This window comes from Colossoma macropomum, unplaced genomic scaffold, assembly GCF_904425465.1.
Source record: "Colossoma macropomum unplaced genomic scaffold, Colossoma_macropomum, whole genome shotgun sequence".
NCBI lineage: Eukaryota > Metazoa > Chordata > Actinopteri > Characiformes > Serrasalmidae > Colossoma > Colossoma macropomum.
This window is the reverse complement of record NW_023494786.1, coordinates 27,531,166-27,634,082: the sequence shown is the minus strand read 5'-3', so window position 1 is coordinate 27,634,082 and position 102,917 is coordinate 27,531,166. Positions and strand designations below refer to the sequence as shown.

At 38.8% G+C, this 102,917-nt stretch overlaps 5 protein-coding genes across 5 annotated transcripts in view; 3 read left to right on the top strand and 2 right to left on the bottom strand.

The window, feature by feature from the left end:
• Positions 1 to 4,918: 4,918 nt before the first annotated feature.
• hmgb1b (high mobility group box 1b) lies at positions 4,919 to 6,293 on the bottom strand. The gene is given in 5 exon segments (XM_036565256.1): positions 4,919 to 5,482; positions 5,612 to 5,786; positions 5,875 to 6,020; positions 6,146 to 6,274; positions 6,276 to 6,293. Coding segments are annotated over 5 exon segments (597 nt in total). The 3' UTR covers positions 4,919 to 5,353.
• A 5,340-nt stretch (positions 6,294 to 11,633) lies between these two features.
• LOC118804674 (testis-expressed protein 26-like) lies at positions 11,634 to 19,995 on the top strand. The gene is made up of 7 exons (XM_036565259.1): positions 11,634 to 11,864; positions 14,783 to 14,861; positions 15,050 to 15,212; positions 17,077 to 17,209; positions 17,430 to 17,597; positions 19,422 to 19,583; positions 19,850 to 19,995. Exons 1-7 carry the CDS (start codon positions 11,852 to 11,854, stop codon positions 19,984 to 19,986), a joined length of 855 nt encoding a protein of 284 aa, XP_036421152.1. The 5' UTR covers positions 11,634 to 11,851; the 3' UTR covers positions 19,987 to 19,995.
• A 1,985-nt stretch (positions 19,996 to 21,980) lies between these two features.
• wdr95 (WD40 repeat domain 95) lies at positions 21,981 to 71,788 on the top strand. Its single transcript, XM_036597344.1, has 31 exons — positions 21,981 to 22,011; positions 22,135 to 22,234; positions 24,843 to 25,113; positions 33,593 to 33,646; positions 33,732 to 33,815; positions 34,038 to 34,103; positions 37,097 to 37,327; positions 39,877 to 39,962; positions 42,078 to 42,170; positions 42,384 to 42,429; positions 42,523 to 42,569; positions 43,011 to 43,128; positions 44,773 to 44,842; positions 45,728 to 45,971; positions 51,095 to 51,200; positions 54,129 to 54,280; positions 55,893 to 55,995; positions 58,176 to 58,282; positions 58,408 to 58,487; positions 61,879 to 61,933; positions 62,049 to 62,094; positions 62,815 to 62,874; positions 64,913 to 65,072; positions 65,395 to 65,493; positions 66,238 to 66,296; positions 66,385 to 66,523; positions 66,631 to 66,670; positions 66,974 to 67,062; positions 68,860 to 69,038; positions 71,387 to 71,487; positions 71,602 to 71,788. The coding sequence occupies exons 1-31, from the start codon at positions 21,981 to 21,983 to the stop codon at positions 71,786 to 71,788; spliced, it is 3,303 nt and encodes a 1,100-aa protein (XP_036453237.1).
• A 367-nt stretch (positions 71,789 to 72,155) lies between these two features.
• Positions 72,156 to 94,708, bottom strand: hsph1 (heat shock 105/110 protein 1). Its single transcript, XM_036565258.1, has 18 exons — positions 94,249 to 94,708; positions 92,419 to 92,476; positions 92,123 to 92,263; positions 89,405 to 89,527; positions 88,058 to 88,157; positions 87,808 to 87,941; positions 84,746 to 84,990; positions 82,034 to 82,262; positions 81,482 to 81,588; positions 81,174 to 81,307; positions 79,944 to 80,161; positions 78,081 to 78,182; positions 77,734 to 77,868; positions 76,849 to 76,974; positions 76,371 to 76,478; positions 75,851 to 75,970; positions 73,828 to 73,989; positions 72,156 to 73,576 (listed from the first exon to the last, which is right to left on the bottom strand). The coding sequence occupies exons 1-18, from the start codon at positions 94,353 to 94,355 to the stop codon at positions 73,403 to 73,405; spliced, it is 2,523 nt and encodes an 840-aa protein (XP_036421151.1). The 5' UTR covers positions 94,356 to 94,708; the 3' UTR covers positions 72,156 to 73,402.
• A 4,937-nt stretch (positions 94,709 to 99,645) lies between these two features.
• Positions 99,646 to 102,917, top strand: part of b3glcta (beta 3-glucosyltransferase a) — a 212,894-nt gene continuing 209,622 nt past the window's right edge. The window contains exon 1 of the mRNA XM_036565255.1: positions 99,646 to 99,840. Coding sequence (XP_036421148.1) covers positions 99,783 to 99,840 — 58 coding nt within the window. The 5' untranslated portion in view covers positions 99,646 to 99,782. The remainder of the gene's footprint in view (positions 99,841 to 102,917) is intronic.

The window sequence follows — 102,917 nt, the reverse complement described above, 5'->3', positions numbered from 1 at the left end:
TGTTTAAACAAGGCCATACGGTATGTTATAATAATGAGTTTCTCATAATTATGACTTACTTTGTCATAAGTATGTGGTACAATCTCATAATTATGACTCAGTATCTCATAACAATGACTTAGTGTCTCATAATAGTGAGAGTGTTTCTCATAATTATGAGATGCTGCATTTTTATGATGAGATACTGAGTCATTATTTTGGGAAACTTTCTCATTCTTATGACTTATGAAATGGCTTTATCTTTCTTTATAGTGGCAGAAACCAGAGTCAGAATTTATGACACACTGTCCATATGATACCCATAATATCCCAAAAATAGCCCACTGTAAGATCTGTGTGTTTGTGGGCGAAGAAAGAAATCTGCAATCAATCAATCAATCAATCAATCAATCAATCAATCAATCCATTTGAACTTTTAATGTTACAGTGCAAAAGTTTGAACACCCCTGGACAAATTCCATTTTGTTGAAATTTTTTCTGCATATTTTAGTTTACAATTTCTACACATCTGTATATTAACATATAATATTTTTAGATATAAAATATAAAATGTGCCATAACATTTTGTTTTATTTTTCCCCAATATGTTCATTTCAGCAAATAAACAGTAATTCTGCATTAACGTATGCAGAAGTGTGTTCTCTGTCGAGAACGTGTAACTTTTTCACTTAGAAAGTCAACAAAACATGTCATTTGACTGGGGCTCCCAAACTCTTACGCATAAACATAATGTAAGAAGATTTTTTACAAGTACGTTTTGCAGCACTTCCATTGCTCTATCAACTGTGAAACTGTACATGTTTGCATGAGTTTGCATGTTCTCCCTCTGTCTGCATGGGTTTCCTCAGGGTACTATGTATATACAGGGAGATTCACTCGAAAGAGGCCCCGAATATTCTGTTGTAACTCCCGTTAGGATGAAGTAATCTGAACCAGAAACATACGCTACATACCTTGACGTATGTGTAATTGATTGCATTACATGCGATGCTGGAAGTGATCTCTGTTTTCTGCCAGACACATGCGGTGCTCCACGTTCTTGAACGTATCGTCAAGCATTAGAGAGGTTAAACGTCGCAACGGCTGTCCGGCGCCTACCTCATCGCTCTGACGCAGGGGCATCCCGGCTTGTTCAAAGCTCCATATACTGAAGAGCTCATTGCACACTGTTTCGTTCAGATTGCTTCATCCTAGTGAGAGTTATTACAGAATATTCAGGGCCTCTTTTGAGTGAATCTCCCTGCATATATATACACAATATACTAAATATATATATAAACATACATGCTTTTGTCCTGACAGAGATGACAGGTGTCATTTTCAAGGATATGTTATGCTGTTGAATGGTAGTCATTTTTTCACATCAGTTACACATTATTCTATGAAATAGCTGACATGTGCACATTTGTACTTTAAGGCCTACCCCCAAACTTTCCAGTCTCTGTTTTTTAAAGCCCAGACTCCAGCACTTTGTCGTTTCTTTTGCAGATTTGGTGCTTCATCCACTAACGGTCTCCTGTGTCTGTCCACAAGTAATGTGAAGTGACAAAGTGACAAAGATCTATTCAAACATTTTCTCTTTCTCACATGGCAGTCTTTTACCTCGTTTCAATTCACCGGACGCCAGCATGGCACTCACCCAGAAGGTGAATGGAGAGGCCTGGTGTGAAAAGGGACTCAGCAGATGGGCTTTGGACACTTCTCCGAAGGACACGCACAATGGTGGAGAATATTAATTTGCCTTATATCAGCATTAGGAGGTTTTCATAGAGATGCTTCCATAGTCTTTGAATATGTAGTTCATTTCCCAGTATTTGACAGGCAACATGTGAAAAGGGTTATTTTTTTTTTTGCTTTTTGTTGCAACAGCAGGCACCAGATACATGAACAAAAAGGAGGTTTGAATTTGACATCTCCATAGAAATCAGCCTGTGTGAGAAGACAAATTGAGCGAGGCTCCACTGAACCTGCCACAGAGCAGTAATGAAACTTCACAAGGCCTCCATTATCATGAGAGGCAAACTGTCTTAAAACATGAATGCTAAAGACAGAACACAGCAAAAATAACTGTGACAGTGACTGAATATGTCCCTTGCGTTCAAATGTTAATATGTTAATGTTTGCATTATGCGCACAGCACAAATTATTCTACAGGGCTGTTCATGTCTATTATGAACTACACAGTCTGGTTTTGCTCACATAAACAGAACGTTTTCAATACCAACCATGCCACCCATTATTTACAACTGACATATAAAAAGCCCAGTCATTCAAGCCCCTCCCCCCTTCCCACCCACTTTAATCTGGTAGGATGCACAGTGACGGCTAGTTTTGATAACTGATAAATGAACAATCCTCAGAAAAGACCTGAGAGATGCAGTTTCACATTTGATACACTGTTTGAAATTTGATTTTTCGCTACATTGTAAAATCGTTACACCATTAACGTATATATACTTTATCATATGTGTAACACTGGCACAATATCTTTAAAAAGTGCCTGACTGTATAACAGAAAGACTCATTACATCAGCTTTTTCACTAGCCTAAGCTGACTGTCTAACTTCCCATATCTGGGGTGGCCAGAAGCTTGGCTTCACTCCAAGGTGCCATTGGCCACCCCTCTGCCAATAATGATAAACATGATGTTAAGAAGAAAAATGAAGTATTATTAATAACTGTTTTGCCAGTTGTTCCAGGTCAAGTTAGTGCTTCTTTGCTTTGCTGTTACTACAACTAAACAAAACATTAATCTATTCTGGCTTTAATTAGTTTCAGTTGACAGCTGTACATTTATTCATATCCGACAGCTTTTGTAACTCAGCTATGTACTTTTTTTTCAACAACCATCCCACCACCCCTGAAAATTATTGTGTATAATTTCAAAAAGTGGAGGGCACATGTCCCCTTGGTCATCAAACCCCCCACCCCAACACATGGGATAAAGATTCACAAATCCTCACAGTTATCCTTTATATGGGATGAGTTATATGCATTTTGGGGCGTTTGTTTTCACTGACCTGGAGACACCACAGTGGGCCATAATTTGAAACTGGTCCACTAAAACATGCTTAAATCAGAATGTTTTTTGTACAGAAGGATGTCTAAAAAAGAAACAGAGAAACCAGTTCTGTATTTTAAAAGGGGAACGGTTGGCCAACGTAAAACATATATTGCTACAAAATTCTATTTAATTATTTTTGAAGCAGGTTTTAAGTTCTGTCCCACTTTTATTGATCATGCTAGGTAAAGTAGGACAACATTTAACCCCTTCAAATCCCAGGCTTATTACATTCTATGGCTGATTATCCAGTGACTACAGCTATTTTAATGCAAACTGGTTGAACCATACTTAGGTTATACAAGTGCGTAATAACACAGGCAGACCCTGGCCATTTAAGGGGTTAAAGCTATTGTGATTTATTGTAACTTATTATCTCATGTTTAATAGCCGACCACATCAAAGATCTATGTATTTGAGCCAGGATATTTCATAACTGGCTTAATTACATATGTAAGCGGGTACCAACATTAGTGGTAGATGATGTATCGTATGGTGTGGTACAGAAACCTACAGGCACTGAAAGCAAACAAAATCGCTGTTGTTGGAACAAAACCTTGTATCTCCAAAAAGATAACTTTACAGGATGTAAATGTAAGTTAAAGGAACCAGAATATTTTTCAAGTCTTTTGGCCGTTTCTTTTGGTCCATTCATCATGAAATTTATGAACAATGTAAAAGACAACAGGTATTTTCAAATTATGTCAAAATCTGAAACAGCAGCGATATTCTTCTTTTTAGGCCTACAGGCTTTGTGTGGAATCAAGTGGATTCATAGACCTAATTAAAGAAAAATCTATTGTTTTATCACTTTTAGCTAATGGCACCAGGAACAAGACAGAATAAAGGAATGGGAAAAAAGTATTGACTGTAGTAATTGCCCAGTGAATGACAGGCTTGTTTAGCCAAATGTGATTGAATGTTTTTCGCTCTACATAGGAACTTACTGGACTGCTAGTAGTCTATAGTATGTAAGAATGAAAAAAAACAAAAAACAAAAAAAGAACTGTCCCACTGTGATAAGGGGATCAACTCTGAGGTAAGGGAGCAATTCAGCCACTTCTACAACAGGTGAAAACATCCACACACACACACACACACACACACACCACACATATATTATATATATATATATATATATATATATATATATATATATATATATATATATTGTGTGAAGAGAATGATTAAAACCAAAAAGTATACAAGATAGGGCATAAATCAGTAATACAGTAGGATACACATCATTCCTCTCCACTGGAAATACTGAACTTGTTTTAGTTATTATGTAAATATCCTTCATCATGGCATTGTAAAAATACATAAGTAAAAGGAGTGAATTAATGAATGAATGAATAATACATCAGTCAAAATATGATGACATCATTGCTGCAAGAAGCTGTCATGTTATTATGGATTACTTCCACTAGATGTCGCTGTACATGACATCTCAACCACTGGGCCTTATATTTCTGGCTCTTTGAAAAGAATGAAGTTTGGCTTTCCTCAATAACTCAGTCAATACAAAACCCCACCATACTGTATGGACATATAAATCATATTTACATAATCCACGTTTGTAATCTGGATAAAAATCATCTGAACGAAATTAGGCTGTGCCAGATTACGGTACCTGTTTCAGCTGAACCTTATTTATTATCCCATTATATCTTTCAAAACCAGGCAACATCGGTTTTACTGCTTTACTAACACTAATCACTAAAAGTCTAACTGTCACATATAATATCAAAACTTCAATTATGGCTTGTTACGTCAGAAAAGCCTCTAGGCCAAAAGCTCAGGATCTTTCTCCTCTACTTCATGCAGTCAATAAATCAAAGACAAGGCATTTTTCTAAAAAAAGAAAAATGTTTATTTCAGACACATTCTTGAATGTCAAACAAAGCTGCATTCTTGTAATTAGAGTGGTATTCAAAGTACAGTTAAAGGACCTTATGACAGCAAATACGAAAAATATTTTTAAAAACTAATATAACGCACTACAGATCTACATAAACCAGATAATTGTGCTATGCACCTTCAGAGAAACAGTCGTTCTCCTCCACCTTGAACTGTTCCAGGCAAAGAACTACCACTAACAAAAAAAGGAAAGACAAACTGAAGACACATAGTGTTAACTTTACAAAAGGAGAATAACACTGTACATCTTAAAAACGTCTCCTATACACAGCCTAACAATCCTTGTTTCTGCTGTATTACGTTTGAAGATGTGTATCGTGTACACTTGGGCTTATGGCATGAACAAGAATCTAGGCTCCATCAGTAGCTAATCTACTCATCCTCCTCCTCGTCGTCGTCCTCATCCTCCTCATCGTCGTCTTCCTCCTCGTCGTCATCGTCCTCGCCTGCGGCCTTTTTGGACAATCCTGCAACTCCCTTGGTGCGGTATACAGCAATGTCCTACACAGGGATTCAAATCAAAGCAGGCTTTGCTTAAATAGGCAGGTTATACTTAATGTACAATACAAAGGCTTATAAACACTTCATGCTCTCATTGTGAACCTTTGGGGAGGGGTGGGGGGGACTCACCTTGTCATACTTCTCCTTCAACTTGGCCGCCTTTCTCTCATAAGGCTGCTTCACTTCTGCTGATGAGCTGTTCCACATCTCTCCAAGCTTCTTCGCTATGTCTCCAATGGACAGGCCCGGGTTCTCGCCCTTAATCTTAGGGCGGTAGTCACCGCAGAATATGAAGAACGCTGACCTGGACAATAAGACGACATGAGTTTCTACAACGCTCATTAGTTCTAAAGAGAGGAACGCTAGGCATCTGTATGAATAGGGACACTTACGGAGGTCTCTTGGGAGCATTAGGGTCCCTAAACCGCTTCTTCTTTTCACCTTTAGGAGGAATGTAGTTCTTCATTTCTCTCTCATAGCGGACCTTATCCTGCTTCGCCATGTCCTCAAACTTGGCCTTCTCCTTGGGTGACATTGTCTGGTGGAGAAAACAGGCAGGTGTGGAAAGAAGGTGACTTAAGATATGCTTGAGGTTTGAAAAGAGGAGGACAATCTATAAAAGACATATTAAATTCAGAGTATGAAAAACAGCAAACAGCCTACCTTCCATCGCTCTGAGCACTTCTTGGAGAACTCAGAGAAGTTAACGGTAGCTTCCGGGTGCTTCTTCTTGTGCTCCTCACGACAGGTTTGCACGAAATATGCATACGAGGACATTTTTCCTCGCGGCTTTCCTTGGATCTTTCACCATTTTGCCGAGTCTTGGAAAAAAAAAGTCATGATATGATTGACATTTCAATAATATAAATATGTAAATGTTCAAAGGACAGCAAGTCATTGTTTTAGAGCTAAAAGATGTAATGAATTCAGGTGGGACAAGTGTTCATTTTCTAATATTCAGTCACAGCAACCCATTTCAAGCTGACAATACTTACGAGGTGGGCAACACCGGCCTTAACTACCCCTTGAGGACATAGAGAAGCCAAGGACGACCTCCAAACTCACCAAAACAAACCCTTTTATTACGACTAGATATTCATGTAGAGTATTTTTTGACTTCACCCATATAACACAGTTACACATTAGAGGACGGGCTGGGGATCAGCTAACAGAGGCAGACCACACAGACTTACCAAACGCTAACAATAATTATTTCCTTCTTCCATTTTGGAGGACAAAAAGAACATCTTCATGAGAGAAAGTCCCCCTCTTTCCACCCCTCCCGCATTCCTAAGGCGTTTGGGGGAGCTAAAACAAACGGGCTTATGCGATTTTTTCCCCTACTCGGTCCGCTTTCCCTTCAGATTTTATCACGTCTTACTATGAACACGGTCCATATCGACAGTGTGAGAGGGAGTGTGTGTGCGCGCGCACGTATTCATCGCTTTGTGGGGACCAAACCTCCCTATGACGGCTTTAACATTGTAGTTATAATCCACGTTTTTTTTTTTACACAAAATGTCAGCTTTTCTTATAAAGGTTGTAAAATGTTTGCTTTCATTCCTGAGGTAAAGGTTAGGGTTTAGATACGGGGACACGGTTATCAAATAGCTACAGCACTGCAGAACGCAGTAGAAACGTCCCCACAAAGACAGGAATACGAACTGGTGTGTGAGTGAGAGAGGCGGTTAGCAGCAGCAGCCCTCCTCAGTCGCTGAATGGCCGCGTCGCAGTTCATTCCGGCCACAAAAACGCGTGTCCCAAACCTCATTACTCACATTTCACTGCATTCTGCGACTCGTGACACACCTGCGGCTACTTTATCAGCTCTTAAAAGGGGCTTCGTGGTCTGTCTGAGAGGCGAGACAGCGCTGAAAAGCAGCTAGCTAGCTAACAAACATGGCTCCCCCCCCCGCTGCTGCCTTTATGTCTCCACACAGAGAGACAGAGTGAGAGAGAGGCCACGGCGCCGGTTAGGACTGGTGAGCACTCAAACGGACATTTTTGCGCATTTTAACCTTTCAGAAAGCAGCTACAGAGCCGAAAAGGTACGATTTGGAGAGATTAAACGTAGCTCACGGTCAATACGAATAAAAATGACGGTTGACCGGCGCTCCCATCCCCCGCCACTCTCACTTAAAACACCCAAACATCAGCCATTTTACATTAACCGTTATTTTTTTCTGGCTAAGTGCTTTCACAGGGGTAAAGCCCTAGTCTGCGCCATGGCTTGTGAGCCGTTCTCCAACATCCACCTTCGTTTTAAACCGCTTCGCCAGCGTCTTGTTCGAATTTTTCCGTTCCACCTTAAATGGTGCAGCAGTTCCATTCAGAATGGAACTGCTGCACCATTTAAGGTGGAACGGAAAAATTCGAACAAGACGCTCGCGAATACGAGGTGACATTGGCTTCCACACAATAGCTTTAGCAGTAGCACCGTTAGCACGGCGAGGCTCAGCAGCAGCATCACTATCAGCTTGCTTTGTTGGATGTGATTAAGTAAATACCCCCCCCAGACGTTATTTCGCAGTCAGTCCCAGAAAAGAAAAGAGGGGAAATTCTGACTTTTAACAGAAACGGACAGAGGCTTACTGAGACGGGCCGGCTGTATGTGTGGAAAATCAAATATGCGGCTAACAAAGAAAGAAAATCTCCTCCGAACTGCAGCGTTTCCGTGTTTTACGGTGACTGACGGATGAAATGGATGTATTTTCTGACAGACTCACCAAGGAAAAAAGCCCCTGATCCGGTCCGCAGCTCCCGTGTGGAGATCAATTGATGGATAAACACGGATTGGAAGCACAATAAACACAGTGGCGCGCACGTCCTTCTGCCCCGACAGAGAAACGGCAGCGCAGCCGCGGATCCTATTGGCTGCCGCCAAGTCTGCCGCGCTTCTGATTGGCTCCGGCCGCGTCTATAGCACACAGCGGAGGCGAGACGGGATTGGTCGGTTCGGGAAGAAACGTCATATTTTCCGAATGGCGCGTTAATATGAAATGAGAGAAGAGGAAAACAGTGAGTGCTGTTGGCGAGTTTGCTGACAGACTGAGACACTGGCTGGTGATAGAGGGGGGTCTAAAAAGGACGAGTGAACCGCCAGCAACAAAGGAGATGTGTGAAATGTGTGATCATAGTAAATATGTAATTATATACTGAAAACATGAATGAAACAGCTCTCAGAACTGGTTCTGGGCTCCGGAGCCCCTGAGGTGACATGGTGATTTTCAATAAGGCCTGACCACAAATTAATATACTGAGGCCACAAATTAACATATTGAGGCCACAATTTACCATAGTGAGGCAACAAATTAATATATCGAGGCCGCAGTTTACTGTACTGAGGCCACAAATTTCTATATTGAGGCAACATATTACTATATTGAGTCCACAAATAGTTATATTGAGGCCACAATTTATTATATTGAGGCCACAAATTAATATACAGAAGCCACAAATTACTCTAATAAGACAGCAATTTTCTATACTGGGGCCTCAAATTACTATATTGAGGCCATGAATTATGAGAAACTTGACTAATTATTTAAAAAAATAATCACCATGTCATCTCAGGGGCTCCGTACTTGGCTGCTGCTACCTATCACTGAGAGAAAACACTCAGCTGGCTCGGAGACCCTCACTCCGGAATGCGTCGTAGTACAGAAGGAAAAAACGTTCTGCTTTCCGATTCACGTAGACTTTGACTTCATGTGTTACCTGATGCCAGTTTGTTTATATGTGCTATTTCAGCAAAGAAGTTTGAAGCGATACAACTACTTTTATTTTCGATCCTGTACAAAGATAAGCTGTGATACAAAATTGCAATGGATGTATCAACCTCTCATTTTTTAAAACCCTTATATTAAAAATGGACCGTTTACTGGTGTGAAATACATTCTGACTGTGTGTGTGTGTGTGTGTGCTTGAGGAGTGGAAGGAGATGATCATTAATCATGCAAAGAGTTTTTGAGTGTTCATGGTTCTGTATAGAACCGTTTTCTTTACTAAAGAAAGAATTTTTAAGAGTGTATAAATACATTTGTGTTTAATAAAATTCAATTTCCTTTAGTATTTTCACAATTCAGTAATGCTAAATATTGATATTTTACTGATTCTGAGTCCAAAGGACAGAGGAGAAATGTTTCTAATTTGGCCTCCCAGGTTTATTATTCTGCAATATGTTCTGTGAGGAATGAATAATCCATCACTGCCATCATTAAGGTGCTGTAAACTGCTCAGTGACCTGTTTTTTTTTCCTGCTGGAAGGACACAGAAATCAAACTTATGGTAAAACGACCCTAAGCGGCTGTCTCTGGTGGGACAATGGCTGTTTAATAGGATTCAATTATAAAAAATATTTTATTCCTTAAAACAATGACGAGTGTAAAATTTAAGATTAAGCTCAGTGTAGTGGTATCAACACAACCACAGCTAGGTTCTCTTACTGTTCAGCCTCTTACTGGAGATTTTGGTTAAGAATCTTGATAGTAAGTGCCATACCTAGCAGCAAGGCTTTAAACTAGAACTCTTTGTTAGTGAACCTGAATAAGTGATGGGCATTGGTGAAGTTGAATGGCTGTAGATGGATAATGGAAGCATCCATTAAAGTGCCGACATAAATCATCAAACTGTACTAGACTTGGCCTTCAAGAACCATTTTAGTGGTCGTGTCTGAGAGCCATTTGAATTTGCCCTAACAAAATAGACACATCCAGAGCTGCATTCATAATACTGGGAAGAAAAGCAAAATTATTTGTTGACAAATGCTTGTTAGTAACAACAGAGGTGGCTAGTAAGTTATACATTTACTCACTTACACATACTTTGTTAAAAAGGATTTTCAAGTGGTGCTACTTTTTGGACTGCTTTCACTTCAATTATATTTGAAATACTAATTCCTGTATTTATGTTTAATTGAACTATGTTGGTGAAATCATCTCTACTGCTTTTCAATTGCTCACACCTCTGATTTTTGAGGTTTATTATGTGTAATAATGCTATAATAATAACGTTCCATATTCTAGAGCAGTTGGTAAAGTGATTACCAAAGAAACACAAGCACATAATATTTGTATCACACACTGCTATAACCTAAGAATAGTTCAACCAGTTTGCATTGAAGTCCCTGTAGTTACTGAATAATAAGCCTTAGTGTGTAATAAGCCTGGGATTTAAGGGGTTAAATGAAAAGCCAACTACAGCCGCATGAGAAAAAATAAATAGAAAAAAAAGTTAAAACCACAAACATAAAAAGAGCATAATGTAAGAAGACAAGTCTAATATATCAGTATAATATTTATTCATTTTAGACCAAGGCTGCACCAGAAAGAGAAGAATAGAGTCTAATAAACTTCTGTTTATGCTGATAGATGCTGGACGTTTCAGTGCAGTTCTATGAGTCACTCTGTAATTTTTGGCCTACTTTTCTGCTTCTACTCAAGTTGTTTAATAGAAAGCTACTTTTATTTAAGAGTCACTGTATTACAGTAGTAATAATACCATTTCTTGACTATGCTTTTAGGCCCCTGCTGAAAAAATAATCATAGAAACCATAAAGCGCTGGTTTCTGGTGGAGTCCAGTAGTCACTGTGTTTTCCTGATGGTCTGATATCACAGTTTAAAGGACTCTAATGGGTTAACAGGTGCTCTGGGACTGATTCCAGATGCAGTTGATAGTTTCCAAATGGGATCTAAAGGTGTCCTACAGGAAACTAATGGTCTCTGACGGTAACCCTTAAGCCAATTCCCATTAGAAAGCAAAAGCATCAGGCTTAATCCTAATTGTTCTAATTATCCTTTCATTCCTGCAGGGGCTTCTCTACGCACTTGAAGTAAATAGAGTGTAATTTTCAGTGTTTACCACCGAGCGGCGCTGCACTCACACAGTCGGGCCTGAATCGCATCGCTGCCTTGACACTGTCATGAAGGAAGAATGACAAGTTGATTTGATGGTGTTGGTTTCACGCTTCAGTTTAACGTTTAAACCATGTTACATGCTGTAAGTCGTGTTTGGTCACTTTAATGAGGCCGACACGCTATTAGACACACACACTGACAGACGTCCACTCTTTGCTGACCTCAGTGTTGTTGTGTGTCTCCTATAACAACGCCGTCCTTCTCTCTCTCTCTCTGCGCTCTGGCTGCGCCGCGGACACCAAGCCACCAATAAAGAGAAGGAATTTTAACGATTAAAATGTAACCATATAAACTGCGTCACAATTAAGAATCAGAACGTTCACTTTTCAACTCGTTTATCGGGTTTTTGAAGAAACAAATCCTCAAACTCGTCATCCATCGTTGGTTTCCTCGCAGAGGCGCCTTTAGGTCTGTGCTGTTAGAGGACCAGACGCTTCACCCAGGGACCTGGACATGGCCAGCTGTGGTTAGTAGCTCTCAGCTATTTTACCCGTCTTTACAGGTTTGAGCCACTTTTATTGCTACTTAAAGGGGAATTCGAAATTTTTAGGATGTTTCAAAATTTGTACACAAGACATTCAGAGTGGTTCACTGTAGATAAACATACTGACAAAGTTATCTACAGTGGTGGTGATGGGAACCAGGGGTCACCATGTCTACAACACAAATATAAGTCATTCTACGGAAACGTCCATTTTTGTGTCCCTAGCGTTTACAGATATATTACGCTTGAAAAACATGTCAGGGTTACAATTTATTTACATTTTAAAATAAAACATGTTATTTTAACAATTACACCTTCTTGAGCCGTCAGTCCAGCAATATTGGTTTTAAAATCAATCATATAGAATTCAAAGCACCACAGAAGAGCTCGTCCTCACAGTCATGTGTAAAGAGTGAGGCCATATTTTGAGGATTGATTTTTTCTGCAATTTTAACTGCAATAATCTCTACATGACTGTGAAATATGATTTAAATAAGTTAAAGAAAACAAATGATAAATAAATATTATAAAATATATAATGAAAGTTGTCCCCAGGAGTGTCACTGGTGTTACTGTTTTCTGTTACATTACAGAAATCTCTTATTTTGAAATAAAAATCACACTGATGACATTATTTAACTTCCTTTTACCTATTTTCTGAGGATCTATGAAGAAAAGCACATGGTGAGTCCGCTGAGTCTTTTCACTTATCAGAGATTTTCTCATTCAGTTCATGATTTCATATGAAGCTTTTAGCTGAAGTCACTGGTGTGACCCACTTTATTCTTAGGTAATTGTGGGAAAAAAAAAGAATACAAATGGATTAATTTACATATTTTAGTGGATATTCCATGACTGACATCATGTGGTTTGATGCTGTGTAGCAGCCATTTTGTAAAATGCATTTTTCATTAAAAATGTCTCTGGTGTCACCTTTTCTATGTGTAACACCAGTGACTTCTATGGACAGATAAAAAAGTGGACGTTTCTGTAGACTGACCCAAAACCATTGGTGACACATGTCAAAAACATATGAGGGTTAGGATTAGAGCCAGGGTTAGAGTTAGGATTTGGGTAAAGTTAGGTTTTGCGTAATGGAAGTAACATATTAACAACACATCTACTTAATGTAAGTAATGTATCAACAGAACATCTACAAGATATTTACTTCAGTGTATTCAGATGCTTCACTACTGCTACTTTGCTGATATGCTGTTGATGTGTTACTTAAAGTTTGTTAAGGGTTTATTAAGCATCTACAAAAGACCAGTGTTACCTAACCATTTAATGTACTAGCCCAAACCACCAGTGAATCTATATGTGCCTTCAGAGGTTTTATATGTAATGGTGATGATGGCAAAATAGTGGTAAATTTGAAAAAAAATAAAACGCACTACTGCATGTACCCCTCCACCATGAATACCTTTTAAAATAAAAGCCAAAGCTTTGTTGTAAAATAAATGTTAAATGCATAAATGTTTCAGCCATTAGGCAGCATATTCATAACCATTTTGTACAATATGTTTGAGGTAGCTTTAAGAGGCATTATACTGTTTAGATGTCTGGTTCCTATCACCACCACTGTGAACAATTCTGTTTCTTGGAAACGAAGCATTTCACACCAAATTATTCTGAATGACTTTACATCTTATCTATTTAATTATGCAGGCTTTTTGGAAAATTGGTTAAATTCCACTTTAACCCTTATATACTATTCAGTCTAAGCCTTTACAGCATTGGATCCCAGCAGTGCTGCTGTGTAAATAATACCTGCTCAGTGTTGGTTCTATAGTGGTCCTTTTCTATAAGTTGTGCAGCAGCAGATGGACTACAATTAGTAATGTTAAACCTACAAAGTGTGTGTGTGCACATACACACATTTATTCATACACACACACACACCAACGAGCCACTTCATTGAAACCACCTCCTTGTTTCTACGCTCATTGTCCATTTTATCAGCTCCACTTACTATATAGGTGCACTTTGTAGTTCTACAATTACAGACTGTAGTCCATCTGTTTCTCTGCATACTTTGTTAGCCCCCTTTTACCCTGTTCTTCATTGGTCAGAATCCCCATGGACCACCACAGAGCAGGTATTATTTCCGTGGTGGATCATTCTCAGCACCGCAGTGACACTGACATGGTGGTTGTGTATTAGTGTGTGTTGTGCCGATATGAGTGGATCAGACACATCACTGCTGCTGTGTCTGAACAAGTCTGTAAGTGTTTGTGTGTGTGTGAGAGAACTTTAGCTACGCTCATCAACTTTTTGGGCTTAAAAATGTATATTTTGCAGTGGTTTCACTGTTGTTAAATCTCAGAACAGAATGTTGGTGGTAAAGTGTTTAATATCTAGGGTTGCCTCCTCAGTATTGTAAGGTTCCTGACACCCACTTGATGATTTGGGGATTGGAGTAAGTACCCATTTTGATGCTCAGTTGCCCATTTCATATTTTGAAGTTATTATGAGGACCCACCCCCTAGTTTGGTGGCAATTTTGGCTACATTTATTGGATGGATAGCTATGCTTATGACACACTTTGATGTGGACAGGTGTGGGTTTAGCTACAGAACCTAATCCTCTCAGTTCTGTCAATTCTGGTTATCCCCAAAAACATACCTTTCTGGGGTGATTTAAACCCATTTTCTGTATGGAAACAGTTTGATTGGATAAAAAGAACCAAAAGCAGTTTAAACTCCATTAGAAACGATAACATATGAATATACCTAGATTTCAGAAGGTTTTTGTTTTCAGTAATGCATTTCCCTTTTTCCGGGACCAAAATCAAGGACGTTCCAGGATAACCTTGAACAGGCGGCAACCCTATCAATAACACGCTATGACTTTTTGAAGTGTCTCAGTTAACATGTGGTGTATTAATTTTCATTTTTAAGACAAAAACTGGGACCCATATGAGACCTCACAGAGAAGGGAGTTTGTTTATAGACCCAACTCATCGCCTCCAGTTTTACGGTAGGCCTTTCTGTCTAGAAGTGTTTATGCACAAATGATTCATTTGGCCTCTCCTCTCAGTATTAGGAACATGACTGTAGATGTTATCTGTTTTGTAAAGGGAAATTCACATCACAGTAGTTGTGACTGTTAAAATGGAAAGTGTTGTGGTAAATATTTAAAGTGTTACCCTCTCCTCATGACTCAAGACCCCTGACATCAAAGGCCTATAGAAATTCATATGACCTGGCTGATCCTGTGGGTCGAACTGCATATAGTGACGACTTCTGTTGGAAGCCTCAATCTAAGCCTGCCTGCATTCGGACTGGATCTGCTTCTGGCAACAGGAAGAACAACCCACACCCAAGCCAGGTGAAAAGAATACATTTAGATATTTAATTGAAGTTGCCAGTTTATTAGGTATGTCTTTTAACTACATTTATTGACCAATTAATGTAGCACAACTGAAGTACACCTACCATATAGGTGCACCTTATAGGTTTACAGTCACTGACTGTAGCCTCTGTTGCTGCACAATTTATCAGCCTCCTCCTACTCTGTCCATCAGTAGAAAGGGTCCACCATAGCGCCACCACTGACTCATTATCTGGGTGGTGGACCATTCTCACAGGGCCAGCTGTAGCCTTTTGTGGGGCCTAAACCGAGGCTAACTAATGACCATGATGACCACCAGCTGCCTCATTTATATACATGTATAACTGGCTAATTTCTTGCTTATTCAGCTAACTTTAAGCTTAGCTGGATCTAATCCTGGTGGTCATGATGACAGTGTTGTTTTTTTTTATTATTATTATTTTGTTTTTTTTTTGTATTTAAGTAGTGCGACCCCTCCTCATGGTTCACACCATTGGCAGTTCACCAAACATCACTCTTTTATGTGCATGTGAACGAGGATTAATGACAGTCTGAGTATCTAAGCCTGGATTTAAAGATAAAGTTGTTAACTGCTGTTGTAAAACTAATTAACTGCATCTGTGTTTGTTAGATTTTGTAAAGCTGAAAGTCAGAAAGCCTCTCTACACTGAACCTGCTTTGTTAGACAGAACCTAAATTGACTGCTTTTTATTGTCCAACTACAAGCAAAAACAAATGGCGTAAAGTTAACACCACAAAAAGTACTTTTATCTTTACAGTTCGTCTCCTAATCTTCTATTTTTCTTCTCAGTTTTTCAGCTCCAGATACGTATGTTCTTTTTTGAGACATGATTAATCAGTTGCTTTTTTTCTCCTCACTCAAGCATCTTAGACAATGTAGTGGTACAGAAATAACCCAGAAGTCATTAGGGGGCCCACTGGTGGCCGAGGGGCCCAGGGTTTCTGCTTATGTCACTTATTAGGTGGCGCTGGTGCTGCACTCCCAGTAAACGATAGTCCTTTTCCATTGATGGATAGGGTTAGAGAGTGGCTGACAATTGCAGCGACAGGAGGAATACAGTCAGTAATTGTAAATCTACAATAACCTGTAAAAAAGGGTGCAATGTTTATGGTGGGCTGAGGACCAAAGAAACAAAAATGTACAAATAAGGAAGATAGGTAGGTTTTAAATCATACTACCAAAATAAAAAAATACAAAATTGAAAGCAAAATAAGAATTTAATAAGATCAAACATTATCATTAAAATATGTTTATGTTCTCTCAGTGGTTGAGGAGGTCTCGTTAGGGTAGCTTTCTGGTGGGCCAAATCAGTGATATAATAGGGCTGAATGATTTGGGGGAAAATGTTTTAAAAATCTTGCAATTTTCCTCACCAGTATTCTGACTGTGATTTATTTAAATTGCCATTATTTTCTATATATTAAGCTCCAGGCCTTTTTTGTCCTCAAGAAGACTAGCACATCCACAGGCTTGAGACTTAAACACTGAATGCAGTCTGCCACACTGCCAGTACATGAGCTGTGTGTTGTTAGAATAAACTGTTTCATTTAAACTTAAGACAACATTGAATAATGCAAGATATAATAAAAACACAGTGTTCTCAATTTGAAAATCACTCTTTCAAACTGCAGCTTTGATATAGAAACGTTCAAGAAAACATTCATGTGGTATAGTCTCTTCTGAATGCGTGTGCTTATAATATTGTCTAATTCTCAGATACATATTAGGCATAACCTGCACTTACAGTAGGAGGTTTTATGGTTTGTGAGCAGACTGGCTGTTTGCGTTTGTGTTTGTAAAATCATCAGTGTCTTATTGTTTCCTGTTTCTCCCCTGTAGGCATTTTTGGTGTGGAGGCTCCCTCCTGGACTGAAGCTGTGTAAAAACCCCCCTTCTGAGGAAGAAGTCAGAAAGGTGCTGTCTGCCCAGTACAAGTCCACCTACAGTACTGACTTTCTGGGTATGCCTAAAGGTGGGTCTACATGGACTAAAAAAGCTTTATGCTGTATTTTTATGACAAGGCTGTTTGCATGCAAAGGGATTTATGAATGCAAAACACTGACCTTTTTCAAATCCTGTAACATGACCGGTTGTTTGACAATGCACCTGTGTTCTGTACTACAACTGCTGTATTATTTTTAGCTCAGTCAGAAACCCTGCTGTCTAGCCTGCTGTTTCTGGTTAAACTGCAGGGATGGTTATGAACCGGACAGTCCTTGCTCCTGTTAAGCACAGTGCCGATGCTCTTCAGACCGAGATGAGGTATAACTACCGCAAGCCTGTTCTGAAAGCTGAACTTCAGGGAAATATATCCCGCTATGGGTGCAATGGCTTGCATAGTGTGGCACCAAAGGGCATAGGTAAGCTTTAGTGCACTTCGTTTTAAATCTAAAGGGATTATGTGGAGAACAGCCAGATAATCATGTGAAAGTGGAAAGTTCAGCTTTCATATTCGGACAAATGAACAATAAATAAAGAGCCACTCAGGTGGGATTAGTTTTATAGTGGGAGGTGTAGTTATTGATCACTGGACGTCTGTAATGTCTGTGACTGATTTGCATGGGATCTTGGTACAAATGACAGAAATGGGAGTGGCTAGTCCATTTACACACTGCCTTTACTCAAAAAAAGTTAAAATATTTAACCTTTATTTCATTTACCCTCCCCCTCTACCTAGCTGTTGTAGCTCGGAAATCTAAAGACCACAGGCAACATTGCCAAATAAAATCAAACCTTTTCCTGTTATTTTACATGTTATAATGTTTGGAGTTTTACACTTGAGGACCAAAACACATCAGCTTGATTTGAGCCAAAACGAATAAGAGTAAATGCTTCTGTGAGTGCCTCCATACTAAACACACAATGGAAGGTTTTTCCCCCAATTGAAAGAAATAGCATTACTGAGTCAGAAAAATAAATACATTCTAAAATATGTTATGACTCACACTAGTGCATGCATCCTATAAAATCTCAAATAATAATAAAATCTGAGACATCAGGTTAGATTTCAGGGAATTTTTCAGACTTTGCATATGTCTTTATGTATTAATGTCATGCACGCAGCCTCAAAAAGAAGGTCCGGCTCAACGTTTAGGTCTCAACTGCAAAATCACTATTATACTAATGAAGATGTGATGACAATAGTAGATAATTCACATCCTCAGAGGACGCGTCCTTCACCAAGTTTGGAGTTCTCTTTGAATTCTCTTCCAACACGCTTGCAATCTTCAGATTCATCCGCTCAAGGAAGGGGTCCTAAACACAACCCACGTAACAAAATGTTCTTCCACATGTTGCACGTGATTACACATTTCCACTAGAGAGGATCCAAATCTCACTTGGTGTAGCTGTAAGATAAAAAATTATAAAACTTTATAACAGAATATTATTGTAATTTCTACCAACATTGCAAGGTGCACAGGATTAATATAACCTGGGGTTACTTCTACAGTTTGCTTTATAGTAGATAAAAGTCTCCGGAAACTTTGCTGATGTGAGACGTGACTTATTCAGGCAGAAATGAAGTCACTGAGAAACTCCAGTAATATTTATATATCTCCATGTCAATCTAATTCCATTCAAATAGTACTTGAGATGTGAATATTTTACCTCGCATTTAGTTTTTTAATTGTAGTACATTTAGGAAAAGTTGGTAATTTTACTACTTGACTAGCTAGGATGTAAATCTTTGACCTAATGATTCTTTAGGAAACAATCCAGTATATAAAAAAAAAAACTCAACTTGATTTGTTTTGATTATTTTTGTATGATTCAGAAAAATTCAACAAATGTACTGAATACACAAGTGACGGGAGGAACTATTTACCCTGTAATGTAATATAGACAATAAAACAGAAATTTTTGTGGATTTTTATGTTTGAAAATAGCCCAAAAATTTTCACCAAAGATATTTCATTGAATATCCTTATCCTTGAATGAGTTATATTGATTATAACATTCCAGAATCTATGTAATTACCACCTTCAGATGAATGTATCACAGTGAATCAGTGCAGTTTTACATGTTTTTACAACCCAGAATCCAAAAAAAGTTACCAATATCAAATTCAAAGTGGGCATATATTTTAAAAAAAAAACTGAAATTTCTCAGTTTCAGCATTTGATGTGCTGTGATTCAGTTGTTTCACTTTGTATGAAGTTCACAACTATGTTCCATATTTTTAGTCCCCTCAGTAGTTCACAAACACGTCACTAACCAGGAGAGCAGGAAGCAGCTGACCACATATGACAGGCATTTTGGAGGTAAATCCACGGACCTGTCATCGACACTCAAGTCCCTCCAGCCAGAGGAACTCCAGCACTTCTACAAGCATTTACCTGAAAAAGGTAAATAACACATTAGTCAATGATTACATCACTGTTTCTTAAGTAAAAGCTGTGGTGAAAAGCCATCGCGAGTGGCCTCCCAGGCACCTACATGTGGTTAATTCCCGGTCATATTCGTAGTTCATGATACAAATCATGTATAAATGTTTAATGTACACTGTGTGTGGTATGCAGTAAGCCATTTACATTGGTTGTAAGGGAGAATAACATACATAAAACCACAAAGCAACAGTGCTTGACTTTTTTTTTATTTTGTTGATGTGCAGAGAAGGTGGAGGTGCAGGCGTTTTTGCAGAGAGCCCCCAGTCCCCCTGGTCAAATGAAGAAAACGAAGCACTCAGTGGGGGTGTCGCATTGTCTTCCAGTGCTAGACAGGGTGTCAGTCTGGCCTGGGCCTCTGTGAATGTGATACTCATTGTTGTGATACATTTATGGCTGTATGTGTGCATATAATAAAAGCAATACACTGCACCAGTGTGATGAACCTTGTTGTTCACATAGCTGTGAAGAAGATAATTGTTATTCTTACGTAAGTCACATCATAGTTAACATCAACGTTTAGTGCATTTTAATAAAGTCTACAGTACTGTGCAAAAGTCAGGGTCCGCCCATTTTTTTCTCCATTTTGAGTCAAAGTTATTCATTTTTATAGAAGATATTTCTGAAGAGATAAGATATAAGATAATCCACTTGCATAAGGAAGGATAAATAGAGATACAGAAAAAATGGACTCCTCGCAAACTGGTAGACCACCAAAACTATCTTCATCTGTTAAACAGTCTTTAAAGCTTTCATCTTTGAGAGAGAGGAGAAAATCAAGCTCCAACTTGCTTGAGATCTGAAAAATCCACAGGAATTTCTGTCCATCTTTCCGCTGTGAGAAGACAACTCAGCACTATGAGTCTGAAAGGATGTGTAGCTGTTAAAGAAGCCCTCAGTGAGAAAAGGAAACACAAAAAAAAAGAAAAATAGACATCAAACAAAGAAGCAGCTGATGTTCTCAGAACAATGGACTGACCACTCCAGAGTCCAGACTTCAAAATCATGAAAAGTTTTTGGGATTACATGGATTAATAGAAAGTACAACCAACTTCTAAGACTGAACTTTGGAGGTGTGGGAAAATATTCCTGCAGATTTCTTTGAAAAACTGAAATTAAGTCTCCTGAAAAGAGTGGAAGCTGTAACATAGGCAAAGAGTGGGAACACTAAATATTGAAAAATATTGATTTTCTATTTATTTGTTGAGGCATATGTGTAATTGTCAAATAAATGTTTCTGCATGAAACTTAATGGCTGTTTTGACATTTTGCACAGTACTGTATATATGAAGAAAGTGTTTTTTGTTTTGTGAGAGATTAGAAAACAGTCCTTTCAGCTTCAGTGCTGCTTAAGCTCAGCTCACAAAACAGCAGATAACATTGTGGCTTGCTTTTATAAGCCATTTTTGTCTGTAAAGACGTATGCCAACTCAAAAAAGCAACCTTGAACACTTTGAATACATACAATCAGCCCTCTCTTTTCTGTAGTGACCCTAAGTACATCTAAAATTTTGTCTTAGTCTGATGGATTGCCAAAAAAATAAATAATAATAAAAAAAATAAATAAAAGAAAGCATCTTAAATGTAAACATATCAGGTCTCATTATGGGTTTTAGGAATGTTGTAAAATTTCAGAGTGGTTTGATGTGAAATGGTTCATTGTATTGAAAAAAACGTCTCACTCTATTTGATAATCCACTATAGTCCCTTATAAATTACAGATGCTCAAATTGTCCACAAACTGTTGAAACTCAGTCAATTCTGAACAGTGGTGGGGTTAGGATTAGGATTTGGACCAGGATTAGGGCTAGGACGAGGGTGAGGGTTGGGTTTAGGTTTTGGGTTGAGGTTAAGGTTAGGGTTAGGATTAGAGCAGGTTTAGAGATAAAGAAAATGATGGTCAGTTTAGTAGAAATTTCGTTGAATGTAATTTGAAAGTAGATTAAGTATCTACAAAGCATCTGAAGTGGATTATCCAAATAAAGTGTTACCAAAAAAAACTCTTACCGTCTCGGATTTCTTTACAGTGGTGTTGATAGAAATCGGGTTGCCATGACTACAATAAAATAATAAATAATAAAATATTGGCATTTTCTTTACTATACAAAACCACCTGTGAACCTCGTCTTGCAATGTTGATAATGGCAAAACGGATAAACTTAAAAAATTAAGGTTGGGCACATGCAGGTCATTGTTGGAGACCTTACAACACCCTTCATGTACCTCTCTGCCATGAATGTGTTTAATTTTTTTTTTACCTATTTAATTATGCAGACATGTTGAAATTCCCCTGCTTTCTTTTGCTAAGATATTTTTTGCAGTGTAGGACAAGGCAGCCTCCCCACTGAGTGGTTTCAAATGCACACAGCGGGGCACATTATTGAGGCAGGTGAGTAGCTTGAATATCAAGTAATATGAGACTCAGGTGAGCTGTGGGTTGGACTGCGTGCAACCATAGCTGCTGCTTACCAACAACATGAGCACGGAAGCTGTGCCAGCTGAGAGGACACAGGCGAGAAACACCTCATCCTAAGTGCTTCAAGGATGCCACTGGGAAAGAAAAACCGTCCCACCTCTGCTCAAGGCAAAATCGAGACCCAGAATGTACCCAGGTACCCTGTTTTCGCTGGCTACCTTTGTAGAATTCATCCAGACAAGGATTCCTGCTCTCATCCTCAGGCAGGTCAGGTCCTTGGCATTGTTTCCCAGCTCCTGCTGCACAGCCTAATTTGCGCTGCTGTGTAGCCCCACTTTGCTTTCATCTCAAGGTGAGGGCCAGAGCTGGTAACACATTTGTATTCAGGCATTAGGAGCCACTGCTTGTCGTGCTCTCTTGTGTTTGGAGACTGTTTACTGTTGCCAGGAGAACGCAGTCGTATCTCACTGCGGCGCCTTGCAGGAAGATGCCCACCGACTGCATCAGCGTGTATCCTTGAGGACTAATTAATTTGTGCTTTGACAAAAGAGTATGATGAGCTCTGTTGACTTATTTGGTTAGCCTTGACCCCCCCTGGATATCATTGGGCTGAATAAATGTAATTTGTGCTGTGTGAAGTTTCCTCTGGTGTTCTGGCACAATTAAATGGAGTTTACTTACAGTGTTAGAGCTCCAGTGTTCCCACTATTGATTCGATTGCTTTCTTCAGTTGTAAATATCACTGTAATTAATCTCAGAAACGTGGTATATACCACTTCTATATGGGTTTGTTATGTTTTCAGGGTAAATAGTACTACAATAAAGAAAGGTTCCCAAAGAGGTTCTTTGGAGCGATACTGTATTCACTGTTTTTTGACCGAGCCATCATTTAACCCCATACAATCTGAGGCTTATTATATCCTAATGCTTTATTTTCAATGAGAACACTCTTAAAAACTACCAAAAATGGTTCTGTGACTTGGAGCAATGGTGATATGTAGAACCATTTTTTAAAAAGTTCTTTAAAAAACGTATAACCCAAGTTTTCCATCCTAGAGAAGAGCCATGTATGCATTCAGTGTTCGTGGTTGTATATATATCCATTGTTTTTTCTAAAGATCCCTTGAAGAACCATTGTTAATGGTGTTTAAAAGAACCACATTTATTCCCTAAAGAACCTCTCCAAACTACCATTTTTGTAAGTGAGATGTGCATGTGAGGAACCTTTTAAAATTTAGAGAACCTCCAGATCATGTAAATTCAATTCAATTCAACTCAATTCAATTCAATTCAATTCAACATTATTGTCATTATACTGAAACAGGGTTGTACAGTACAACGAAACACTTTTAGGCTAGATCTCCAGTGCAATTACAGACAACATAGTGCAAGACAGGACATAGTGCAGGGACATAGAACAATAAATACAGAAAATAAATACAAGTATATACACTGCAGTAGGTGTGCTGGTACTTTAAAGGTTACTGGTAAAGGTTCTATACTAAGCAAAGGTTTTCCTTAAGCATTACATCCAAGCTAAGAACCATTTAGAACCTTTATTTTTTAAGAGTGTAACTCAGTAACCTTAGTTTTCCTACCTGCCTACCTACCTTTTTTCCTTATTTGTATATTGTTTTGTGTTTTTGGCTCTCGGTCCATCACAAACACTGCATGCTCTAAGGCATTGTGCAAAGAACCCTTTATGGTACTTTTTAAGAGTGATGGATAGCATCAACAGAGCTCTGCAAATCAGGAAAAAGGGTTCTATGGTACCAAAAATAGTTCTGTGACTTGAAACAATGGTGATATGTAGAACCATTTTTTAAAAATGGTTCTTTAAAAAACATATAACCCAAGTTTTCCATCATAGAGAAGAACCATGTATGCATTCAGAGTTCACGGTTGTATATAGAACCATTTCTAAAGATCCCTTGAAGAACCATTGTTCCTAAAACATTCCTAAAACATTACATCCAGGCTAAGAGCCATTTAGAAGCTTTGTTCTCAAGAGGAACTCAGTACCCTAGGATCTGTTTTGACTTATTAGTGTTTGTTCCTGTTAATTCTCAGAAAAATAGTCGGAAAGTAATTCTTCACTTTTGTCACCACTATATCAAGTAATCAAAGGCCTAATCTAATCTCTACTGAACTGCTAAAGAAAATGAATAAACACCGTTTACGTTCTTTTTGCTATGAGTATATTCCATGTAGTTTTAAAGATCTGTCACATAATGTAAGGGCTTTATACCAGTTTATGGGTTGTTCATATAAACGATACATTATGATAAGATTCTGGAAATTTCAAATAGGTTCTTCAGACTCACATCTTTATCAGGGAGAACCAAAAGTGGTTTATCTGTGGCAGGGGTGCCCACTAGAAAGTCAGTGAAACCCCAACCCCTAACCAATGAGAGAATAAACAGATTTTTATGCTAAATCTAACTTATTAAATTCTTATTTTCTTTTTAAAATTGTGTTTAAGTATTCTGGTAACAAAATACAGTGTTATATTTCCAAAAAATGCTTTGAGAAAATGTTATCTTTATAAAACTTTGTGCTTTTGGCTCTCAGTCCACCACAAACACTGCATTTTGGTGTCCCTGTTCTAAGGCACTGTGTAAAGAACCCTTTAGGGCACATTTTATCTTTAAGAGTGATAAATTCTCAAATAATGCAGAGTCATAGCATCAACAGAACTCTGCAAATCATGCATATATTAGGAGCTATAAAATATACAGAATTTGAAAGACTTTAGCTAGAATCTACACAAAGCTGCTGTAGTAACACCGCTTCCTCCTTTGCAGTATTCTGACTGAGACTGAGCCGGTGCGTGGAGCCACTGGACACAGCCTGCTGAGGCAGACTGGACAGAGGCGTCTGAGTTGTGAGGTCCCCTATACTGGAGGATCTGAGCTGGGCGATGATCATACAGAGAAAAGCCCAAACCCGGACTGGCTGGAGACAGAACTCCTGAGGCAAAAGTACAGACGACACTCTTTTGCTCTCGGAGACACAAAACTGACCACCCAACAGTACAACATCAGATACCCCACCTCCTCACTGTCTAAGCTGAAGGTAAAGTTGGTTTTATAGCACCTTCTGTTTTTCAGCCAAGCAGAGCTATCTTCATCATGCTTGTGTTCGTCAGCATCTGTTAAGTGTTGATTGAAAAATACCTCAGGTTGTGTAGAAACAGTTGTGAATAGAGTGAAGCAGATTTGCCTGTTCCACATGTCCTTGGTGTTTTTGAGCTATCTGTGTACGCAGTGAAGCATGTTAGAATTTTTGGGTGAAGTTAGTTGTATATATTTAACTATCTATCTATCAATCTATATATATATATATATATATATATATATATATATATATATATATATATATATATATATATATATAGATAGATAGATAGAAAGATAGATATCTATATATAGTGAAAACCTTAATTCCTCAGAAGTTGACGCAGTATGTGAAATGCTAATAAAATCAGAAAGCAGTAATTTGTGGATTCTGTTTGACCCGTATTAAAGTAAAAACTACAAAAACATGGTACTTGATATTTTAGCTTATGAACCTTTTTTCCCCATTTCAAATTTGATACCGGTAACACATTAAAAATTAGGACGGGAGCACGTTTACCACTGTGTTACATCACCTTTTCTTTTAACAGCACTTCATAATCTTTGGGGACTGAAGACACAAATTCATCCAGTTTTGAAAGCAGAATTGTTCAGCATTCGTCTGTTATACAAGTCTTCAGCTGTGCAACCATACGGGGCCTTCGTTGTTGTGCTTTGCGCTTTATAATGATTTTCAATGGAGGACAGTTCTGGACTGCAGACAGGCCAGTCTAGCACCTGGACCTTCTGATTGTGCAACCATGCTGTTACAAAACAGGCAGAATGTGACTTGGCACTGCCATGTTGAAATAGGCATGGACAACCCTGAAAAAGTCATCATCTACAGGGGATAGTTGCCTTAAAGTTTTTATATCTTTGAGCGTTAATGGTGCTTCACAGATGTGCAAGTTACCCATGCCATGAGTTACATATACCCATATACTATGACAGACTCTGGCGTTTGAACTTTACATTGGTAACAAGCCAGTTATTTTTCTTCTTTGGGATGGAGAACACAATGTCTGTTATTTCCATCTGACCCACACACATTTTTCAATCAGTTTCAGAAGAGCGTGAGCCCAGAGAAGACGACAGCGTTTCTGAACATGGTTAAGATGTGGCTTCCACTGTACACAGAAGAGTCGTAACTTACATTTGTGGGTGCAATAATAAACAGTGTTTATTCTCAAGCCCATGAGGTGACATTCGTCACAGAATTGTGCTGGTTTTTAATATACTGCCATCTGAGCGGTCAAAGGTCACGAGCCTTCAGTTGTTGTTTTTGGCGTTAACCTTTACGCACAGAGGTTTCTTCAGATTTTCTGAATCATTTGATGATATTATGCACTGTATAGAGTGAAATACCTAAAATCCTTGCAATCACTTGTCGAGGGATGTTGATCTTGAACTGTTGGATTTTTGCTGATGCATGTTTGGCAACATGGCGAGCCTCGACTCATCCTTGCTTATTAAGGATGAGGCCTTTCATGGATGCTCCTTCTATACCTGAGCATGATGCCATCACATTTTTAAGCATTTTATAATGTTTCTAGTCTTAAATTACCCCAACATATACATGTATATATGTATGTGTAAAAATATGGATGTGTAAAAAAATAATGGTGATAAGGTCAACAGTAAATATCTTGTCCTTGTATTGTTTTCATTTAAATACAGGTTATAATGGATTTACAAATGACTGCTATCTGTTTTTATTTGCATTTTACACACTGTTCAAACCTTTTTGGAACAAAGGTTTGTATGTTATTGGCACCAACAGCTCCATAGCTGATGTTGTTCCATGAGACAAACTCTTTTACTAACACTTTTTCTAACTTACACATATTTCTAGTGAACACATTGCAGTCATTGTGTAGACCTGTTCAATTTTTTGGAGTGATTTTTCATAAAAGAAATGAATGGATAATAGAAATGAACAGAAAAATGAGTAATTAATAGTTAAAAAAAGTTAATAAAAAAAGTATTGCTCTTTCACTATACAAACAATGAACTTTATTGTAAGTATTTAAATAATAAAGAGACAAATCATGTCTTCAAAGACCTCTGCCGATCTCCAAATCCTGGTCTGAGGACAATGTATCTTAGCATGCCTTTGAATGGTTCTAACCTCAAGGTGTCACTGGAGCGCTAGGTATATTCTCCCTGGGTCAAAAGAGCACTCATACAGCCATTCTTGAAAAACTGCCTTTATTAAAGCTCCAGTTCCACCCAGAAGCCTCTGGAGGACAAGCCGGGGGGGTTGCCAGAAATGACATTTTGAATCAAGTGTGGAATCCATTAATTCATTAGCCTGACGGGCCTCAGGACTGGCAGCCAAGGAGGAGTAATCTGTCATGACCACTGATTGGAACAATTGACACGATACATTTGCATTATTTATTTAGCAGAGTGCTTGAGCTTGTACCACATCAGGTACAGTGGCCCTTCTTTGATTAAAGCAATTCTGTTTATACTAGAGGCAATTTGCCACCTGACTGCGCACTGAAATGGGTTTGAAAGTTTTGCCGTGCGTCTGCCGCGGACATTCAAATTCGTCTCCTTATCTGGAATCTTTTAAGTGCGTAATCAACAACGCTTCCCAGAACCTATTCCCCCGTAATGTGTTGCGGCACACGGTCTGAGAGTAGGTCGGTGTTGCAATATTCTTTAAGAAATTCATTTAAAATTAATTTGTTTTTATTTATTCATTTTTATGCATGTGTAATGCTTGTGCATGCATTTTGTAGCAGGTCAGTGCAGCAGACAAGGCACTGGTTCCAGCTGGTTTCCCTGCATGTTTTATGTAACTTGGATTTGTAATTAGCTGACAAATGGGACGCATTATGGTATTATAGTATTATGGTATTACATAGCGTCTGAGGAGCGCACATTTGCCAGGGTAATGAAGAATTAATGAATGATCTTACCCTGCTCTTTTCATCATTTTTCATTCTAATATTATGACAGGGTCATTAATTGGCATTGATTTCATTTAGAGCTTTATATGTTCCTGGATTTCCTGAATTACAGGAACATTGTGACCTTGTGTTAAATATTTACACTCTTAAATGTGTAAAAAAAGGATTCTTTGCAGTGGTGCCTTAGAAGAACCTCTTTTGGTTCTCTAAAGAACCTTTCAATGGATGGTGATTGAAAATCACATAAGATAAAAGTGTAAATTGTCATAGGGGAATGTTTTGTTTACAATCCATATGTGAAAATGTACAAAGTGGGGGGCTGTAGAGGTAGGAAATGAACGCTTGTCAAATAAATAAGTAAATAAAACATAGTAATTATAAGTACATCAAACATATTTTTGCAAACATATATTATTCTCCCATGTTCTATTGCTTAATTATTTCCCAGTGACACCCAATCTTAAGTATTTTTGAATAAATTAGTTTGGTGCTAACATGGCATAGGGAATCCCATCTGGGTGCTAACAGAAATTAGCGTAATGCCAGCAGTGATAAAGGCTACTTACAAAGTGTATTGTGAGGTGTCTGCATTAATTGTTGATGACATGTTCCGGCTATGACTGTCTGCTTCTCAGCGAATAAGACAAACCTGAAAAAGAAAGAAGAAAAACAAACAAACAAACAAAAAAGTCAAGCCATCTTGCCAATGGCAGGCAAGAAGACTTATCAGCATGTATGTTTAATGGCCTATCTTTTCTCAAGTAATTTACTTTACAAACCTCAAATCCAAGAAACTTGGGACAGTATGTGAAACACTGAATCCTGAGAAATCTGTGCATGTAAAGGTCAAGGCTAAAAACATCTGACCTTTGATCCCTAGGACAATAATATCTTAAAAACCGGCATGTCTCTGTGGTGGATATCCCAACATGGGTTCGAGAATACTTTGACAAACCGGTCAATAAACACCATTCCTCACTGCACCCACAAATTTAAGACTGTTCAAATCAAATCAAATCATGTTTATTGTCACATCACATTAATACAGGTGTGAAGGTGAGTGAAAATCTTAGGTGCATAGCCCCCTTGTAGTACTTAAATACAAAATATAAAAAATATTTTTTTAAATATATACACATTAGACTCTAAATACACATATACACCAGTATGTTCTTTGCACAGCAGAAGCTGTATGTCCACAATGTCCAGAAATGCCCCCGACTTCTTCTCGGCTCATCTGAAATGGACTGATGCTCAGTGAAAATATGCTGTGGTTTGAAAAGTCCAACATTGAGAATGTTTATAGAAATAATGGATATGATATTCTCTGGGCCAAAGAACAAAAGGACCATCCAGATTGTTACCAGTGTAAAGTTCAAAAGCCAGGATGTGTCATGGTTTGGGGGCATATTTTGGAGCCACATATACTGCCTTATAGACAACATTTTTTCAGGGATGTCTGTGTTTATTTCAACATGACCATGCCAAGCCACATTCTGCAAGTGCTACAACAGCATGGTTGCCTAATCAGAGTGCTAGACTGACCTCCCTGCAGTCCAGACCTGTCTCAGATTAGAAAAAAAAACTGCTTTCAAAACTCGATCAGTAGGTGTTTTCAGTTCCCAAACCATTGTTATTAAAAATAAATTTTATTAAAGAAAAAAGCATGTTTTTATACCATTTTCCAATTTGATACTTTAATACTTACTGCTTCCTATCTTTATTAGCATTTCACATACTGTAGCACTTGTCAACAGGCAGGTTTCGGGGGGCCCTTCAATACAGGTAAAAGCCAAATGATACCACTTACCTTTACCATTTACAGGTTTTACCTGACACTATATGCCAAAGCCAAGAACGCTTTAAAAACCTTTGTTTAAGAGTGTAGAAGTGAAGTGTGGCTCATGTCAGTGCAAAGCCTTTCATGTCAGCTTTCAACATTTATTTGGACAGTATAATTAAGGCCATTCAAAGTATATAAGTCGATATAAACCCACATGCTGTACATGAAGCTTTGAGTTATTTATAAGTCTCAGAGCAACTGAGCATTAATGTGAGAATTACAGTTTTCATCAGTCTCTAACTCTGTGTGCTAAACATGTTGCTCATTGTGAGATTTGACCTCAGTCTCATGCACTTCATTTCTTGCTTGTAATCTCTCAATTCCTGCCCGACACTGACTGATGAAGCTATTAGCCTCTTGATCCAGAGGATAAGGTTGGGGGCATTTATCATCCTCAAGGGCCGAGGCTGTATGCACCGTTTATTCATCAAAGCAGGATGGATGGATTAAGCATGATCATCTTCCTCCGAGTTGTAAAATTGTACGAATGCAAGCTGCAGTAACCAAAATACTACAAATTGTAGCTGTAAAGTCTTATAGAACGGTGACTGGCAGGATGATACGGAGTGCGTGCCAAGAAAGCAGCATGCTCTAATGTGATGAAAGTGTACTGCTGCCTGGATGAGTGCAAGGATCAAGAAGAATGACAGGCAAAAGACATGCATCCTACTAGTCATTTGACAGTGTGTCACTTGCACTGTCGTACTGTCACTTGGTTATAAATGACAGAAAGCTTACCGTAAATCTTTTTCTCGCTCCCTTCTTAATTGACAATTTGATGTAGAATGGCGCGGCTTGGTAAAGTAGGGCGTTCTGTGATTTTACCAACATGTCACTGAAGCAGTGGGCAGAAATCGAACCCCCAGCTCCAGAATACGCGTTCACCGATCTGCAGCTCAGAGCGCCGCAGTTCACTTCTAAAATGTATTGACAGACAAATCTAAAACCCCAGATCCACCACTGCAGTCCTTTCTTTGCTACCCGATTGCTTCTCGCAGGTAAAATTGAATGGCACGTTGCTAAGAAACCAAGTCAAATTGAAGAAGCCCCATTAACATAAGGAACTCGTCTCAGCAGCCTGCCTTGCTTCTTTTGTATCCGTGCTAGCAGGATGTTCCTACCTGGACCAGCTGCCTTCACATCACATCCAATTTACACGCACAGTGGTCTCCTTGATGTGCTCTCATTTAAACCAACTCAGCCTCTCTCATGCTTGTTCGTTTCCGCCCCCCCCCTCCTGTCTTGCTCGGTAGCGCTCAGAATTTATTAATTGGCTGGTAAGTGAAGATCTATGTTTGGCGTGCCAATTTGGAGTATGTTTTATTTCTTTTTGCAGTGCTCTACTCCCACTCACCTTTGGCTGGAAATAACCCGAAATAAATCTAAGCTCATTAAGTGTGAACAGAGGCAGGGAGAAGATAATTGGTGGAGATCAAAGATGTGACTTAGTGCATGTTGTGTGTGCTGCTGCATGAACTGCTGTCCTCTTAGAACTGGATCTGTCAGATCTGCATCTGTGAATAAACTCTTATGGTGTTTATTTTGAACTCATTATGTGATAGTTTATTTAGCTGGACACTGAAAAATGCGATGCACTGAATATACATCACTTCCACAAAAATAAAATATTATAGTCCTATGCAAAACTTTGAACAGCCCTGGTCAAATTGCATGTTTTGTTGTTTTTCAACAAGTAAAAATAAGTTAACTCATCATTTACATGGATCAGACCTATTTACTGAGTTTATATTGGATAAAAAGTAAAGGGAAAAATGTGCCATAGCTTTTGCTTAGGCCATATTATATGCCCCCATGTTGTTAAATTCAACAAATAAACAGTAATTGTGCATTAAAATGTGCAGAAATGTGTTCTATTCAGAGGATGCGTTCACTTATTTTTACCTAGAAAATCGACAAAACGTAATTTGACCAGGGCCACCCAAACATTTTCTCAAAGTGAATAAACAGAAAGACAACATAGTGTTGATGTAATACAGACGGGTAAAAAAAAATAGAGGAAAAACCTACATTGTGTCCTAGTAAGGTGTTGGCAGGGCCAACCATATTGGGGGCCCTAAGCAAGTTTTCTTAGGGGGTGAGCATGTGCATTACAAACTTAAAAGTAAACATTTTGGGAGAATTTTTTCAAATCAACTTAATGTCACAAACTTCAATAATAAGAATAACAAAACAAATTTCCAATATAAATTCCAAATTATTTATATATAAAATATATAACAAACCAAATAAACCAAAACAGGTAAATTAGACCAAGTAATACCATAATAATACAGAATGAGGAGTTTCATTCTGAAACACTGTATGTCCATTTATAACAATTCCAAATATAATGCGGTTTTGAAAACAGACGTATAATGGAAAACATTTATTTCTCTAATAAAGGTGTCATTAATCATAATATAGAGTTAATATTTCTTGTGTGTGTGTAAAGCCCACTCCTGATAGAGAATGCTGAGATAGTGGATCCTGAAACTGTTATACAGATGACTGTCCCCGCATTATCTGTCCAGATCAACTATTTGTTTAGGCTCCAAATGCACACACTGGGCCTCATTCACCAATATCTACCCAAGTTTTTTCTTAAATATGTTCTTGAGAAAGGTTCTAGGAAAAAGTCTACATCAGATTCATGACGTGTTCTTAAACCACAGAATTCTTCACGGCTTTGTGCTCTTAAGTGTGTGTAGATTCTGTTCTTACCTAAGAGCAAATCCCAAATAAGAAAACCTTGGTGATTGTCAGAATCTTTGTAAAAACTGTATAAATGGGTTTTAAGAAGAAATTTCTTCTTCAGAACGGTTGGTGAATGAGGCCCATTCTTTTCTGAGACATGATTAAACCATCACTTTTTCCCCTAACTCAAGCATCGTAGACAGTATTAACCCAGAATTTCTTAGGGGCCCCCCTGAAGGCCACGGGGCCCTAAGCAGCCACTTATGTCGCTTCATATGTAGAGCTGGCTCTGGATGTTAGGACACCCTAAGCTAGCAAAACAGCTTGGCATTTATTAGTCTCCAGAACTTTACTAGAGGGACAGAACACCTTTTATCTAAAGAAATTGAAATGACTTATTGTTTTGATGATGCCTGTGAGCAACGGTAACACATCAGTCCAAAATCTCCCACGGTCACCGTGGAGGCCGTAGAATATGATTTACATCATTTTCATTCTCATCAAACCATTCAGTGACCCCTCGGTAGGTGGACATTGTCATCCTAAAGGTGATCGGTCAGAATAACTTTGCATGTATTTACGTGACTCTTCCCTCTGAGCGGATAAGTGAACACAAACCGTCAGTAAAATGCCCCAAGTATAACAGAGCCACCAGACCCCCTACTATAGAGGTTGAGCATTTTCTGTAGACCAGTGCTGATAATTTTTACACTACTGAAGTCTCAAATTTGCAATGCTGCATTAAGCACTGCAGCCTTGTGTTTGCACTTGTATTTCTCCACTCATTTATTCAGGTTTTTCCTTTAATTTGTCACCCATCTGTATATTTTATTCATGTGGAAATCCAGATAAATCCAGATGAATTCCATTTAAGCTCAACCAACAATCAAATGTAATTACCTTTCAGTGTAGTAAGTTTGTGAGGGGCTTATTTGATTGTTTCACATCATCTGTGCAATATAAAATTTCTTTCCTCGCCACAGATTGAGCAGAGGGTGTCCCTTGAACATCTCAAAAAGCTGAAACAGGCCTTTGAGGTGAGCAGTCGAAATATCACCACACTGTGCTTAATATTTTAGCATTATAATAGAGCTGTCTTCTGCAAATGTCTTTCTTGGGCAGGATTTTGAAAAGGCTGGCACCAGATCTCTCGGCCTCCCTCAGTTCAGGCTCATCATCAGGAAGTGTTTGGGTTTGCGTGACATTGTAAGTCATAATGCAATCAGTCCATTGCTCGAAAAGATAATTACATTTCAGACGTTTCGTCCTTAATGGTCTGAGTGTGCTTAATTAGAGCGTATCGTTTGTGTATGCAGATGAATTAGAAGAGGTGCCAGACCTCGACTGTTTGCCGTATGATAATGACCCTTGCGCTGTGTCTGCTCTTTCACTCTCTGTTTCCCTCTGACATCTCTCTAAATGTCACAGAGTGATGCTCAAATTCACGAGCTCTTCATGAAGATCGATTACTCTGGACAAGGCAGCGTTGAATGGGTATGAATAATACAGACATTATAAGTCAAAACTCCACCTCGCTCAATCAAGAAATTGACCATTTTGGCTAATGCACTGTTGCCTATTCCACACGCTCTCTCATAATGAACAAGTCTCGAGCACCCTGACAGCTAAATAGACACGATAAGAGCCAAAACCTTCCTGGTGTGAAAGTCTCCAATCAGCCACAAACCCCTCATGCTGGCACAGAAATGAAACTCAGAAGGCTTTTGGTCCAATTTCAGAAAATGAAAAACCTTTAACCGATAAAGTGGGAAAAACGAGTAATACTAGCAGGATTCTGTACAGCAGTGATATATCCCTCAGCCTTACTGGTTTAACAGAATTCATGATATTATATTGTTTATCAGTGTTCTCTTACTTCAGTACCCTGCATGCATTGTTCAAATACATCATACAACTATTAAGAATCCCTGTGGTGTCCCCCAATCCTGCCTGCTAGCCTAGCCACTGAGCTACAGGCTTATAAATACAAGCAAGCCAGTATTAGTGTAACTCTTACCTCAACATTTAAATACAGCCTGATGATCTGTTAATAATCCGACTAATAGCTCAATCAGAATAGAATACGTCCATGTATACACCTCAGTCGGAATAGGCTAGTCCGATTGAGGCCATTCGGAATACAATTTCTATGTGATTGAACGAGGTGGTTAATCCTGAAAATACATACATACATACATCATCTAAACCGCTTATCCTTCTGGGTCGCTGGAGCCTATCCCAGCTGTCACTGGGCGGAAGGCAGGATACACCCTGGACAGGTCGCCAGTCCGTCGCAGGGCAGACAGACAGACATACACATTCACTCACACCTAAGGGCAATTTTAGCATGTCCAATTGGCCTGACTGCATGTTTTTGGACTGTGGGAGGAAACCGGAGTACCCGGAGGAAACCCACGCAGACACGGGGAGAACACACAAACTCCACATAGAAATGACCCTGGTCACCCGGCTGGGAATCGAACCCAGGCCATTCTTGCTGTGAGGCGACAGCGCTACCCACTGCGCCACCGTGCCGTTAATCCTGAAACTAATATATTAAATAGAAGAAAAATAACCATGTAAACGCCCGTATCTGATTACATTCCCAATCGGAAAGTTTAAGTATGTTTTGATCATGTGCGTCACGTCATAGCGAAAGTTTATAATGTTCAACATGGCAGAAGCAGAAACTGGTCTGCAGAGGAGATGAAGTTTATGCTTTGAGCTTTAAAAGACGGCGGTGGGACGGACATCAGGTTTATGTGTCTCAGAACACGACGTCTTCCTCTCGGCCTTCTTAAATAAGTACAAGTACATTTTCCTGAGTCTGACATCATTTTAAAGCAATTAAAAAACACAAGCACTGCTCACTGCTGCTCATCTCACTCTGACTGGACTCATGATGCTCGTTGTCATGGTAACGTCTACACTAAGTGGTACTGTATGCATGTGTTTAATCATCTGTCAGATTGTTGAGTAGAGTGAGCATATAAACACCTCTGTCTTTAATCTATAACGGGAATGTATTCTATTGGATTGGAAAAAATCTTTGCATGTAAACACAGCCATTGTAACGGGGTGGGAGACGAAGGAGACGAGGAAGCAAGATGCAAGTGTGAGCTGGAAGTTTGATTGGTGTCCGTGATGCAAGTGAAATGATAACAAAGCACTAGGAATAAATATGCACAGCAGGAATCTGAAAGCACTCGATAACAAATAACAAACAACACCAAACGAGGAGCAGGTCACAAACAAGGGGTATAAATTACACAGAGAACAAATGAGAAACACCTGGGGCTAATAAGAGGGCAGGGCTACAGGCTTAAAACAGGTGAGGGGCAAGGCAAAGGGGCAGAGCAAGGGTTGAGCAAGTGTACCAAACCAAACAGAAGCATGTGGCCAAAGACATGAGGGAAGATAAACAAGAGATGAGAAACAGACAAAGACAAAGGCACAGCAAGACAGGATGTTACGCTCAATCGTTGAACACAACTGCAAAGAAAATAACAGTTCAGTCTTTATTCATCAAACTCCTGTTTGGCTCAGGAAAAGTAGCTAAGCAGCAGGAGATTTTATATATATATGAAATTTTCCCACTATTTTCCCATGCAATGCCATGAATGTACCTCTCCACTGATGTCTGTCCTATCACCACCACTGTGAACAATTTTGACTCGGCAAGTTTCTCTGGAATGATGAATTTCACATCAAACCACTCTGAATGACTTTATCTGTACCTTAGATTAGCAAATTTGTGTAATTCCCCTTTAAGGAGAGCCCTTTTTAGATTTTCCTTTCCAATGGAAAAGTCATTTCTGTCAATCCATATTCTCCATTGTAATTATAATTTAAAGAGAGTTACTGCCGTTATTACAACTGCAATAATATATCTGGCTTCCTATCTGCCTTCATAACATTCACCAGCAAGGGGAAAAAAAAACTAAAAACATTTTAAACAGCCCCACACCCCAAAAATCCACCCCATCAAGAGTTTTTCATAAGTTCCATCAAGATGCTTCATCTTAAAGGGGTTCATAGGGGATTTTCCCAGACTTTATATCAGAAAATCTCACTCTAGTGACTGCTGATCAAAATCTTGAAACTTTTGTTTGTTCATGAGAAATTTTTGTGTTCTTTTCAGGACTTGCACCAATTTTTGGTGAAAATCTCATTAGAGGGCTATTAGAACGACACACAAATTTTCTTTAATTAAAAGCTTTACTGGCTGTTATAAAAGGATTGTCTAAGATTTGCATAATTTATTGGGACAAATAAAGAAAAAAAGCACAATTAGCAATACTGAAACCAGCTGTGCTGAATAAACCACTCTGAACTCTTCTTAGGCATGAGTGATGCTGGTGTTTGCATCTTGTCTCTATAGAGTAAAACCACTCAATTGAATTTGCACATACAGAGCAAATGTTGAGTTGACTGTAACTCTGCAGGAGTTTATTTAACACTGGTATATTTACTGTGTGCACATGTAGGATGAGTTCTGCACATATATGCAGCTGGAGTACACTGAAAAGGAGGAGTCAGTGATCCGCAGCAAGCAGGCGGCCTTTGCGCTGCCGGCTAGTATAAAGCCGCTGAGTCACGGAGAACCCATTCTACGCATCCACCCCACTCCTGATGGGACGATAGTGACCGTTAGAGAAGATGGGACAGTGAACTACTGGAGCTCCAAACTTCAACTGAGGAAGAGCAAAAGTGTATTTGTGAGTAACACTCTCCAGTAAATAGACTCTTGACAATAAGGGATCCAAACAGAACCAGAAAGGATTCTGTAGTGCGATGCCATAGAACCCATGTGTCAAACACAAGGCCCGCGACACGATCCTATCCGGCCTACAAAAGTATTTTCATTTTTTTTGTTAATATTAGCCCATTTCTCAATACGCTGCACTACAGTCCCCAGCATGCACTGCAACGTAATGTGCTCTCTGACTCTCCTACCCCAACAACAATCTATGAGACAGTGGTTACACCTCAGTTCTACACAATTATATGCAATTCCAAACCAGTCATATCACCAAATGCATTTTGGCTGCACTTCAACCAATATAAACACCTAACATCAGCTTAGCAGCTCAGAAATTGAGCCCAAGTCTTGATGAACTTGCAGCAAAGTAAGGATGCCAAGTGTCTCGTTCAAGCAAATAGGTAGGTTTAATAGACCGAACTTCTGGGGACATTGAAATTTTGAATATTTCAAATGCCCATGTAATATGTCCACGTCTACAACCAGTGTCTGTATCTTACTGCTTAAGTTTTTGCATATTTTGAATTAACAATGGCCAGTTTGGTTTAAAGCACAACATTAATTGAAAATCTGGCCCGCAGATTTGTTGAGATTTTTAATATGGCCCTTTTACTGGTTGAGTTTGACACCCCTGCCATAGAAGAAGCACTTTCACAAAGAACCTTTCAGTTGAAAGTTTCTTTAAAAAACCACTTTTGTAAATGAGATTTGTGAACATTTTAACAAGCTCAAAGGTTCGATACCAATTAAAGGCTGTTTCTAGAGCCACAGATCCAAGACAAGAATCACTTAGGAACCTTTATTTTTAAGACTGCACCCAGGACGAGAAAGAAAGTATTTTGTAATATACACTGCAAAGAATTGCTGTACATTTACAGCAGAAATGCTGTATTTCAGGAATACAGCAGATTGCTGTGAAATGGTGCACTCTGCACTCTCAGAGAAAAAAGGGCAGCACTCCTCCTGTCACTGGGGTGGTACCCTCAAGGGTACATCTCAGTACCTTTAGTCAGGGAACATAACTGTACCATAATCCATTGAAAAGATATTTTCTAAGTTGCATTATCTCCACACACCCCGTCTCGTCTCCAGGCTTTTTATTTTATTGTTCTGTTTTAAAACATTAGATTATGAAACGGTACAAATATGTACTTTTCCACTGGGGACTAACTTATTTAAGGCACACAATTGGATGTTTAAACCACTGTTTTACCTTTGAAGGTATATTTACATTGTTTGCACCTTACTGAACCAAAAAAGGTATCTGCACAGAACCTTTATTTCTAACACTCTCGGTGACACAGATACTTGTAAATAAGGTTAAGATAAAGCATTAAGCCACAAGAGGCCGACTGACTTAGGCACGACTGAAACCATCCCGGCAACAATGGTAATTTAGGAGCATTAGCATTAGCTTCTTTATATAATTTCCAGTCTTGTTTAGCCATTTTCCTCCACGGGGCTACATTTCAAATGGCTCCCTACTGGATAGAATTTGAAATATTGACTTCTTCCTTCAAATGCTACATAATATATATATAAATATATATATATATATATATAAAATACCAACTGTCATTTGGGATTCAGCCACGTGTGCATATTTTTTAAGAAAATAAATTGTCAGCCAGCCATGCAAGTTTGCCATGCAAAACATTTTTTGAGAAGGTTGAACATAATTGACAATACAAGTGTACAGTATTTGCGTTGTTTGGTTATAAACTTGTACAGTTGTCTATATTTTTGTTGTTCTGAGCCGTGAAGCATTTATTGTTGTGACATCGGCAGAGAGAGGCAGCCATGATCTACTGCGAGAAAGTGCTCTTTAATGACACACCAGCAGAAAGGCACGTACAGAGCTCTTAAACCGTGGGGTAGGTCACCATTACAGGCTTCACCCTGATGGTGACCAACCCCCAACACAAATGCCCACACATTACCTGCACTCCCCCACATACAACAAACACATATACACAACTTAAACTAACAACAACCAACACTAAACAACACAATACGCCCCTTTGACGGAGGGTAAGTGCAAACCATGAGTCTCTGCGTGCGGCCATCTGCATAGACACATCTCTCTGAGCTAGTTCCAGTAGCGGGTCACAACAGTATGCTTACGCTTATACGCTTATGTGGCTTATAAACAGTTTTGCCTGCCATTATTTTCGAGTTTGAAAAGGAAAATGCATCAGATTGCACTGATTTCAGGACAAGTTCTGCTTTTAAAGTCAACATTTGGGTTCACTCGATCTCTCACCCCTCCAAGGGATCATCTAATAAACTTTATTAGAGGTAACAAAGTGGTGGAACAGTCTTTTACTTGGTGCATGGACTCGTCTGAGGGGAAATGACGAGGCCAAGTGGATGACAGGTTGTTAAACCCAGTTTATGCTGCCTGTTGTTTATTGTAATATTTTAGGGAATGCTTTACAGTCTATGGTATTGTTTAGATGTATATTTCATTGTAGTTTAATGTTATTCTATTTTTATGCTAACAAGAATGAAAGACCAATTGGACGAACGCCAAAGTGGGCCACTGATTTCACCATCATGCCTCAATACAACAAGCTGATCATTGGAACGGGGTGAGTTGACTTCTTGAGTTCTGCTCAACTCCAGTCCTCGAGTAACTGCCTAAGCTACACTCTCTTGTTGTATCATATAAAATTCAGACTTTATTTATTTTACTGAAGGTTTCATCATTATCAGGTGTGCTACTGCTGCATGACAACAAAAAAGTGCTGAGGCAGCAAAAAAACAGAGTTGAGAACAGTGTTATAGGCTTGCTTTGTAGCAGCACTTCAGAGATTTCATTTGACAGTCAAATAAGAGTCATGAGATTGATGCCCTTTGCTTGCTTAGTGAGTTTCCTGCTCTTTGTGAAGCTTACTGTATTGATAGCTGTGTGAAATGTCCTCAGAAAAAAAACTAATTCATGCGTTATACACCAATCAGGCGTAACATTATGACCACCTCCTTGTTTCTACGCTCATTGTCCATTTTATCAGCTCCACTTACTGTATAGGTGCACTTTGTAGTTCTACAGTTACAGACTGTAGTCCATCTGTTTTTCTGCATACTTTGTTTGCCCCCTTTTACCCTGTTCTTCAGTGGTCAGAACCCCCATGGACCCTCACAGAGCAGGTACTATTTGGGTGGTGGATCATTCTCAGCACTGCAGTAACACTCACGTGGTGGTGGTGTGTTAGTATGTGTTGTGCTGGTCTGAGTGGATCAGACACAGCAGTGCAGCTGGAGTTTTCAAGCTGTTTTTTAGTTATGCAACGTATCTTTGTCCACTTTTAACTTAAAACACAAAACATGTCTGCTCATTTTTAATTGAACCATCATTTAACCCCAGAAAATCCCAGAATTACTATTCAGTAACTAAAGGGCTTTACATACAGGTTAAATTAATCCCCTTCTATAAATTGGCCATAGGAACAACCCCATTTTATATTCCTGTGCTATAAAATGAGCCTTAGAAATATAACCAGGTTATATTAATGTCAAGTCAGACTTATGATCATATCCTGCAGAAAATGAGTTGCATTTTTTCTTTAATATGAAGACCCCCAAAGAAGCTTTCACTTGTATTGTCTGTGGCCCAAAACAAGCTGATATGTACTGTCCTATCCCAGTGTACAGACATTAAAACACGAAAAATGACCGAAAAAGAGTTTTTAACCAGAGATTTTATGTGGCGATATTGACTGTAAACTGTAAATCCCCAAACTAATGAAAATGTTGATGTCATCCTCTAAAGATTGGTTTAGAATAAAGGAAATTCTATTGCAAATGGAACATTTTGGTTTGATGGCAGTGTGTAAATAGGGTAGCGAGTCCCCTCTCTGTAATTTATACCAATATTTCTTATTTCTTGTCGTAAACATTACAGACTTCTTGTTGCAAAATTACATCACCCCACTTCCTTATGTAAAATTAATCCCACATCTCAGTTAATGTACGTTTTGTTGATTTTTAAGTGGGAAATTAGAACGTGAACTCATCCTCTACATGAAACAAACTCTGCCAATTTTAGTGCTTCTATTTGTTTTTGTTTACTGTACAAAAATGTTGTATCAAAATTATGGCATATTTCATATTTCATATATACATATGAGCTGCAATATTTCAGTATACATCGTCAATGTCCAAAGAAAACTATTTAGCTCCATTTTTCTCGATTTTTATTTTTCTACATCATTTTAACGCACCAGCTGTCCTTTACATTGTGTGAAAATTTCATGATGAATGGACCAATAGAAATGCTCTAAAATCACTTGGAATGAAATCTCTTTACATTAACTTACATTGAAGGGTAAGCGTGTTTTTGCCCTCTCCTGTAAAGTTACTATTTTGGGGATAGTTGTTTTGCTTTGGACAGTGACTATATACAAGTTAAAGGAATGGGTAATGGACATTTGAAGGGGCATTTAGGGTTAATGTTGAGACGTTCAGCAATTGTGTATTAATCAACATCAACAAGACGTCATTTGACCAGGGATGCCAAAACCTTTGCATATGACCATGTGCAAAAATTGCCTTTATTAAAGAATCCTCGAAGAAGCCGTTTTGAATGATATACCTGAACTACAGTATTTCAGTATATATACAAGTTAAAGGAATGTGTAATTTACATTTGAACGGCCATTTAAAGGGTTAATGTTGAGATGTTCACCCCACTTTCTGTGTCTCAGGGACAGAGAAATCCAGCTGTACGAGCTCTCCTCGCTGGAGCCTTACTGTCAGCTAAACTCCCTGGAAACAGTGCCTCTGAAATTAGACTACTGGTGAGAGCTCTTTCAGAACCCTGGACTTCATTGAATAATTTGCCCGAGAACCTGAGATCAAAAGGTTATTAAAGCAGCCTTGAGGATTTTAAAGGATCAAACTGTTGAAATATATATGGTCTCTCTTGGTGAAGCTACTGTCCATCTCAGCGATAGTTTCATGAAAGCCTTTTCCTTCTGGAGAGATTGGTGACTTCTGTTCTCTCTTCATAGCTACACCGGCCCTGATGAATGCACTATTGTGTATGGTGATGTTCAGGTAACCATGCGCCCAGTGGCTACTGATTCAAGCAGATAAGCATGACGGTTCATGGCATTCATCTGATTAATTATGAGACTTTTGGTATCCTAGGGCTGTGTGAACATCATACTAATGACATCGGTGGGGGAGACTCTGAGGTAAACAAGCTTTTTAATAATTCTCATTTTCCTCATGCTTCCTTTCAGAACTAAATTACTGAAGGAAGTCATGCATGCATGATACTTATTTTAATAAATGAATGTTTGAGATAAACGCTGACGCGGTTCAGCGGAGAAATACTACACATGTGGATTCATGTAGCAGAAAAGCATTACATGGTTTGCATTACAGTCACAGATTTCGTGATTATTTGGTCTGGAGTGAAATGAGAAATCTAATCACATATTGATGTATATATACATATATAGATAGATAGATAGATAGATAGATAGCCAAGACCAACAGCACCTATGCATATATATATATATATATATTTTCCAGAAGCAAAGCAGAATCTGAGTTATATTTGACACAATGAAGAAAAATATGATTTATTTATGTTTCCTTTAAGAAGCTCTGTAAGATGCATTTTTCTTTAGATTGTGGAAGAAGTTACCAAAGGTCGAGAATGTGCCCAGCATTGGTATCGATCATGCAGTCCAGTCTCCAAACATGACTTACATTAGATGGAAGGTCCACCAAGACTGGGTAACAGAGGTTAGACCTTTCATTTTGTTTATTTATTTAGCTATTTTTTGTGGCAAATACAGTGCTGTGCAAAAGTCCAGAGACCAACCTTTATTTAATCAATTTACGATTACGATATTGGAAAGTCATCGAGTTATTCATTTTCAGGAGACATTTTATAGGAAATTACATATAAGATAATCCACTTTCGTAAAGAAGGGAAAAGTCAAAGGAAGTGTCACACATCCTCCCAGCTTTGACATTCATAAAGACTCCATTTCCCAGAACCCCGAGACATCACATGACCCATGAACTTCCACAATCCACCAATCACCGTCCCAGTTCACCTGAATACCAACCTGTTTCACCTGTGATGTATGTCATATGACTAGATTTAGCTTAGTATACACGCCCGGGCTTTAGTCCAGGATCTTTGTGAGGTATTGCTTCTCTCTGCAGAGCCACTGAGTGTTTCTGTCTGTTATATCTGCTGTTGTGTTTCCTGACTGTGTTTTTGCCTTTTTGTCTTTGCCCTTTTTGATCCGGTTGCCTGAAATTGTTAGTTACCTTTGTCTTTTTCTGTATTTTGGCCTTTTTGGATTTGACCACTGCCCATTGTCTTATCACTGTGAGAATTGTCCAGCCCTTTTCTATGGAGACCTGCTGGTGACATCCTGTATAAATAAAAAATAATGCGCGGCCACGACCTAGTAAGGTGTGGGAACAAGTAATTAAGCTGTGGCCACGACTTAGTAAGTCATGGGAATGAGGTCCTAATGCGTGGGCACGACTTAGTAAGGCATGGGAATGAGATCCTAATGCCACGACTTAGTAAAGCATGATCTCATTCCCACGCCTTACTACGTTATGGCCACGACTTAATTATCTCATTCCCATGCCTTACTAAATTGCTAAACTTACTACTAAACTAAATTATACTTACCAAACTTACACGTTATTTTTATTTATATGGGGGGTCACCAGCAGGGCTCTGTACTTTTAAAGAAAGCCTCATTTCTTGTTTTTTTTTTTACCACTCGCGTCTGGCTGGTTCTGTTCTGTTACAGGAAGAAAACGAGTTTAAGCATTTAAAGCTTTCATTGTTGAAAGACAGGAGAAAATCAAGCTCCACTTTGCTTCAGATCTGAAAAAATCCACAGCTGTTTCTGTTCATCCTTCCACTGTGAGAAGACGACTCAACACTATGAGTCTGAAAGGATGTGTAGCTGTCAAGGAGCCTCACTGTGAAAAGGAAATAGACAGAAAATAAGTAAAAACAAGTTGCTGGTGTTCAAAGCTGCTGGTGTTGGTGTGTAACCAACTTCTAAGACTGAACTTTGGAGGTGTGTAAAAACTGAACTCATATCTCCTGAAAAAAAATAAATAAATACTAAAAAATTATACTAAATTTAGTTGTTGAGTCTTCTGTGTAATGTTTTGTTAAATATGTTTTCTTCTTCCTATCACTGAAAAATAAACTTGTAATGGCTGTTTTGACTGGAAATGAAATGGGACGGTGACTTTTGCACAGTACTGTCTATAATGTGGTACAACATTTAAGCCTTTTCCAGTATTATTAATGGTAAGTCATGATTTACTTTGTTAGAAACAGTTTAAAACTGGGATGCTAAAAATATTTTTACACAAAACCCTCATAACATTCTGTCATTTCAGGTGAAATATTTCAAAAGCATTCCTGCCGTTGCCTCCACATCGAACCACGAAGCCTCTGCCCTTGTTATCGGTAACGTGTGAAATTAGCTTCTCTCCTGTTGTTCTGTTCCATCAATTAGTAAAAGCTTTCATATCGAGTGGGCCGGCAGAATCTATCAAGGACAGGAAGGTCTCCTTGCACTTCGCTGCATGGGGGAACAGAGGCAAAATGATCATTATCTCGCTTTTTTTCCTCATTAAAATCTGAAAATAGTACGTATCTTCAGTCTCCTCTCAGAGGAAAGGTCTGTGGAGCAGGCTAAAGAGGAAAACAGCAATTTATTCAGCATAGTTAATGCCAGTGGAGGGATCTGTCAAAGCCCTCAATGTAATGAAATTCCAGTTAATCTGATCTGAATAGCACGCAGTGACCAAAAAGGGAAGGGGAAAAGGGCTGTGAGTCATCTGTCAGCTGGTCCCATGTGTCTGTGGATGTGTGCGCTTGTGTGCGGGTCTGTCTTTTTCTATGTGGGTTGTGGGTGGGGTTACAATGTCAGGGTTTAATTATGCTTACAAAACCGAATTTACATTTAGTTACATCACATGGAGAAGAAGATATTTTGGTAACAATTTACTTGTCATGGCAGATTTTGTTCAGTAATATAACAATGTGTGGTTACCACTTCAGTAACTGTCATGACAGACAGATGCTGAATGTTTGATGTTATGACAGCTTATGTCACATGATCATTTTAGCTAAATCTGCTCTAGTTAGCGGTCATGATGTCATGGTTTATAACATCGACGATTACTGGTAATGGGAACATGACACTGTTATACTACTGGACATTATTTGTCAGGACAGCATATAAAATATGATGTGTTTATGGCATGATTATGTCAGTGTTATGTAGCAGGATTCAAGTGAATTGTTACCCCTTTTTTTCTCTAATACGTAATTGTCTCTCTTTGCAAGGCTGCATACTTCCATCCACCAACATCGAGCAGCAGATGAGGGAGATTAAGGAGGTCTGCCGGGAGGGGAAGCCCAAAAAAGTGGCATTTGGCCTCGGTAGCCCTCAGCAAAGAGCAGCCTGCGACCAGACTGTCTTTCCCATTTATAAAGGAGTCATGACTTTTGACCTCTGTAAGACACATAACCTGCTGGTCACTGGAGGGATGGACAGGCTAATACGCATGTGGAATCCTTATGTTCCTGGGTGAGCTATTTTTTAAACCACATAACAACTAAAAAGTAGCTTCTTGTTGTTGAAGAGAAACTCCACTGTTTTTTTTTTTTCCAAAATTTTCTCATAATTCAGGTGTAAACATGTAAACAGAGTCATTCAGAAATGTAGTTGAACTAGGAGTTGCAATCTCTACAACATTATATTTATTATCTGTACAATCTCATATTTATTATCCAAAACAAAAAACATACACACACACACACACACATATATATATATATATACATATATATATATACACCGATCAGGCATAACATTATGACCACCTCCTTGTTTCTACGCTCACTGTCCATTTTAACAGCTCCACTTACTATATAGGTGCACTTTGTAGTTCTACGATCACAGACTTTAGTCCATCTGTTTCTCTGCATACTTTGTTAGCCCCCTTTTACCCTGTTCTTCAGTGGTCAGGACCCCCATGGACCCAAACATAGTTGCTGGTTTAAATCTGAAAACGTGATTGTATAGAATTTTTGAAAATTTTGGTGGACTTCCCTTTTAGATTACACAGTGAGATCTGTAAGTAACATTGTTACGACTTTTGTTGCTTTGACTCAGAGCTCTGGAACTGTTTTAATTAACAATGCAGCGCAGATTGTCAGCTTTAATTGGGGGGTTTGTACACTCCACTGAGTGAACTAAATAGGAGTTTCAGCCTTTTACTTTTATATGTAGTCCCCTCATTTTAGAGGACCAAAAGTTATTGGACAGTGATTTTGTATGAGGTTACATCATGAATTCTTGCATAAGAGCTAATTATAAGTTTGAGATTGTTCTCAATTATTCTACATGTGGCACTTGTATCTGGAGTTAAAATAAGAAGCAAGGACATGTTGATACCAGTAGACAAGCCTGGAAAATAAACCAGAAACGTAGCCAAAATGAATAAAAGAATATGTTACCTTGCTTAAATTGATCAAGTCAGGAGTAAAAACTCACAGGTAGGGTTTGCAAAAGCAAACAAATTGGTAGACCACCAGAGATGGCATGATACCACTTTTTCTTTTACCATATTGATATTGAAACCTTGAGTATTTTATATAAGACTCCTAAAAATGGGACTTATAACAATACACATCTAATATTTCTTCTTTAAAAAAAAACTACTGAGCTTTAAAATGAGATCTTTTCAATTGAAGCACTTCACTTAAAGCTGCACTACTAAGATTTTTTGTTAAAATTGAAGTCACGTTACGAACCAGGAGGAAAAAACATGCTAAAATATGGTGTGTCTGCTCTTTGGGTTTTGGAGGAGATTTTCTTGGACCACATCGTATGTCTTTACATACTAACGTCGCACACACAGGCTCAGAAAGAAGGTCCAGCTCCATGTTAAGATCCTATCCACAAAATTAACATTATACTGATGAAGATATGATGACAATAGTAGATCAGTCACTCACGTCCTCAAAAGACACGTCCTTCACCAAGTTTTGACTGAGTTCTCTTTGAATACTCTTTCATCATGCAATCATCAGATTCATCCTCTCGGGGAAGGGGTCCGAAGCGCGACCCATGCTACAAAATGTTCCTCTGTACGTTGCATGTAATGACACACTTCCACCAGAGAGGGCCCCAAAACTTACATAGTGTAGCTTTAAGATCAGCATTTACAAGTCAGCTATCATGCTCACAATGGGCCTCATTCACCAGCCATTCTTAAGAAGAAATTTCTACTTAAAATACACTTTTGCAGTTTTCACAAAGATTCTGACATTTAATGTTTTCTTTTTGGGGATTTGTTCTTAGGTAAGAACAGAATCTACACACACTCAAAAGCACAAAGGTGTGAACAGTTCTGCAGTTTAAGAACACGTCGTGAATCTGACGTAGACTTTTTCTTGGGACCTTCCTGAAGTACATATTTAAGAAAAAAATAGGAAGATATTGGAGAATGAGGCCCAGTGTGTTTTCCCTCCAATATCTGATCCAGCATTTTCTGCTAACATTGGCCTGATACTAATGCCTGGTGCCGGATCAGTATCATCTCTGCAGCAGTGGATGACAAAAGAGAACTTTCAATTATGGAGAAAAACGTCTTCCCTTTAAAACAAATCAGTTTCTTTCTCAAACATCTTGGCATAGATGTGTCAAAGACTACCATAAAGAGAAGAATAAAGGAGCATGATGCAAACCGCTGGTAAAGCCTGAAGGACTGAAAGGCCAGGTTAGAACAGTGGAACTGAATCACTTGTCTGAAACAATGATGTGTCTGGCAATGGAAGCAGCAGAATAAATTCTTCAGTGTGCAGAAAAATCATATTTCCTGAGATACAAGAATTCTTCAGTGCTCAGGCTTGAGGCTTCACCTTGCAGCAGGACAACAACCCGAATCACACTACTAAAGCAACAATGGAGCCTGTCAGGTCCAAAAAGTGGAATGTTTTTGACTGGCCAAGTCATTCACCTGACCTGAACCCTGCTGAGCTGCATTTCAGACAAGGCTGGGAACGAAAAGCCACCAAAACAAGCAGCCTGATCAAATCAGCAGCAAGGAAGACACCCAGTGTCCAGTGATGTGTAGGGGTCACAGACTTGTGTAGGCAGATATCATTGGCAAACCAAGAACTGAATATGAATATGAACTCTTTGAACCCAAGGCTTATTGTTTAATTAATAATCATAATTTCTGCATAAATCCATCGTTGAGATGTAAACAAAGTCATTCATAGTGGTTTGATATGAAACTTCAGAGAAGGAGAATCATACAGATCTCTTTACAGTGGTGGTGATAGGAACCAGGGGTCGCCAAGTTTACAATACAAATATAGCCTTTTTATTTACTATCCAAAGCAACTAGTGAACCTACATGTGTGTTCAGAGTTTATATATGTAATTTTGTAAATTAGGTTAAATTGTGATGAATTTGGTATCTTTTATTTAGGTACTATTTTGCCTTACAACACACTGCATACCCCTCTCTGCCATCAATGGATTTAATAAAACACATCTTACAGCAAAGCTTTATTTCAGGACTATCATAAAACAGTGTCTCAAACATCAGGCAGCATTTTTCTAACAATTTCAACGTAATAACTTTCTGTGAGGGAGCTTTGAGAGGCATTTCTCTTCAGACATCTAGTTCTTATCACCTCCATTGTGAACAGTTCTGACTCAACAAGTTTCTCTAGAACAGATCATTTTGCATCGAACCACTCTGAACGGTGTTGTTTACATTTGGATGGTTAAATTATGCAGGATTTTTTAAATAATAATTTAAATAATACTTTGACTTATTCAGTAACTACTGTGAAGTAAGCAGCCCTGCTGGTGACATCCCGTATAAATTAAAATGACACGTTGCCATGACTTAGTAACGCGTGGGGATAAGATTCTAATGTGTGGTCACGACATAGCAAGGCATGGGAATGAGATAATTAAGCCTTTACTAAGTCATGGCCTCGCATTATTTTTATTTATACAGGATGTCACCAGCAGGGCTCCGTAATGAAGCACTTCTTATGTGTATGTTTGAAAATAATCAGAGTGAAGAATTGAAGTGTGGCTCACATTCGGACCCTTAGGGGGTTGTCCAAATACTTTTGGTTCCTTAAAATGGAGGGACTGTGTATAACATGGGTTATGAGTCTTATATGATTAACCCAATATGGCGGCAAATACCCTCAAATTAAAGCTGCCATTCTGCACTTTAACCTCTTAGAGACAGATTTACTAAAAAAGGAACAGTCTGCAGACATTTTGCGCTGGTGGGTGTGGCCACTTTATCAGATTATCTACAAAGACTTTACAATTGCAAATGACCACAGGTGCAACTTTGTAATCACTATATTACCTGTGAAACTGTTTGACTCACATGTTTTTTGTGTGGAAGCTCATTTCTGCCATGTAGGAGAAAAAGGCTGCATCCCAAACCACATACTACAGCACTAGTGTATTAAAAATAGTGCACCACCATCAGAAGTGCATTCAGTACAAAAACACGTAAAGTATAGAAGTGAGTGGTTTGGGATGCAGCCTGAACAGTTTTTATCCTCTGACTCTGGTTCAAATTAGGTCGTTAGGTTGAAATGTTGACTTGTGTTCTTGAGATTGTGAATTAGTTGGTCAAAATAATGACTAATAACTAAAAAAAGGTTTTGATTATTTCGATATAATATGTCATTACTTTAAGAAAGTAAGATATTTTCTCATTATAAATAAAAAAAATTAGACTAAGTAATTTAACTTTGTTTCAAAACGTTTGTTTTCGGCAGGTGGTTTGAGCTAAATTTGAGTTTTGCACTGAGTGCATTTAAAATTTGTGTGTAATTTCACCGAGCGTTTCCTGAATGATTGGGAACTTTATCGTTTTAACTTGTGGTGGGCGTGTCCTTAGCTGTGCATGTGCAGTGCATAAAACCATGGCTGGGACACCTCTGTAACATCTGTAAACAAGATAACGAACCAAGTGAATCACTTTTTAATGCCAAAACAAGGTTTGCGTTTGTGCAAAACGTTAGTAAATCTGCCCCATAATCTTTTTTATGATTTCAAATCCAAGCTGCAGAACCTCAGAGCCAAAACAACAAAAATGGTGTCACTGTCCAATTACTTATGACCCGAAATGTACTTCATGATCCATTGCTGCTAGGACTTTCATTAAAGTGATTATAGACCATTCAGTAGGTTCTGAGGCCGACAGCTTCACTGCGTGTAACTGCTGGACTGCATATAAAAACTGTACCAGTAATCTCATTACAGCTAGAGCTCAAGCTTCTCCCAATTGCAGCAAAATAAAACCCTGGCTCATATTCTTCTCCTGCCATGATCTGGCCAATGGGTGTCCCTTTATCTTTTGCAATAACATCCTTCTTCTGCACTTCTTGTCTCCTCGAAGAACACCTCCTGAATGGAAGTAATTATTTTTGGATGACAGAAGCTGAGCTCCCAGAGGCTGCGTTGCTCATTAGCGTCACGAAGCAGAGGGGGGTCTCTCTGCCTCTGTGTAGTTCAGGAAAATATTATAAAAATGTCTGCGTGACTTCCTCACTCTCATCAGAGGCAGCGGCATATCTGATGATCCTCTGATACTGTAAATAGCCATGGTACGTCTGTGTTTGTATAACAATTTCCTAATGATCTGCTAATGACAGGAGGCCTACGGGGATTCTGAAAGGTCACTCAGCTCCCATCTTCTACCTCCACATCTCCACAGAGGACAGCCGCATTTTCTCAGTCTCCACAGACAACACTGCTAGGGTGAGTAAACAGCTATAGTCGTATGCAGAAGTTTGGGCACCCCTGGTTAAACGACATGTGGTGTTGATTTTCAAAAGTGAGTTACCCCAGCTTCTACACACTGTTGGAAATAAAGGTTCTGTGCAGGTACATTTTTGGTTCATCAAGGTACAAACAATGTAAGTGTTCCCTCAAAGGTACAACAGAGGTTTTAAGGTCCAGTTGTGAACCTTAAATAAGTTTTTTCCAGGTAAAAAGTACATATTTGTACCTTTTCATAACCAAATGTTTTAAAACAGAACGGTAAAATAAAAAGCCTGGAGGCGAGACAGGGTGTGGAGTCAGTACAACTTAGAAAATATCATTTCAGTGGATTATGATACAATTATGTTCCCTGACTAAAGGTACTAATATGTACCCTTGAAGGAACCACCCCTTTTTTCTGAGAGTGCAGAGAACAAAGTTCTGCACATTTTAACACACAGTTACTGCTTATTTGATCAATTTAACCATTGGAAAAAAAAATAAAACATAAAATGTGGCCTGTAAAGAAGTTATGGCACTTTATTTTTCCAATAGGTTAACTCAAAATACAAACTTGCAGAAAAATGTCATATTTAAGTGTTTTCTCTGTAGAGGATGTGTTAACTTATTATCACTTAAAAAAAACTACAAAACATGTAATTTGGCTGTGTTCAAACTTTTTGCCCCATATCATTGCTATTGTTAAAAAAAACTTGGATCTTCAAATTGACTTCTGGGTAGGAGAACTTTAATGAATGTTAATGCAATGATAGGACTGGGGCAATAAACTGTTTTGAGAAAATGATAAATCAGAACAGAGTTATTGATTGTAGTATCATTTTTTCAATTATTTAAAACTACAGGTATGTTAGTCATATTTGGTATACGTAGGACAGTTTCCATTTGTGCCAGAGAGGGGTGAGAAAACCGGTCTTTTCCATCCAAATTACACAGGCAAAACAAAAAGACATAAAAAAAGGAATATCACTGTTTTAAAATGTACACATTAACACTAAGGTCATCTTTTACATCAGAATAGAGGTCTGCACTCCCACGGGACCCATGGGACCCATCTTGCGGCATGTAGCTAATTTTCAGTGTTTTCGCACAAGAGTGGGCGGGAAACCAGCCCACTGTAGGCGGGAGTGGGCCGAAGCACACATGAAGAGAAATCCTGCAAATTAATGAATAGCCTAAATAAAGTTGAGCGATTACAAAATCATATATACATAATCAATATACAATGAAGACAGTAAAACAGTTAAAATGAAGTCATTCTAAAGAGTCGTGAAGCAACTGATCACACGGACAACATACAAATTCTCGTAGCTTTACACAGACGCAGAGCCTTCAGTCCGACGGCCGCAGCTGCCGAGCCCAAAAAACACCAAAAATAACCATTCTGTGGTTTTTAATTCCTGCTTACTGGGAATGAACAGCATTTGGTAAAGTTACTCACAGTCAGTCTGATGGCCATGACGGCTGTGTTATTTCAGCAGAGAATAATATGTTTGTGAATAGACTGTGTCAGATATTGGATGTCAGTTTGCCTTGATGGAATTGTGTGGGTGGGAACAGGCCAAAACGTTTTGGCTGCGGGCGGGAGCGGGACAAATGCTTCAGATTTTTTAGATTCAGGATGAAATCTTGCAGGAGCAGGACTGAAAAAACAGTCCCGCTCAGACCTCTACATCAGGGATTATGGCTGCTGATGTGTTTGACAACTTTGTTGCCTTTATTACTCGATGTATCCTCTTCATCTTCCAGTGTTTAATAAAAACCACATTGGACTTGATGCGAAGGTTTCAGTGCATGAAATCCAGTCAAAGCGAAAAAAACCTCACAGCAGTCAAACACTGAACTATAACGAAGCGTGAAAAATACTGTTATATACTGGCATACAGGGCAACTCACTGCTCTGTATGTAAAAGAAGTAAGCCCAGGACTGGAGTTTGGGATGGTAGATCAGTATGTAAAGTGCTTATGCATACAAAATAAAAAGAAAAGACTATCAATTCTACTCGTTTTTACAATTTTAATGGCTGTTATCAATAATGATTAATATACTCTATGCAATGGGATTTTAGTTCAAGTCATTTCCTCTTCATCAGGAAATGTTCACACAATATAACAGCCAGATGGCAATACAGTGAACCTGTTATGAGGTTTTGATATGACAGCGATGATCTGCTTAATAGTAAAGCATAGTAAGGAGACTTCAAGGATTACATTAAAGACATTTAAGAAACCATGAAATCCTAAAAATGTAGGGAAATTACATGGCTGAAAAGACACACTGATTGGTTGATATGGCCAATTAAGTAAAATACTTAATCTTCAGATTATGGTAATATGAGTAAAATCTAAAAAGAAAGGCTGTGTAAAGCATAATAATACACACTGGTAGTATCAAGTAGGGTCAAACAATATGCACAGCATGTTCAGCCCGAATTAGAGCATTTTTACAACAAAAAACATTTCAAAATCCTCAGTAAGACACTTACCTTGCTTCATATCCTGGCTACAAAGTAGCAGAACTTACCATAAAAATGATAACCAATGTTCAAAGTGAAGCTATTTTTCAAAGCTTGTGGCATTTATGTATTCAGGACTTATGGTTGTTTATTTGTTGTTTCCGGAATGCTAATCTGCATCCTCTCTCAAATGAAGAAATATACCAGACTGATAAAGTGTGAGGAAAGGTTTTCAAAACATAATGAATAATGATCTTTATTTTGGTTTGGCAACAGTAGATGAGAAACTGCAGTGATTTTGCTCTCGGTTGTCACTTTGATGGATTAGCTGCATTGTTGATGAAGGTTAATATAACCGTAGCAGAAAACTGGAATTTTTCCAGGAAAAGAAAAAATAAAAAATGTTCTGAAACTCTAAGATTGTCTGTGGTTTCTTTGTGTTCTTCTTTAGATATGGGACATCCAGGATCAGGCGTGCCTTTTTGCTGCTCACCCAAAGGCCAGTCTTCTGCATGGTGACCTCTCTGCCTGCCTGTACTCTTCAGCAGTCAAGGGACTCTACATTGCCACTGATTCGCTCGCACTGCTGTCCCTCAAAACCAAGTAGGTGCCACTTAATGATGAGACTGAAGCATTGATGTACTGGATACATCAGGCTGTTCTATACTCTCAGTTGTGTATTTAAACAATAGAGTGTGTTATTGCGAATAACATCACAGCTGAGATTCAGCCGCAGGCACAAACTGGAGGTGAACAGAGTAGATCATCACAGCCTTGATGTTATTCGCGATAACACGTGACCTCAAGTGTTTATACAACAGTTCTGCAAAATAAAGAAAATTGTAGACCAAGTTCTAAACATTGTACCAAATGTGTTTTAACACAGAAAAATTAATTCCACCAAATAAGTAGTACGCTTTGTGTTACGAATAGAGCCATAAAACTGTCGCAATATCAGGTTCAGCTCAGCTTTTTCAGTATTTGCCAGCTGAACCTGAATGCCGTCTTGTTTTAGTACATCTATAAAGCGTTTCACAGCCTGTCTTGTTTGCTGAATTGTGTTCTGTTAGTTTCTGGCTAATTCCAATTTGTTTAGTTGTTCACAGCTGCCAAACAAAAAGCTTACTGAGGAGCAACGACAGGTTCAGAATTTGACGTAGTCTTGCAGTGACACTTCTTGGACCATCCAGTATCTGTCAGCATAGAAATTGAAGTTTGTTAGACTTTATTCTTCTGTTTTCAGGATTCTTTTGTTCTAAAATAAACTGCTAAAGCTCCAAAGTCAGAGATACAATCAATGTAACCAATCTCAAAGCAGTGCAGATGCTCTAAATGGCTAAAAATATAACTCAGTAAAAGAAGATTCCTTTATTTACTAAAATACTGAAGTAAGAGTAAAAGTTTGTGGTTTGAAAATACTCAGGACTGTACAAATGCATCAATATTTCACTTAAGTACATGTACTTTAGTAAAACTAGTTACTACCCACCCCTGCAAAATACATTCCTAAAAAATATGTACCATTTTATCATGTTTGTTTTAATGTTTTTTTGATAACAACAAACATTGACCTTTGGCTGCACAAGTCAAAAGATCAGGGCACCCCGGCTATAGCTCATCCTTTTCATGCACAATTTGCGTTTTCCATCCTCCAGCCCTTTATCATCAGTGACCACAGAGCTGCCGTTGTCTGGATATTTTTGGGTGGTGGTCCGCTCTCAACCTAGCAGTGATGCTGGCATGTGTAAAAACTGCTGTGTCTGATAAACTCATACCAGCACCAAACACACTACCATGTGAGAGTCACTTCTATAATGAGACCACCACCTAAATAATAGCTGGTCAGTTGTGACCTTACGGTGGTCCCTTTCCATCGATGGGTGGGGTAAAGAGGGGGTGATAATTTTTGCTGTAACACATGGGTTACACTCTGGTTCTGATAAAAAGGCCAATGAGTATAGATGTTTCTGATAAACCAGCAACTCAGTGCAAACTGCTTTGTTAAATTTCTCATATTAAAACTGTGTGTTTCTGCATTTATTACACCATAAACGAGTGAAAGTGACTATTCTGGACTGCTTTCAAGAATATAAACATTGTCCTTCAGGGTAATATTTATTCATGCAAAGCTGACTGGTTGGACTGTGTAGGAGTGAAGCCAATGCGAGTGATATTTTCCATTAATTTCCGTGCATGTTTCCTCCCTGCGTCCCAGAGCAGAGCCACAGGGCTGCTACATTATGTCCCATAAGGAGGCAGTGCTGTGCTGTGGTTACAGCGTGGAGTTTCGGCAGGTGGTGAGCTGCACCGAAGGCTCGGTGAGTGGACGCTTTGAACGCTGCCTGTCACAAAGCACGCAGCACTCTGGGGAGGTGTTTAAAGTGCTGCTGTCCGCCCTGTGAGAGCGCTGCTGGCTCTTTGAAGCTCAGTCCTGGACCTCAGCGGTGTGTGACTATGCATTTCATTAATACTCATCCGCTGCTGAAACCTAATGGCACCTAATGCTGTTTAGTGATTTCAGTATTCAGATACTGACAACTGAACCGGTTAACCGAGTATTAGAGTTCGCATGCGCATCCCTAACCGTCATATTAACCATTTTGGATTTAGGAGTTTTAGTTTGCTTACATTGAAACATGGACTCACTGCCTGTCAAAAGTTTGGGGACACCATCCTTTTCAAGTCATTTCTAAAACATACCCAGAGGCTTACAATTTAAGCATACTACAGAGGTAAATGAGGCGTCAGGAGTCTTGCCCAAGGACTCTTAAGCCCTTTTCATACTCACAACCAAGGACAGGATACTTTTACCAGTAACGTTTAGGCTTTGTCTTATTCATACAACAAAATAAACCTTCTTTTTAATGAACTCAACTTCTGTAAATGATTACACTGCAAAAATATTGTATTGTCAAGTAAAATAATCTTAGGTCTTGTGCGATATCCAATTTCTGTTGTTGAGATTGTTGTAAGCTTATTTTAAGATTATTTCAGTTATTTCCAAACATTTTTTACTTGTTTTAAGTTATTTTATTAAGTAAAATTATCTCATTATATTGATCATTTTGTTCATTTTAAGACATTTGCTTGAAACAAGCTAAATTATCTGCCAGTACAGTGAGATAATTTTACTTAATAAAATGACTTAAAACAGGTACGAAATGTCTAGAAATAAGTTAAATAATCATATCGCTGCTGTCGGAAGAAAACCTTGCCTCTTCATTTTTCAGTTTTTGACATAATTTGAAAATGTCTGTTGCCCTTTACACTGTGTGTAAATTTCATGATGGACTAGATGAAATGACCCAAAATGACCTGGAAAAAAGTCTGGTTCCATTGACTTACATTAAAGTGTGTAGGTTATCATTTTGGAGATATGAGGTTTTCTTCTGACAACAGCGATATAATAAGTGCACAACCATCTCAAACTGAGAAATATTAGATATATTGACTAGAATTAAGATAATTTCACTTAACAAGATACTATTTTTTGCAGTGTAGTTCTACTGACTGACAATCTATTATAAGCACTGAAAGAAATAATTATTTAAGCAAGTAAAGGATGTTTGTTGTCCTAAGTAGTACAACTAGTCAAAACCAACTCTTCTCCTTTCACATTCGTGCTATTAGGCAGATACTTTTATTCAGAGTGATGTAAAGTTTAAATCATGTTACAGAGACTGGCAGATGTGGTGCTAGGCATCTTGCTGAAGGACTCTGAACCCTGGTCTGCTTTGTAATAAGAAGCAGTGTTAACCACTACACCACACCAACCCCTCATAGTATAGCACAGATATTGACATGCTAAAGAGTGCAAAAGTCACATGGCCTGTTTTTAGCATGTCAATTTCTGTACCATGTAGGACATGGTGAGTAATTTATATATCCTGCACTAAATGACCCAGTGATGTATTTTTTTTTTTTTATGCAGGGGTTAGTGTAGCATAGTGGCTAACACTGCTGCCAACTGTATGCCAGCTACACCAAAAAGAGTCCCTAAGCAAAAGGCCTAACACTATATTCACCTTCATCAATACAACTCTAAGTCTCTCTGGATAAAAGCATTTGCCACAATTAGTGTCAATATGGATGGAGAAAAGTTGGTATGAATCAAAGAATTATTAGGTCTTAGGACAACAAACAGTCTTGAACAAGTCATTATTATACCAGGCCATTATTGCACCATTCTGAGTGAACTCTAAAGACTGTTTTGTGTGAAAATCTCAGGAGATCAGTTATAGAATTACTCAAACCAGCCTATCTGACACTAACAATCATGTCATGGTTAATATCACTGAGATCACATTTTAAAAAATCACTGATCACATTTAAAACCACATTTATAAGAAAAATATAAATTTGTTACAACGGGTATTTTGGAATGAAACTTTTTATATATATATATATATATATAATCATTACTGCATTATGTTTTACATAGTTAATTAACTGAGGCTTTCTCTCAAAAACAGGTTTAAGTGAATATCTTTTTTTCTAGGTGATTAAAATCTGGGACGTGGACACAGGAAATCAAGTGTTTGAATATGGAGGTGCTCACGGACTCTCCGCCATAACCTGTATGACGTTTGACCCGAAAGGAAGAAGGTCTGATTGGATTTCAAGGCTTCTTTTTCAAAGTGACTTAGCCAAAATGGTACACATACAGGCCAATACATCATCCTTCTTCATCTCTTTCTTTCCTTTTTTGCTTTTGTTGTATGTATCCAAAGACTTGTCACAGGTGGTAGAGATGGCTGCCTCAAGATCTGGAACTTCAACAACGGCCACTGCCTGAAGACCCTCAGTCGAGGTGCAGTAAGTTTACTCAGAGGTTTCTTCAGGCACTGCAATGCGTGTTTATCTAATGCTCATAGAAAGGCTGTATGTCTCTCTGCAGAAGGTGGGGGCGATGAGATCTGTGACGCCTCGTATTTGCAATAAAACTAAGAGAAAAAGCACAAGGTCTTTTTTTCGGAAACAGCTTTGGTCCTGTAACTGCAAGCTTATTAATCTGATTCTGATTATGATTATGATTATGATTCTGCAAATATTATGAATTATTTAGTAGCTACTTTGAAAATATTATGTAAGTTATGTACATTCCTTGCAAAAAGGGTTCTGTATAGTACCAAAGAAAGTTCTATGACTTTGTAACAATAGCAGAAGCCTTTTTAATGCTACACAGAACCATTTTTCAAGATGTTCTTTTAGGTGGTTCTCTGTCCGTATGTGTTGAGAGTAAGGTTGCATCAAAAATGTGAACCATCTGGGGGTCCCTTAGGACCAGTTTTAGGACTATTGCTTTAAGGACCACAGTACTCTTGGCAAATTGTTCTATATAGTACTAGGAAAAGTAAAAAGTTCTTTGACTTGTGATAATAGTGGAACCCTGGTTTGTTACTATGTGGTGTCTTTAAAGAACCATATTTAACAGTTTCTTTATCATAGAAAGAACCATTTAGCTTGCAAAGGACCATTTAATAACATAAATGGTTCTTTGATTAGTCATGGTTCTATATATATTTTTTTTTAATTGCTTTTCTAAAGAACTTATGAAGACCTCCTTTTTAAAGGGTGTAAATAACAGGTTCTCCATTATTTGAAATCCATAATTAACCATGCAGAGAACCATTTAAATGCTTTCAAATAGCTCACCAATACTCTATACTCACCAAAGAACGCTTGAAGAACCCCTTTTTTAGATGCAAATGACCCCATGGAACTGACTTGTAACTCACTCACTCACATTTAACAGGCTACATATTCTCCACAAGGGGGTGTCATTAGCAGTCAGGTATCTTTGATGCTTCATGAGAGCAGTGACACTGCGGGTCAGGTGTATGTATGAGCCAGAATATGTGAGCGGTGCAAAGTGGGAGCGGAGTGATGTGATTTTGCTCGGCGCTTGGAGCGGATTTTCAGAAAGTTGGAGCATCAGTGGAGCTCATTCTCTCTCTCTGAAATTGCTCCAGTATCCTTCCATGAGCCAGACAGACCATTTTCCTTACTGACTACCCCTGTGTCACATGAGTGATGAGGCAGTGACTGTTACAGCTCGCAAGCCATGGCCTTTAATGCACAGTGTCTGAGCTGCAGAGCTGTTCAACAAACCTACATACTGGAAATTCACTCATCAGGGCTGATCATCTCGTGTCATTCATTTTGCTGCGCGAATGATGAAGATGGTGCTAAAAGCATGTGTTTGTTTACCTTCGGCAGTTTTCTAGCTTATGCTTGGGCTGACACTTCGAGCCTGTACCTTCTGAAAACGCCTGTGTAGCACAGAATGTTGAACTAGGTTTTCATTTAATAAATCAATAAATAAATTCTATAATTAATAAAATAAAATGTGTCTTGTCCATACATTCGAGACATAAACATGATAAGAATGGATCAGGTGGAGCAGACACGGAGCGAGATTTCTCTGACATGTGAGCGAGGAGTGAGGCAGGATGGGAAATAGGAGTAATCTCCTCACTTTGAGCAAGGAAATGTCTGCTGCTCCACTCCACTCGCTTACTTTTGTTCGAGTGCAGGCACAGCACAAAATGTGCCCTGATACAGCCTCAACACGCAGCCACAATGTGTTTGAATTTAACATTCAGTTTACTCATCACGCAACTGTGCGTAACCCCGCCGACTAACTGCCAGCTCATGAGGCACAGCGTTTGTGAAATAATGAAGCTGCCAAAAAGCATGAGGGAAAATAGAAAATGAAAGTTCTTTGATTACGAGATCACGTTGATAATAAATAACGTTTTTTTCCACCAAATCCTTCTACAGCTATTATTCCACTTCAGCTAAGAATGAGTAGCATTTGGTAAATCTTCTCACACTCTCAGAAAAAAGAGATGAAACCATCCCTGGGGCAGGACCCCTCTTGTCACTGGGGTGGGAGTACCTTTAGTCAGGGAACATAATTGTACCATAATCCACTGAAATAATATTTTCTAAGTTGTAATGACTCCACACTCCCCGTCTCGTCTCCAGGCTTTTATTTTACTGTTCTGTTTTAAAACTTTAGGTTATGAAAAGGTACAAATACGTAGTTTTCACCTGGAAAAACTTATTTAAGGTTCACAACTGGACCTTAAAACCACTGTTGTACCTTTGAGGGAACATTTACTCTGTTTGTATCTTGAACAAAAAATGTACCTGCACAGCACCTTTATTTTCTAATAGTGCACATGTAGCCTACACCTTGATAACTGATGAAGGTGCCAGTATTCGAATACTGAAATTGCTAATTGTGCAGCACTGTTTGTTGGGAAAATGAAGAAAATGGATAAAATTGAGAAAAAAAATGGAGAAAATATAAAGACCAATAATTTAGTGAAACAACAATTTTATGCTTTAACAGAACTGTAAAGCACGAAAGCATGTCATACTCTGCTTCTTCAAAACATGAGCGCCTTAACGTGGGTGCGTTGCCAAGGGAGTGTTGTTAAGGACATGACTGAGAGAGCTGCTTTTTGGCACAGCTTTTATCACCAAATAGGCTATGCTGATGTTTGGGCCATAGACAGTTTAAATATTTTTCTCATGTTGGCACACCATCCTCTGAAAAGTAGAAAAACACCTGTAGAAGACGACAAGCCTCCATCAGCATCCAGCGTTGTACGGTCCACAGTTAACCTGGGTATCCGTTCATGAACTCTTACGGATACTTGAATCAGGATGCACATCCCTAGTTTAACCAGTGTTATTCTGATGGTAAATACTCTTTTACCACATGTTTAAGGCTTGTGCTTCCATTTAACCACTGCATCTGCTGCCATTGTTAAAAGAGGTCACTCAGTACGTCTTCTGAGACCCTAATGCGAATAGGCCTGCTTTAAAAAAGCTGATGCAAAACCAGCCACTGCAAGTTGCTCAAACTTTAGTAAATCGAGAGGAATGTGTGATCAGCTGCATGTGTAATATCTCCACCTTCTTTTGCACGTTCCTCTAAAGCATGCACGAGTAAGAGAAGCGCATTTTGTGTTTTACCACACATCACTTACGTATATAACACGTGGGCAAAATCCATCCTATTTGCAACTGAAACTGCCACAAAAGGCTCAGTACATCAAGCCCTGTGTGTCCTTGTTAAGGCTGTAATTGTGAGAGCTGTGAGACTCACATATGGGACCTTGGACAGATTGTTTACTGAAAAATCTACGTTGTCTTATATTGAATTGCTCATTTTCGTCTTTCGACAGAAAATGGGGGTGCAGAGATCTGCGACTGCTCCTATCTGCAAGTGCACAGGAATGCGTGAGCCTATGCTTCCTTCCTTTTTTGGGTGGGGGGGGGTATTATTGTTTATTTATTCGCTTATTTATTTCTCTCACCTTTTCTGCTGAGTCATTTCTTTCATTTGTTTTGGCAGATTCATAATTTCTGTCGGCTGGGACCGGAGGATTGACGTTTACTTAGTGAGTACGGAGGCACGAGGCAAGCCAGCCCCTGCTTCCCCCCTCCTATTTCATATCAACATAATTCCCCAGATGGCTTTCGGAAAATGGCTGACTGGTGTGACCTGTTTTCCATCGCGACACTCCCCTTTGTCGCTCTGCAGCCCATTTCCATTTTTCATTTACTGCATCTCTCCCACCTCTGAATGCGCTCCCCTCTCTCTCTCTCTCTCTCTCTCTTCATTTCTCACTCTATGATGCTGCATTATTCAAGGCCTTTGCGCAGACTTTGCCACTCGCCCCCCCCAAAATAAGAAACCCGAGGGGGAGTGCGGATGCTTGCAGAGCGCGTGTGTGATAATATTGGAGAATAAGTGTTGAATAAGTGTTTCATTTTAGTCTCATCCGCTTCCACGCCCTCCGCTCGGGGACATGTATATTGTATGAAAGGTCTTAAATGTTGCCCTGGTAACCAGGAACCTAATTTTTTATATCATCAATCTCCTGTGAAGACCTGTTAGAAGAGGAAAAAAAGAAAATATTCCATTTTCCTTTCTCAGTGGTTCCCAGTACATCAAGATAAAGACAGGCGTGAGTGATAGGGGCTTGTATCGAACGAGATTTCTTTTCCTACAATCAAGTATCTGAAACTTTGAAACGAGTGTGTGAGCTTTGAAACTTTTCATAGCCTAGATAAATACTTTGCATAGTCAGTTTATTATTGTTTCATTTTTCTTTTAGGACTCCCCAGAGGATACTCGCCATGTTCAGAGGCCACAACCCTCATGGCAGGATGATCTGGTAATGTATTGGATGGACACTACTTGTCACCTTCCTGACATGCCATTCATTGAGAAGTATGGCAATACAGTGAGTTGCCAGTCCATTAGAAACATCTACACTTATAGGCCATTTTCCCAGGAACACCTACCATACAAGTGCATTTTGTAGTTGTCTACATTCACAGACTGCACTCTTAAAGTTTTAAGGGTTCATTAGTAAAGAAAATGGTTCTGTATAGAACCATGAACACTCAAAGAACCCTTTGCACGATTAAAGGGTTCTTTGCATCATGAACTTGTTCTTCAGATTGATGGAGAATGTGAAAAGGGTTCTGTATAGCACTAAAAAGGGTTCTTCTATTGTAACATGCTTGATGTAACAATAGAAGAACCCTTTTTTGGTTCTGTATATGGAACTATCTACAATACATTTTCCATCAATCTGAATAACCATTTCACCAGTGCCAACAGTGCCTTAGTTCATCTGAGAGTGGCTCTGTAGTCAGAAACTGGCCTTTGACGAAGTGGTTTTCAACCTGAGGGCCACATGCTGGTACTACTAGGGGGCCATTGGCAGTAATTTTCATTATTTTAAATTGAAAAACCTTATTAGAATGTATAGATGTTTAACCAACTAATAATATTAAATATGACAAATATGATTGTTGTGATAGTTATTCGCAATAATAAAACATCAAAATGCCTAAATATTTGAGTGGAACACAGTGATTAGTGAGCAAAATGCATGACAGGCATAGGTAGCAAGACATGTTTGTTTTTTAGTGCCAAATGTTCCTCTTGATTATAAGAATTTCACCCAGCATGGACAAATGGCACTTTTTGAAGTTAATTTAATGGGATTATAACGTAAAATGGAATTCAATTGGCTACTATTGATTGTTGTGTTATATTGGTTGCATTTGCACTGGTTAAATGTGCTTGTGGCGGCATGAAAGCTTTTGTGGTCAGTTGTGTGGGCCTTGAGTTGCAAAATGTTGGGAATCCCTCAGGTAGAGGATGACTAACACAATACTGCATCAACAGAATGGCTACAGTCTCTAACTGTACACCAGCAAGGTGATGCTACAAGAAAGGGGTTTCTAGTAAAGTGGTCTGCAAGTGTACAGTGTTTGAAAACTCCAGCAACACTCTGACTGCAGTGCTGAAAATGCGATTTTATCATGGGAATTTTGTTCTTAGACACGATGCGAAGCGAAGTGCCTAAAACTCCCTTCCCTGTGATAAAATCGCAGTAACGCACAGCCTCAAGTGGCTTATTGCTTTTATAAAACAGCAGCCAACAGAAAATGGCTCCCTGCTCCCTACATAGTGCACTACGTAGGAAATTTAATACTGGATCCTGCAGCCCAACGGTGCAACATATAGCTAAGACATAGACGCTTGGGACTCCACATCTCCATCCATACTCAATAAATGATGCACTATTTGGCTGTAGAGGCAGAATTTCTAAACTTTCATAGCTACCACACTATTTGGGGAGTACGGAACCAGCCTGGGTTTGACACTACTTCTTATCGAAACACTGAAAACAACATTTGAAATGTGACATTTTTACATTTTTTCACTTTTATACTGCCGTTTTACAGTTAATCATACAGTAGGTACTTTAATTCAAGCCAGTGATATTAATGATGGAGTTGTTTGGGCTGTTGGCTCTTTTAGCCTGTTAGCTAGCTGACCAGCCTAGTTCTAGTTAAGAACATAAGTTGTCAACCTCTCAGTTTAAACAAAAAACAGGTTCTTACCTCATCAATGTACTCGGTGGTCCATGTGAGCAATTCCATTAACAGCACAAGGGTTGTTTTTGTGCTGCAGTGCAGTAATACACAATTCAGTTGTTGTGAGGTGGTCAAATGAGTGCGTACATCGTGGATTTTACAATGGCTTCGAATGTGGCTCAGCCAATTTTGGGACTGGAACTATCCGTTATATAATTGTCATTAAACCTACAAAGTGGCCGACAAGTGAGGACACCTAATAAGCTAGCAACTCAGTGTAGATTGGATTGTTTGATTCATGGACTGTCTTATCTACAGAGGAAAGGACACAAAGAGGACATCCTTTGTATTGCCCAGTGTCCCCCCTATCTGCTGGCCACCGGCAGCTATGATGGAGAGATCATTGTGTGGAATCTGGTATCAGGACACATCCAGTGCCGCTTTCTCTCACCGCTGCCTCCACACTCTGATGCTCATCGTATGTCTGTGTTGTTTTTGATATAATTATTGTTCAGAATGATTCATTTAACAAGCCTGAGAACAAGATTTAAAACAGCCTAGTTTCGAAAAATAAATAAATGAGCATAAGCAATGAAGTAGCAATTATAATAAACCAAAAAGGGGATTAAAACTCAAAAGAAAAGATAAAAGAAAGTAATACCAAAAAACAAACAACCAAAGGCTGTTAGTTTCTTTCGGGATCATTTATAGGACATAAATTAAACCAAGACAAAAACCTCTTTACTGAATATCTCTGTGGTCATTTACTGAACTGCTCTTGATGCTTCTTTTTCTGATAGTTATGGACAGAAGTGTGCTGAGTCTGGTCTTCTTAAGGACTCGAGCGTTAGATGCTGCAATCTCCTCTGCCGCTTCTCTCCTCTCTTCTGGGCCTCAAGGTAAACACTGAAATGTTTTTGAAGTAAGTACAAACAAAGGGACACATTTTTTGCAATTATTACTTATAAGCAACTCATTATAATTCCTGAAACAAACATTTTAATTGCCCGTGGGTAGTGGTGTGTTAGTGTGTGTTGTGCTGGTACGAGTGGATCAGACACAGCAGTTTTTAAACACTGTCCACTCTATTAGACACTCCTACCTTGTAGATGTAAAGTCAGAGACGATAGCTCATCTGCTTCTGCACAGTTTGTGTTGGTCATTCTAGTCCTTCATCAGTGGTCACAGGACGCTGCCCACAGCGCTGTTGACTGGATATTTTTGGTTGGTGGACTATTCTCAGTCCAGCAGTGACAATGAGGTGTTTAAAAACTCCAGCAGCACTGCTGTGTCTGATCCACTCAGACCAGCACAACACACACTAACACACCACCACACCACGTCAGTGTTACTGCAATGCTGAGAATGGTCCACCCAAATAGTACCTGCTCTGTGAGGGTCCATGGGGGTCCTGACCACTGAAGAACAGGGTAAAAGGGGGCTAACAAAGTATGCAGAGAAACAGATGGACTACAGTCTGTAACTGTAGAACTACAAAGTGCACCTATATAGTAAGTGGAGCTGATAAAATGGACAATTAGCTTCGAAACAAGGAGGTGGTCATAATGTTATGCCTGATTGGTGCACAATGCAGGATCCTGGAAAATGTGTTATTCAACATCTCTTCCATCTTTCCATTGAAGGTCACGTCCATTTCTGGAACGTGTTGAATGGGGGGAAATGTTTGACATCTTTCAAAGCGGTATGTGTGATAAATGCTCTCATATGGCTCATATGAGAAGAAAGACCAGCGAAGGGTCTTAAGTGAAGGGAATTTGGTGTTTTTCCAGTCTAGACTCCAGCAGCAGATTACAAAGTTGGCAGTCACTCAGGACGAGCGCCTGCTGTTCGCCGCCGATCATGTAGGTTACATCTATGTTTATGACATCGAGCAGTGCGCCCTGACCCTCGAACAAAAGCCTCCCGAAAGTAAGTCTAATGCTTTCTTTTTGATTCAGAAATATTTGGCTCGAATTCAGTAAAGTACCATGCTGTGACTTTCTGAGTTGATCTTGATATCTTTGCTTTTATTCCAGCCGTGAACTTTTGGCGCGCACATATCAGCAGCATAACTGGGTAGGCAGATGTATTCAGTTTTAATCAAACACTCTGGGCCTCATTCACCAACTGTCCTTAAGAAATTTCTTCTTAAAGCCCACTTACGCAGTTTTTAAGAACAGAATCTACACACACTCAAGAGCACAAAGGTGTGAACAATTCTGTGGTTTAAGAACACGTCATGAATCTGATGCCGGCTTTATCTTAGGATCTTTCTCAACAACAATTTAAGAAGAAACTTGGGAAGGTATTGATGAATGAGGCCCTCTGTTTTTTTCAGAAGCTACAACTTCACTGATTTTTCCTCCTTTAACTTTAAAGCTTGCAGATCATTGAGAATGATCAAGTTCTGCTCACCTCTTCCACGGACTGCACTGTGCGTCTGTGGAGCGTCCATGGGGAGTTTATAGGTAAAGCTAATAACTGGCTTTGATCTTTGATGCTTTATTAAGGTTTATGATCTGAGAAATCTGAAAAAATCTATATGATTAGATGCTTAATGACATGCTGAAAGTATGCCCTGCTAAGTGTATAAGTTAAGTTAAACTGTATTGGTTTGCTTATAAGAGAAATTGGCCATTTTGCTTCTTAACTATTGCTTCCAAACTACGCCCAGTCTTGGAGCAGCACAAGAGTACCTAGATCAGTCCTGGGATTTGAACCTATGAGCTTGCCATTGCTGGCTGTTCTCTCTTACACTGCAAAAAAGAAATCTTGGCACATGGAATCCTCTTAAATGTAGTCTGGATAACATAAGAATACAGGGTCATTCAAAAAGATCCATCATTACAGAACAATGCAATCAATTGTAAATGGTTTAAGTGAGCATAAAGTTTATTATGTAAGTGATCAATATGACCCTCCTCCAGCTGTACAGACATCAACACCATAGTCAAATTCATCCCACACTTGATTGAGCATGTCAGGTGTCTCTGTAGTCACAGCTTTTTCAGTGCGATTTCAGAGATCATCCAGTGTTGTGGAACCAACGATGAACACTCTGAGCTGTTGGAGCTTCACTGCCGATGAAAATCACGTTGCTCAGTTATGACAGATTCACTCTTATTGAAGTGGAGAACGCAAAACGCTTTCTGCTCAGGGGTCTCCATCTCCTCTCAGACTGAAGGGAGCCATCTTCTCCTGACAGTCAGAAACTCTATGACCCCCTCTTTCAATTGGAATGTGATTGGTTCCTAGGTGCCTCACGGTTGTAAAAATATGGCGCTTTGAAATCTTTTTGAATCACCCTGTATTATATGATCATTCAACCAATTTCTAGACGTTTTCACTTGTTTTAAGTCATTTTATCTCGTGAAATCGTCTTATTCTATTGGCAGATCATTTAGACTGTTTCAAAAAATAATGCTTGAAACAAGCAAAACTGTCTGCCAGAAGAAAATGATTTCCCTTTATAAACAAATAAAAATGTCTAGAAATAAGTTAAATAATCCAATCATATTGTTACTACAATCTCAGAATAAGGAATATTTGATAGATCGACTAGATTTAATATCACTTTCACATTTCACTTAATATGATTCACCTAGAGTGCCTCCAAGCTACTTGTATAAATACATAGTTAAGAATATCCTGTGAATTTGTTTAAATTTGTATTAACAATGTGCTCAGCCAACACTAAATACCACAGTGTAAGTTCATAGTCGAGCAAACTTGTATAACTTTTAGTGCACAAAATCTTTTACTTCAGTCACAAATTCTGTTCCTTATAATAGTGTCATATTTTGTATTTCCGGGTTTAAATAAAGGTTGAATGAATGAATGAATGAATAAATGAATATAGTGCTTCTGTTTTTCTAAAATAGGGAATAATGATTAGGGGCCATTTCTTTTCCTTTTGACACTTCTTGTTCTATATAGTGCTTTTGGGTTTCTAATGTAGAGAATAGTGATTAGGGACCATTTCAGTCACCTGTAATAGAGTTCAGTACAGTGGTCCTGATGTAGAGAATAGAGATTATGGGCCATTTCTGTGTTCTGTATAGTGGTCCTGATTTTCCAGTGCATGGAACAGTTATACGAGGACCATTTCAAACACAACATAAAGCTTTTTTTCTCCCGTAGTCTGGAGGGTGCCTCATATTTCAAAAGGAATTGGCTTCAAAGTCTAGAGTGTTCACTTCAAAAAATGTATAGGCTATAGATGTTTTGCCTGTGCTGCGAGCCATGAGAGGTGTATAACTTTACAGGTACTTTTGGGCAGCCTGAGAGATGGAGCCTCCACGCTGAATCCTCCTGGAAGCACCCTGCCGTTCCTTATGAAGTTCTTATAGATCCTCTGAGCATGCCCTCCCACTGCACGCTGGATGGGAAGATGACGCTGTCAGAAGTTCTTAGCTCTGGCAGCAATGGGGACACCAGAACTGAGGTACCCACGATAGACAACACTATTCATACTGTAGACAAGTTTTAAGTTCATAAGCTTATATTCTTCGCATGATGTTGCATGAGGGTGTTGAAGCAATAGGTTCAAGATTAAAATATCTTGGTGGAATTTTATATGATTTTTCTTCCATCAAATGCAGTCAGACAGCCAAAACATGCTTGGTGTATGACGTTTCTTTAGCTCTGGACTGTATCTATGAGGCTAATGTAGCTAACTGTACTGCTAGGAAACCATATCTTAAATATATATATATATATATATATATATATATATATATATATATATATATATATACATACATATATATATATATATATATAAATAACTCTATAATGTTAATTGGTAGTCGTATAACTGTACAACTGTAGCTGCATAACTGTATAACTCTATGTATATAACTATATAACCCTATACCTGTAGCTGGCTAACTGCATAACTAGCTGGATAGCTGGATAACTGCACAACTAGCTGGATAACTGCATAACTAGCTGGATAACTGGATAACTATAGCTTGCTAACTGCATAACTGTAGCTGATAACTGTATAACTGTAGCTGGCTAACTGCATAACTAGCTGGATAACTGTATAACTGTAGCTGGATAACTATAACTGTAGCTGGGTAACTGTATAACTGTAGCTGGGTAACTATAACTGTAGCTGGGTAACTATAACTGTAGCTGGATAACTGTATAACTGTAGCTGGATAACTGTATAACTGTAGCTGGGTAACTATAACTGTAGCTGGATAACTGTATAACTGTAGCTGGATAACTGTATAACTGTAGCTGGGTAACTATAACTGTAGCTGGATAACTGTATAACTGTAGCTGGATAACTGTATAACTGTAGCTGGATAACTGTAAGCAAATATATTACTCAAATGACAGAAAAAAAGTTGCTAAAAGTTAAAGGTAGCAAGCTGGCTGTCTAGCTACCTCAGTTTGGCTCTTTTTCTTTTTTACAACGTTAGCCATGCTAATAGCAATCCGACACTCTTGCACATCGAAATGATGTCGCTTGAAAATAAGTCTACAATTAAACTTTATTATATAATAACAGCAGCTGTTCAAACTGTAGCCTGCTACTGCTAAAGTGTATCAATTCAATTAAATTGTTGTCACAAAGGAATCAGCTTAGACCCAGATTTGGCATGATGACACTGACTACAGAATGAGGACACAACTTCAGAGGTCTATGGTTGTATGATGTAAATGCATGCTGGGTATTGTAGTCATAACCCCTTAAATGGGCAGGACCCACTGGCAGGCCTAAAGATTTATTATACACTTCTATAATCTAAGAATACCTCAGCCAGTTTGCATTGAAGTCCCTGCAGTTACTGAATAATAAGACTTAGTATGTAATAAGCCTGGGATTTTAAGGGGATAAGCACTAATAAATGAAAAAGATAAACAATTTTGTACTCTGTCAGGTCAATGTGGCTGGGATACAATGCGGCACTACAGAACACAGCGTAACACAACAGATAAGATTTCAAACTCTAGTTTTAGGCTTCAAGTAATCTGAAACAGACTTGCTTATGTGGTCTCTGACACTGTTATCAACAGGGTGTTTCAAAAAGATTCATCCGATTTCAAAATGATTTATTTCACTTATAAATCGTTACAGAACAGTGCAGTAAATTGTAAACGGTTTTGAGCATAAAGTTTATGTAATTTTATAAGTGCTCAATTTGAACCTCCTCCAGCTGTTCGGACAACATCAACGCCATAGTCAAATTCATCCCACACTCGATTGAGCATGTTGGGTGTCGCTGCACTCACGGCTCTTTCAGTGCAATTTCGGAGATCATCCAGTGTCCTGGAACCAACGCCGAATGCTCTGAGCTGTTGGAGGTTCACTACTGACGAAAATCATGCCGCACGGGTATGACGGATTCACTCTTATTGAAGTGGAGAGCGCAAAACGCTTTCTGCTCAGAGGTCGCATCTCCTCTCAGACTGAAGGGAGAAATCTTCTCCTGACAGTCAGAAACTCTATGACCCCCTCTTTCAATTGGAATGTGATTGGTTCCTAGGCGCATCACGGTTGTAAAAATATGCCGCTTTGAAATCAGATGAATCTTTTCGAATCACCCTGTATTAAAAAGGACAAAACTACATTTCATAGCTAAAAAAAAAAACAGTTGCAGGCATTTTCAAACCTGTACTTTTGTCCGTGCTTCAGACACCAAACGTATCTTAGCTAATCAGCAACATTTGGGGTAAGAGGGAAATTGTGTGAATTAGCTTTTTCCACAAAAGTATTTCCTTTCAAAGTGTGTGCGCATGTCTGTACACTGAGCATAAGCTTTTCTGTTGTAATTGCAGTCAGAATCCCCCAACAAGGTCAGACACCCACTGCCGAGCTTCTCAGACAGAGAGATCGAGGAGGAGATTAACAGCTCTTTTTATCCTGAACATGGGAAGTGGTGAGTTTGTTTTCCTATCGGTAAAATCCGCTTTCCATTCCGATAAGGTGAAAAGTGACCCGAGGCTTGTGAATCAGTAGTAAGAAACTGGGTTTGTTGTCTCTGGCTTTGCAGGCTTCGCCATGAAATATTCAAACATGCTAACAAGACCCTGAACCATGGGGGCCCCAAGGCCTACCACACTTTGAAGTACTTCGATGTTGTTGATGCTCCTACTACATGCGAGAAGCCCGATCTCTCCCTTGCAGGGATCGATCCCTTCATAGCCAGCTCTGTGGATGAGAAACCCTCCGGAATATAAATGAGTTCTGCTCAGTTAGGTACGTTAAGGAGACTCTGGGCAGTTCGCAATCCCCTTTACAGCCCAAAGAGACCATATCATCAATTTAAGCCTTTTACATACCACATGTTGTTCTACTGGGAATACATTTTTTTTTTCTTTTTTGGGAAAGAATATTCAGATCAAACAAAGCTATTCAAAATTGATGATGCTATAAAAATGGTCTTTCGTCTTAGGGGTGCTGCAATACGTTCACTGGATAACTTCTGAAATGTTTCTCTTGGCTTAGATAGTATTGTCAAAGCAAAGCCCAGAGACATGAGATTTTACTCAAGTTGCACAAGCTCATTTCAGGACTGACCAAAAAAAAGTGAGAAAAACAGAAGAATTGAGCTACTGATGTTTTATTTCTGCTTGCAGTGATTCTGTGCTCTGTTGATAACACATACAGAACATGCATTGAGGTTTGCAACGTTCTTAAAGGGGAATTTATGCTAAATTTATGCACAATTACATCATCAAGATGTAAAGTCATGCAAAATGGTTTGATGTGAAATGCGCTGTTCAAGAGAAACTTGAGTCAGAACTGTTCACAACAGAAGTGATAGGAACCAGATGTCCAAAGCATTTGAAAGCTCATCAGAACATTATTACATGAAACGGATATAGATTGCCTGATGCTTGAAACAATGAGTGTGTTTACATGCACTCAATAATCTGATCATAATCGGATTTCTGCAGTTATCCGATTATTCAAATGGTCATGTAAACAGCATATTCCGATCTAGAAATAGAATCTTTTTATAAAAAAAAAGCTTCTGCACAAAGTTTGAGTTTACATTACGTTTACGCCACGTCTTCTCTGAGTTTATGGCTGGTTGCAAAGCAGAAATCCAGCTCACGTAAACCCAGAGTTTCACATGATCTGATTACTGAAGTGCATGCTGATCGGATTACTGACAAAATCTGATTTTCTGCAGTTATCGGATTATTAAGTGCATGTAAACACACTCATTGTTTTACAACAGTTTTGAAATAAGTTTTTGGCCTAATTTTTTTAATCCGTTCTTGGTGGAGGGGTACATGCAAGGTGCTGTAAAGCAAAATCGTACCCAAAGAAAATGAAATTTTTGGATTTACCACTATTTTTTCATTATCAACAGTACATATAAAAACTAATACGACATGTAGGTTCACTGGTCATTTTGGATATTAAATGAAATGGTCGTATTTGTGTTGTCGACATCGTGACCCGTTTCCATGCCAGCTAATTTCTCTACAGTGCACCATTCTGAATGACTTTGTTTCCATCTCAACTACTGCATTATGAAGAAATTTTGAAATATTGGCAGAATTCCCCTTTAAGCTTCACAGGACAGGTTTGTATAATGCAAATTCTGGCAAAACTCACTATGTGTTTATTTGCAATAAATAAATTTACTCAGTAAAGAAACTGCTCAGCGTCACTATCAAAGGCAGACGAACAAAAAGGCAGAAACATTTAACCAAAATGGAAAACTTAACAAAACAAAGAATGATTTTAAACATCCGTACCCTATTTAAAGACAAGTGTTAAACATCTCTCTTTCAAAAACAATATGACATATAAACACATGGCATACATTCATATTCTGTTCAGTCTCCTTCATGACTGCTTTTCTCTCCATTCTGTAAAATATCATTGTATTCCATGGTTACGTCTTCAGGACTCTTATTAACGGTACACTCTGTTTGCATGCTCTCCTCAGCAGGAGAGTCCACTCTAGGTTTGGGTTTTGAAACAATCTCCTCGCATACGTTCAGCAGAGTCTGTCAGAACAAACAAGGACAAAAAATGGGCATCATTCAATCAAACCAATCACTGATTCACTGTCAGATTTACCGTAGGAGTTCTGCTGTTTCCAAAATACCCAGTTACAATTCTGACTTTGTGATTTCTCTGTTGAAAATGCACAAAGAGACTACTTTAAAAGCACTTTTAGACGCCTACTGTGTCTACAGACTCTGATTGCTGGGAACATGCAGCGACTGTCTGACGGCAGCGAGAGCTTTTTCCTCACCTGTAGTTTCTCGTGGATCTGAGTGCTGTGAACTGCAGGCTCGTCCTCGGGCCTGAGCTGTTCCTGGGAGTTCCTCATGGTGGTCATCCACTCATGTGTCTCCCACACGCATTTCCTCACCTTCTCCATGTCCGGCTCATCAATATGCTTGTAGCTTTCACTCTATGGGACAGAGGCTTAGTTATGTTCCTGAGTGTTTCTACAGCAACTATGAGTGCCAGATTAAAATTGACTGCCTTTGTTGTTTAAACAAAGCTAATCAATTTTATACAAGGTATAATTTGCCCATTTTATACAGTGAGTAATCTGCTGTTTTCATGACAAGAAAACAATAAAATCAGCTCTTACACTGGAATAGAATGGATTTCAATTAGAGATGACAAAAGAGACCTTAAACACTTTTAATCAGGAATTGCATTAGTTTTTTCTGATAAACCAGATTCTTGTGACAATAATGTACTGAAATAAGTTTATACAAGGTAGAAAACAGCAACATGCACTTGATAGTTGGGGGGAAATGCCAGCAAGCAAGCATTCAAAATATCCGAAAAACTACATTAAATAATTTGTTCTCTGTACTCCGAAAATCTCCTAAAACATACTATTAAATGTAAAATTCCTAATAGACATTTCCTTGTGGTTATTAGTGAAAAATGAATCAGAAATGGCTCCAATCGTGTCATGTATTCTGAGTTTCAGTATAAGAGACCAATTAGGTTATATATGAGCTACTTTTCATATCCTCGTGTAAGGATTGCTTTATCTCCCATGCCTTGCTTGTAAGAACAGGAGTAAGAAAGGCCAGTGCTTGTTGTCAGACAGCCAACAGTTCTTGACACCTAAGATTACTTACAAGACAGTTCTATCACTTTAGCCAGCATCAGTCCCTAGACACAGCTCAGCTTTCTGAAGGACTAATATATATATATATATATATATAACTTGCACCACTTTGCACAATACAAATATTTCATATTAATTTGGTTGTTAAAAATGGGTTTTATTTAAAAGTGAAGGGACAACAAAAATACAAAAAATACTATAAAACGTTTACTTTAGCATCTAAAATACTTATATTTGAAAATATATATACACACCATGATATATAATTAAAACTTTAGAAGTTTTAATCATACTGTGATATACAGTTTTGGCCATACCACCCACTACTAATGCAAATAAATCATTTTTGCAGTGTCTTCAATTTTTCTTTTACTTATTAGCTGGCTAATACAGTAATGATAGCAAACCAAGCTGTTTGTGTATTTGCAAACTTAAATGTGTGCACAATAACTACCATAATCTGCTATGAGGTCCAAAACAAATGAGATTTCATGCTGTAGATGCATAAATAGCCTCTACTCTTTATACAGCCATGTACAAAAGTGTGGTCGCCCCTGGTCAAGTTACACATTTTGTTGATTTTCTAAGTGAAAATAAGTTAAGACATCTTCTACAGGGAACACACTTCTAAACTACTGTTTACTTGCAGAATTTGAACATACTGTTTTATTTTTTCCAACTACATTAAACTCTACAAATAATTAGAAATTGTGCACTAAAATTTGCAGAAAAAGGCACATTTAAGTTTGTTTACTGAACAGGGTGTGTTAAGCTATTTTCACTTAGAAAAATCAACAAAACATGACCAAACTTACACATAGGACTGTAGGTGAGTTTCACGTATTCCAGAATTAGGTTTGTTAGTGTATTAGAGAGATGGCTAATTAATATGTATAACTTCAAGTCTAAAGCACACTAAAAACAGCAAAACAGCTAGTGCGTTGCCAAAGGGCATATGCCTTGAGGAATAGATAATTAGAAATACATGAGAGTTTTTTAATTAAATAAAAAATTACCATGTTTAATACGCCACAGGGAATTATTTAAATGGAATAAAAAGCTAGACAATATGGTATCTTTACACACAAAAGCATTTTGGTACATTTTAAGTAATTCAGGCTCCAATTTCTCAGCTCAGTGTCTCACGAGAATTCTAGTAAAAATACCAAAGCCATCTCACCCCATTCTTATACTCCTCCATGATTGTACTGTATTGCAGTATTTTGGCCGAGAGTTGCTCAAACAGCTTGGGTCTCTTCACAGACTCCTGGTATCTGTCTTTAACAGGCATGCCCAGTTTCTGGAAAGCAGAAAACAATGTGGCGTTATGCCTCGCTGCTTTCAGAGACACAGAAACCTGCGTTGGGTGTTGCAGTACACAGCAACCAATTAGCGTTCTGTGCGGCGAGAGCTGCAGTGGGATTAAGAAAGCTCAGCGCGAGTGGCTCCAGCCTTTAAACCTCCAAGTGCACGACACGCCAAAATGCAGCATGCTGTCAAAATGCTACAAGTATATTAAAAATGCAGCGTTGTGCTTACACTGCAGGCTAATGGGGGACATAACCCTATGCCGATAAAACCCGTTTTACTCTGAGGGGACAAAGCGAATTAATTGAAAGTCTAAGAGACAAATTAGCAGCATGTGTTTTAACAGTGATACGGCGAATAAACAGATGTGTTTACACGTCTGAATGACTCACGTGGATTTCTGCCAGTTTGTGCAGATACGTCTGCTTGTCTTGGTCTGCTCCTTCTTCATACAGCCAAGTCTCTGTGAGATTCAGAAGTTCAAAGAACTTCTGCTGCTCCTGAAAGGGGAGGAAAAAAAAAGACATGCCTGTACTGCGAATCTACTTTCCATTTAAATAAACTGCCAAGATTAAACACCAGACTCAGGATCTCTACCTTTTATGAAACCTCTAAGGGAACCATTTAGAAAAGTGGATGATGTAGAATGAAAAAAAAAAAGAATAAAAAAGACATTTCGATTTCCCGGGAGACTCGACACAATTGTTAATAAATGGATCTCGAATTTCAAGATGAGTGCCATTATCAAGAATACCTCTTTACCCCTTTCAAGCTAGAAATAAAAGAGGCCTTGTTGAGCAAACAGAAGGCATGTCACTCTGCAAGCAATGGCAGTGTGGCCTAAGAAAAGCGGTAGGCTGGTGAGCTTACATTAGCGCTTAGGAACGTCTGATAGGGACCCTCCAGTTTGTGGCGATAGAAGTACACGCTCTCCTCCACTGCATTTTTGGCATTGTTCCTCTCCTTCTCCTGCTGGTCTTGCTGGATCATCTGGCCCTGTGTTTGAGAGTGATCAGTGCTAAATATGACAGATTAAAATAGCCTGTCCTAGCCTGGGGCTTTGTATGGCCCCTTTGTGCCAGTGAGAGGACAATGTGTTTGATTTGTCTTTCACTTTTTCCATATAATGTCTATAATACAAGCTTGTCTTTTGAGGCTTTTTTATTTGGTATTTGCAGGGCTGGCCCTAATAACTGGAATTCTTCAGTCTTCGTGTGTTAGGTTGGTATTCATTTCTCTATTCAGTATTCAAAAACTTTGTCTTTTTTAAGCCACCAAAACCTAAAAGGCATTTAGATACAACAGTTATTGTAAAATGAAAGCTGGTTTAGTTCATGCCACGGGCTGCTATGCCTCTACCACAATAATAAGTCAATTATGTTGAATATAGTTTAGAAACTACAGACAGTGGGAGTCTAGAATTTGACTAGATCTTTACTGAGTTAGACCATGATTAAAAATGCATAGAGCTCACGTATTCACAAACGTAATATGCTTGCCTAGTGCAGCCGGTGTGCACTGAAACACTGATTTAAACTGAAATATATCTGTTTTGGCAGATGGGTGACTAATAAAAACTTCTGCTGTTTGGGCCAGCCCTAGTTATTTGAAGCTTAAAAATATGTCAGTGCTGCAAATACCAACAAGTGAATGTTATAAATCCTCAAAAAACATATTGCACAGAGGAGCCTCTCTTGCCTTTATTGACACATCTAATCTAGGCAAACAACATGAACCTTTAAAACCAAGCACTACCTCCAGCTCTGTGAGAGTATTAAGGTGATCCTTTGGGAGCTGCAGTGTAATTTTCTCCTCGATAGGCAGTCCCACGTGTTTGACCTTCATCTTGGCTTTTTTTGCATTGGGGGGCTGGCCACTGAACTCTCCGTTCTGTCAAGACAGATACCACAACACGCATTAGTATTCTTGTACAACATCTCTCTAAGTCAAAATGACAGATAATGTATGCATGTCATCCACAGAGAGATTAATGTGACAAATTATTAAATACATCAGAGGCACACACAGTCGCAGACGCACTCATACGCGCACTCAGACACGCTGTATCACTAAGCTGTAAGTGAGAGATGGAGCTCACTTACGGCCAGTGAGTGTGAAAGATTCGGCGCTTTATCCATGGGGGGACACTGGGCTGTGGGCTGGTTTTCTCTGTCTAGTGGAGTATGATCATTTGACTCCTGGGACTCCTAGAATCACAGTCCCAGGGAACTGACTATTACATTTTAAACACATACACATTGCATTCTTTCACTTCATTACAAATATCTCTAAGATTCGCCCACTGTCACCCTCATAGAAACATTCCCCCCCTTCTTAGGGTTATATTCAAACACATCAAGTCTGGTACTCTTTCATTGAAACTGGGGTCTAACTGATATGAAAGTTGTCACTTTTTTTGCCAAACATTTTGATAACCAGTGGTCTATATAATTTTACATGGTTGAAAATGAAACAGACTCCAATAATTTTAGTTAAGCTGTATTTAACCGACTGATAGACTGCAAAACATGATATCTTGGCAAGGGATATCTAGTCTATATACACCTATCAGGCATAACATTATGACCTTGTTTCTACACTCACTGTCCACTTTATCAGCTCCACTTACTATATAGGTGCACTTTGTAGTTCTACAGTTACAGACTGTAGTCCATCTGTTTCTCTGCCCCCTTTTACCCTGTTCTTCAGTGGTCAGCACCCCCATGGACCCTCACAGAGCAGGAACTATTTGGGTGGTGGATCATTCTCAGCACTGCAGTAACACTGATGTGGTGGTGGTGTGTTAGTGTGTGGTACAAGTGGATCAGACACAGTAGTGCTGCTGGCGCTTTTAAACACTGTGTCCACTCACTGTCCACTCTATCAGACACTCCAACCTTGTCGGTCCACCCTGTACATGTAAAGTCAGAGACGATAGCTCATCTGCTGCTGCACAGTTTGTGTTGGTCATCCTCTAGTCCTTTATCAGTGGTCACAGGACGCTGTTGGCTGGATAGTTTTGGTTGGTGGACTATTCTCAGTCCAGCAGTGACACAGAGGTGTTTAAAAACTCCAGCAGCACTGCTGTGTCTGATCCACTCAGACCAGCGCAACACACACTAACACACCACCACCACATCAGTGTTACTGCAATGCTGAGAATGATCCACCACCCAAATAGTACCTGCTCTGTGAGGGTTCATGGAGGTCCTGACCACTGAAGAACAGGGTAAAAGGGGGCTAACAAAGTATGCAGAAAAACAGATGGACTACAGTCTGTAACTGTAGAACTACAAAGTGCACCTATATAGTAAGTGGAGCTGATAAAATGGACTATGAGTGTAGAAACAAGGAGGTGGTCATAATTTATACCTGATCAGTGTATCTACTATTTCTCATTTTAAGAAACTGTTTAACTTACTTGTAGAATTGTTTTAAGTCATTTATTTTATTATATTATATTTATTATGTGCCAATAGAATGAGACCATTTCTCTAGATAAAATTAATTTAAAAAAGACATTTTCAAGAAAAGATGTGTAATATTCTTACAGCACTCTTATAATGAGAAAAATTAGATATATTGGCTAAATTTAATGTTTTCACTTTTCACCAAGATATCGTATCATGACTGAGTTTCTTTTTTTATATTTAAAGTAATAATTTCAACAGACATTAACAGCTGAAAACTGGCAAAGTCTTAAATAACAATTTTTGTAGTATTGAGGCAAAATCCTCAGAATCAGTGGGACATTTGCTGATAAATTTCTTAAGATATTGATCAGGTCCCAATTAAAATCAGCCAGAATTGGTGAGGCCCTAATTAAAGTCATGGAGCACAACATACTGTTATACAAAGCAAAGTCACAAATAAAACTGAAAACTGAACTGAAGTCAAATAGCTCATTGTTTGTGATTCGTTCGCATTTATCAACTGCATTTAATGCCACAAGGAAATGTAATAACACGTACCTGTCCGTCCGCCTCATCCAGACCATCCTGGGTGCTGACCTCCTCAATGGTGTTTTCCCCAAGGTCTCCATCAGCATCTGCAGCGCTGACCCTCATCACCATGGTGGCTGAGGTCACATCCATAATGCCACTGGCATTTACTTGGACTTTGACCTTCACTTTTGATTTCTCTCCATTGTCCTGGGCCTGGATATTCTGCACTTTATACTCACCTGAGGAGCCGGAAGGGCATATCACTGAGAGGCACGCCATATACAGCAGGGAGACACTGAGAGATTTTCATTTAATTTTTTTCCATTATCTACAAACCTCAATTCCAGAAAAAGATAGGGCAGTACGTGAAATGCTAACAGCTATGCTGTTGTAACGTGCAGAATGTGGTTTGGCACTGTCATGATGAAATATACAAGGATGATGTGCAAGTTATCCATGCCATGGGCACTAATACATATGGCTTCTACTGTGCACAGTACATTCATAATATGATGCATTATGATGTGTATATTTTATGAGATATCCATCACAGAAGCACGCTGGTTTTTAATGCAGTGCTGTCTGAGTTATTAAAGGTCAGAGGCATTCAGTTGTGGTTTCCAACCTTGTCCTTCTCATGCAGAGATTTCTCTGGATTGCCTGAAACTTCTGATGATATTTTGCACTGTAGAGGGTAAAATACCTAAAAGCCCTACAATCACTCAGTGAGAAACGTTGCTCTGGATTCTCTAACATTTTTTTTTTTTTTAGCAATGAGTCGTGCCTTGATCTGTCCATGCTTATAAAGTCCTGAGCCTTTCCTGGATTCTCCTATTATACCCGAGTGTGACTGCTTTAAGATTTTTTTTTAAACGTTTTTCAATGTTCCTAGAGTTAAATTGTCTCTGGAATGTGTAGCATACATCAGTTTCATAATAAGCTTACACTTACAAAAAACAAAAGACGTTGATATGGTAAAATAGCAAGTATGTTGTCTTTGTACTGTTTTTGTTCAAATACAAGATGTAAAAAAAAACCCAGATGAGCAAAAACAAACTTTGTCCCAACCTTTTTTGGAATTGAGGTCTTTAAAATAAAGATTCTCATACTTCTGCTTTGCTCTCTGCGACTACCACATCAAACTTTTACCACATCAAGATCTACTTGAGATTTATTCGAGGGGGAGCTACAACAGGCTGCTGTAAGAAGAAACATTTTTTTTTCCCCCTTATATAATTGTGTGATTCTCACCAATCTTGGCCTCAGGGAATGGCAGAGATCCAGGATCTGAATAAAAAGCTTCCAGAACAAAGGGTTTGTTCCTGTGGAATGTGATAACTTTGGAAGAAGGAGAGGGGTGATTCTTGCCAAATATCTCATGACAACTGGAGGGAGAGAACAATTACAAAACAGTCTGAGCACAGCACCAAGCATAAAATATACATTACGTTCAAGCAGATGTATACTGCAGCTCCAATTAAGACATCGCTCGCAAACTATCCACTGTTGTTATTGCTGTGAAAGCCAGGGGTGTTTTGCACACTGCGAGCTGTACTTACGACTTGGCTTCATCTGCTTCGCTGCTCCAGGAGAGAGAGATGGGGAATGGGATAACATCTGTGATGGAGAAATCTCGCACTTTGAATGCAGGGGAGAGCATGGCACACTGTGGAAAGGAAGACGATCATTACGCTCAGAATGAATTCGGACCTCTGAGCTCCCACCTTTCGTACGTTTGGTTGTGCACCTTAACAAATCCTATTAATACACGGAACTTGTGGATGCCAGCTGTTCCATGAAAATCAGAGATAAGCAATTGGCCTCCAGTATTTCACCAACTTCAAGACTCATCCTAACCTGTTCCCTGCATTTTCTGTTCCTTTTTAATCTCTTTGGCAGTCTTTAATCACTGGGTAACGAGTTGTTGCACTTTCATATCAAGATAAGTCAATTCGCATTTGGATTGATTCTGAATCTTAATGCGACACAGCCTTCTTTTGATCTCATCGCTGAAGTCTTCATACTGCCGAGCTGTAGATAACAAGCTGATTTCCACTGGGGCCTCTGAAAGCTCATCTTGCTGTCACCGTACGGAGGAAAAAACTCCCTACCTGTAAGGCGCAGCCTCTGGCCACCGCTTCGTCTGCATTGAGTGTGGTGCTCACATCCCTTTTGAAGAATTTGCTGATCTGGGCCTTCACAGCAGGGATGCGTGTAGCTCCTCCAACAATCTCCACCGCGCTGATGTCCTGCAGCTGCACCTGAGCCTGCTCCAGAGCAGCCACTAGAGGAACGGTCACTCGCTCAATCAGGTCAGCACAGAGCTCCTCAAACTTGGCCCTGTAGGCAGGTGAACACAGCTTTTTATTTTCGGCATCAGAAGGTTCATCAAGCTTCCTCATGTAACGGCATCATACTGCTAGAAAATACCTATATTTGAGTAAACAATATACTCAATGTGATTTCCAGTGAGCTGATATAGATGTGATGGTCAAATGACCACATACTTTTGGCCATTTAGTGTACATCCGCCTATTCAGCCTACGGCAGTTTAGCCCCATTTAGTCGCACTGACATTATAAGGAATTCTTCAGCCCCAACTGCTTTTTGAATAAGGCGCATTACAAGGCAGCGGATCACAGAAGAGCTCATTTACATATATGTTAAAGACACAGTAACAAAAACAACCTTTGTAATTGTAAGGGATAAAGAGAGGATGGAAACTAGTCATGTAAAAATAAATTCTGACTGTTTTTAGTACATAAAACACAATTTTTTAGACGGAACTCAGGAAAAAAACAGAATACAAGAAAAATGTAGTACATGGGCCCTTTAAGTAAAATTTTGAGTTTTGCAAATACTTTTACTAATACTGAGGCATATTTATGAAGAAAGTAATCAGCATATTTATCTTTCTCAATTCCACCATAGCCATTCATATTGAGCTCATTCTCTTGTGTTTAATTTCATTCTGTACTGTTGATTCAGCTCTTGTTCTGCTTTACTGTTGATTGACATTTCACTGCAGTTCTACAGGGACAAGTTGTTTTTTGTCATGGTTGCTTACAATTTTTAAAGCAAAGAAGTTAAAGCTAGGGGTAGTGATATGGCAAAAATGAAAAGAAAAACCTATAATACACAATATTCATCACAATATTTCATTTTTTTGGAGGTTGGATATGTTAGAAATAACAAAAAAGAATATACTATCAACACCCATGTATATTTTGTATTCTGTAAGAGCAGAACATTGATGTCAGCTTGGATTACTGCACTAAAATATCTGCAAGTCCCAATTTATTTGTTTTGTAAATGTTTATGAATTCTGAATTTGTTTCACATACTGTGATCTACTCAACACAATTAAGCTGGACTGATTATACTCTCTGTGATGAAACATGCAGTCGGTCAGTGTTCTTCTCTGATATCTATGTTATGCACAAAACAACATATTCTACTGTAATGTGACAATTTATCATGATGGCGATAAATATTATCAGATTTCTCATTTCTGGTTAAAGCAAAATATGCTTCTTCATGTAACTGACTATTGGTTCATACACTTAAAAGGGAATTTTTTTTTCTGTATGATTCCATCGTTGAGGTGTAAATAACTGTTTGATATAAAATGGTTCATTATAGAGAAACTTACTGGCTCAAATTTCTCTACAGTGGTGCTGACAGGAACCAGGGGTTGCTACATCTACACAAAACACAGCCATTTTATTTACTCTCCAAAATAACAAGTAACCCAAAGTGTTTATTAGCTCTGACATACATTGACATACATTACATTGTATGTACAATAGTGGCACATTTAAAAAAAAACTATGCATGCATAAATTTGAAAAAATAAATTTTAGGCCAAATTCTTCTCTGACAACAAACATAAAACAATGTCTCAGGCATCAGGTGGCAAATTCATAACCATTTCACTTAATAACTTTCTGTGAGGGAGCTTTAGAGGCAAAGAACACTTTGGACATCTGGTTCCTGTCACCCCCACTGTGAACAATTCAGACTCAGTAAGTTTCTCTAGAACAGAGCATTTCACAACAAACCACCCTGAATTACGTTGTTTACATCTGAGTTATGTACTAAAAATGTTGAAGAAGATCTTAAAAAAAGACTGAATTATGCAAAAGGTTTAGAAAAATCTGTGAAATTCCCTTTTAAAAGCAGAGGATTTAAGCTTCAGTCCTGGATCACAGCTCAAGTACCTCTTGCATTTAAACATACTTCATTAATTTAATCAGCTAATAACCCCTTCATTAGCTGAATCAGGGTTTTTTAGACAATGAAAAACAACTGCAGTGGTGTAGCCCTGCGGGTCTGAAGTTCAACAAGCCTAATATAGAGCTTTGTCTCTAAATGTAATGGAGGCAACATGTTTCCAACCCTTTAAGCTTCACTCCAAATCAAGTGGAGTACTTTTTTAAAAGCAGTGCACCCTCTTATTACAGCATGTACCGTGTTTTGACATTATCGCACTCTGAATATATCTTTTCTTTACAATATCAAAGTCAGGCACATGTTTTGAGGCATTTGTAGATATCTGGTGGAATTTGGCAGCAGTTTCAGAGAACTACAGTTCCCTAAGAGCACAGTGAACGCTTATCGGGAAGCTCCATATCTGTCAGTCAAATAAATTGGACACACAATATCTTATATGCTGAAAAGGCCTCTCCCAGCCCACGAGACACAAAAATGTGCTTCAATTTTTTATATATTTAAAGCTTAAGCATTCTGAACTCTATCAACGTGATTGCTTCCCAAAACGTTCTGGAAGAGACAGTATTCAATGAGATCATTGAGACCAGTACCTATTCATCTTCCCCGACACGTCCTTATCGTCCATAAAGCACTCGATGTTCAGAGGGATGTCTGTGGAGTTGCTGCTCATCAGTTTCTTAAGTTTCTCGCATTCCTGCTGGAGCCGCAACAAAGCTCGAACTCTGGACTTAACGTCCAGCTTGTACTTGGACTTGAACTCTACACAGAAGTGCTCCACAAGCCTCTGATCAAAGTCCCTGCCACCCAAATACGGATCAAATGCAGTGGAGAGAACCTGCGGAGGAAAAAAAGGTTCACTGGTCTTTCTGATGTTCCAGCCTATAGGTAAAACTTTACTCTCTCTTCCACCGTAGAGCCGAATGGTCCTGAGCACGGAGACTGACTGTTCCCATGGTTCGGCACGGAAAGATTACAGATAGTTGCCTTTGTATAGCCAGCTAACCATAGTCAATGTATCAGAACCGTTAGGATGGGATGGTTAAACACTATCAAACCCAATGTTTCACTGACAATACATTCAGAGACTTTATCTCTGTCCTCCTTTTTTGTACAATTGTCAGCATAACTCATTTATTAAGATGTAAACAAACTCATTCAGAGTGGTTTGATGTAAAATCCTCTGTTCAAGAGAAGCTTACACATCAGAGTTGTTCACGGTGATGGTGATAGAAACCAGACGTCTGAAGAGTTTAATACCTCTAAATACTCCCTCACAGAAAGTTTTACATGAAGTGATTATGCATACAATGATGTGAGACCTTGTTTTCCAATAGTTTCTAAATAAGGCTTTGGATTTTTTTCAATCCATTCATGGTGGTAAGACAAAACAGCACCGAACGAAAGCTTTTTAGATTAGAACTTTTAGATTTACGGCTATTTTATCATTATCAACATTGCGTATAAAACTCAGAAGGTACATGTAGGTTCACTGGTCACAGACAGTAATTAAAATATCTATATTTGCACTGTAAGCCTTGCAACCTTTGGTTCCTATCACCACCGCTGTAAAGAAAATCTTAGTTGGTGAGTTTTTCACTAAAATCTGCCTCCAGAGTAGTTGGTGAGTGTGCATGTCCATGCTGGTTGCAGTAAAATAGGTTAGCAGGTGGATACTGTGTTTCCTATCACTGTATACAAGAAGCTCCATGCAGCACTGTGATAGTTTCTGAACAGGCATTAGAGCTCATTCAGATCACTAAGGGCTTATTGCTGATTTGCTTAATTAGAGTCACAATATCACAATATTACACATCAAAATGTGAAGTCACACTAAAACATCCTTATTAAAGGAGAAAAGGCCATTTAAAGGCAGAAATAGCTGCTTTTTTGTTTAGACATTAATAAGTTAATGACATAAGTGTTTATTGATTGGCTTTACAATAGGGGTGCACTGATCCTGAATTTGTTTAGCCGCTTCCAATTACTTTACAGCCAAATCAGCCAATTTTTGGTTCTTTTTTTCCATCAAGATGCAAAGAAGACCAACTTTGTTGCTTTGCTCTTTACCCAAAGTTTTCACCTTGCAGGTTAAATTAATGGATTTGAATGCAGCATGTGTCTGCTTGGTTGGCTCATAATATTTACATCAGAAAAATCATAAGACAGATTGGCCAAAACAAAAATAAATCATGTTATTGCCAGTAACAGGTAATGGGCAAACACAAGAGCGATTCCAATCCTGGCTGATTATGACTGTTGATCCCAACTTTACATCAATTTTTAAGGTGCCTCATCCATCATTTCAAAACCAAAAAACAGTCCAACAAATCTCAAGATTCCAAATCCTCTACACCGTCCATACGAGAACTGCGAGCAACAGTAGCAGAGGTTCTCAAACTGGTCCTCAAAGACACCCTGATGGTCCACATTTTTGCTTGACCCCAACTTAGCACATATAGGGATAGAGTAGAAATGTGTGTTTTGAGAACCACTAACATACAGAGCTAAGCAAATTGTTTAAAACCATTTACCTAATCAGTAAGTACATTTTAACCACTTAAACACTATATAGCATTCAAACAAATAAAAATTAGCATAAACATGAGTTTTCAATAAGACTAGTTGATATCTTGTGAGCTGGTTAGACCACAGGGTTGGTTCTTGACTTTTCCTTGATGCTCTCAGCCATCACACAGATTAAGCACACTATCTGTATTGATTAGCCAAACAAGGTATTGGATGATAACTGCAAATACCAGGTTGCCATGAGTAGAGGTTATGGTTAAAGGGCCCATATTGTGGAAAATTTCCACACTTTTTTAAAATGAATTTGTTTGATGGTCAATGTTAAAGTTCCAAAACACACCATTCACACCCCACACGGAAACTAAGCTGCAAAAACAGCCTGTTTTAAATTTGCTGTTTGTGATGTCATGAAAACAAACATGTTTACGTATATTCACCTATTCATTCACTCTAGGAGACTTTAGCTTCACCCACTCACACTGAAGTTATAAGGAGTGATTCGGTCCAAACTGCTTTTTGTTACTGGGCAGCCAATCAGAACATAAATCATTTGTATATATCAGTCTTTAAGCAACAGTAACAAACAGGCTGATTAATTCTGAGGGATTCAGTGAAATTGGAAAATGTTCTTGTAACAATGAATCCGGACTTTTTTTGGTACATAAAACTACGCAAATGCTGTAAGTGGACCTCAGGGAACAAAAGAAGATGAAAAATGTAGGAATGTAGGTAACACATGAATACTACATATTGTATTGTTAATTGTATTAATTCTAATAGTCAATATAAACACTATAGACTAGTGTCTAATATTAGTGTTTGTCAGAGCTAATAAATGTTTACTGCCTTCAATAGATAGTTTTTTTTTTTTTCAATATAATTTCTCTGGAGTCTAAGGCTTTTGCACAGTACTGTACAACAACTTTATAACATGCAACACCATCTCTGAGCCGCAGTAGTTTCTGTACTTTCTAGTTCTAGTTCAGCAGCACAACAGAGAGAAGAAGAACCTTTAACCGTTCGCACAGGTTCGTGCCGATGCATAATGCCGCAACATGGCCTGTGGTAACCGTTCGGCTCTACAGTGGAAAAAAAGCCATTGTGACTGCGTTACACTGTTGCTCACCTTCAGCTTTCCTTTATTGAATGCGCAGGCAGACACTTGAAAGGCTGAGTGCCCCATGTCAACAAAGAACACAATCCTAGGCTTCTCCTCAGGACCTGGCAGATCTTGCTTGTATATGCCATAATTCAGTGCCACTGGGAAGACAAATGATGCAAGCATGTCAGTATGACTCACGAACATTTGGTTGGGGGGAAGGTGGGGGGATTTACACAGTAATTGGCAGGATGAGCGTAATGAATCCCTAACATACCTGCAGTGGTGTCATTCATCAGCCTCAGGCAATTCAGGCCAGCAATCTTGGCAGCATCCAGTACAGACCTCCTCTCTGAATCAGTGAAGAATGAAGGGATCTATGCATGATAAAATCATTCGCATGGCCAACAGAAAAGAAGGAAAAAAAAAAAGAAAGGGCGCACAAACAAACACAAACCGTGTGATTGGTGTTTGCCACAGTTGTGAGTGTGTAATGTGTATGGAGATAAAATGTAGAGAACAGTGATTTGGAAGCTTTGGGAATGGTGTGCAGGTTCTCAAGGTTAGCTAAATGAAAAAAGTACAATACTATGGAAAAGTCAGAGCGAGACCTTCGTTATTTAATTTCTAGTCAAAATGGCCATTAAGTTCAAGTTCTTAATTTTTCAGGAGATATTAACGTCTTTCTGCAGGCCCCCCCATCTGAATGGAAATTGACTTGGATATTTTGAACTAATGTGATGAAATAAAATATTTGTCCCTATACCTCTGTTATCAGATTAACTAGGACACTGTCTGCTCTCTGTGTGTGAAATGTTGAGCTGCTAGTGAGCAATGAGGGGTGAATGGGGAGACGTGAGAACCCCCTAATGTGAAAACAATTCATCCCTCTCCATAAGGACAGCTGTGCTGAGATAAAACTGGCTGCACAACGGCAGCCTTCTTCATATCAAAACATTTGTGTGAAACTGCCACAATGGAAATATGGATGGAGATGTTAAACACAGAAAAACACTTTTAAGTTGCTCAGCTACTTTGGTGAAAACCAAGCTCACTTCCGGTTTTGTAACTTTAACATTTCCAGGATTCCATCAAACTCCACTCTTCCTTTGATCTGAAAAAACTTCAACATTACTGAATGTCATGAGAATCAGAAAGTGCAACCAACTTCTAAGACTGAATTTTGGAGGTGTGGAAAAATATCCCTGCAGGTTTTGAGAAACTGAAAGCAAGTCAATTGAAAAAATGAAAGCTGTAATAAAGGCAAAAATTGGACACACTGAATACTGAAAATTCAGTATCTGGTTGTATATTAGATTTCGAGGCTTCTACATATTTTCTGTCAAATTTTCCTCTTTATGCCTGACGCTGGGAAATAAATAACATGTATTTAAAGGCAGTTTTAATAGGGTATTTAAATACATGAAGGGTCTCTGACTTTTGCACAACATTGTACATATTTTCTGTGTACAATAAGACATGTTCTCAATTTCTATTTTTTCTTTCATGTTTCACTATGTTAATATCTAGCAAACAAATTAAGGACGAGATTATTTTGTGAAGCCTTTAAGCCCAAAACGTTCAAACTGACTGTCTGTGTTTAAAGTTGCAGGAGAAAACTTACAGAGATGACACACTCAGCTACTTTCTTCTGTAGACTGGCCTCTGCAGTTTCTTTCATCTTAGTCAGCAACATGGCAGTGATCTGTTCAATAGTGAACTGGTGCTCCTTCTCCAGGTACACAACCTAAAAATTAAAACACATTCATTCTGTTGTTACAAACTAATAACAGATATCGAACAGAGCTTTAAAAGCTTTACAGAGGATCTCAATCATTGGAGAGTAAAAGAATCAGTGAGCGAGTCATTCTATTGAAGGGCTCATATCATGGAAAACCGAATTTTCCTCAGTGTGGTACCGTTCACTCCCCAGCCCATACAGTCCATATCTGAAGACTAAGCAGCAAAAACAGCCCATTTTGAAATGACTGTATTTGTGATGTCATTTGCATCCACCTATTCAAACTTTATAAGAAGTGTTTAGTTATAAGACGTTATAAATTATAATATTTGAAGTGTTTCAGCCAGTCCTGCTTTTTAAATGTGGCACAATACAGGGCAGCCAATCAGAACAGAGGTCATTTACATACATCAGTCTTCAAGGCACAATAATAAAAAACAGTATGATTAATTCTAAGGAATAAAGATAGGTTGGAAAATGAACATAAACACTATAAATGGACCATAACTGGAAATTTAAATGCAAACATGTATGGTATGTAGGATATGGGCCTTTTGACTATGTGAAAGCACTTCTTAACCACCTTTAAACATAAAACAGGAATGGTTAAAAGTTTTGGATACAAGGAAGAGGCTCTTTTCCAAACAAAGATGCAAATCAAGTCCGGAACTTCCACAAGGGACCTTTTTTTAGTTTATATGGTTACAGACACTGAGTGGTATAGATTACATGTATGTATTTTCATCTCTAAGTAGAATTACTGTCATTAAAAGATGCTAATAAATCAGCACCTAATCTCAAGTGGAAGTCTCTCACATTTGCCACAGTCTCTGTTATTTCTAAAACATCTTAAACGGGCTTTCGTTCAATAGTGATGATTGATTGGAACCCTTTGCTAAAACAGGTGTTCAACTGCACACACAGATTATATAATCTCCATAAAAAAGCTTTGGCAAATAGAATGGGACTCTGGAGCAGCTGCACACAAGCCTAAGGTCGCCATGCCCAATGCCAGGCACTGATTAGAGGGGTCTAAGGGCCCCTCCAGCATTAGGCACTGGTGCAGTGGACCTGTGCTCTGGAGTGAAGGAACACCATTGAATCCCTCCTGGATGAGTTGAAGTGATCCAGAACTAATTATCCAACATCACTACCCGACCTCACTAATGCTCTCATGGCTGAATTCAAATAAATCCTCACAGCAATGTTCTAACATCTACTGTAAAGCCTTGCCAGAAGAGTAGAGACTGTTACTTCAGTAAAAGGGGGTCAAATTTACTATTGTGACCCTTGATTTCAGAAGAATCTCTGGATGAGAAGGTTTCTACAAACTCAAACAGACCTATTTCCTGATATCTCGGTAAAAGCACTGTCACGATGCCAGAATGTTTACCTCAATACCTATAGCAAATGTAGCATCATAGCGCTTAATACCAAACTGCTGATGTGCCAAACAAAGTGTCTCTTCTCATCTGAACTGCCAGAAAAACACTCAAATTGTGACAACCTCAAAGTCAACCTGAAGTCAAAAAAGACCTTTTTTACCTTGCAAATTCATCAATCAACATATTATGACTTTTACCAGCCTCTAAAACATCTTCTGATTTTTTGGCTACATCACTATGCATCAGGGGTGCGAAACATCTAATATTAACCAATAATATCATGTTTAGTGCGTTGTATATTTAGCACTGTGTCAATCTCAACACTTTGGCCCAAACCCATTTCTTATTTTATCCCTACCCCTTGTTTTCGAGTGTCTTGCCCCTTGGAACTGAGTTACAAGGGGTAGTGGTTGAAATCCTCCCCTATGAAATGGGACCCTCAAATAAAGAACATTACTTCATTAACAGGCTACCAGAGCTGCTCTGTAGGTGACCCTGCCAGTCTGCAGTGATAGCAGAGGAGGGTGAAGTTCCCTGAACTTTAAGCAAAAAATTAATTCAGGGCATCATTTGCCTTCAAAGAGGGGGGTGTGACAATTATTTATTACCGCCCACCCCAATTCTTCAGTGGTATGAAGCTGAGGTCAGCTATTCGCCAGCTCCTTGTTCGAATTTTCCCGTTCCACCTTAAATAGTGCAGCAGTTCTGTGGCCTGAGGTACAAGAATGTAACTGCTGCACCATTTAAGGTGGAACGGGAAATTCAGCTAGCTAGCTGCTGAGACACCAGCAAACTACTAGCGATTTTTATGCTTGTTATAAAGAAAAGGACCATAATACATCGACACAACATTGAACTAAGATAATACAACAGTTATCGTAATTTTTTAACAGAGAAAATACTCACATTTGTGGGTTTCTTTAGTTGCTTATGCAGCTATCCGTTTGGAATGTGTCTCTGAAAAACCTCCGTTTGAAGGGCCATTTAGCCCTAACACTTCGCCCTACACCTCTATCCCAATAAAAATCGGGACACCTACCCCTAGACGTGAACCCGCAAAACGGAGGGATAAGGGCTAAGTGGTAAGGGCAAGTGATTGAAATAAAATGGGATTGGGCCTTTGATATACTGCACAATCCTACTGGGTATGGGAACTTCAACCTGAGACTAGACCATCATCTTTGTCTGGACACCGCCCCTCCCCCAGTGTTTTTACCTTTGCCCCGACTCTGCCATCACACAGTGGTACTAAATCATACGGTAAATTGGCCATCTCTGCTTGAACGACAGCATCCTCAAACAGTCTGCCATGCAGCCTCTTGAAATTACACACAGTACTGGCAGGATTGGTTATAGCCTGGAAGAGATCACACACAGAAATAAAGGTGTTGCCTTACATAACAAACATAAGTAGGTCATGGTTATTTATAGAAACACAGAGGCCAGCTGCTAGGTCCAGTGACCCAGGGGCAGTCTAGTGTAAACACAGGCCTCATGCTCATCAGGCCTTACCTGGTTTTTTGCTGCATTCCCAACAGATCTGTTCTTTGGGCCAAACGACACGACGGCTCTGTAATGGAGAGCGTGTTAACAGGTCAATGCCTCTGATGTCATTACAGCATCATTACAACAAGGCCAGAATCCTGAACCTACTAACGTAATTCGGTAATTCACAGAATTACAGCTTGAAATTAGGCTGAGGGCCCGATAGATAAGCAGAGCCTGGTCATTATAGACCATTATAGACCTGCTTCTGTGCAGCATACAGCTTTAATATAAATGAGTACATTATATGTGCATATGCTTATGTTAATATGTTTACACTGTGTGTAAATTTCATGATGAATGGACCAAAGGAAATAACCCAAAAAAGAAAAAAAAAGAAAAAAAGTCTGGTTACATTGACTTGCATTACATTGACTTGCATTAGTAAAGTATGATTTTTTTTCCCTCCTGTAAAGTTATCATTTTGGAGATACAACGTTTTGTTCTGACAGCAGCGAGACATACATATTTTATGTTGTCAGCCTAATTTCAAGCAGTGAAGTCACAAAGACATATGGACAGATTTATTGTTTCCAACAATTTTACAAGTTTCAAACAATTTGTAGTAGGAATTGGAGATGTTTTGATGATGCATGGGGCCACAGATATTTCCACAATAACTAAGAAACCTGTAGAGTGTCAAGAATTAACTTAAAATTACATTTATATTCAGAATACTTCATTTTCGTAAAGTGGCGACCAAATCTCACTGATCACACAGTTAATTTTGAGACAAGAAATTACTATAAATAAAAAACTACTGGGTATTATTTAATATCATTTATTATTTTGCTTTCTGTGTTTTTCTTGTTTCCAACACACTTTAAAATGGCAAACCATGGCTTTACGTTCTGGTGCCTGGTTAACATTTCAATATGCACTGTATAAGTTATTACTGGACAACAGTTATTAATAAGACAGGTGATTCCAAACTTTTGATGGGGAGTAAATAATCAAGGTCACTGCTTAGTACTCAGCAAATTTAGATACAGATCTAGAGTCTACAAAGCAGGGTCTATAATTAGGCGCTGATCAGGGCTTCACAGTTTAGGGGGAAAACTGCGACTAATATTGAGATTACAATTTAAATGCAATTATTATCTATAAATTCATTTCCAGGCCTGTTTTGTTTGGCCAAGAAGATCAGAATATCCATTTTTTTCTGGCATGATGCTTGAACACTGAGTATGTGCGTCGGACTACCAGTCAGTTGTGATGGTTGTGACGTCACATACACCAAACGAACATGTGATTGGTGTAACTCGTCTGCAGCCGGTTCCTAAGTTCTGTGCTACAAACCTAATTTTCCCAATTTAAAACATAAAACAACACTATTTATAATGTATTCTATAATAAAAAAACTGCAGCCCTTTCGATCTGAAAACTGCACATCTTTAAATCGAGATTTCGATATAAAAACGATATAAAACGATTAATCTTTTCAGCCCTAGAGCTGGTAATGTATTCGACCTCATTGCTGACTGTGTATGAGCCCATAATGACCGTTAGGCCTGGCGACAGTTTCTTATTCGCCAGCACGTTGTTCGAATTTTCCGGTTCTACCTTAAATGGTGCAGCAGTTACATTTAGATGTTACATTCACATGTAACTACTGCACCATTTAAGGTGGAACGGGAAAATTCGAACCACAAGCTGGCGAATAGGCAGCCAACTTCAGCCTCGTCACTGTTTTAGCTGCAGCCCGACTGCACACACTGAGGTAAACATGACGAGGCAAAATTCAACAACCCACCGCCTCTGTATGTCCGGCTGAGCTCGCTAACGCTAACTACTCACGGCGTGCAGCGGTCAGTGAAATCATTCGCCACCGTTTCGATCCCCCCGCTTTTCACAACGGCGATGTAGCAGTTCTGAAAGCCCAAGTCAAAACCCACGACGGCCATGGCGACTCTCCGCTCCGCTCCGGCAAAGCCGTGCAAGGCTCAGCGATATCAGCAGGACTCTGGCAGCCACGTCTTCTCCTACTTCTCGCTGTTGTATCCTGGCTGCGTAGCGGCGCCGACCCGGAGACATATATAGCTTAATCCGCGAACTTTCCAGAACTTCCTCATCTTCTCCTCGCCACTCAGCCACCGGCCTCGTTCCAGAAGTTTCTGACCAATGAGAGCGCCGCTGAGCGGGGTTGCTCGGCAACCGCACAGCCACTGTAAACAAGAACCAGCTTCTTGCTCGAATTTTCCCCGTTCCACCTTAAATGGTGCAGCTGTTGCTGTTAGAACGCCTCAGGCGCTAGAATGTAACTGTGCACCACTTAAGGTGGAACGGGAAAATGGCAAGTTCGTGGACATACGCTGGCGAAAAGGAAGCCAACGTCAATCGACATGTAAACAAGCAAAAAGAGGAAGAAGAAAAGCGTAAAGGTTTTTAAAAGGAGTTATGAAAACGATAATTATTTATTATAATGATGAAGATGATGAAGAAAATGATTTTTGAGTTTTGATATTTGATCACGATGATGTTAATAATCGTGATGAATGTAATTCAAACGTTGAAGATGATGAAGCAGAAGAAGAACATTGTAATAATGAAGATGATGACTGATGGTGGAGATAGTGAAGATAATCACGATTTATGATCAAAATGATTTTTGAGTGATGGCGTTGTTTGATGATGCTGATGATGATGATGAGGAGGAAGGTAATAAAGACCTTGAAGATCAAAAAGAACACAAATGATGATGATTGATGATATATAATGTTCATTTATAATGATGAAAATGATAAATGATGTTTGATGAGGAGGATAAAATCTTTGATATTTGATGAAGAAGATGATGATGATGATGATGATGTTTGATCATGAAAATGATTAATGAAACTGGATAAAAGTAATAGGGTTTGATGAGGAAGATAACACATGATGATGGTGGTGATAAGGGTGAAGATGAAGATAATGAGGCAGATGATGAAGTTGGTGAACATGGTAAACTTTAATGTTTAATAATGAATATGATGATGATGATGATGATGATGATGATGTTGGCAGTGATGGTGGTGTTGGTGAAGATGAAAATGATGCAGATTATGATGATGATGATGATGATGATGATGGTGAGATTAATGTTTAATGATATAATGATGTTTGATTATGATGATCACTAATAATAAAGAAACTAATGTTTAACTGAGGATAATGATATTAATGAAGATGTGAAAGATGAAGAAGAATAATATGATGATGATGGAGATAATGACTGATGATGATGATGATGATGATGAGGAAGAATAAATGATGTTTGAGTGATCATGTTTGGTGATGATGATGATCAGTGGACACGATAAATAATGTAGTTATGTTATAACTGAAGTTTGGGGGGAGGGACTTGCCTGAAACCTCTCCTTCTTCTAATCTAACAGCCTATGAATTCACATCTTCACCTTCCTTTCCTATGACCAAGTGTTTGCAATCCCCAAGGCCACCCCATCTCCTCCCTCTTCCTCAGTCCTACGTCACAGCTATGAGGTGGGTCCAGCCTTATAGCTGGAAGAAACTACAGACTGCCCAGAGTTCTCCCCCTCTTTCAATCAGTCTTCTCTCATACTACCACCACCATGTTAAAGTCATGGTTTGAACTCACAAAATGATGTTTGGTGATGAGGTTGATGACAAAGATGATTATAATGATGCAGTTGAGGATAATGATAATGGTGATGACGTTGCTGAGGATGATTATGATAATGATAATTGAGTAAAGATGTGATGATTCTAATAATAAGAAGGATGACTAAGATAATGACTAATGCTGAAGATAATTATGTTTGATGATGGATAATGAGGATGATATTGATGATAATGATTTTCAATTTTTAATGATGAAGAAAGTGTGGTGAGCTGATGAAAATAATGATTAATGATGATGATGATGATAATTACAATTGAATGATGATAATAATGTTTGATGATGAACAGTATTATACTGATTATGATGAAAAGTGGATGATGAAGTTGATAAACATGGTACTGATGTTTGGTGATGAAGCTGATGATGAAGATGGTTATAAGAATGATGATGGTGATGACAATAACTGAATGAAGATGGTGATGATTCTAATAATAATGAGGACGCTGCTGTGATGAGATAGATAGATAGATAGATAGATAGATAGATAGATAGATAGATAGATAGATAGATAGATAGATAGATGATTGATTGATTGATTGATTGATTGATTGACACATGAACAGGAGCAAAGTATTGCCGTACACTATTTACAGATATATAAAAAGAAATCGAGATAAATAATAGAATAAAATCTACTAAACATTAAACAATAAGTGTAATACGTGGATGCATAAACAAAGTGACAGTGCAATGTACAATATTACCGGACAAATAAACAAAGTGGCAGTGCAATATTAGGTATGATAAACAAAATAAACAAAGTGGCAGTGTAATATGACATAAGATACACAAACTAAACAACGTAGTTGTTAAAAAAGGAGATGTTTAATGACGAAGATTATATTTGTCAGTGATGAAGCTATTTGATGAGGATGATGAAGATAATGATTAATGATGATGCTGATGTTTAATGATGAAGATCATTAAGATTATGATGATGATGATGATGATAAAGCTCACGATTGATTTCTGTAGATCACTGTAATTTTCTATGTGTGTTGATGTTAATTTCAGTACTGTAAGCCTTCCAAAGCAAAATGCAAATAAGCTCATAATAATTAAGCCCTACAAAAGTGCAGATTTGTTTACCGTCGGTTGCTCATGCGTTCATTTTAGGCTTGATTACAGTGTTCTCGTGTAATGAATGCTTATATATCAAGTGGACTACAGTTTTCTCATATACTCAAACACTTTCAACTTTTCATTTAGGACCTCAACCATAACATAATGGACGCAGTGTGAGGAATCTTAGTGCTCAGCACTGACTGAGCCTGAATTAATCAAACTGAATCACTTTATTCTTCAACTACTGTGCAATGGCGTGTGATTACTTTTAGTTAAAGCGTCCAACATGAATAAGAATAGAGACAGAGTCACAATGTGCATATATGTCATATATAGTGCACACTGATACGTACATACTTCCACAACATGCATACAGACTAACAGTTCTTTGATCTTAAAGAGCAAAATTTCTGCATTCAGTCATTGAGATGTGAACAAAGTGGTTTAATGTAAAATGGTGAGCTGAAGTGAAACTTGCTGACTACGACTTTTTTTATAGTGGTGGTGACAGGAGCCAACGGTCACAATAAACATGACAAAAATTAGGATGTTTAATGATGATGATGATGATGATGGTAAGGTTAATGTTTAAGGGTGAAGATTATATCATAATGATGTTTGATTATGATGATCACTAATGATGGAGAAAATAATGTATGACTGATGACTAATGATAATGATATTAATTAAGATGTTAAAGATGAAGGAGAATAATGTGACGAGAATGATGGAGATAATGACTGATGACTGACGATGATGATGAAGAATAAATGATGATGAAGAATAAATTATGTTTGACTGAATATGATGTTTGGTGATGGTGATCAGTGAACAGAGTGGTTTGATGTGAAATGGTTCACTGAAGTGAAACTTGCTGACTTGATTTCTTTACAGTGGTGATGACAGGAACTAGGTGTCGCAATGTCTGCAATGCAAGTGTAGCCAGTGAACCTTCGGGTGTCTTCATACACCGATCAGGCATAACATTATGACCCCCTCCTTGTTTCGAAGCTCATTGTCCATTTTATCAGCTCCACTTACTATATAGGAGCACTTTGTAGTTCTTCAGTGGTCAGGACCCCCATGGACCCTCACAGAGCAGGTACTATTTGGGTGGTGGATCATTCTCAGCACTGCAGTTACACTGATGTGGTGGTGGTGTGTTAGTGTGTGTTGTGCTGGTCTGAGTGGATCAGACACAGCAGTGCTGCTGGAGTTTTTAAACACCTCAGTGTCACTGCTGATCAGTGGAAAAAAATATATATGTATCTGTCCACCATAAATGTATTCCTAAAATTATGTGTTAGACTAAAATCTTACCACAAGACTGTTGAAAAATGGATTTCTCAGGGATCAGGCAGTGTATTTATAACTGTTACATGTAATAACTCTAATAACTGTGTGTGAGGGAGCCTTTAGAGACATTAAATTCTTCAGACGTCTGGTTCCTGTCACCCCCACTGTGAACATTTCTGACTTGGTAAGTTTCTCTACACCTGAACATTTCACATCAAAACAGTCTGAATGGCTTAGTTTATATCTTAACCATGTAATTATGCACAATGTCTGGTTCCATTCACCACCTCTGTGAACAATTCAGACTCTGTAATTTTCTCCAGAATGGGGCTTTTCACACCAAACCACTCTGAATGACTTGATAGCAGTTCAATTACACAGAAATTTTGGTGGAATTTCCCTTTAAACTGCAAACTGTAACAAACACTTCAGAAGCCGAGAGTGAAAAAGGCAATTTATCACTTTCACATATAATAAATACGAGCACAGAAAATATATACTTGGTAAATAAAATATCAACATCAGTATAAACACTATTATTACCTACTGAGCCCTGCTGGTGTCATCCTATATAAATAAAAATAATGCATGGCCACGCCTTATTAACGCGTGGGAACGAGATTCTTATGTGTGGCCACGACTTAGTAAGGCGTGGGAATGAGATGATTAAGTCGTGGCCATGATTTAGTAAGGCGTGGGAACAAGATCACAACTTACCAAGTCATGGCCACGACTTAATCATCTCATTCCCATGCTTTACTAAGTCGTGGCCACGCATTATTTTCATTTATACAGGATATCACCAGCGGGGCTCCGTACCTTTTGTTATATTGAGATCACAAAACAATTAAGTTGTGATCTCGAGATGACAACTTTTGTTATCTCGAGATCACAAGATAATTAAGTTGTGATCTCAAGATAACAATCCAGATAATGATAACTACCTCATGGCCTCTGTGGACTCCCATACAAATCTGTGTTGTTGTATTTTATTCATGTGGAAATAATATAAACAAATAAATCCAACGCATCACTTTTTATACTTCAGACTATTTAACGGTATAACAGATAAAAATGAAGCTGGATTTAAGGCAGTCCTGCTTCTTCTTTCCTTGCCCAGAGACTCAGTCCAGCGTGCCTGACCCCAGTTGAGGTGGCCACAGGGGGGCGTCCCCGAGACACTATTTCTCCAACAGGAAACGTGTCTGGAAAATCCTGTGAAAGTGCCTCTCCTCCTTCACAGCAGGGTAGAAGAGAGACTCTCCAGAAAGGAGCGCAGTCAGTTAGCCGTGGACTGTCAGTGCCGCTGGACTCTCTCTCTCTGACTATGAGCCGCTCCAGCTCCCGCCTCGGATACAAAGCAGCTTTTGTGTTTTGGTCACTCGGTGAGTGTTTCTGTGTTTGTGCTCCTCCTCCTCGTGTGCAACTTGGCGTGTCTTGGTCCGCGGTTTGTTGGCAGTTTCACGGCAGAAATCCGCCGAGTGAGTGGAGAACAACTTTGCAAGACGTGTCGGCTCTGCTGGCGGTGGACAGAGAGCTGTCGAGGCGAGCCGAGTTCACGCGTTAACTTTGAACGAGCTCTCTGGAGTCACTTTAATGTCCATTCACAGTTACTCGGTGTGCTCGGACTGCGACCTGACCATCTCTTCTGCTGATATAAGCGGTCGTTTTCGCGTTCAGTGAAATGATACATGTGGTAGGAGCGGCTACAAACTTACAGTAGGCAGTTCTGTAAATGCTGCAAACACAAGACTGAAAACTGCTGTAACTGCCAGACAGTGAACTCGCTTAAAAACACGGTTCTTCAGCCATTCAGGGGTTCTTTAGTACAGGCAGTGCTTCTGTGTAGAACCATTTACATACTTTAATGGTTCTCCAGATTGATGGAGCATGTGCTGTGTATGGTTTTATATAGAACCTTTTTGAAAGTGGTTCTGTCTAGCCCCTAAAAGGGTTCTGCGTTTACAGTGTGAAGCTTGGGGCAACAGAAGAACCGGAAAGAGTTCTAAATAGCACTTAAAAGGGTTCTGCTATCGACACAATGTCAGGCTTGTAGCAATAGAAGAACCCTTTTTAGTTCTATATAGCACCAAAAAAGGGTTCTGCTATGGACCCATGTTTGCTGCTATATAGAACCAGAAAGGGCTCTATATCATACTGAAAAGGGTTCTGCTGTTGACCCAATGTCAGGCTTGTAGCAATAGAAGAACCCTTTTTGGTTTTGTATAGCACCGAAAAGGGTTCTTCATGGTTACATTGTCAGTCCTTTTTGGTGCTATATAGAACCAGAAAGAGTTCTGTATTGCACTGAAAAGGGTTCTACTATTTACACAGTGTCACGCTTGTAGCAGTAGAAGAAGCCTTTTTGGTGCCATATAGAACCAGGAAGGGTTCTAAATAGCACTGAAAATGGTTCTGCTATCGACACAATGTCTGCCTTGTAGCAGTAGAAGAACCATATTTGGTTCTATATAACACCAGAAAGGGTTCTGCTCTGGTTACAATGTCAAGCCTTTTTGGTGCTATATAGAACCAGAAAGGACCAGAACCAGAAAGGGTTCTATATCACACTGAAAAGGGTTCTGCTATCAATACAGTGTCAGGCTTGTAGCAAGAGAAGAACCTTTTTTGGTGCTATATTGAATCAAAAGCGTTCTACATGGTACCAAAAAGGGTTCTGCTATGGTCACGATGTAAAGCTTGTAGCAATAGAAGAGCTCTTTTTAGCGCTATATGGAACCATTTTCAAAAAGGTTCTCTATAGAATAATATACAACACATTCTCCATCAATCTGAAAAAAAAAATCACCAGGAAATGGTTCTGTTTAAAACTCATAGTTCTAAATAGAACCATTGCCTTTGCTAAAGAACTCTTGAGGAACCATCTTTCTAAGTGTGTAGTTACCTGACTGTAGGACTGTAAATGATGTTAACAGCGCTAGATTTTTTTGGCATCTTCTTCATGATCACTGAGAAAACTGCAGTAGTTAACTGTCCTCTTTTTCTGTTGTTTTGATCAGAACTGGCCAGAACTGTCCACTCCACCCACACATAGTGTGATACGTTCTGTGTCTAAGAGCTGGGTTTACAGTAAACTGGGTGAGGTATGTAGTTTTGGGTTAGCCTCCCAGACCCAGATTAAGCCTGGACTAAAAAGAATTCCTGTAGTGATTCTGCACAAGCAGTGCAGTTTAGTCCAAAGCTGGGCTTAATCTGTATGTGGGAAATCAGACCTCAGTATGTTAATTCAATAATCTGAGTTTTGCATTGGTGCACATGTAAATAATCTGTTCACATTTTCTGTTGTTTGGGTCAGAACTGTCCACCCCACATAGTGTAAGGAGTTGTGTACCTATCTAACACCTGGATTTACAGTGAGCACGGCAGGTTAGTTCATTTACGGACCCCAATTCTAGAACAATTCCACCTATTTTTCAAAATTTCTGCATAATTAAATGGTTAAGATGTAAACACGTCATTCAGAGTGGTTTGGTGTGAAATGCTCTGTTCTGGAGAATCTAACCAAGTCAGAATTGTTCACAGTGGCAGTGACAGGAACCAGACGTCTGAAGCGTGTAATGCATCTAAAAGCCCCTCACAGAAAGCTGTTCCACTAAGTGGTTACGGGCGCGCCGTCTGATGCCTGAGACATTGTTTTACAAAATTTTTACCAAAAGCACATTTTTTATTCATCCGTGATGCAGAGATGCATGCAGGGTGTTGTGAGGCAAATTAGAAAGCTTATTTTTTTTCGGATTTAACACCATTTCACCATAGTAAATATTACATGTAAAAACTTGTGTATGTTCACTGGGTTTTGGATGGTAAATAAAATGGCTAGATTTGTGTTGTAGACACTGTGACCTCTGGTTCCTATCACCACCACTGTACAAAGTAAGTTCCTCTATAATGAACTATTTCACATCAGACCACTGTGAATGGCTTTGTTTACATCTCAACCATTGAACTATGGAGACGTTTAGAGAAATAGGTGGTATTCCCCTTTAATATGTTAGCTTAATAATTTAAATTGATTTTGCATAGGTTTACAGGTGGACAGTGTAAATGATTCAACACTACCTGTTCCAAAGTTTTGCTGTCAAAGACTTTGCTTTACAGGTTAATTAACTTTACATTACTTTACAGTGGAGGTGGGCGATATGGCAGAGAATATCACAATACTTAAAGACATGTTCACACTATCCACATCATGCTATTTAGTTTTTCTGAAGTGATAAACTTGAAGACACAAATTGAGCTAATCATGCCACATTAAAAGATACTACATTGAGTACAATGATTTTTTTAATGATATATTTAAAAAAATCTATTAAACAGGACTGAATATGCTGTCTTTGTAATAAACATGCAGATATTTGGTGTTCTTAGTGACGATATCAGTGCTCAGGAAAGCCTGTTGTGGTGTTATTTATCACTAGGACATATCGTCATGTTGCCTACC

What these genes read in the sequence shown, in the direction of transcription:
- LOC118804674 (XM_036565259.1), top strand. An exon ending in TCATCGCCTCCAGTTTTACG is followed by an intron (nt 14,862 to 15,049) that starts GTAGGCCTTTCT and finishes TCATGACTCAAG; the next exon opens with ACCCCTGACATCAAAGGCCT. An exon ending in CAAGCATTTACCTGAAAAAG is followed by an intron (nt 19,584 to 19,849) that starts GTAAATAACACA and finishes GTTGATGTGCAG; the next exon opens with AGAAGGTGGAGGTGCAGGCG.
- wdr95 (XM_036597344.1), top strand. Translation starts at nt 21,981, where the DNA reads ATGCACACAGCGGGGCACATTATTGAGGCAG. An exon ending in CCTGAAGACCCTCAGTCGAG is followed by an intron (nt 58,488 to 61,878) that starts GTGCAGTAAGTT and finishes GTCTTTCGACAG; the next exon opens with AAAATGGGGGTGCAGAGATC. An exon ending in CCTCATGGCAGGATGATCTG is followed by an intron (nt 62,875 to 64,912) that starts GTAATGTATTGG and finishes TCTTATCTACAG; the next exon opens with AGGAAAGGACACAAAGAGGA.
- hsph1 (XM_036565258.1), bottom strand. Translation starts at nt 94,355, where the DNA reads ATGGCCGTCGTGGGTTTTGACTTGGGCTTTCAGAACTGCTACATCGCC. An exon ending in TAGCTGAGTGTGTCATCTCT is followed by an intron (nt 88,158 to 89,404) that starts GTAAGTTTTCTC and finishes TATCATGCATAG; the next exon opens with ATCCCTTCATTCTTCACTGA. An exon ending in AGACGTTCCTAAGCGCTAAT is followed by an intron (nt 76,479 to 76,848) that starts GTAAGCTCACCA and finishes CTCCCCTTTCAG; the next exon opens with GAGCAGCAGAAGTTCTTTGA.